General features: G+C 42.0%; 2 protein-coding genes across 9 annotated transcripts; one reads left to right on the forward strand and one right to left on the reverse strand.

The window, feature by feature from the left end:
- Nucleotides 1–18,059: 18,059 nt before the first annotated feature.
- Nucleotides 18,060–26,776, reverse strand: LIG4 (DNA ligase 4). Of its 4 annotated transcripts, none has more exons than XM_077813270.1 (2): nt 26,634–26,776; nt 18,060–22,018 (listed from the first exon to the last, which is right to left on the reverse strand). In XM_077813270.1, the coding sequence occupies exon 2, from the start codon at nt 21,999–22,001 to the stop codon at nt 19,260–19,262; it is 2,742 nt and encodes a 913-aa protein (XP_077669396.1). In that variant the 5' UTR covers nt 22,002–22,018; nt 26,634–26,776; the 3' UTR covers nt 18,060–19,259. The 4 variants fall into 4 exon arrangements, with proteins under 4 accessions (XP_077669396.1, XP_077669421.1, XP_077669413.1 ...); XM_077813295.1 differs by having other exon boundaries at nt 26,709–26,733; XM_077813287.1 differs by having other exon boundaries at nt 26,655–26,717.
- Nucleotides 26,777–26,796: 20 nt separating this feature from the next.
- Nucleotides 26,797–75,510, forward strand: LOC144262903 (protein ABHD13). Of its 5 annotated transcripts, XM_077813326.1 has the most exons (8): nt 26,797–26,981; nt 39,800–39,872; nt 58,484–58,936; nt 59,045–59,150; nt 73,282–73,338; nt 73,622–73,734; nt 73,827–73,977; nt 75,140–75,510. In XM_077813326.1, the coding sequence occupies exons 3-8, from the start codon at nt 58,562–58,564 to the stop codon at nt 75,250–75,252; spliced, it is 915 nt and encodes a 304-aa protein (XP_077669452.1). In that variant the 5' UTR covers nt 26,797–26,981; nt 39,800–39,872; nt 58,484–58,561; the 3' UTR covers nt 75,253–75,510. The 5 variants fall into 5 exon arrangements, with proteins under 5 accessions (XP_077669452.1, XP_077669462.1, XP_077669472.1 ...); XM_077813336.1 differs by lacking the exon at nt 39,800–39,872; XM_077813346.1 differs by lacking the exons at nt 39,800–39,872; nt 58,484–58,936; nt 59,045–59,150 and having other exon boundaries at nt 75,140–75,344.
- Nucleotides 75,511–128,801: the final 53,291 nt, after the last annotated feature.

Below are 128,801 nucleotides of genomic sequence, written 5' to 3' on the forward strand. Positions count from 1 at the left end.
TTGCAGTAGATGAAATGTGGGGAAGCAAATCTGGTTTCTAGATGTTCTGTTCCGAAGCTTGACAAAGCCAGACCTATCTCTCATTCACATATCAGCTTTTTGTGCTTTATTTTGTGCTTAATGTCAAATTTGCTGACTTAAAAAAACCCAACAACCCTGCAAAGCTGATTTATTCCATACACAGTGTCACACTGTCTGAAGTGGCTCACAACTGTGAGTGCCAAACTCAGGTCAGACTGTCAGAAAACAAGGCAGCACCCCAAACTGGTGGTATGTTCTATACTTAGATTTCTCCATGTAACAAATGTGAACTCCTGGATCACTATCTTAGTCTTACCATGGAGTCACAGACAGTCCTCTGAGACTCCCTAGTCTATCTTGCCACTCAGACAAACAGAACTTAGTGATAATGGTCACATTAACCAAAAATCACACCACCTCAGGTTGCTCCCAGTCCCAAAGGACCAGTCACCCCAGATGAATTGATACTCTGAATCTTACACCAAAGACAACGCTGGTAGCCAATTCTTTAGTAAACTAATTGTTTAACTAAGAAAAAAAGAATGAGTTATCGAGAGGTTAAAGCAGGTAAAATATAATAACAAGTGAGTCCCAATTTGTAAGTCGAAATGGTGGCAGTGATGTAATAAATTGCTAGTTCCCAAAGTCTTTTCAGGGGTACCCAGCTGATATCTGGGAATCTCAGCTTTGCACACTGCTGGCACAGTTCCCTATAAGAGTCCAAACAGTCAGAGATAAATGATCTTTCCATGAATCCAATTTATATCTTCTCACAAAAAACTGGCTGACAGGGTTAAAGCTGACAGGGTCTCCCCTTGCATGGGCTTTGTCTTTTGATGGGAGTGAGGAATGCCTTTTGAGTCTCTGACCTCAAGTCCTCACCACAAAGGTCATTTGTTTTGGAATTAGCACCTTTTCTGATGAAGTCCTTCATTAGCATTTCACAAGGTTTCTTTGGTGGGCAATTTAGTTGCAAGGCTATTTACCATGTAAATGTTTGCAGTTACATTATGACGGGAACAGATAAGCAAAAACAATACAAGCCCATTCCACTAGTTTTCATGAAATTTAAACATCTAAATACATACGTATACAACTAACCATTATATTGATCTACACAAGTAAGTTGACCTGAATACACTCTAGCATGACCTGCTCAGCCAGGAGGACACACACTGCTTAACATTTGAGCTCTTCTCTGTGATTGTTCCAAGAGATATGGCTGTGGTAGTTGCCTTTCAAGTTTCATCAAAGATAGAGAAAATACCCCCTGGGTTAGCGTGGCCAGGCATTCTTCTAAGATTCAATGTTTTTTACACTTTGTTCAAAGCAGAACAGAAATGTGCTAGCAATGCCCCTCTGCCATGTACATTGGTCAAGCTGGACAGTCTCTACATAAAAGAATAAATGGACACAAATCAGATGTCAAGAATTATAACATTCATAAACCAGTCGGAGAACACTTCAATCTCTCTGGTCACGCAATCTCAGACCTAAAGGTCACAATATTAAAACAAAAAGCCTTCAAAAAGAGACTCCAACGAGAGACTACTGAATTGGAATTAATTTGCAAATTGGATACAATTAACTTAGGCTTGAATAGAGACTGGGAGTGGCTAAATCATTATGCAAGATAACCTATTTCCCCTTGTTTTTTCCTTCCCCCCCCCTCAGATGTTCTTGTTAAACCGTGGATTTGTGCTGGAAATGGCCCACCTTGATTATCATACACATTGTAAGGAGAGTGGTCACTTTAGATAAGCTATTACCAGCAGGAGAGTGGGGTGGCGGGGGAGGTATTTTTTCATGCTTTGTGTATATAAAAAGATCTTCTACACTTTCCACAGTATGCATCCGATGAAGTGAGCTGTAGCTCACGAAAGCTTATGCTCAAATAAATTGGTTAGTCTCTAAGGTGCCACAAGTACTCCTTTTCTTTTTGCAAATACAGACTAACACGGCTGTTACTCTGAAACCTGAGTGGGTACAGACCTTTGATGGATACAGTGCTCTGCAGAGACAACTACTGAAAGGAAAAGGATAAGATTTTGAACAGTCTGAATTACCCTCTGCAGGACTCAAACTTTAAGTCATGTGGTGTATTTTCCCTTACTGAAAATGCTGCTGCACACTTATCTATAGACATTCCACATTCAGAAGGCAGACAGCTAACGGACAGATGTACATCACTAACCAAAAGTTCTTGATGACAATTAGGGAACTAACATGGTGATTAATCCTGCAAGAATTATTTATATATATTTATATATATTGGCCAGGAACAGCGAATCGCAGCACTGGGAGCTGCGAGTGGCCGTACCTGCGGACACTCAGGTAAACAAATCATCTCGCAGCCCGCCAGGGGCTTACCCTGAACAAGCTGCAAACCAAGTTTGGGAACCCCTGATCTAGACCATCCCTGATAGATGATTGCCTAACCTACTCTTAAAAATCTGAAATGATGGAGATTCCACAGCATTCCTAGGCAATTTATTCCAGTGCTTAACTATCCTGACAGTTAAGAAGTTTTTCCTAATGTCCAACCTAAACCGTCCTGGCTGCAATTTAAGCCCTTGCTTCTTGTCCTATCCTCAGAGATTAAAGAAAACAATTTTTCTCCCTCCTCATTCCTTTTATGTACTTATAAACTGTTAACATGCCTCCCTCAGTCTTCTCTTCTCTAGACTAAACAAACCCAATTTTCTCAATCTTTCTTTATGGGTCATATTTTCTAGACCTTAAATCATTTTTGTTGCTCTCCTTTGGACTTTCTCCAATTTGTTCACATCTGTCCTGAAATGTGGCACCCAGAACTGGACACAATACTCCAGCTGAGGACTAATCAGTGTGGAGTAGAGCGGAATAATTACTTCTCGTGTCTTGCTTGCAACAGTCTTGCTAATGCCTCCCAGAATGGTGTTTGCTTTTCTTGCAGCAGTGTTAGACTGTTGATTCATACTGAGCTTGTGATCCACTATGACCACCAGATACCTTTTCGCAGTGCTCCTTCCTAGGCAGTCATTGCCCATTTTGTATGTGTCCAACTGATTGTTCCTTCCTAAGTGGAGTATTTTGTATTTGTCCTTACTGAATTTCATCCTTCATTATTTCAGACCATTTCTTCAGTTTATCTAGATCATTTTGAATTTTAACCCTAGCCTCCAAAGCACTTTTGCAACCTCTCCCAGCTTGGTATTGTCCGCAAACTTTATAAGTGTACTCTCTATGCCGGTATCTAAGATATTGATGAAGATATTGAACAGAACCAGACCCAGAATTAATCCCTGAGGAACCCCAAATTATATGCCCTTCCAGCATGACTGAGAACCACTGATAACTACTCACTGGGAACAGTTTTCCAACTACTTATGCACCCATCTTATAGTAGCTCCATCTACGTCATATTTCCCTAGTTTTTTTATGAGAAGAACATGTGAGACAGTATCAAAAGCCTTACTAAAGTCAAGACATGCCACATCTGCCACTTCCCCTCTATCCACAAGGCTTGCTACCCTGTCAAAGAAAGCTATTGGGGAAGAGATGGCCAGCCCTCTGTGGAGATAGAGGTGGTTAGGGACTATTTAGAAAAGCTGGACGTGCACAAGTCCATGGGGCCGGACGAGTTGCATCCGAGAGTGCTGAAGGAATTGGCGGCTGTGATTGCAGAGCCATTGGCCATTATCTTTGAAAACTCGTGGCGAACGGGGGAAGTCCCAGATGACTGGAAAAAGGCTAATGTAGTGCCAATCTTTAAAAAAGGGAAGAAGGAGGATCCTGGAAACTACAGGCCAGTCAGCCTCACCTCAGTCCCTGGAAAAATCATGGAGCAGGTCCTCAAAGAATCAATCTTGAAGCACTTGCATGAGAGGAAAGTGATCAGGAACAGCCAGCATGGATTCACCAAGGGAAGGTCATGCCTGACTAATCTAATCGCCTTTTATGATGAGATTACTGGTTCTGTGGATGAAGGGAAAACAGTGGATGTATTGTTTCTTGACTTTAGCAAAGCTTTTGACACGGTCTCCCACAGTATTCTTTTCAGCAAGTTAAGGAAGTATGGGCTGGATGAATGCACTATAAGGTGGGTAGAAAGCTGGCTAGATTGTCGGGCTCAACGAGTAGTGATCAATGGCTCCATGTCTAGTTGGCAGCCGGTATCAAGTGGAGTGCCCCAGGGGTCGGTCCTGGGGCCGGTTTTGTTCAATATCTTCATAAATGATCTGGAGGATGGTGTATATTGCACTTTCAGCAAATTTGCGGATGATACTAAACTGGGAGGAGTGGTAGATACGCTGGAGGGGAGGGATAGGATACAGAAGGACCTAGACAAATTGGAGGATTGGGCCAAAAGAAATCTGATGAGGTTCAATAAGGATAAGTGCAGGGTCCTGCACTTAGGACGGAAGAACCCAATGCACTGCTACAGACTAGGGGCCGAATGGCTAGGCAGCAGTTCTGCGGAAAAGGACCTAGGGGTGACAGTGGATGAGAAGCTGGATATGAGTCAGCAGTGTGCCCTTGTTGCCAAGAAGGCCAATGGCATTTTGGGATGTATAAGTAGGAGCATAGCGAGCAGATCGAGGGACGTGATCATTCCCCTCTATTCGACATTGGTGAGGCCTCATCTGGAGTACTGTGTCCAGTTTTGGGCCCCACACTACAAGAAGGATGTGGATAAATTGGAGAGAGTCCAGCGAAGGGCAACAAAAATGATTAGGGGTCTAGAACACATGACTTATGAGGAGAGGCTGAGGGAGCTGGGATTGTTTAGTCTGCAGAAGAGAAGAATGAGGGGGGATTTGATAGCTGCTTTCAACTACCTGAAAGGGGGTTCCAAAGAGGATGGCTCTAGACTGTTCTCAATGGTAGCAGATGACAGAACGAGGAGTAATGGTCTCAAGTTGCAGTGGGGGAGGTTTAGATTGGATATTAGGAAAAACTTTTTCACTAAGAGGGTGGTGAAACACTGGAATGTGTTACCTAGGGAGGTGGTAGAATCTCCTTCCTTAGAGGTTTTTAAGGTCAGGCTTGACAAAGCCCTGGCTGGGATGATTTAACTGGGAATTGGTCCTGCTTTGAGCAGGGGGTTGGACTAGATGACCTTCTGGGGTCCCTTCCAACCCTGATATTCTATGATTCTATGATTCTGTTAGGTTAGTGTGACATTCCCCTGGTGTTATCTGGACCAGTGATCTGCTAGGTCACTCCAATCCTTGACTCTGGGAGCCAGCCTTACCCAGCTCTCCTGTGAGAACCCCCACTCCTAGGCTGTTCACGCACAGTCTCTGGCATGTAAGCTGCTTCTTGGATTGTGCAATCGAATGACACTAGCCAATATCTCTGGTCCCAGAAACAATCCTAGGAACCTCTGTCTTGCAGTGTCCAGTTATGCCCGCTGGACACTGCAAGCTTATATGAGTTCATCATATTTAACAAAGAAATTGATATTCACCAGGCTTGTTATCCCAAGGGGAATCTCTGAAATGCTTCAACCAAATGCATTGCTTCAGGTAGAATAAACAAACAAATGTATTAACTACAAAGATAGATTTTAAGTGATTATAAGTCAAAGGACAAGTCAGATTTGGTCAAATGAAATAAAATCAAAACGCATTCTAAGCTGATCTTAACACTTTCAGTGCCCTTACAAATTTAGATGTTTCCCACCACATGGTGGCTGGTTGCCCTTCAGCCAGGCTCTCCCCTTTGATCAGCGCTTCAGTTGCTTGGTGGTGATATCTGTAGATGGAGGTGCAAGAGAGAGGAAGAGCATGGCAAATGTCTCTCCCTTTTATCATGTCCTTTCTTCCCTCTTGGCTTTGCCCCTCCCCCTTCAGAGTCAGGTGAGCATTACCTCATTGTAGTCCCAAACTGACCAAAGGAAGCGGGGTGACTCACTCAAGAGTCCAACAGATCCTTTTTTGCTGCCTAGGCCAGTGTCCTTTGTTCCTGTGAGGCTGGGCTGGGTTTGTCCCATACATGCCCTGATGAGGTGTGAACTGCCCCTCTGCTCTTGGAGAGTTTTGCCTGGGCCTGTTTTAAGCCATGAAGACAAATTTTCAGCCTCATAACTATATACATGAAATTACAACCTATAACATTACTATAACAACAATGCTCAGTGCATCATGAGCCTTCCGAAGACACTCATCATGACAAACTATGCATTGGATACCACACAACCATTTTATAAGGATGAACATTGGCGTGCTGGTTGTTCCCCCGAGGTACAGAATGTCACAGTTGATTTGACATAATTTGTTCTTGACAAATCTATGCTGACTTTTACTTATCACCTTATTATCTTCTAGATGTTTACAAATTGACTGCTTAATTATTTGCTCTATTATCTTTCAGGATATAGAAGTCAAGCTGACTTGTCTATAATTTCCTGGGTTGTCCTTATTCCCCTTTTTATAGATTGCCACGATATTTGCCCTTTTCCAGTCCTCTGGAATCTCTCCCAGCTTCCATGACTTTTCGAAGATAATGACTAATAGCTCAGATATCTCCTCAGCATCTTGAGTATTCTAGGATGTATTTTATCAGGCCCTGGTGACTTGAAGACATCTAACTTGTCTAAGTAATTTTTAACTTGTTCTTTCCCTATTTTAGCCTCTGATCCTACATCATTTTCACTGGCATTCATTAAGTTGGATGTCCAATTGTTATTAAACTTTTTGGTGAAAACTGAAACTAAAAGGTCATTTAGCACTTCTGCCATTTCCACATTTTCTGTTATTGTTTTTGCATCCTAACTGAGTAATGGGCCTATCCTGTCCTTAGTTTCTTCTTTCTTCTAATGAATTTTTAGAATTTTTTCTTGTTACCCTTTATGTCTCTAGCTAGTTTAATCTCGTTTTGTACTGTGGCCTTTCTAATTTTGTCCCTACATATGTGTGCTGTTTCTTTATGTTCCTCTTTTATAATTTGACCTAGTTTCCACTTTTTGTTGGAGTCTTTTCTGAGTTTCAGATCACTGAAGATCCTCTGGTTAAGCCAGAGTCACCTCTTGCCATACTTCCTATATTTCCTGCACTGTGGGATAGTTTGCTCTTGTGCCCTTAATAAAGTCTCTTTGAAAAACTTCCAACTCTCTTGGACAGTTTTTCCCCTTAGACTTGCTTTCCATAGGAATCTTACTTACCAACTCCCTAAGTCTTCTAAAGTCTGCCTTCTTGAAATCCATTTTTTTTATTGTACTGTTTCCCCTCTTACCATTCCTTAGAATCAGTCCTTTCATGATCACTTTCACCCAAGCTGCCTTCCACTTTCAAATTCTCAACGAGTTCCTCCCTATTTGTCAAAATTGAATCTTTGTTCTGTGTTTGTACAGTGCCCAACACAATGGGGTCCTGGTCCATGACTAGGACTCCTAGGCACTACATTAATACAAATTAATAAAAATCACTGTCATGTTAACAGCAGTAAGAAGGAGTAAAATTTATTTTGTCAATAAAACCATTATAACTGTGGCTATAGACTCATATTAAGGTAGGAAGGGACCAGTATGATCATCTAGTCTGACCTCCTGCACAGTGCAGGCCACAGAATCTGACCCACCCACTCCTGCAATAAACCTCTCACCTATGTCTAAGCTATTGAAGTCCTGTTAGCCGACGGCCAAGGATGTTTGGTGAGGTGCCAGCTATGCCCGTTTATACCATCCGTGACTTTAACCGCTAGGACGCACTGTCCCTTCGCGGCGGGCAGCCCGGGCTAGGCTGACGGATGCCCCAAGGTCCTAACCACCCGTGACTTTAACTGCTAGAGCTCAGAGCTCCTTCGCAGCGGGCAGTCAATACTGACTGACAGGTGCCCCAATGGCAGCACTAAGAGCCTCTCCACACCCGTGACTTTAACTGCTAGAGCTCAGAGCTCCTTCGCAGCGGGCAGCCAGGATTGACTGACAGGTGCCCCAAGAGTTTGGCCCGTGGAGGCGGCACAACTCAACACTAGGCTCTTAGTACTCTCACCTAATGGCCAGGCTTTAGAGCCAAAACGGCTGAGGTTCTTTAATTGTGTTGGCTGCTTTACAGTAAACCAGAGAAAACAAGTCAGGCTTATGCACAAATGGTTACCAAAATTTATTAAGCTAGATTCTAATCATGTGGTTACAAAATTGCTAGTGCCTACTTATTTAAATGTAGAGATGTTACACACACAAACAAGTTACAAAACTGAAGCCACAATCCCAAAGAAAGAAAACAAAGTATAGAGCTCTATTTCAAAATATGTGTACACTAAAGATAGGAGATCAGGTGTGGGTGCTTCTTACCCTCCTTGCATCTCTCGATTTCAGCAGTGCCAAGCCAGGATCGGTCACTCAATTCCGCGGAAAGACGAATAAGGGACAAGGCGTAGGGACCCTCTTAGCTGCAGAAGACTTGGGAGGCTGTCACTTATCTGAACAGCAGATAGATAGTGAAAAGCACTCAAAAATCATGGTGCTGTAGGTCCCCTACTTATACCTCTGTACTCCTTTATTCTTTCTCCTTTCTTATGCCAAATTGAGGCTGGTCTGTCTGGGTGACGCCAGCTTTCGCAAGAGTAGTTTACACTTGCAAGGGAGAGAAACAATAAGTGTCGACTACTGGACATTTCTTTTATCAGGGTAAATATTTTCCCACCTAGGATGTTGGTGTGTGTGCATCACGCTATTTAGTAGGGGCTAAGAGCCATGTCTGTCACAGGGCCTCTGCCTGCTGTGAGCTTAATCCTTGTATCTGCTCCCAGAGGCACATTGTAGCAGCACACCTGTGCTTTCACAGCTTCAAAGGCTGTGCTGGAATATATGTTAAGTGCCCTGTTCCGGCTTCCTCCTGTGTTTCCAGCAATGCTGGTCTGAGGGGGGAAGGGGGGGGGGCTGGCTGTCTGGCTACAAGTCCTCAAATCATGGTTTAAAGACTTCAAGGTGCAGAGAATCCTCCAGCAAGTGACCCGCATAGGAACTGATCAGCTGTCTCATTTTTTAAAGAAAAATTCTATACTAAGTTAACATGCTGAATCATCCTGTATCTTTTTGTCATTCTCTGTATGAAAAACTTTTGAAATTAGTGCAAAAAAGATCACAAACTTTCTAAAAAACTATACTGCCAAAAACTCATTTTAAGAAGTAGAAACTAATTGTAATTCAAACTTAAAATTAAAAGTGCTCTCCCACCTAGTCTTTATACCTTATATTACAAAATGAAATTATATAGAACGGACAGATGGAAAGTTATACTTCATGACAGTTTCTCAGTTTACCTGCAAAATAAATTGTATCTAAAAGGAAACGCTTTCAGCTATACATGTCTTTTCATTTCTATATTATTTTCAAATTTGAGGGTAATTTTAATTATGCACACAAACTCCACCTCTCCTATCAGGCTTCTGTGATAACTGATAATTATAGACTGCTCCTTAAGTGCAGTCATTTTCACTCATTAGCAAAGCCAAATGAGGGTGAAATTTTATGATCCTGTTCAGTGGTAGTACAACAGCTGTTACCTCCAGCGCAGATGTTTTGTGCTTGGTTGATCCAACCAGAATGTCTCTGAAGTGGCTTTATTGATTTCCTTCTAGTGAACATACTTTTTTCTTCACAGTGCAATTTTCAACTGACCTTTAAGTTCTTCTTTTGAAAGAGTTCATATTGAAGTTACATACAAGATTTGTAAGATCTTATCAAGATGGAGGTTGAACATCATAAATGGACAGCATGTCAACCACATTAACACTGGAACTGAAAAGCTCTTCAAGATCTGCAATTTTTTCATTATACTGGAGTTCCATGAAAATAATAACACATCTTATCCAATTCTTTGAGTGCTGACAGAAATCAACTTTTGATTCTTTTTCTCACATTAATTTAATTTCCCTCTGCTCTTTAATTCCATATCACAAAATTAATTCTCAAAGAATTAATGTGTATAAAATATGTTCTGATTCTTTGTGCACATAACTGAAGATTTGACACTGATCGAAAGGTATTTAAACATGTGATTAATAAATGTGGTATGGTGCAAACTTATAAAGTGTTCACAGTAGTTGAAACTGAGGCCCCAATCCTGGAAGTTGATTCATATATATGGGTGCTTGCATGCATAACGCTAACAGACACCAGCCATTGGGATCGAACCTGGGACCTCTGGAGCTTAGTATATGAACCTCTACTGCATGACCTAAAAGCCAACTTCCTGCTGGCTAAGGTTGTAGAGGAGACTCATTTTTATCTCTCTCTCTAAGTTGTCTCGGTGCCACTAGATGGGACAGAACACACACCCAGAAGGTATGTGGGTTACACATGCAGGATAGGGGCCAGGTTAGGAAAAAACCCATGGTAGTATACTTCCAAGCTCTGCACACAAAATAAACTTTATCCACATGAGTCACCACTCACTAGAGATTATGCAAGAGTTCAAAATACGATTGTGCATGCACTTTGGGCTCCTGGAACTTGATTCTCCTCAGCATAGTTCTGGAAAAGGAAATAGCTTAGCTTCATCTGTGTTATAGGTTTTCCTTTCAGTTAGTTCACCACCCCACGATAATTTCAAAGTATTAAAACAAATACAGCAAATATATCATTTTGCTAATCAGGATATATACATGAATCATTTTTGTTCTGTAGACGTGATCAAAGCAAAAAGAAACCCCCCAAAAACAAGTTCAGTAACTAAAATGGAATGGAATTTTACTAATATCATTAATTAAATCATTAATTGACCCCTATGCAAAAGGACAGTTCAATCCACCTAGCTGATTAATATTTTTATTTAAATAGCTGATCATTTTTCATGTAATGTGGATACAGAACACTATGTACAGATGGTATCCTGTGTTGACTCACTGTTTCTTCCTGCCTCTTCGTTTTTTCTGCAAATATATCTTTCTGAAGGGTTGGGTTAAAAACAGGAAGGATTTTTTTTTTTATTATCACTATGCTGACAGTAAATTACAGTTACATAAACACATCAAAAGCTACTAAAATGCTATTGATAAACTATGTTGTTGTCACTAAATACAACAAAGAGCAGCACATAGCAATTTATCAATGAGGTTGAATTTGTCCAACGTTACATAAACTCATGTAACTTCAACAAGTATATGCACAGCAGGCTACAACCTAATGTATTTTCGTGATCATACTCAGAGGGCTGGTCTACACTACAGTTTGGTTGGTGTAAGGCAAGCCTCTGAGTGCGACCCCCCTTATACATTAAAAACACATTTTAATATATTTACTACCATTATAAATGCTGGAGGTCACCATCCTTTTTATAACTGCCCTTAATGCAGCTGAAGACTTATCAGACTTTTCTCAAGCCTAAACATACCCAGGTTTTTTAAGCCCTTCCTCATAAATCAATTTTCTAAGCCTTTTATCATTTTTGTTGCCCTTCTGTGGACTCTCTCCAGTTTGCCCACATCTTTCTTAAAATGTGGCATCCAAAAATAGGCACAGTACTCCAGCTGAGGCCTCACCAGCACTGAGGAGAATGGGACAGTTACTTCCCGTGTCTCAATCAGGGTCCAAACTTCCTAAGGGGAGAACTGAAGTCCAAAGAATAAGCAATTGAATCAATTTGTTATATACAATGTTATTGTGCATAAATATGTCAAGTAAAATCTTTTATGAAAGTGTGTAATGTTCTGAACTAGATGGTCATTAGGAGATGCATATACAGATTATGGTTTTGAATTTATGCATGTATAGCTGTGTAGAACATTATAATTGTTACAAGAGTGCAACTACATCACCTCCCAGCAATCAGACAGGGAGGGGCACCTCCCAGGCTAGTTATTTGCACAAAATTAACTCCAAGCACCCAGCACAGTCAGACCCATAGAAAGGCAATTGTGGATCATTAAAGTCAATGGAAGGACACTGTAACTGAAAAGAAAACCCAAGTCTTGGAAATCTAAGGAAGGATTAACTCTAACCATGAAAGAAAAGAAAAGAAAGCTCTTTTAATAGGGAAGGATTTTGAAGCTAAGGCTATCCAAAAATGGAGGGCATGCATCTAAGCAGGGTTCTGTCCATGAAATACTGGATTCCCTCTGTAACAGTACCTGGGGTGGCTCACAGCTAAGAATGCCAGACTCATCTCAGATTGTCAGAAATCAGGGCAGACACCCCAGACTGGTGGTATATTTTATCATTAGATTTCACCAAGCCAGAGACAGAAGTGTTCTCCTGGATCACAATTTGGTTTTACCATGGAGCCACAGACAGTCCCTTTATGCTTTCTTAACTTCTCTTTACCACCCACACAAACTAGAATTTACGATGAAAGGTTATTAAAATCAAAATTAGGTTACTTCCAACCTCAAATGGCCAGTCAGTTACCTCAGGTCAAAATATACTCCAGGTCTCACCAAAGACAACACTGTAGCCAATCCCATAGTAAACTAAAACTAAAGATTTATTAATTAGGAAAAAGTAATGAGAGTTTTAGCAAGGTTAAAGCAGATAAAATGCATTACAGGAGAATTAGCATTTGTAGGTTCAAAATAAAAGCAGAGACATAACAATCTGCCAGACTCAGAGTCTTTTCATAACTTTTCTCAGGGCTTCCCAAAAATGGCTTTTTGGGACCTCTATCTTTTTAGGTGACAAATCTGAAGAACTGTCCCAGATTGAGGTGTCATTAGAAGACGTTTTGGAACAAATTGATAAACTACAGTAATAAGTCACCAGGACAGGATGGTATTCACCCAAGAGTTCTGAAGGAACTCAAATGTGAAATTACAGGACTACTAACTGTAGTCTGTAACCTATCATTTAAATCAACTTCTATACCAAATGACTGGAGGATAGCTAATGTGACGCCAATTTTTAAAAAGGGAACCAGAAGTGACCCCGGCAATTACAGGCCAGTAAGTCTGACTTCCGTACCGGACAAACTGGTTGAAACTATAGTAAAGAACAGAACTGTCAGACACATAGATGAACTTAATTTGTTGGGGAAGAGTCAACATGTTTTTTGTAAAGGGAAATCATGCCTCACCAATCTACTTGAATTCTTTGAGGGGGTCAGCAAGCAAGTGGACAAGGGCGACCCAGTAGATACAATGTATTTAGATTTTCAAAAAGCCTTTGACAAGGTCCCTCACCAAATGCTCTTAAGCAAAGTAAGCAGTCACGAGATAAGAGGGAAGGTCCTCTCAAGGATTGGTAACTGGTTAAAAAATAGGAAACAAAGGATAGGAATAAATGGTCAGTTTTCAGAATGGAAAGCGATAAATAGTGGTGTCCCCCAGGCATCTGTTCTGGGCCCAGTCCTATTCAACATATTCATAAATGATCTGGAAAAGGGGGTAAACAGTGAGGTGGCAAAATTTGCAGATGATTCAAAACTACTCAAGGTAATTAAGTCCCAGAGAGACTGCAAAGAGCTACAAAAGGATCTATCAAAACTAGGTAACTGGGCAACAAAATGGCAGATGAAATTCAATGTTGATAAATGCAAAGTAATGCACATTGGAAAACAGAATCCCAACTATATACATAAAATGATGGGGTCTAAATAAGCTGTTACCACTCAAGAAAGAGATCTTGGAGTCATTGTGGATAGTTCTCTGAAAACATCCACTCAATGTGCAGCGGCAATTAAAAAAGCGGACAGAATGTTGGGAATCATTAAGGGATAGACAACAAGATAGAAAAATATCATATTACCTCTAATAAATCCATGGTACGCCCATATCTTGAATACTGCATGAAGATGTGGTCGTCACATCTCAAAAAAGATGTATTGGAACTAGAAAAGGTTCAGAAAAGGGCAACAAAAATGATTAGGGGTATGGAATGTCTGCCATGTGAGGAGAGATTAAGAAGACTGCGAATTCTTAGCTTGGAAAAAAGACAACTAAGAGGGGATATGATAGAGGTCTGCAAAATCATGACTGATGTGGAGAAACTAAATAAGGAAGAGTTATTTACTCCTCATAACACAAGAACTAAAGATCACCAAATGAAATTAATAGGCAACAGGTTTAAAAACAAACAAAAAGTATTTTTTCACACAACGAACAGTCAACCTGTGGAACTCTTTGCCAGAGGATGTTGTGAAGGTCAAGACTATAACAGGGTTCAAAAAAGAACTATATACATTCATGGAAGATAGATCCATCAATGACTATTAGCCAGGATGGGCAGGGATGGTGTCCCTAGCCTCTGTTTGCCAGAAGCTGTGAATGGGCAACAGGGGATGGATCACTTGATGATTCCCTGTTCTGTTCATTCCCTCTGGGGCACCTGGCACTGGCCACTGTTGGAAGACAGGATACTGGGGTAGATGGACCATTGGTCTGACCCAGTAAGGCTGTTCTTATGTTCTATTTGACACCTGAAGCCTCCCTGTCAGCCTTCAGCTGGATCAGAGGTAAGGATTGCTCCCAAGGCTACCTCTTTATAGTTGGTTTCAGAGTAGCAGCCATGTTAGTCTGTATCCGCAAAGAGAAAAGGAGTACTTGTGGCATCTTAGAGACTAACCAATTTATTTGAGCATGAGCTTTCGTGAGCTACAGCTCATTTGCATCCGATGAAGTGAGCTGTAGCTCACGAAAGCTTATGCTCAAATAAATTTGTTAGTCTCTAAGGTGCCACAAGTACTCCTTTTCTTTATAGTTGAAACAGGCTAGCAGGCTGACAGGCATCTTCTCAGCATGGGCTTTGATGAATAGCAAATGCAGACAGTTTGTGATCCTCATTGTTTAACATTCAATAGGCCATTCAAAGATAATGCATTTAGTAATGGCCATTCAGACTACTAAAAGTAAAATGTTCTATAGGTAAATCAACAAGTTTCAGACAGATGAAGACAATAATATTAGCATTTCAATAGTTTCCATGCATTAATTAAATCATCTAAATGCAAATACATCCTTTGATTTAAGGTTAATTAAGCATAGGATACAGACACAAAAAAGGACTTTGCAACAAGAGGTTAATTTAATCACATTAGTACACTTCAGACAGGATACATATACCATGTAAATAGCATTCAGCAGGTTACAGACAAATGTAGGGAATAACATTAACATTGAACAGATAAAAGAAAAGGAGTACTTGTGGCACCTTAGAGACTAACCAATTTATTTGAGCATGAGCTTTCGTGAGCTACAGCTCACTTCATCGGATGCATACCGTGGAAACTGCAGTAGACATTATATACACACCGAGATATATATATATCTCGGTGTGTATATATATATATATATACCACCCCACTGTCCTGCTGGTAATAGCTTATCTATTATAATAGCTTATCTAAGCTATTACCCCACTGTCCTGCTGGTAATAGCTAATAGCTTATCTAAGCTATTACCAGGAGGACAGTGGGGTGGGAGGGGCTATTGTTTCATGGTCTCGGTGTGTATATAATGTCTACTGCAGTTTCCACGGTATGCATCCGATGAAGTGAGCTGTAGCTCACGAAAGCTTATGCTCAAATAAATTGGTTAGTCTCTAAGGTGCCAAAAGTACTCCTTTTCTTTTTGCAAAGACAGACTAACACGGCTGTTACTCTGAAACCTGTCACTGAACAGATAAGTGAATTGGGACACTTAACACTGCCTTGAGGTCGTGACCTGAGCTCAGTTAGCTGCTAGCACCACGCCCTCTATGATAAACAGCAGGCTTGGAAACTGTTAGAAGGCAATAGGTAACTTGTTATATTTAGCTAACCTTTATTATTATTTTCTGTGAACCTTGTGTTTGCTTTTCCTTATTATTTCATCTTTAAAAGCATGATTTTTCTATTAAACTTTTTGTTTATTTTTATCCTAAGCAGGTTTCTGTTGTACAACCCGGATGGGCAGCGGCAAGTGGATGGATAACTGGGAGCAGGTTTCATGCCATAGGGGGTGACAAAGCAGAATGGAAAAATCAGAGTGTTTGGCAGTTAAGAATTTGGGGGCTTGATTTGGGGAGACTCAGGACCAGAAGGGCTGTTGGAGTCATTCTGCAAGGAGTAACTAGGCCGGTGGAAGCATCTTAGACTTTTGTGCTTGAAAGCTTGCTACTATTAATAGAGGTCTAAGCTATAGTAGCACAGCATAAGAGTACCCAAAATTAGAAGGCTAGCAGTGACCGAATGTCTTACTGGTCTGAGTGACCCTCAAACATCACAACACTCCTGTTAAAACACCCAGAATTTGCTCTTGTACCATACTTGAGCCTAAGCAGCATCAAAATCTTCTACCAGGTCTCCCTCTGAAAGTGCCACTTTCAAATGAGTGATAAACCCTTTCTAGGGGCTTGATGGCCCTCATATATTTTTAGTTCAGAAGGTGGAGAAAGCTACTAGGGAAGAAACTGTTCTAGATTTCATTTTGACAAATAGGGAGGAACAGGTTGAGAATTTGAAAGTGGAAGGCAGCTTGGGTGAAAGTGAATTACAATTAGGATTAAACTGATTTTATTGCACTTTGTATTTCATCGTACCAATGAGTATGAAATGAATATAGAGATAAACCCTTAATAGGGTCAAGAAACCAACAGTGATTCAATCTGGAATACTATATACATTATGATGTTTCCAGTAGCAACTCAATGGAAGATGTGCCAGCAGATTGTTCCAAGTTTTATTTTTGACCTTCAAAACCACACTCCTCCCTTTTTTGTTTGTAGCATATCATACTTGGGATTAAGGCAAAAGATTTTTCTTGAAAGGCATGTCTTATGTATATCTATTTTCTGCTAGTATACAATTTTTCCATTTTAATAAATCCATTGTCTTTTAGTATTTTTAGTGCACAAAAACAATGGATTCATGTATTCTACAATTTAATGATTCACCTGGTAAAGTACATTATAACAAAAATAGGTGTTTATGTTTATTTTAAAAAACTAAATGGACTAAAGAATAATTTGTGAAGTTAGCCCTTCAAGTTTATACTAATAAAAAGGAAGTAAAAATGAGAAGCTTGCTTTCTTTCCATTTGGCCTTTGATATAGTGTTCCTGTTAGGATATAGATATTCAGGCCTGTCTGTAAAGGCCTTTACACTAAGAATTTAGGTGTATTCTTATCACAGTCTGAGGCCTTGCTCTTAGGCTAAGGCCTTTGGCTAAGCAGCGGGGGCAGCCATAAGCTGGGAAGCGACAGGTCACCTCCTCACATTCCAAACTAGTCACATTGAAATAAGGTGCTATTGGGCTGTTAGGAATACAATCCTGTCCCGATAATGTTTATCACCTCCAGAGAAAGGGAAGTGCCTAGAAAATGTAAAAGGAAACTTAGGTTGATAGCATCCTGTCTGGCAAGAACTCACTTATCAATAGCTGGGATGTGAAATCCTCATTTCTGTGTTTGTTCTATCACTGTAGTCCCCATTTCCCCATTGTTTGTCTGTATAATCTCTCTCTGGTTCTGTGATTGTTTCTGTCTGCTGTATAATTAATTTTGCTGGGTGTAAACTAATTAAGGTGGCAGGATATAATTGATTACATAATCATGTTACAATATGTTAGGATTGGTTAGTTAAATTTCAGGAAAATTATTTGTTAAGGTATAGCTAAGCAGAACTCAAGTTTTACTGTATAGTCTGCAATCAGGAAGTGGGTGTGTGTGTGGGGGGGGAATGGGAACAGGGAATTGGGGTGGGGAAATTGGAATCATGTTTGGCTAAGGGCAGGAATGGGAACAGGGACACAGGTGTAAGGCTCTGTGGTGTCAGAGCTGGGAAGGGGGACACTAAGGAAGGAAACTGGAATCATGCTCGCTGGAAGTTCACCCCAATAAACATCAAATTGTTTGCACCTTTGGACTTCGGGTATTGTTGCTCTCTGTTCATACGAGAAGGACCAGGGAAGTACGTGGGTTAAGGAATAAGCCCCCTAACAGTTCCTAATTATTTATGTAACTGTTCTTGAAAAATCCATATAGTAAAATACTGTTATGTGGCACCTGATCATGATTCCATCAAAGTTAATGGCTAAAGTCTTATTTACATTAATAGGGCAGGACCAGCCACTAAATGTTCACGTATTCCCCCTCCCGCAATTAGAGAAGTATTTTCCCATTAAAATAACGTTTCAGACTGGAATAAAAAATATAGATCTTTATTTCAATCATTCAATACAAAGTCTTGATTAAAACTGAAGTGTATTTGGAAATAAAATGCTATATATTACTGCACACCTTAAAGTAACCCATATATCATCACTTATAGAAAGGTAAGCTGAAATCAGGGGAGAAATCCTGACTTCACTGAGGTCAATAGGCAATTTGCCATTGACTTTTATGGGGCCAGGATTTCACTCAAGTTTTTAAATATGTGTATATTTTCGATATACAAGTTACTCTGATATTTTATTCACCCTTCAACTAAATCTTTGGATCTGGGCCTACAATGTCTACTCACACAGTAGCACTTACACAGGTAGTCTTATTGAAATTGAAGTGTTACTCAACATGAATAATGGTTGCAAACTGGGTCCTTTAAGTACAAAAATAACTACAGCTGTGATACAATGAAGGAATGGCAAATTTCAAAGCTAATTTCAAATTTTAGAGCATATACAAATATTTTTTTTAAAATGGTAGCTATGACTATACAGATATGATTGATGTTATGTTTAACACTTAATGGAAATTCTACAGATCTGTTTTAAAAAATTGAAAAAAATCCTTAAAATACATGAAACTCACTTTCTCTAAATTTACACACAGCATAGATTCTGAAAGTTTTCAAACATATGTTGAATATCTACTTCAGAATGTTAAGATTTATATAGTACTATCATTCAATTATTAATGTAGAGCTGCATAAAAACATTTAACTGTGTTAATCCTTTGGTTTAAGAGGCTTTTACTAATTTCTTTATTCAATAGCATACTCTCTTTAAATATTATTGATTTAAAAGTTCAAACTCACACCTCAGAAAGATCAAAGGGTATAAAATAGTCAGTATTTAAATAAAGGCAAGTGTTGTCAGTAGAACAAGGTTAACTTCATAGCTATAAATAAAACAAACAACCTCCTATGGGAGATCTTTGTAAAACACAAAACATGTAATTATTTCTTTTAGCACTGGACATTTCCTCCCACAGTGAAATGTAATCTGAAGTCTTTCCCTCCTTCCCCAGCATAGGAGATGCTATCTTTCCTTTTCCAATATATAAAAATTGGAGCTACTCTTTAACCACAGGCTAGGTATACACCTGGAAACATGCAGAAGGATCTCACCAAATCTTAAATCCACCAAGTTCATCAGAATGCCTTTACTTCTAGTTAAAACCTGCTTTAAATTAGGTATGGATTTTCATTCTGTAACTTCCCCTCCTTTATTGATTCTGTTACCCACCGCTCAGATAGGATTTTAAATTTTTTCTCAAATGTTCTCCTAAGTGTTTTTATCTCTTTTACATGGGTATGATCTTCTCCCATAATTACATGGGACACACCCTCCTTTAGCTGAGAGACTATTTCTGCTCCATGAAAACGGAGCTCCAACGCCCTAATTGATAGCATTGTTCCATGGGTCTTGGTACTGGGGTCATTAACTACAGCATAAAGGTCCAGATAAATGGTATTTTGCCTGAACATACTGAGTGGAGAGCTATTCCACAGATAACGTTCTTCTAAGTCAGCAATCATGTCCAGAGGTATCTTCTCATCATTTTTATTACTAATTCTTGAGAATACTTCCTTTAGTTGGGTCACCTCTGTATCTGCTGTGTAGCTGTCACCATAACAATCATACTCACATGCAAAATGTTGTTTTGTGTCTGGAGACATGTGAATCATGACGGCCGGCTGCCATGGTACAAATATTTTCGCTTCAAAACACTGTAAAAGCCACTCTGCTCTCACAACATCATGCTTGTTGGAAGATATAATATTTTTTACTCTGACATTCTCAATTCCTGCAATAACACAGTAAGTGTCTGGTCCAGGGTTTTGTACCACATTACCACCACTTTCTGCTATTTTACTTTCTAGTTCAGATTTTGAATGGTTTTCTGTTCCAGTCATAACACAAAACTCAAGGTCTTCAAATATATTAGAAATCTTATTTACATTGGAAAGATCAGGGGCTTTAAAATGATCCATTATTCCAATTATTTTCTTTACCTTTGGTACAGTTTTCCGTTTCTTTTCTTGTGGTTCATCATCACCCACATCAAGGTGCTTAGATGCTAGCTTTCCTGATGCTTTACCTCTGAGCTGTTCTAGGAAATCCAAAGTCATACATTCATGCCACTCTTTGTCCTCTCTTATTTTCTCAATTCGAGGGAATCGCAAAGTGCAATCAGTTTTGTACATATCACTACTAACAATCTCCGCTGCCTTAATCTGAACTATGATTGAGTTACAAGGCTCGATGTAAACTTCAGGCTTCTCAGTTCCACATAAAATATTACAAGGAGGATCTCTTTTATGGTAAGGCTTCCAGTGTTTGGCCAATTTCAAACCAAGATCGTATAGCTCCTTCATAGTGTAACCAGAACCAACACGACAAATAGAATGAAAGACAGATGGTTTTTCACCAGGAGGGGAAGTCTCAGCAACAGCACACAAAAAATGAGACATCATGCCACCACGCAAACCTTTTCCCCAGTAACCACCAATAATTAATAGGTCTAGCTCATCCATGAGCCCATTGACATACTCTGGTTTGATTTTTAACCAGCCTTCCCCACGTTTGTCTGGCTTGTAAAGGGACATAGGATCTTTTATCATGATTCCTTCTTCTCTGTTATCTATTGCTTCATTCAGAGCATCAACTACTTCTTTCCTGGTGCTAGCCTGTGTTTTATGCACTATGTGTATTCTGCCTGTTATTGGTGTAAACAGCTCATTTAGAATCTCATATCTTTTGCTTAGTATCTCGTGACCTAACTTCTGATCATTAACCATTAATACATCAAACACACAAAAGCATGTCTGCAGATCAGAATCATCTACCATTCTTTTTATGTCAAATTTGTTTCCCTTCTGCATAAAAGTTTGTGTATTGGGATTGTAGGCCATCATTTCACCATCAAGAATGCAGTTTTGTATATTATTTTTAAACACATTATGAATAAATGGAGTTAATGAACCTTCGAGGGGAGAAGCACCAAACTGCTGAGTATAATCAAACCCATTACGGGAGAAATACTTGTATACATCTCCATCTTTGTGCATCTGCATACGTTCACCATCTAGTTTAGTTTCTATGTAGAAACTCTGGTGATTCATTTGTTTCTCAATTTGCTGGACATTAGCAATAGCAGCAAGCATAGGTTTAAAGGCTGAAAACAACATGGTGGAAACATCACTGAGTGATACAGAAGGGTCATGCAGCTGTCTGCAAACTTTCTCCAGGTCAGTTGTGACATTGTATAACTCCGTAGCATCAGAATGGAAAAGGGAAAATATGGTTTGCTGACTAACACCAAGTTTTAGATCCTTTATAATCATCCGGATCAGCCACTTTTGTTCAAGTGCTGAGCTCTGAGTTATTAACTGAAGAAGATTTTTCTTTACTAGGTCCTTCCTTTTGGTATCATTATTACTAGCAACTGAATCCAGCAGCTCATTCACCTGTTGTATGGTCAGTCTGCCTTGTTTTGGGCACCTCGGTTTCAATACAAAATAGGCAATCATTGCAAAGTCTCCAGCATCTCCATGTGAGCCAGTAGGTGTTCTATAATTTAAAAGTTTTAGGGCATCTTTTCCTTCTTTGGGTAAATTGAGCAGTTCAATATAGAGCTTAGCAAGCATGGTTTCTTTAATTCCATAAGCCATTCTCTCTCTTTCCAATTGCGGAAGAATAAGTCGCATTGCTGGATAAAAAGAGTCTGTGACATCTTTCTCTTTTTTATGAAGAGCATCATGAAATTTCCTCCATGAATCTAAAAATTCCTTAAAATACTTGGTTTTCTCTGGCCGGGATTTACATTTCTGTATTCGTTCTAAAATTGAACACAGATCTGCAAAAGGAACTACTGATGCCACTGTTCGTTTAGGGGAAGATTGTGAAGTAGGTGTGGAAGACATCAGGATTCACTTTTTCACTATAAAAAAAGCAAAACAAAAATATTTCAAGTGAAAGAAAACATACCACCAAATTGCCCTATTTCTCAAAAGAATTAGGCACATTTTTAAAAATTACCTTTGTTTAGAACAATCATTAGATATTGCTACACTTAGTTTAACTACCATCATCATCATAATCTATATTGCAACACCACCCCATAACCCCAACTGAAATCAGGGCCCCCTTGTGCTAGACTCTGTGGGGAAAAAAAAAATATAGATATATACACACAGTAAATCCCTGAAGAGAATACATTTTACATTGACAATACAGTGAAAAGATGGAAAAAGGAAATATTATCCTATTTTTACTAATGGGCATCAGGAGATTACAGGTAAAATGTTTGAAAGTGCCTAAGTGATTTAGTATCATAAGTGCCTTTATCAAAAGTTACTAAGGCTTGGTCTATACCTAAAACATAGGTCAACATAGCTACATCGCTCAGGGCTATCAAAAAATTTCATGCTCTGTTTGACATAGTTAGAATGACCTAACTCCCACTGCAGAAGCAGCTAGGTTGACGGAAGAATTTTTCCATCAACCTACCTACCACCTCTCGAGGGGGAGAATTTCCTACAGCAATAGAAAAACCTCTCATGACACTAAAGTGAGTGTCAACACTACAGCAGTATAACTGCAGCATTTACAGCTGTGCTGCCATTGCACTTGTAGTGTAGACATATCCTGAGGCACTTAGGAACATAAGTCCCATTAACCAAGGACATACAGAAGTCTGTGGCAGACCTCCAAATTGATCCAAGATCTCTTACCACCCAGCCTTAGCCCCAAACCATCCTCTCTTCTATCCAGACTCCCGTACTTGAGAGGAAATCTTGTATCATATAATAGGACTGTCTATCACATTGAATCATTTCTTATTTTCAATTAAACTGAGGTATCAGATGGTTCAAGGGACAGTAATGGATTACACTGTCTTACATCTCTATGACAGATTTAAATATAGTGCAGTTTAGTAGTACATGATTAGATGGTTCTTAGGTAGTTACTATTGCTCAAGTTGAGGTGTGGCTAAAAGCCACAGCCCAACAGAAAATGATGCATCCTGCCAAGTTTGGCACCCAAGCCCTCTAATTCCATCACCTAAAACCCAACTTTGGAGAAGGGGAGACAGAAATCTGCATGTCCACTCCCTGCTCTGTATTTTTCAAAGTGCCAAGATGTGCTAGGTTCTGTTATTTTTGGGGACACTAATAGCAGGTAAAGATGTTATTTATTTGGGGAGTGGAATTTGGACTCTGGCACTTTATTCTTTACTTCTTCTAGTGGACAAGTGGTTAGGGAGTTGGAGCACTACAATCACACATTATTAAAATTAAACACATACACACACACCCCAGTCTGTTGGGTGTATATGCCTATTGTCTCTGGTCTTACACTGTGGCTACATCTATATCAACGGCTCTCAAACTTTTTTACTGGTGACTCCTTTCACAAAGCAAGCCTCTGAGTGTGACCCCTCTTATAAATTAAAAACACTTTTCAATATATTTAACAACATAATAAATGCTGGAGGCAGAGCGAGGTTTAGGGTGGAAGCTGACAGCTCATGACCCCCATGTAATAACCTCGCGACCCCCTGAGAGGGCCTGACGCCGTTTGAGAACCCCTGATCTACACAGCAACGTAAGCCTAGTGTTAGTGGGACCTGAGTCAGCTGACCTGTGTCAGGGAACCTGGGGCTTGTGCATCGACATTGCATTTTAACCGTAGATTAAGAAGTTTCTGACTCATGCTCAAACCTAGGGCTCTGGCATCCACACTGAAGTGCGCAGACCCAAGTCATAGTATCCAGAGCCTCCCCTCCCCAGTATCGACACTCTAGCCCTAGGAACACATGCATTGTGGGAAAACTCTACTGCCCATTCTGTTTCCTAACTGTGGTGGTGCTGCTATTGATGGGACTCCTGCCCATAAGGAGCACGAATACATAAACCACATAATTAGCTCCTTTGGTGGCTGTGTCAGTAGACCAACTGCAGTTTGAGAAGGCTTGATATTGAACTATCATCTAACCTGAGAACTGGGTTCTCTAGCTCTAGGCTGAGTCATACTGGCATGAAAATCCCCACGTACACCTGTTCTGAGTATAAATAGGACATCAGTCTCCAGACCTGTCAACTATTAAAGTGAAACTTCGCAATTCTTAATTTTTAAAACTGGATGTTCAATGAAGGTGTGTTTATTTATTCATTCATTCCTGTTTGTTTGAAGTTTGACTTAAAAATGAAGGTATCAGAGGAAAAAGACACCCCTCTCCCCACCAAGCCTGGCTGCTGCCGACTGCACAACAGTTAAGTGCATCCCCAGGGCTTGGGGTGCAGTGTTCTCCAGCTCCCCGTGGGGATCCCTTATCCCTGACCCCTTTGTACCCCAGGAGGTTGGAGGGAAGTTTTGGGGCTGTTTCCCACCTATCACCCTGACAGTGCATGCAGCCTGGGTGTCCCTACACCCCCCCCCAGGGAAGGCAAGGAAAGCCCGGGAGCAAGGGCCAAAGAGCAGAACGGGGAAGAAGCGCTGCCCTGCAGAGAGGGGGAGCAGTAGACCTTCTGGCTCAGTGCAGCTCAGAAAGGAATGACCCCCAACATCCCAGCAGTCAAGACCTGCCTCCCTTCTGCCAATTTTGTTCCCTACTTCAGGCAAGCTACATACTTCAGAGAGGAGCTGGAGCTGCAGGCACCACTGCGGGCAAGTTTTGGGGCTGGCACCCTAAGGAAGGCTGAGGGAGCACTGGAGCAAGGGCCAGAGAGCAAAGCAGTAACCATCTGCTGCCCTGCAAGGGAGGGAAAGCGGAAGAACTCCAAGCTCAGCCTGGCCCGGGGAGGGATGAGCCCCAGCACCCTGGAGGCTGACTCTCACTTTGAAACTTTGCTCCCTGCCCCGGGCAAGTTCCACACAGCAGAGAAGAGGAGATGGAGGGAAGAGAAGGAAGGGAGAGCAGACGTGGCCAGGCAGTAATGGTGCTTCTGCCCCGCTGTGCTGGCTACCTGCAGCGCAGCCACTCTGCTGCCAGGAACCACAGGATACACCTGGAGGACTCCCGAGATCTGAGTCGAGCCAGGGACACATGTACATAGAAAACCAATAGGGCTTGGACCCTAGGTCCCGACTTAACATGGGCTCGGACCCTCCAACCCCGCAGGGTCCTGGGTCCGAGCTCTAGGTTACCACAATTGCAGTGTGCACACGGGGAGTTTTGCTTAAGCCCAGGCTCAGACCCAGACTTAATCTGTTGTGTGGACGTAACCTGAGAATCTTTGGACAAGAACCACCTTCTGTGTTGCGTGTCCAGCACTTAGCACCTTGGGGCCCAATCCACCACAACGCAAATCAATAATAATTAGCCAGGCTTGCAAGGTCTTACATTCAGGTTGTACATACAGTGTTGTTATAGCTGTGTTGGTACCAGAATATTAGAGAGACAAGGTGTGTGAGATAACATAATTTACTGGACTAGCTTATGTTGATAAGAGACAAGCTTTTGAGCTTACACAGACTTGAAGAAGAGCTCTGAGTAAACGTCCCTCTCTCACCAACAGAAGTTGGTCCCATAAAGATATTACACAAACACAAGCAGAAATGCTATCAAGCTGAGTGGGTGAGGTAACGCTGCATCCAATCAATTTCAAAATGTCCTAGGCCTCAGTGACCAGAATCCTCTGGATCTGGGGGGAAATGAGGGACACACAACACCCACTGCCCTCTAGCTTTTAGCACAGACAGGGCTTAAATCAAAAGTTGTCTGCCCAGCGAACAACCAGAGGCTGGCATCATTAACACTTCCCAGCACAACAATCGCCCACCCCAGCTCTGCTCATGCTCCCGACAGGCTGCATCCGATGAAGTGAGCTGTCGCTCACGAAAGCTGATGCTCAAATAAATTGGTTAGTCTCTCAGGTGCCACGAGTCCTCCTGCTCTTTTTTGCAGATACAGACTAACAGGGCTGCTGCTCTGAAACCGACAGACTCTGACACCCTGAGTTACTGCAAACAAGAATACAATGATAACACCACTGGGGGGAGGGGAGGGTGCACACAGAGCCCCTGCCCCGGGGGGAGGGGCGAGATGGCGGACCTGGCATGGGGGGGTGTCAAGGGGACCCCCTCCCAGTTGTGGGGTTCTTGGTAGGGGAGGAACCACAGGGCCCCTACCAAAGGGGCGATTCGGACTGGGGGGGGGGGGAAGAGGGGGGAATCCCGGCCCTCGCAGGGGATGGGAAGGCGAGGCGGGGGGGGAGGGGGGGCTTCAACCGACACAGCCCAGGCACGTGCCACCCAGCGGCCAGTATGGGTAACGCGGCTGCGTCACAACGGCCCCAGCGGGGAGCGGAACAAGAAGCGCCGGGGCCAGGGAAGCGCAGATCCCGACCCGCCGCCGCTTCAGCCCAACTCACCCACCACCACGGCCGGCAACGAGCCCAGCTCCTACCCCACCACACGTCACTGGGGCGCCACGCACCACCCCGGAAACTCGTTCATCGGAGCCGCCCATTCAGAAGACGGGGGGGGAGGGAGGAAGGAGTTTCCCGACGACGCCAGGTCGAGGTCCCCTCCCCGCGCGCAGTGGTTCAGACCTGGCCGGGACGAGCTCTTACACCCTCCTCTGCCCCCGAGGGTTGGTTCAGCCCAGGAAGAAAGGGACGTTCTACCTCCCTCTGCCCGTCCTACGCAATAGTTCGTTCTCCTGTTAGCAAGTCGGGGGAGGTGCCAGAGTGATGCCCTTAACCCCGGAAGCGGAAGCGGCTGCGGTGGTGATTTCGTTCCCGGAAGCGGCGGTGGCTGAAGTTGCAAGTCCCGGCTTTGGCCTGAGTGAGCGCGGCGTGGGGTCGAGCTCCGGCGGCGGAGGAGAATGAGGCGCGGGGGCCCCGCCGAGCCCGATTTCAGCCTGGGAGCGGTCCCGGCAGCGCGGCGCGTCTGAGCAAGTGAGAGAGACACACGCGGGGAGGCGCGAGGAGCTGCCGGGAGGGGGGCGACGCGGGGGGTCTTCCTGCTGCTGGGGAGCCCCCGGCCCCTCCCCCGCGCCTGTCACTGGAGGAGGGAGGTTCCGGCTTCCCCCCCCCCCCCCCCGGGCTGTTGGGTGCTTGGTGGTGGGCGGGCGCCTGCCGAGACCCGCCGATCGGAGCCCAGCGAGGCTCCCCCGCGCGGACCCAGCACCACCCCTCCGCCGGGCTCCGCTGGTGACTCGGTCGGGGCCGCCGTGGCTGAGCCGCGCTGGGTCGGTAGCTGAGGCTTCGCAGCCCCTGTGCGGCGGGGCCGGGCCAGTGTCTCGGCCGCAGGGCAGTTCGGTCCCCGTTCCGCTCCCGCCCACGTGAGGCTCGGTCGGGGTCCTTCCCCTCGGCCAGAAGGATGCGGAGTCACCAGATAACTCCGCTCTCCCTGCCTCTGTGCGCCGACTGGAGCGTCACCCCGGGGAAACCCGCAAGAGACCGGGAGGAAGCGTGTAGACAGAGCGTGTGTGAGAGGGGGGCACGGCAGGAGAGAGGAGGAAAAGCAGCGGGACACAAGGTGCTTTTCCCGGATGTACTAAATCTATCTATCGGTCGATCTATTATTAAGGAAAGACTGAGAAATTGATCAAAAGTCAGATGTGTAGGTCAGTTTAGTTGACACCCTATTTCACTAAATAGTTGGGTAATTACTGATTTGTGCTGCATTTATACTTTAAATATTCTTAAGTTATTTGTTTTCACTTATGTTTTAAGGCAGCCGATTTCACAAGATCCTGACATTTATTGTACGGCTTAATTTTAATAAACTATCCAACGCATACACTACTTACTATACCAGTGGTTCCCAGACTTGTTCCGCTGCTTGTGCAGGGGAAGCCCCTGGCGGGCTGCGCCGGTTTGTTTACCTGCTGCGTCCGCAGGTTCGGCCGATTGCGGCTCCCAGTGGCCGCGGTTCGCTGCTCCAGGCCAACGGGAGCTGTTGGAAGCGGTGGCCAGTGTGTCCCTCAGCCCATGCTGCTTCCAGCAGCAGCTCCCGTTTCCCTGCACAAGCGGTGGAACAAGTTTGGGAACCACTGGACTATATATATTTTATGGTATGTAATTTGTTCAAAGCTTCAGATGTATTGGAGTTTTCTCCCCCTCAGTAAAAACCAAATAGTATTTATATGTTTTGAGAACTTTCTGGCATACAAGAATTGAGGTTGATGGACAGAGCAGTAGAGTGTTAAGAAACTAATTTGCAGCAGGGAAGTAAGTAGGTCTAATTTGGCTTTTTGACTTTCTTGCAGGTACCCAATATCTCAGACATATTTTCTATTTGCGTTACTAAACTCTTAGACATTACTACTTCTAGTCAAGAACAGTTGGCTTCAGGAAACTCATAGCATATTCACAAAGATATTGTTTTGAAGACTCATTTAGGATTATTGATTTTGAGGTCTGCATGTCAGTCAGCTGAGATTTCCATAACAAAAAAGTGAATTTTAGATACTTGTTTTATTGTTCCTGTTACCCCAGGCTCTGTTTTGGCCAATGTAATAGAATATGTGTATTGTGTAAAAATTTCAAATATTAAATTGTTTTAAGAATTTTTTGGTAAAGTAAGATGTTTAACTCTTGTCATAGTTTTCCAAGAGAAACAATGTACTATTACAGGGATCAGCAACCTTTGGCACGCGGCCCACCAGGGTAAGACTCCTGGCGGGCCAGGCTAGTTTGTTTACCTGCCACATCTGCAGGTTCGCTGCTCCAGGCCCATGGGGGCTGCAGGAAGCGGCGCGGGGTGAGGAATGTGCTGGCCACCGTTTCCCGCAACCCCCATTGGCCTGGAGTGGTGAACCGTGGCCCGTGGGAGCCGCGATCCGCCAAACCTGTGGATGCAAAAGGTAAACAAACCAGCCCGGCCCTCCGGGGCTTACTCTGGCGGGCCATGTGCCAAAGGTTGCTGATCCCTGTACTATTACTTGAAATATTGTGGGCCATGACTTCTCTCTTTAAGTAAAATAACTTGAATTTTTTTGGCCATGACAAGCAACCACTTTTAGTATGGTTATTAAGGGATAATATTTTATCCAGGAGTGGGAAGGATGCAGGTGTAGACCATATAATTCAGTTTCTTATCCACTGGCCCAGGAGTCTGGAGTTGTCGTCTTAGCTCTTCCAGTAACCCATTCGGTGACCCTTGGACAGGTCACCTTATTCCTCTGTATCCTTGCTTTTACATCTGTAAGATGAAGACAATACTTACCTTCCTTCATAGGGCACTCAGATTTACAGATGGAAAACACTGTAGAAGGATAATGTCTTGTAGGTAGTTGTACTTAAAGAAAATTTTGACTATTTATCATATTTGGGGAAAGGAGGAAATATTGGTTAGCTGAAATTTAATATTTGAAAGGGAATGTTAGAGTCTGGAAGACCATGAAGGAAATAACTGTTTGGCTCCATCATTACTCCTAAGGGAAGTCTGTGCTAAAAATTTAAAAATTCTGTGTATGGTATTTTAAAATTCTTCATATTTTATTTATCAAAATAACACAGTATAATCACACCAGTTTCAATTATTCTTGGTCATTTATTTCAAAATACCTGTCAGCAAGTATCTCTAACAAAACAGAAGACAAAAAAAATTGAGGAAATGATTTTTGACAGATTCCTTACTCATATAAATATAGAACGTTGAGTAATTAATTTAAACTACAATACAGAACTGTATTTTGTGCCCCCTGAGAAACAGTGCAAAGGCTTGGGGAAGTTGGGGGTAACAGAGGGGCTGAGGGACAGGGAAGCAGCCTGGGGATGAACCTGGAGGATTGTTGGATGTGGATGGGAGAAATATGGAATAGATTTTTGGAGGGCAGGGAGGGATTGTTAGCGAGCCTCTCCCATGGAGACCCTGGCGCACCCCTAGCCTTTCCCATTCAATCAGGTACATCTGCCCCAATGTGTCCCTGCACCTCCTTCCCCCCGTCTCCTTCAACCCCTACTCTGACACCCACTCACCCTACCCCCATGTGGCTCTGCACCCCCACTCCCATTCTCATGTGTCCTTGTGCCCCCTCCCCGCTCTCACCATGTGTCCCTACCCCCTCTTAGCCAGCTCCCTCCCAATCCCCATGTATCTCTGCACCCCCTCCCCCATCGTGACACTGCACCCCATATTCTTCATAGAGATGATATTATGATATGATTAGGACATAATTTTGATGTATTTTATTCAAGATAGGTCATGTGAGAGGTTATGATTTACTGAATATGATTATCCTATTTGTATGCATATATCATTTTTGTATCCGACTTTAGGAATCTAGACTATCCATATTACAAATGTGTTTACACATGGAGAATGGCCACTAGGCAAAAAACTGTCAGTTTAGATGGCTAGTTGGGAAGGGCCCATTCAGGTTAATGAGCCATTAGGAGAAAACAATAGGCCTTAAAATAAGCTTATCTCCCCCTGAGGGCCTTACTGAGGACCCTACAAACAGCCTCAGAGTTATTGGTGCCGTGACCGTACAGGGACATGTGATCAGGTGACCTGGTGCTGGACTCCATCTTGGGATATCAGTGTTTTTCCACTGATTGGCGTGGGAACCAAGCTTTGAGACAAAGTGTTCCCATGGTATGCAAAAGCTATTTAAGGCAGAGGAGTGACATCATCATGGTTCTTCACTGACTCCCCACCCAAAGAGACTCTTGGAAACACCTATGGAACAGAGAGACTGAACTGGGGGGAAGTGCTGGATCCAGGCTAAAGGGATTTTTAGCCTGTGAATGGAACACCTGGGGATTTTAAACTGTAAATTAGTGCAGCTTTCCTTTAAGAATCTGCAGCCTGCTGGTATCTTCGCTTAGGGTGAGGATCTGCTATTCATATATAATCTCTTTAGTATATTAAGCTTAGTTTCCATGTTTTGTTTATTTTCTAGGTAATCTGCTTTGATATGTTTGCTATCCCTTATGATCACTTAAAATCTATTTTTTATGGTTAATAAACTTGTTTTTGCTTTGTCTAAAAGCTAGTGTGTGGGGGTCATAACTCAGGGCAGAAAGCTGCTCTATATTTCCTCTCCACGTTGAGGGAGGGGTTGAATTTCATGAGATTATGCTGTACAGTTCTCTGTGCAGCGCAAGATGGTGTAATTTTGGGTTTACACGACAGAGGGGGGTGTGCGTGCCTGAGTACCTGAGAAGTTCCTAAGCTAGAGCCTTCCCATGCAGAACGGATCACAGCGTCTGCATGTAACTGTAGCTGGGTGTGTCTCTATCTGTATGTGTGCTGGTGAAAGTGCAGGCTGGAGCCTGGGAGAAGGCTTGGCAGGTAGGTAGATCACAGCAGTAGAGTCCAGGCTGGTGGGTAAGGGGGGCTGAGTGGTACCAGTTCCAGGTGGCACCCAAAGGGGGAACCCATCACACCCATGTGTCCCTGTGCCCCCACTCAGCCACCCCCTTTCCCCATGTGGCCCTGCATCCCCTCCCCCTTGTGTCCCTGTGCCCTCACCCAGCCACCCCCATATGGCCCTGCACGCCCTCTCCCGTTCCCATGTGGCCCTGCACCTCCGTTCCCATTCATCCCCTGCCCCAGTCTGTCCTCCCCCACTACCCTTCTTAACCCTAATCTGTGACTCCCCCAGTGGCCTCATGTGCCTCACACTGTCTGCCACCCCCACCCCCTCCATATACCCTGTCTCCTGCCCTGGCCCTCTTCACTTCCCTCTGGCAGCTGGCTAGGGCCCTGGAGCCACTTCTGTGGTCTAGCGACCCCTGGTGGGCAAAAGGCACAACTGCAGCAACTTCTCAACAGAAGTTTATTTTCTGCAGGGAGAGGGGGGGATAAAAAATTGTGTGGCACATGAATTATGCGCATGCACTGTGGCGCAGAATTCCTGCATGAGTATCCACTGAGGGAGGCTTTTGACATGTTGACTGAAAAGATTGAACAGCTGTACAGAAGGATGATTACTTTTAGGTAAAGTATATTTTGCTTTTACTTGCAAAGACTTTAGCTATTAGGGTTTTTTTTTGTAAATTTTCCCCATGCAGATAGCCTCATAATTAAAATAATTATCTTCAGAAAATGAGATGGTATCAAGCATAATTTTCAAGGTTTATTTTGTTTTCATAGACCTTGCTTTGTTTGTCCTTGCCACTATCACCCAAGCCTCTTTTAAAGTATTTTTGTGGGATCCCTGAGTATGATGAAACAGAAATTGAGACTTAAAATCTGAATTGGGCTTTATATCTTCAGGGGTTATATATAATGTAAAGTTTACAAAATAATTATTGCATGGTGTTTTTATTCTACCTGTCACTGAAGTTTTAAGGTGTAATCGTCTCCCCCCTCTCTCAAGATGTAAATAAATGTAAGAATAGTAGAGGGTTTTTAGGACATGTTTTTGCTGTGGGGTGGAATTACTGAGCTTTTTGGAGTGTAATTTAATAGCTGTCCTTCGAATCTTTCAAGGATTCACACTGAATTAATGAGGTTTAGCAGTAATACTAGTGCACTTGCTAGCATTACTTAACATGTATTTAAAACATGCACTCCACCCAGCCTTCCCATGCTCTGAATGTAGGCCAGGCAAAATTGTGATATTTGACAGAGAGAACGTAAAGGCCTGGATGCAGAAAAGTCTCAGGCCTGAGGAGGAATTCATATGTGGCATTCAGTTACTTTAAAACCTCTCAGGAAAACTGCAGCAAGTGTGCTCTCGTTCAACATTGAATTATCTTGGGTCTTAAGACACTTTACTGTAAACTGATTTAAAAACCAGTCTCAGTAAATGTTGATTATGTTTAAGAGAATTTTTTTAACACTTGATGTACTTCATCTTAATGTTAATATAGTACTATTTGAAAAGTCATTAAAATATAAATCTAAAAAGAGAGAGAAAAATGGTCTCAATCCTGCGAGATGAGTTTTGCAGGTGTTCAGCATAAATTTCATTAGGCTCTCTCACATGACAACAAGAAAAGCAAGATTAAATTTGAGGCCGCTCGGCATCTTGTAAGATCAGGCCCATGGACATAGCAGTTTAGTCCAACTCTTAGCTAAAACACTAGCAATTAAAGAAGGCCAACACTAAAGCACTACTTTAAAAAAAATCTTTAAATTTATAGTTGCTTTTACCTCAAAAAATTTGGACTTTGGGGCCAAATCTTTCTTCTTTTCAGAAGGGTAGCCTCGTTGGCTTCAGATGATCTATTAGCATAAGAAAAGTGGGATGTATTTGGCTTCTTTTATATAATATTGTTTGAATGTTTAAATTTCTTTGAACAAGAAACTTTAAACTGACTTTAAATGACCCTTTAAAAGCTACATTGTGAAAGGTAGAGAAGCTCTAAGCCAGGGATTGGCAACCTTTGGTACGCGGCCTGTCAGGGAAAGCCGCTGCTGGGCCGGTTTGTTTACCTGCAGCGAGGTTCGTCCGATCGCAGCTCCCACTGGCCACGGTTTGCCACTCCAAACCAATGGGGACTGCGGGAAGTGGCGGCCAGCACATCCCTCGGCCTGTGCCACAGCCCTCATTGGCCTGAAATGGGGGGGTAAGCAAAGTTGTGTCAGCAAATAGAACATTTTGTTCCAAATAGCATCACAAATGGGAAAAAAGTGAGGCAATTATTGCTTAACTGTCAAAGTCCAAAGTCAGCAGGAGGGGCAACTGCCCGCTTTGTGCCATGGCAGGTGATGCTTCTGATTTGTAGGTTTCTCTTTCTCTTTTAATTGAAATCCAGCTTTGCCTGTTTCTTCTTCTGTTGTGCAGATCAGAATAGATTATGTGCTGATATTGTAGTAAGGTGTTTTACAGCTTGATGGCAGTACTGCTCTCTGAAGAAAATGTTGTTTGTAGCTTTCTTTAAAATGATTTTACATTCATATTAGCTAACAGGTTTAATTTCAATTTTGCTCAGAAATGGAACCTTCATTACCACACGTGCACACTCTTTCAAATTGTTTTGGGGGAGAGAAGGAAAATTAAAAATACTATGGGACTCTCTTATTTGGACTGTCTGGGTACCAATTTAATTATATCTCTCCCACCTGTACTCTTGTGGCGTTAATATTGTGGAGGGTCTGAAACTGTTCTTCTGTCCAATCTCCTTCAGGCTTCTGAGATAACTGCCTCTGTGGATATGGGGAAAGCGGTGGGCGTGATATACTTTGACTTTAGCAAAGCTTTTGATACGGTCTCCCACAGTATTCTTGCCAGCAAGATAAGGAAGTATGGATTGGATGAATGGATTATAAGGTGGCTAGAAAGCTGGCTAGATCGTCGGGCTCAACGGGTAGTGATCGACGGCTTGATACCCAGTTGACAGTCGGTATCAAGTGGAGTGCTCCAGGCGTTGGTCCTGGGGCCGGTTTTGTTCAAGATCTTCATTAATGATCTGGATGATGGGATGGGTTGCACCCTCAGCAAGTTTGCGGATGACACTAAGCTGTGGGGAGAGGTAGATATGCTGGAGGGTAACGATAGGGTCCAGAGTGACCTAGACAAATTGGAGGATTGGGCCAAAAGAGATCTGATGAGGTTCAACAAGGACAAGTGCGGAGTCCTGCATGTAGGATGGAAGAATCCCCTGCACTGCTACAGACTAGGGACTGAGTGGCTAAGCAGCAGTTCTGTAGAAAAGGACCTGGGGATTACAGTGGACAAGAAGCTGGATATGAGTCAACGGTGTGCCTTGTTGCCAAGAAAGCTAACGGCATATTGGGCTGCATTAGTAGGACCATTGCCAGCAGATTCACAGAAGTGATTATTCCCCTCTATTGGGCAATGGTGAGGCCACATCTGGAGTATTGCGTCCAGTTTTGGGCGTCCCACTACAGATAGGATGTGGACAAATTGGAGAGAGTCCAGCGGAGGGCAACTAAAATGATTAGGGGGCTGGAGCACATGGCTTATGAGGAGAGGCTGAGGGAACAGGGCTTATTTAGTCTGCAGAAGAGACGGGGGGGGGGGGTTAATAGCGCCTTCAACCACCTGCAGGGAGGTTCCAAAGAGGATGGAACTAAGCTGTTCTCAATGGTGGCAGATGACAGAAGAAGGGATAGCTCAGTGGTTTGAGCATTGGCCTGCTAAACCCAAAGTTGTGAGTTCAATCCTTGAGGGGGCCATTTAGGGATCTGGGGCAAAAATTGGGGATTGGTCCTGCTTTGAGCAGGAGGTTGTACTATATGACCTCCTGAGGTCCCTTCCAACCCTGATATTCTATGATAAGAAGGCACAATGGTCTCAAGTTGCAGTGGGGAAGGTCTAGGTTGGATATTAGGAAAAACTATTTCACTAGTAGAGTGGTGAAGCACTGGAATGGGTTACCTAGGGAAGTGGTGGAATCTCCAACCTAAGAGATTTTTAACCCCAGTTTGACAAAGCCCTGGCTGGGATGATTTAGTTGGTGTTGGCCCTTCTTCGAGCAGGGGGTTGGACTAGATGACCTCCTGAGGTCTCTTCCAACCCTAATCTTCTATGATTCTGACTGACTGTAAATCTGAGCACCAATAATAGGATATGTGATGGAACCAGTTACGTTTCAGAGAATTCTGGTGAAAAATACTGTGCATTCAACTGGCCGTAAATGCAGGGTGAATTTGATTTAAATCCTGATTTAAATCACTAGTCAGGAAGCCTCAATTTAATAATGGATTTCTACATAAAAATGCATTCTTGTTGGTTGTTATAACCTTAATACATAGTCTTCACAACTCAAAGATAGATGTAGGTTTCATTTTTAGACTATACATTAGGTACACACTATACATTTTTAAAGTGATTTATTTTGAAAACTTTTCAGATTAGTTTTACGGCTATATCAGAAAATGAATGATGGTTTGGTTATTTCATTTACCAAAGGTAATTGAAGTAGATAGTTCACCTCCCAATGACTTCATAAATATCTCCAATTCAACAGGTTAATTAATATTTGGAGGATTTTCTTGCCGTGTTGTATTAGGAGGAGAACATCACTAGACAGACATTTAAATTTTTATTTAACAAAAATGACAACATTATGTATTCTGGAAAGGAAGAAAATATTCTTTCTACACCAGTAGAAGAAGGTACTGCTGTTAAAAGTGAGATTATCACTTCAACAGTCCCTGAATCCAAGTGCTTAAGTGACTTCCACCAGTTCACTGGTGTGACTTTCTTTAAAACATCATCAGCAAACATATATTTCTTGAATGGTTCTTATTCCCAAACTGGGTCTCTTTTACGGCCTGCTGCCATTATAAGTTTTCCCTTCTAGTGAGAATGGTATGGTAGATCTCAAATCAATGAAGGCTACACTCAGAACTCAAGACTTCTGGAATATTCTACTCAAACAGTTTCACATTTATTTCCACGGCCTGTCCCTCCCTTCTCACATTTGTCTCCAGACTTCTTCTCCTTGTCCAGATCTATTCTGCCCCCAACAATCTTCTATTCATTGAACTTTTTGAAACTTTGCACTTTTAGAGAGAGGTAAGGGATTGACTCTGTGTACACAAATTTGCAGAGGGACAATAAGGTTGTGGTCTGTTATTTCTCACCTCTATTTATTTATTTTATTTAAAAACATTTTTGCCGTTAACAAGCATGTTATTTCTGGAGACATAAATCCACAGTTTGAGAACTGCAAAACTAAGCATCTCTGATGGTATCTTCTAGACTGAGCACTGAGTCCCATTGGGTAGATAGAAAGATTAACCAAAATAATCTATACAGAAGCCCCTGGAACCCCATAAAATTGGGTCCCTAATCCATGAACTATTAAAACTCACTCACAAAACTTTTCTTAAACATTACATGAATATATTGTCTCATATTATAGAATTAGAATTTATGATCTCTATTCCATGATAAAATACCTTTGAGCTATAATGTATAGGTTTTTTCCTCAAAAAGCATTTTATCAAAAAATCCAATTTAAATTAAAAAAAATTATTATTATTTTAAAATCATTGATTTTTATCCCCCCTGCCACAATGTTGATGACCAGATACTCAAGGACACAGATAGGTATAATATCCTATCAAGTAGCTGATTGTGAAAAGAGATGGATTTATGGTTGTACATTTTTTTTTTTTCTCCCCTCCTTATTGTCAGATTAAGCGAAAGTACTGTTTGCTTAAAGTATTGTTTTTTCAGGTCTGTAAAATTTTAGCTACATCACAAACCTGATTTAATGAAATTAAATTCTTAAAGTATTCTTTTTTGACTTTTAGTTGGAGGAGCCAGGCTAGCTTTTCTTTGCAACGGCAATTATACACTTTGGTACAAAGGTTTTATGCAACTTAAGTAACAGCATACAGAAGAAGCTCCCAGACTGGTATACGCAGCACTTTGAGTGGTCTGCAAAGCTTCTTCCATCACAATAAGAAGGCATGCGCAATTGAAACAAGAAGGATGCCTGCCATCCTGTGAAATTTCACTTGTGAATGTCAGTCTTCAGGTAGTGAAGTGTGGTGTCTGATGTAGTTTAGTCAAGCGTTCTTATGACTTCCAGAAGTTCTTTAGATTTGCTTTATGTTGTGACGGTTCCTCTTTGTGTTTTTTCTGATGAAGTTGTTAATGGTAACCTCATGCACTGGATCACAGGTATTTCCCTCACCAGTGAATGACTTATATCAGAAAGGTCTTTGGGGTCCCTTTCCTTCTTATTTGAAGGGCAATCATTTGTCTTTTTCCTCACAGAGTAAAAGCACTGCCTTTCTGCCATGCCATAGTCACCTGCTTTGTCATTATCCTTGCAGTTCTTGGCACTTGAATACCAAACCATGGGTATTTTCAGTCAGGTCCTTCAGGCAGTGTGCTTAACATTTTTTTTCTATGCCTACTCTTGTGGTTCTGTTGTTTCTTGTATTGTGATTCAGTGGCGGTGCAGAAATTGAAATCTGTTACTCTCTCTTTTTCAGTGAGTGTTTAGTGTGAAATCCATAAGCAAATTTGCAGATGAACTCAGGCTAGAAATAAGAATAAACACACATGGAAAAAAGAATAAAACTAGAGTGGTCTAGAGAGAGAAATGCAGTGAATGCTGATATATCTAAGGACGATATCCTGTCCAAAAGCCAAGATTGTCTAGTGCATGAGCCTCGGGTTGGAGCTAGCATGTTTTCTTGCTGATGTATGATCACCCTTGCAGCATAACAGGGTCCCATCTGGAGCTGACAGTCACTCAGATTGACTTTCTTAGATGTCTTTAGTAATTAGATAAGGACTCTTTAGGGGTTAATTCCACTTCTCATGATTACTATAACTCTTCTAGCTGACATCTGTCTCCATGCATATAGTGGGCTATGTTCCGGATCTGGTTTATATATTGGGATCAGTAGTTGGAGGGACAGAGTTTACTCCCATGTCATGGACTGACCACTATGTCCCTCATTTTGATCTCTAGGTGTACTTTTTTCATTGGAGCATGAACTTGCTTTGGCATCCTGAACCAGTATTGTTTCCACTGATCACAAGGAGGTACAAACAACTGACTGTTCTTTCAGTAGCCTGGTAGGACATTAAAACCACCTGTTGTCATCACCGTGGATGATGATATAAGTACTCCTAAATACCTTTCCCACTTGATGACCTGTAACAAATGAAGCAGGAGGAAATATGGCTAGAAAGCTGGTAGCAGAAATCTTAAACTGAATCTGACTAACTGTGGCATTAAGCAGCATAGGTACAAAATGGGTGGGTGGTGGGGACAAGTGTTAGGCATCCATCACAATTGTGCCTTTTCATCTGGTCATCTTAATCCAGCTATAATACTTTTTCAGGTAACTAAGGGCTATAGCTGCAGCCAGGCATTTGCAAGGGATTGGGGAAGTTGGTCTGTGAGAATATTTCTGTATAAATCGTTAAAGAATGAAGATGCTTGTCACAGGCATGGAAGTAAGAGTGATATCTTTTTTTATCTCTGGATCCTAGAGCTAATGCCCAAGAAGCAATTTTGCAAACTGATCAAATCACCATCTGTGCCCATGCTTGCTTCTGCAATTTGGGTGGGAATAAAGTTGTTGTCAGCCACAGTATTTGAGGGGATTATTAGTACTAAGTAGTATTCAATACTAGTAATAAGTAGTATTCAAATGAAAACAAAAGAGAATTCTCCTAGGAGTTGCAAAGCCTATTTTACTCTTCTCACTGATTATCAGAGATCCTAGTTTTCCATGATAAAAAACCAAAAATTCTACGACTTAAAAAAAACCCCATAAAAATCCACGTTTTTCCGCGATTAAAATGAAATGCTGAACTTTAGTTTTCTTAGTCACAATATATATAGATCCGTTGAACACAGTCTTTTACTGAGATACAGTGGAACTCTGCTTATCTGATCTAATTGGCACCAGGGCCAGATGAGATAATCAAAAATTTGGATAATCTGGCGAATGGGCAAAGAACTTCAGCCCAAGGCAGTGGAGCTCCCACTGTCGGCTGAAGCCTGAGCCCTGCTGCCTGGGGCTCAGAGCCCTGGTTCAGTTAATATGGATAATGGAGGCTCAGATAAACAGGGTTCCACTGTAGCTAATGTATGTTTTTATTTTTTCACAAAACTAAAGATTCTATATAAAAACACGAATTCCATGGTTTTCGATGGCAAATGAATTTCTAGAAGCCCCTGCTGATTATTACAGTTGAACTTTGGGAAGTGATTAAAGTGATCTAGTTATATAAAAGATTAAATAAACAGTAGTTTGTTGTTACCTTCTGTTTATGCAATGGTTTACTAATAATCTTCAGGAATATGAATGCTTGCTTGACTGTTTTCCATGTTTGATATTTATGTACATATGTTTGGGTTTTTTGCAGGATACATATGGACTAAAAGATCACTCACTACTGCAATGGAAAAGTCATGGATGCTTTGGTCCTTTGTTGAAAGGTGGCTACTGGCTTTGGCATCATGGTCTTGGGGTCTCTGCCGTATTTCTCTTTTACCTTTGATAGTAACTTTTCATTTATATGGCGGCATTACTTTACTTATGTTAATATTTGTATCAATAGCAGGTATACTATATAAATTCCAGGATGTACTGCTTTACTTCCCAGAACAGCCCTCTTCTTCACGCCTTTATGTTCCTATGCCTACCGGTATACCACATGAAAACATCTTCATCAAAACCAAAGATGGAGTTCTTCTCAATCTTATTCTGTTGAGATACACTGGGGACAATGCAGTGTATTCTCCTACTATCATTTATTTTCATGGAAACGCAGGCAACATTGGTCACAGGTTACCAAATGCTTTGCTGATGCTGGTAAACCTGAAAGTAAACTTGCTGCTGGTTGATTATAGAGGTTATGGAAAAAGCGAAGGAGAAGCAAGTGAAGAAGGTCTATACTTAGATTCTGAGGCTGTGCTAGACTACGTGATGACTAGGTCTGACCTTGATAAAACAAAAATCTTTCTCTTTGGCCGTTCCTTGGGGGGAGCAGTGGCTGTTCATTTAGCTTCTGAAAATTCCCATAGGATTTCTGCCATAATGGTGGAGAACACATTTCTTAGCATTCCACATATGGCCAGCACTTTGTTTTCTTTCTTCCCAATGAGATATCTTCCTTTGTGGTGCTACAAAAATCAATACCTGTCCTACAGAAAAATCTCTCAGTGCAGAATGCCTTCTCTCTTCATCTCTGGGCTATCTGACCAGTTAATTCCGCCAGTTATGATGAAGCAGCTTTATGAATTATCCCCATCTCGGACAAAGAGATTGGCCATATTTCCAGAGGGAACACATAATGACACTTGGCAGTGTCAAGGTTATTTCACTGCACTTGAACAGTTCATCAAAGAAGTAATAAAGAGTCACTCCCCTGAAGAAATGGCAAAAACATCATCTAACGTAACAATAATATAATTGATATTCCCTTTTTTCTGATAAAACTGCACTGTACCTTGATTTGTGAAAAATTGTAAAAGAATGTCAATTTTTAAATGTATATTATGTCTGTACTTGCCTAAAGAGTGAAATTAAACTTGGAAAGGTCTAATACTTTATTATGATGATCCAGATAGTGTTTATATTTGCAACATTGTAAATGAATGAACAGTTCTACAGGTCTTTCCCATACACTTTTTGGATATGTTTATTCTTCCACTTGTTCAGTATATACAGTGAAGGCTATTGCAAACTTCTCGTGACTACATTATTACAATTTACATTAGTTTAAGATGACAGAAGGCTCTTCAGTATTCTCTGCTGTATGTATCAGCTATTTGGCCAATCATGATTAGCAAAATATGTTCCATAACAATATTTCTCTTCTAGGATTTAGTTTAAGTATACCATGCATGATAGTGTTTTATTCCTTGAATTTATGTGTTATGCAAGATATGCTAAGTAATGTAAATAGCATTAATGGCAACGTATACCTATGGGTATACGATCCTGATTATTTTTATGGTTATATATGTTCTATTACGAATTGAAGGTTAAGAGGAAAACCCAATTTCCTATATTAATTTCATTTTTTATACTGTAGTAGTGCTCTCAAATTTGAGTGTCCATGCCTAAAGGCCAAGAGATGGTTTTTCCTTGTACAGCCTGCTATCTGAGAAGAGAATCAACCTATGAAGAGAGGGAAAAAATGTACCATCCAAATATAACTCTTTCAAAACTATTATTGTTTGTCCACAGCTCTTCAACTTAGCCTTTATTAGTTGTCATTTCTTGTTGGCATCACAATAGAATCATCAGTTTAGGTAGGGTGTCCCATGTTGTGGATCAGAACAGCAGAAAGAGCAATGCTATTTGTTGAAGAGGTGGCAGGTGGGGTGATACAGTTAAACTTACATTTGATTTTAAATTTGATTAAATTAAACAGGCCTGTACTCCCTCTACATACACTTCTAAAACAAGTAGTCTGTTTAAACATTAGAGTTTGATTTGTACAGTTTCTATGATCGGGATAAGAAAGCCACATAAACATTTAGACTTAGCAGATTTAGATTTGTTAAGTTCTAGAGAATGTAGATCATCTTGTTTTAACTCTTTTAGCCTTCTGTTTGCAGATTTTTTTATTTAAATTTTATTGTATAGTGTGGAGACTGACTGTAAGTACAATCAACAAAAATGTGAATTTCTTCCAGTCACATTAAGAGTTAATGGTGACCACTTTCGTGTGGACAGTGTTGAATAATAAGATAAGAGCCTGATTGTGACTGTCCTCCTAGAATGAGGATCCTTGCTTGAGCAACTATACCAAAGCTGTCTGTCATCAGCGCGGTTAACATGACAAGGTATATTCTATATTTGTACTAGGTTTAATTACTCATTTGCTCCAGATGATACGCAGTTTGCCTATTCAACAAATAGCTTTTTTTACCAGACTAAGGATATCTGTGAAAAAAGGTTTTCCATACAAAAATGTGTACCATTGCTGTTTCAGGCTGAATTCTATTCAGCCTTTCTGCTATTACTGTTAAGCCCTAATTCAGGAAAGCACTTCAGCACATGCTTAAATCCATTCCTGTTTCGGAGTGGCGCTTAAGCACATGCTCAGGGTCCGTTAGCATCAGTGAACAAAGCTGTATTCCTGAACTAGTGCCTCAGCGACTACTTTATTATATGGGAGTACAGGTGTTACACATGGATATGTATCAGAGTAGCAGCCATGTTAGTCTGTATTCGCAAAAAGAACAGGAGGACTTGTGGCACCTTAGAGACTAACCAATTTATTTGAGCATAAGCTTACGTGAGCTACAACTCACTTCATCGGATGCATTCATTATCAACGAATTAAATATGGACATGGGGGTGAAATATCTCAACTAGAGAAAATAGTTTTCAACAGTGGTTATTCTTTTTTCTGAATAAAGACATCCTATATTGCTGCCGTCTTGGTGATAAGTATTTTTTTTTTTTTAATACTGCAGCCATAAGTCCTTTAAAATAACTGCAGTCAGCATTAGAACTGCCTAGTGTTATAAACTCTCCTTAGCTGTAGTTTGTCTGACTTCCTTGTCTCTTCTAATTATTTCAGTGTTGTGTGGTATGTTTCTTTTCCTGTGTGATGTAGAAGTGGCAACCTTCTTCACGGCTAAAAGGATTTAATGGATCATAATGTTCATTTACTTGGTATATTCCTATCAGATCATGTATATTTTTCACAAATTTTGCTCTTGTGTTGTGCTATTTCAGCTACATCGCAGATTTGGAACTGACTAAATTCCTACAGAAAATAGAATAAATTATATCTGAGTAAGTGGGACAAATATTGCTGTTCTAAAAGAAAAAACTTTTAATTGTAGCAGCCACTCATGCAGATTAGTGGTTGACGGTTGTAAATTCAGTTCAGTAAATAGCTGCTTCAAAAGTTGTCATGTCTTGCAATTATTAAATTATGCCCAATATAAAATATGGATTTCCAAAGCAAAAGCTGAACATAAATGTGTATTTTTAGTGTAAACTCTAACGCCATAAAGGGCTCTTTGTGCACTTGTATCATCTGAGTAGGCAATGTTGAATTGGGGCCCATAGTTGCAAAGGCAACTGGTCAGGGGAGGAAAGGGGGAGGAAATCATGACAAACTAGAACTGTTTAGCAATGCACTCTTGATCACCAAACCATGTTTTCACCATAGTGACTGTGGGATTTCAAGTCATATATCTGAAAACCTGCACATTGTGATGAATATTTATCCCAGGGATGAGGTGTCTATATCCATAGGATTTATTAAACTGAATACTGACCCCTCAACCACATACGCATGTTCAAACTCCTTTCCTGTGCCGTATAGGGATAGGGTCATGTTAAGCAGTGTGAATGAGAAACTGAATCTCTAACAGGAGTTTACCCTTTTGCTTTGAAATCCCTCTGGGGCAGGTGAGGAGGGAATGCTTAACAAAATTGGTTTAAATTCTGTTTTCTGTAAATGCCACACTGCTGTCAGTGGGATTATTTATTGGTAACAAAAGTAGAGAATGATTCCTCCCCTCCCACCCCCGTGAGGGAATCCTTCCCAGTTGGAACATCTGACAAGTCAAGATTTTTGCCTACAGCAATGCACTCATTCTGGCTCCAAATTGTACAGTGGCAAACCGGTGTTTTGCTGTTGAGTCTTTGGTTTGAGAAGCAGCTGTTATGGTTGGGTATTGAGAAGAATCTCTGCCATTTGGTTAAAGTATTACTGCTGTTACATCGTTTGTGTTTGAAAAATAAATAGAAGGGTAATTAGGTCAAGTGCACCTTTGCCAGCACTCCTGCAAAAAATAACAGTAAGATAAAGTGTTTAACTGTGACCAGTATATATTCTTATTTTGTGTGATTCCCAATCATAGGCTTGTTTGGGGAGAAGGGACTAAGTAGTCTGGATCCAGGCTTTACAGAGGGGTCACTCTTGGGTTTAAAGATATAGTAATATACGCTTGAGTAGGAACTGCCTATATATATAATAGACTTCAAAAGAATTTGGAGTCTCAAAATAGAGTAGCTGTACCAGTAGTGTCCTTGTGATAAATATCCCCTCCCCCCCCCCCCTGCAAGAGTACTTTCTTTCTCAATGTAATTAGTGGAGAGACTTAAAGCTTCCTATTGGCCCATGTTTACATTCCCAGTATCTAGTTCTGAAACTGTGAAAGGGAAAGATATAAGCTGTGCTTTCAAAGCGGGGGGGATGGGGGTGGGAATGACTAATATAGGTGCCCTCATGTCCATTCTCAGGTAAAAATACAGCACAAACATAGTTGGCAATCACCCAGTTGTAAGGGTAGACGCATTCAGGCACACACACACTCACTCTCACTCTCCTGGCTAATTAGGAGTGTCACCTTGGATGTTCTTATGGTGACAAATGCAAAAGTGGATAGTTCTCTGACCCTAAAATCCTAGGATTTGACAAGTTTACAAGATTTGACACTTCCAGTTAGCGAAGAGATTCAGATATACCTCCAGTTATATTTCATAAATCACTTTCTTCAAGTGCATTTTTAAAATGATGTGCGAATTTGCAAGAGGCACTTTGCCAAAAATAAAATTAATGCCTCCTGCACAGGACGGGATCAAACTATGATTGGTGTGTCCCGTTTAGAACAATTTATAATGCTGTCCTGTCCGTCTAGTTTACAGTAGAATCATGCAGAAGAGAAAAGCCTGTATATCTAAAGCATATTCAGGAGCTAAATAAAGCTGATATTCTGAATTTAAAATCAGTCATTGAATGTTCAAGGAATGAATTTTCTTTAAATTTTTTTAGTATTCAGTTTAAGTATCCTATAAAGTAGTACTTCTATATTTTGTCAACTAAGCATAACTGTTTCAGTATATGTGCTAACCATTGCAGTTTTTACAAACACTTTCATTCTAGTCTGGTTTTTACAATAAAATTGATTTTACAAAACACATTCTATTTTTATGTACTGACGTGCAATAAATTGATACATTAAAAGTGCCATTAATGTCTTGTTCCAGTTTGTGATCTGTCTTCAGAATGAATTTAGGGTTTTTTGGATTGCCTGGTAACTGCTGCTGTTTAACAGGTTAAATATTTAAAATTTTATTTATAGAACAAATCAATGTACATGTAATACAGATTACCCATATTAAATGTTCTGTTACTGCACAGAAATATAATTGACAAGTTGGTTAGTAGATTAATACAAAAAAAAATTTGCAAACATCCATTTCTAGGACCTCTAACCTGGTTTCAGCTTTTCAGAGTGACCGAGTACAGCTCATAACCAGTGACCTTCTGCTACCCTTTTTTTACCTTTACGTCTTTCAGACTTCCTCTTCTCCCCGCCCCCTTATATTTCCTCTTTCAGACTGAAATTGTCTGAATATTTAGTTCCCTAATCTGAATTGAAAACAGGTTGAAAACATCCTGTATAGATTTCAGAATCTCCTCCCAAAAACTTTCACTAGCTCCACTACCAAATCATCCTGAGATACAAATTTGAAACGTGCCAGTGGCATACTTGATTTTATGCAGGCTTCTATAAGCATACTTGGCTTTTGCAATGTGCTTGCAAAACTATATTATGTCATAGGCAAACCCATATTTAACTGCAGAAGACTGTGAAAACTACTGTTGGAGTTTTGTTCATCACCATTACTTAGTAACTGAGGGATTTCTTGCCCTTTTATTTACAGTTGTAAACTCAGTATTACCCTCTCCAGGATCATAAAAGGGGTTATGGTATGTCTTTCACCTTCTTTTGAAACACCTAGAGGACAGAACTTAAAATTCACCATTTGAACTTCCACTCACAAAGAATTTTAATTTGTTTAGTCTTCAGAAAGGAAAATTGCAAGGAAAAGTCATGTGTGGGTTTTTTGTTTGTTTTTAAACCCTATGCAACGCACAGTAGTTCCCTGAATGTTAAGCATATTCCACATGCAAGTAATCCAGGTGCAAGTAGCCACTGCCCAGAAGAGCTCAGCATTAATTTTTGAAAGGTTAATGGTTTACCTACACTTGTCTTAACTATGAAAAATCAATAACCATGTACCTTAAGAAATGCAGTGTAATAGAAGTGGCTGGATTGCATGGAACAGGAACCTGAGCAGAATGAGTTCTTATATATATTTCATATAAATCAGTTCATATATAATAGTTTTCTGTGCCCCGCTTGAGACATCTTTAAAGGGCTTTAATTTTTCAAAGTATGAGTATTCAGTGCTTCCTGAAAAAACAGTTGTGAAATAACCACATTGATCTTTAACTTGTCTCTAGAGTTGAGGTTCCCTTCTCCCCCCCCTCCCCAAAATGTTGATTAATGTGAGCAGTTTATCTTTCTCTGAGCTATTTTGTCATGCTGTGCATAAGCTCTGCATATGGTGCAGCATGAGTTTATTTTGGGTGTACATTTTGAAGATTATCTTTTCACTCATAAGATTTAGGCTTAGCTTTTAAATAAAAGCTTAGGTGCTGGAGCACAATAATAAAGAAACTTAAAAATGGAAAAATATGCATCCGTTTGCATAGACACTTGCAACTGCATTATACACAGAGCCATGGATGTATATTGCCTCTAATCTAAGAAAAGTGCAGACTCCACCTGCTATCTCAAGGAGGAAAAGACTTCAGGTTTTGTACCCCAATGCAGTGTGCCAACTGGTTTGTAAAATTTGAAAGTGAAAGGTCGTGCCAAGGGCATAGTATTCTGTGTTCTATGAAGACTGCAGCAGCTCAGTGACGGAGCTAGCTGTGTGTAAATGAGACTATGACTTGATACTACTAAGATCCTTAGCCATGTGCTCCCCTTGTTACTGGGTATGCAGAGACCCTAACTACTACTGTAGCCCATGAACTCAGACTCCAAGGTCATCAGGTACCATTGTGATCTTCTAGTCTGACCTGTATAACACAGGCCCTAAAACTTGCCCCAAAATAATTCCTAGAGCATATCTAGAGCACCCACTTCCAGCTGAGGAGGGATGGCTTCCTTGTAACTTCACCACCACAACTCATTTTAGCTCAGATGTACAAAGCTTGTTTAGTTGTGTTTTGCATAAGGACGTGGGGAAAGGCAGTAACGTTACGTTGCTGGGTAACCAAACTATTCAGAATTCTGTACAAGATGAGCTTTGTCTTTCTCATACTTCCCCAGCTCAAGCAGTGTGACCCTTTTCTAAATTCTTTCTGGTTGCATTCTGGAAAAGGAAGAAATGATTGCTGATGGTGGCTCCAAAATATAAATTGCATTTATTTCTATTTGGTCCTGTTTTACTTTCTGTATGGGGCTTGATCTTTTCTTGTTCTACAGTTCGCTTCATAAAACAGTCCTCTGCTTATCATTTTTCTTTCCTGTAGTATTTCCTGTTCTCTTTAAAAGGCAATTTAAAATAACCAGGTTTACAGAGCATTCAATGGAACTGTAGTTGTAAATTACCCATCTATGTAGTTTACATGACTTTTGTGCACTATGGCGTGAAGGCCTGAACTTGCAGTTCTTGCTCAGACAAAATTGCTACTGACATCAGTGTGAATTTTGTGAGAGTGGAAATGTAGACGGTAACTATATGAAAAAGATAAACCATGCGGGGGGTGGAGGGAAAAGTGGAGTCTGTGGCGGATCATAGAAGAAAAATAACATTACTCAAAATGCAACAGTCAAGGTTCCTTCCCCACTCTGAACTCTAGGGTACAGATGTGGGGACCTGCATGAAAACCCCCTAAGCTTTCACCAGCTTAGGTTAAAACTTCCCCAAGGTACAAACTATTTTTTACCTTTTGCCCTTGGGGTTTATTGCTGCCACCACCAAGCGTCTAACAGATATATAACCGGGAAAGAGCGTGCTTGGAAACGTGTTTCCCCCCCCAAAATCCTCCCCAAACCCTACACCCCGTTTCCTGGGGAAGGCTTGATAAAAATCCTCACCAATTTGCATAGGTAAACACAGACCCAAACCCTTGGATCTTAAGAACAATGAAAAGCAATCAGGTTCTTAAAAGAAGAATTTTAATTGAAGAAAAAAAGTAAAAGAATCACCTCTGTAAAATCAGGATGGTAAATACCTTAGAGGGTAATCAAATTCAAAACACAGAGAATCCCTCTAGGCAAAACCTTAAGTTACAAAAAGGCACAAAAACAGGAATATACCTTCCATTGAGCACAGCTATTTTATCAGCCATTTAAACAAAACAGAATCTAACGCATATCTAGCTAGATTACTTACTAAGTTCTAAGACTCCATTCCTTTTCTGTTCCCGGCAAAAGCATCACACAGACAGAGAGAGCCTTTGTTTCTCTCCCCGCCACCCCCAGCTTTGAAAGTATCTTATCTCCTCATTGGTCATTTTGGCCAGCGAGGTTATCCTAGCTTCTTAACCCTTTACAGGTGAAAGGTTTTTTCCTCTGGCCAGGAGGGATTTTAAAGGTGTTAACCCTTCCCTTTATATTTATGACAGCAACATATAAGCCAAGCAATGGTATTATACTTCCCAAAAAGAAATACATACCGTGAAGAGACAATTTTGAATTTGGTGCAGTATTTCTTGACTTGTATACTAAGATGTATACTGCCTTTTAAATGGGTTTGTTCAGGCTGTATTTTAATACATAATTTAAGTAGGTTCATAAGGAGATATTTTCTCTAAAGCTGGCTAGAGAGGAAGCCTCTGTATTTCACTCATTCTTCCCCTGTCCAAAATGGGTACTGCTTAATTATTCCTAGCTTAAAAAAAATTACATTATGTGATGTTACTGTAATTGCCTGTGCAGCCCCCAGACACTGCATACATAGCCAAAATAACAGAGAAGGAACAGCTATAGCCATGCTTGGCCCTGTGTGAGACAGGGACTTCCTTCTTATTTCCTGATTCTAAAGGGCTGGCCTTCGCTTCCGGGAGAGTGATGCTGCTGCAATCAATGCAGCAGGGATCGATTTAGCGAGTCGAGTGAATACCCGCTAAATCGGTGGCAGAGTACTCTTCAGTCGACCCTGGTACTCCAGCTCACCAAGAAGAGTAAAGGAAGTCAACCGGAGAGCATCTCCTGATGACTCAGTGCAGTGAAGAAATTGGGGTAAGTCGAACCCAGCTATGTCGACTCCAGCTACGTTATTCACATAGCTGAGGTAGCGTAACTTAGGTCGACTTACCCCTGTAGTGAAAACAAATCTTCTGTATCACGTGGTCCAGATGCTGGTACCTGAAGGTGCTCGGGAAATTTCCTCTTCATCTCAGAGGACTGAGTCTAAGGGTATGTCTACACTACGAAATTAGGTCAAATTTATAGAACTCGATTTTTTAGGAAGTGATTTTATACAGTCGATTGTGTGTGTCCCCACTAAATGCATTAAGTCGGTGGAGTGCGTGCACAGTACCGTGGCTAGCATCAACTTTCAGAGTGTTGCACTGTGGGTAGCTATCCCACAGTCCGCCGCCCATTGGAAGTCTGGGTTAAGCTTCCAATGCCTGATGGGGCAAAAACATTTTCGCTGGTGGTTTTGGGTACATGTCATCAGTCACCCCTCCCTCCGTGAAAGCAACGGCTGACAATCGGCTTTCAGCAGATGGTGCAGTGGGCCTGCTAACTGTCGTCATCGAACCACCGCTTCCGTGGCAACTCTACTCTCCTGCTCTTGTCTCGATAGCTAATTTCTCCATGTTGGCTGTCATGGGCTCCTGCTTCTGCTGCAACTCTGCTCTCCTTCTCTCATGAATCCACCTTGCAGGTCCTCTCATCATTCTCTATAAATATCTATTCTCATGGCATCCGTTGTCAGCCACCACTTCCACTGCAACTCTGCTCTCCTGCAGACGCCATACCATGGCAAGCATGGAGCCCACTCAGATCACCACAGCAGTTATGAGCATTGTAAACACCTTGTGCAGTATCCTGCAGTATGTTCAGAAACCAGAACCTGCAAAAGCAGGCGAGGAGGCAACGGTAGCACGGTGACGAGAGTGATGAGGACATGGACACAGACTTCTCTCAAAGTACGGGCCCCGGCAATTTGGACATCCTGCTGGCAATGGGGCAGGTTCATGGAGTGGAATATCAATTCTGGGCCCGGGAAACGAGCACAGACTAGTGGGACCACATAGTGTTGCAGGTCTGGGATAATTCCCAATGGCTGTGAAACTTTCGCATGCATAAGGGCACTTTCATGGAACTTTGTGACTTGCTTTTCCCTGCCCTGAAGCACAGGAATACCAAGATGAGAGCAGCCCTCAAAGTTCACAAGCAAGTGGCGATAGCCCTCTGGAAGCTTGCAATCCCAGACAGCTACCGGTCAGTTGGGAATCAATTTGGAGTGGGCAAATCTACCGTGGGGGCTGCTGTGATGCAAGTAGCCAACGCAATCACTGAGCTACTGCTATCAAGGGTAGTGACTCAGGGAATTCCATTGCAGTGAAGCCATCCAAAATGACCTGCACATTTCCCAAACTGTGGTGGGGCAATAGACGGAACGCATATCCCTATCTTGGGACTGGACCATCTTGGCAGCCAGTACATAAACCGAAAGGGGTACTTTTCAGTGGTGCTGCAAGCACTGGTGAATCACAAGAAACGTTTCACCAACATCAACGTGGTGGCTGGGAAAGGTACATGAAGCTTGCATCTTCAGGAACTCTGGTCTGTTTGAACAGCTGCAGCAAGGGACCTACTTTCCAGACCAGAAAATAACCATTGGGGATGTTGAAATGCCTATAGTTATCCTTGGGGACCCAGCCTACCCCTTAATGCCTTGGCTCATGAAGCCATACACAGACACCCTGGACAGTAGTCAGGAGCTGTTCAATAATAGGCTGAGCAAGTGCAGAATGGTGATAAAATGTGCATTTGGACATTTAAAAGCGCGCTGGTGCAGTTTACTGACTCAGTTAGACCTCAGCGAAACCAATATTTCCATTGTTATTACTGCTTGCTATGTGCTACACAATATCTGTGAGAGTAAGGGGGAGACATTTATGGCGGGGTGGGAGGTTGAGGCAAATCGCCTGGCTGCTAATTACATGCAGCCAGACACCAGGGCGTTTAGAAGAGCACAGGAGGGCGTGCTGCGCATCAGAGAAGCTTTGAAACCCAGTTTCATGACTGGCCAGGCTATGGTGTGGCAGTTCTGTTTGTTTCTCCTTGACAAAAACCTGCCCCCTTGGTTCACTCTACTTCCCTGTAAATCAACCAACCTCCCCCCTTTGATCACCACTTGCAGAGGCAATAAAGTCTTTGTTTCAAATTCATACATTCTTTATTAATCCATCACAGAAATAGGGGGATAATTGCCAAGGTAGCCCGGGAGGGGTGGGGGAGGAGGGAAGCACTGGGTAGGGTAGGGGAGGAGGGAAGGACAAGGCCACACTGTACTTCAAAACTTATTGAATGCCAGCCTTCTGTTGCTTGGGCAGCCCCCTGGGGTGGGGTGGTTGGGTGCCCAGAGGCACCCCCAACCCCCGCATTCTTGGGTATCTGGGTGAGGAGGCTATGGAACTTGGGGAGGAGGGCAGTTGGTTACATAGGAGCTGCAGCGGCGGTCTATGCCTTTCCTGCAGCTCAGCCATATGCTAGAGCACATCAGTTTGATCCTCCAGTAGCCTCAGCTTTGCATCCTGCCACCTCCTCATCATGCTCCCGCCACCTCTCCTCTTGCTCCCGCCACCTCTCCTCTCACGCATCCCTCCTGTCCTCACATTCATTTTGTGCTTTCTTGGACTCTGACATTGCTTGCCACCACGCATTCTGCTGAGCTCTTTCAGTACGGGAGGACTGCATGAGCTCAGCAAACATTTCAGCGCGAGTGTGGTTTTTTTCGCCTTCTTATCTGCGCTAGCCTCTGGGACAGAGATGATAGGGGGAGCGTTGAAACATTTGCAGCTGCGGGAGGAAAAAAAGGGAGAGTAGTATTTAAAAAGACACATTTTAGAGAACAATGGGTAGACTCTTTCATGGTGAACCAAGCTGTTCACATTATATAGTACATGTGCTTTCGGTACAAGGCCCCCCCCACCCCCCCCCACACCCAATTCTCTGGGATGATCGCTTCACCCCTCCCCCCAGCACATGGCTAAAAGCGGGGACGATTTCTTTTCAGCCACAGGCAAACAGCCCAGCAGGAATGGCCACCTCTGAATGTCCCCTTAATAAAATTCCCCTATTTCAACCAAGTAACCATGAATGATATCACTTTCCTGAGGATAACACAGAGAGATTAAGAACGGATGTTGCTTGAATGCCAGGAAACACCGGGACCATATGCTGCCATGCTTTGTTATGCAATGATTCTAGACTACATGCTACTGGCCTGGCATGGTAAAGTGTCCTACCATGGAGGACAGAATAAGGCTGCCCTCCCCAGAAACCTTTTGCAAAGGCTTTGGAGTATCTCCAGGACAGCTTCATTGAGATGTTCCTGGAGGATTTCCGCTCCATCCCCAGACACGTTAACAGACTTTTCCAGTAGTTGTACTGGCCACAAATGCATCCCAAGTCTTCAGGGCAAATTAATGATTAAACATGCTTGCTTTTAAACCATGTATTATATTTACAAAGGTATGCTCGCCAGAGATGCCTTCTCCGCCTTCAAGGTCCCGGAGCCCACCTTGGGAGGGTTGGGAGGGTATTGGCTCCAGGGTGATAAACGGTTCCTGGCTGTCGGGGAGAACAGTTTCATCATCATCATCATCTTCCTCATCCCCAAAGTCCTTATCCCTGTTGCGTGAGACTCTCCCCCCTTGCAGGAGTCCACGTACAGGGGTGGGGTAGTGGTAGGGGCACCACCTAGAATAGCATGCAGCTCATCATAGAAGCAGCATGTCTGGGGGTCTGACCCAGAGTGGCTGTTTGCCTCTTTGGATTTTTGGTAGGCTTGCCTGAGCTCCTTAAGTTTCACAGGTCCCTGTTATAGCCTCTGTCCTTCATGCCCTTAGAGATTTTTTTCAAATATTTTGGCATTTTGTCTTTTGGAACGGAGTTCTGATAGCACGGATTTGTCTCCCCATACAGCGATCAGATTCAGTACCTCCCATTCGGTCCATGCTGGAGCTCTTTTGTGATTCTGGGACTGCATGGTCACCTGTGCTGATGACCTTGCCACGCTGGCCAAACAGGAAATGAAATTCAAAAGTTCCCGGTACTTTTCCTGTGTACCTGGCTAGTGCATCTGAGTTGAAAGCACTGGCCAGGGTGGTCACAATGGAGCACTCTGGGATAGCTCCCAGAGGCCAATACCGTCGAATTGCATCTACAATACTCCAAATTCGATCCGGCTATGTCGATTTCAGCGCTAATCCCCTCGTCGGGGAGGAGTACAGAAATCAATTTTAAGAGCCCTTTAAGTTGACAAAAATGGCTTTGTCGTGTGGACAGGTGCAGGGTTAAATTGATCTAACGCTGCTACATTCGACCTAAACTCATAGTGTAGACCAGGGTTAAGCATGCTGCTGCTTAAGTAGGGGCAAGGTGGGTGTGATCTCTTTTCATCGGGAGCTGTTGTATAAGATTGTCTGCAATCAGACAGAGTCTGACTGGCCACTTTGGAAAGGGAGGGGGTTAGAGAAAGAACTTTGAATAATATGTTTGTGAAAATGGAAGCTCTGCTCACTCCTCTATTCTTTGCATTTACCTCTATATGCTCCATGCTGTCTTGTATACTGGGGCATGTTAGCTTGCTTTGTTTTGGGGCATTTAATCAGTTATAGGAAACAGTGCCATTCTCACACTAGTTTGGAAGTATCCGATGTTGACCCAGCGGTTGGTTAGCCATTCTGCACTTTGCATCTGGACATGCACCTATAACATAGACCACAGACTTCGGTGGACAGAGATTCTGCACAGTGTCATCCAAGGATTTGTCCTAACTTTTTTTTAAAACCATGGGATTTTGTTTTAAATTATCTGAATTTATCCCTTGTCCATCTCTCAAATATTTATATTCCTCTGACCTTATTCTTGAGACTTGTAGTTCTATGTGCTTTTATAAAAACTTTTTTGTGAGAAATAATTTTCATTCCTTAAAGAGGAAGAACGCTTTTGTGGTTAGGGCACTGGACTGGAACTCAAGAAATCAAGGGTTCAGTTCCTGACTCAACCACAGATTTCCTGTCGGACCTTGGGCATGTAAATCTGTCTGTACCTCAGTTCCCCATTTGTTTACTGGGGACAATAATACCTAGTAGATTTTTAGGATAGAAGGGCCAATTATCGTAATCTAGTCTGACCTTCTGCGTGACAGAGGCCAAAAAACCCTCACCCTGTCATTTCAGCATCAACCCTGCAACTTCTGTTTGAACTACAGCATATCTCTTAGGGCATGTCTACATTACAGGCTGGATCGATGGGCAGTGATCAATCCAGCGGGGGTCGATTTATCGCATCAAGTCTAGATGCGATAAATCGACTGCCAAGTGCTCTCCCGTCGACTCCGGTACTCCACCAGGGCGAGAGGCGCAGGCAGAGTTGATGGGAGAGCATCAGCCTTCAATTTATGGCAGTGAAGACACCATGGTAAGTAGATCTAAGTACGTTGCAGTTGCGTAACTTAGATTGATTTCCCCCTCCCCGCTGCAGTGTAGACCAGGCCTTAGAAAGAGATCCACTTCAAGTGATGGGGAATCCATCGCATCTCTCGGTGAGTTGTTTCCATAACTAGTTGCCCCCACTGTTAAACATCTGTGCCTTTTTTCTAGTCTGAATTTGTCTAACTTACGCTTCCAACCATTGAATCTCATGTCTTTTTGAATCCATCAGAAATCTCTTCCCAACTGAGGCATTTATAGACCGTGATCAAGTCACATCTTACCCTTCTCTTAGATAAACTAAATAGATTGAGCTATTTTAGCATCTCACTATAAGGCATGTTTTCCAGATCTTGAATCGTTCTTATAGCTCTTTTCTGAACCATTTCCAATTTTTTTTTTAAATTGTGGAACCAGAAGTTGGCACATCATTCCAGTAGTGGTCTTGCTAATGTTTATATACAGCAAGAATACTGCCTTCCTACTATTACTTGATATGCATTGCATATACATTCAAGGATTAATTTGCTCTCTCAGATACAGAATCACATAGGGAGCTCAAGTTCAGTTAGTCATTTGTAAGACTACAATTCTTTCATGGAGGTTGCGGAAGTCACAGATTCTGTGACCTCTGTGACTTCTGCAGCAGCTGGTGCTGGCTGGTCCCAGGGACTACCCGCGCAGTGGTTCCGCTCGGCTGGCCCTGGGGTCTGCCCTGGGGCCAGCCACACCAGCTGTTGCTTGGGCAGCCTTGGGAAGTGCCTGAGCAGTGGTCCCCCTGGCTGCCCCGGGGCCAGTCGCACCAGCCACTGGTCAGGCAGTCCCACGCAGTTGGCTCTGGGGACCGCCGGAACAGCAGCTGGTGTGGCTGGCTCCGGGGAGTGCCCGAGCAGCAGTCCTGGGGGTGCCCTGGGACCTCCCGAGCAGTAGCAGTCCCAGGGCGGCTGGAGCAGTGGCCCAAGGAGCGCCCGGAGGCCATCCAGAGAGCAGTCCCTGGGAGCAGCGTCTGGGGGGTAGTCAACCCCCAGTACTAGAACAGGGGTCCCTTGGAGCAGAGGGGCCCCAGAAGTAGAGATTTAGTTACAGGTATTTTTGGTAAAAGTCACGGACAGATCATGGGCCATGAATTTTTATTTATTGCCTGTGACCTGTCTATGACGTTTTTTATCAAAAATACCTGTGACTAAATCTTAGCCTTAATTATTTGCCATGACCCTTCCTTTTCAGAGTTACTGCTTTCCAGGATATAGCCCCATCTGACCTACATTCTTTGTTCCTACATGATCTTGCATTTATTTGTGTTTTAAAATGCATGTTGTTCAGATGAGCCCACTTTAACAAGTGATCCATATTAGTCTGTATAAATTACCTGAGCCCATCTTAATTTATCACGCTACCAATTTTAGTGTAATTTGGAAACTTTACCAGCAATTATTTTGTTTTCTTCCACATCATTTATAAAAATGGATTATTAGTGAGTCAAGAGCAGATTGCTTTTAAAACTCTGCTAGAAACAACCCCATTGGATGACAATTTCCCATTTACAATTACTTTTTGGGATCTATGTTAACCAATTTTTAATCCATTAATATGATTTTGTATAGTGCTAAATTTATCAGAATGTCATGCAGGATTATGTCAAATGCTTTACAGAAGTCATCACAGTTACTTTTACCATCGAAACTTGTGATCTTACCAAAAATGTTTGTTTGACAAGACCTATTTTGCTAAACCTGTTAATGTCATTGGTTATGCTATTGTCATTTTACTTCGCATATTTGGTCTTTTCTTGACTTTGCATGGCATTGATGTCAGGCTAATCAGCCTAAAGTTTCACAGGTTATCCCATTTACCTTTTTTAAATATTGGCACATTACCTTTTTTTCCGGTCCTCTGGAATTTCCTCAGTGTTTTGCAGATTTGTTAAAAATAAACATTAGTGACTCAGACCTCTTTGTGTGTGCAGTGTAGTATATGTGGTATATGCTGTTATGTATTTGTTAGAGAAGGCAAGGTTGAAAAAGTATACATTGCACTTAGAGTGAGAAGGTGTGAGGTTTATGATGGTCCTTCATTCTTGAAGGAGTTCATTCCACAGTCTGAGACCATCCCCAAGATCCTTGTTCTTGCACAGACAAGTTTTACCCTTGTAGTAGAAAGTTCCATTATTCCTGTTTACTACAGTCCCTATCCTGGAGCATCAGATGATCTCTTAGATGTCATGGGGCCAGACTGTTGAGTGCTTTGAAGATAAGGACTGAGACCTTGAACTTAACTTTTATGGGAAGTCACTGCAGAGAGTGGTGGACACATCTGACATTTTCATGATTGTCTGTGTTGCTGAAGGGATGTACTGCAACATTCTGTTCTAGATGAATTAAGCAAGGGATGGCAAGAGTGTAAATTACAGTAGAACTTCAGTTACATACACCTTGGGAACGGAGGGTGTTCTGAAATATAATTCTGAAATATTCGTAACTCTGAACAAAATGTTATGGATGTTCTTTCAAAAGTTTATAACTGAACATTGACTTAATACAGCCTTGAAACTTTTATGCAGAAGAAAAATGCTGTTTTCCCTTTATGCTTTAGTAGTTTATGTTTAATACAGTACTGTACTGTATTTGCTTTTTTTGGCAGGGGGAAGGGGGGAGCTCTGCTGCTGCCTGATTGCGTATTTCTGGTTCCAAATGAGGTGTGTGGTTGACTGGTCAATTTGTAGTTCTGTAACTCTGAGGTTCTACTGTAGTTAAATTCCCATCACACCCATTTTAAGATTCTGTCAAAAAGTTCAGAGGGATGCAGGGATTAATAGGACCATAGGAAGAGATGAGCCCAAAGCCAAGCAGACAGGTTTACAAAGTAAAATTAAGCAGACAGGTTTAAATTCCATGAATTATCTTTGCCTTCTAAAGTGCATGCATGCTGGAACAAGTTCTTCCTCTTCTTGGAATTCTCCATACACTTCCTTTCTACCATCCTCTTTGTATCAATCCTTGGTTAATCCCACATACAAATGCTTGAACTCTGCAGCAGAATCGGTAAATTTATAAAACAAATTGTAATTAAAAGTCGTTCTCAAATTCTTTGGGAACATCTGGCCCTCCATTGAGCCTGCAACTTCCCACAGTCAGAAAAATGAAATGCTCTGCTACCTGTACTTGGAAAACTTTTTTCTGTTTTTAGGATACTGATAGAAATTCTGTCAGTTCGTGCACTGACATACATTCTGTGTTCTTGAGAACTACTTTATATTTCTATTTTTAGAGACCACTTTATGCGTTAGGTTGTGACAGGATACAGTATTTTGGCAGGAAGCCTTACAGCTCTTCTGCACTGTTACCTAAGATTCAGGATACAAATGGTATCAGATGTTTTAATCATGTCTGGATACAAAGATAACAGGAGATGGTAATGGGCAAGTTGCCATAAAAAGTAAATAGCTGAAAGTGAAATGAGGAAGGTAGATTGAGCAAGCAGCTGAAGAGAGAATAATAATTTGCCAAGATGCAGAGCAGTAAGAAGAAAGCTAAGGGAGCCTGCATCTTAGACACTTACCCTGTACATTAAACTTAATGTTTGTATCAACAGCTCCATATGACAGGAAATGATCTGGGCGTTTTGGTCAGATATTTTGGCTGCCCTTAGTTTCAGCCAGCAACTGGCAAAATGGATTACACCCCAGAGCTGAATGTTCCCTCTGGCTTTAGTAAGGAAAGAGCAGAGATGAAATCCATGGACTGTATGCACATCATCCAACAGAAGGGTACCTCCTCCTCTCCTCCTGCTCTCCCTGGTGCTGGTTTGGGCAGCAAAGGACTCCTCTCGGTCACATTCCTGTGGCTTGCAACGCTCCTGTCCTCTTCTCTTGCAGCAGTGTGTCTTTATCACATTCTCACACTTAAAGCAGAACTAGCCACTCTCCGCAGCGAGCTGATCTACAGAGTCCAGGCAAGAGCTCCGCTACCCCAGCCTCAGGATGCGAGTAAAGAGGGTACCCTATCCTCTTCTTCCTTGCAGTTATCAGAAGCTGCTGCCAGGCAGGTGAGTTGCAGTGGCCTCTGAGACCTGCTCTTTGCTGCTAGGATGAGGAGGGCAGGGATGAGTATTTGGAGCTCCTTTCCCTGCTCTAATCTTGTTTGTCATTGTCAGGAAATCAGGCTGCCTGCTTCTGAGGCAGGTGAAGGTAATGAAAAGAGAGGCTGGAGTGCAAGCAGAAGCAGAGGGAGAAGGTCTGCTCTGCCCAGAGAAGAAATAAGTAAGTGACAAGATGGGTTGAACTGCTGGGAGGAAGATGTGTGGATACTGGAGAGACACAGGGGATGGGGTTGGGAGGTGAGGAAAACAGCAGAGCTTGACTCACATTCTCAACTGGAAGAAACAGCAGCACAACGTCCCCTGTTGTTGTACACCATTATTGTAGAATGAATGGTGTTAACTCTAAACATAACCACCCAAAGGGAATAGTGATCCCCTGCCCAATGCCAACTGTCTGAGCACTGAACTTCTGGCAGGTTTTTAGATATGGATCCCAACCTCCTTCTAATAACTCCAGCATCTCTCTAGAGTGAATCAGACCAGAGCAGTAAATTCACACGACTGAGTCAGATTTTTTTTCTCTTTTTAAATCATAATAAAGTCACTTTTCTGGTAATACTTACCAGTTTCCTCATAAAAGAGAGAAGTGGCGAGACAGCTTCAGAGCTTTGTTTGGGGAAGTCTTAAGTTTTCACAGAGAACAGCTAATTTGTACCTGTCAAAAGAGGCAGAACAAAAAGAATCCAATAGACTAATCCAACAGACTTGCTCAAAATGTTCCCCTTTAAAAAATATAAATGCTTCTGTTGAAAAGGTAGCACGTCAAAAAAAATTTGTCAGAACTTTCTCTCATGGCTTTAAGTCTATTTGAGGCTTCAGAGAAAACTTTTAAAACTCTTTAGAAATCATTTTGCTTGTGTTATAATTTTAACGGACTAGTTTTTCTGTTGATGAAAGACCAACGCTTTATTATTCTCCCAAGTCTACTCATGACTAAGACTACATTTTAGTCACAGGTATTCTTAGTAAAAGTCATGGACAAGTCACAGGCAGTAAACAAAAATTCACGGCCTGTGACCTGTCCATGATTTTTACTAAAAATACCTGTGACTAAAACTTGGACGGAGAGGGTTGCGGGGGGGGAAGGTCTTGGGGAGGATGGTCAGGCCGCAGTGTGCGGCCTGGGATCCCTGCTGGTGTGGGGCGGGGGGGGACGAGGTTGGCGGGGCTGGCAGGGGCTCCCCACCTGGCTCTGCATCCCTGAGGCTCCTAGGCAGTGGAGGGGCACAAGCGCCAGCTGCAGCAGCTCCCATTGGCTAAGAACCACAGCCAATGGGAGCTGCGGAGGTGGGACCTGCAGGTGCAGGCAGCATGCGTCGCGGAGTCTCTCCTGGTCCCTCCGCCGCCTACTAGCTGCAGGGCCATGCCAGTGGGAGCCTCCCATCCTGAGGTAAGTGCCTCCCCTGCTCCCCTAGCCCTGAGCCCCCTCCCACACACCCAAACTGCTGCTGCTGGCCCAGGGGCTGCCCAGCTCAGGCATCCCCTGAGCCAGCACCAGCTGCTGCAGAAATCACAGAGGTCATGGAATCTGTGACCTCCGCGATAGACTCGCAGCCTTACTCATGGCCCATAAAATTAATGGGCATATAAGTGCATGAAGCGCACTAAAGTTGTCCCTATAGATTCAAAAGAGTCAATGTGCTTTTTATTTTAATAAAGACCCAATTTACCTCCTCATATTACACTGATTTAACTAAAGGGGGTTTGTAAATTGATAAAAATCAGTGCAGTCCTCATGTGGACACTCTCTTAAATTAGTTTGACTGGATGTTGATTTAGTTTAATTCAGTAACGGATTTAGTTAAATCAGCAATTTGTGTGTACATCAACCCTGAATCAGTCTTTAAACTATCAGTCAGAGACACATTTTAAGTAAAGTAGATGTTTCAGTTAAATAAACTTCATTTAGTAGGCTAAAGTTCAAGTTACTGTATATTCACTTACTTTCCCCTGAGTCCCCAAAAAGAAAATACTGTATTCATTGAGGACCAAATCCAAAGCCTATTGAATTCAATGGGATTATTACAGCTGACTTAATAGACTTTGGATCAGGCCCTTAGTTTAAAACCCTCAATACAGTACAGAAGCAAATTATCATTACTTTTTCTTTGTATTACCATGGTCCCTAGGAGCCCCAGTCATAGATCAGCATCCCACTGTGCTAGGCTCTGTACAGAACAGAAGGGCAGTCCCTGCCCCAAACATCTTACAATTGAAGTATAAGACACAGACAATAGATGGAGACAGACTGATGGGGAGCACAAGGAAATAATGAGACAGTATTGGTCAGCATGATAGGCAGTGGTCTCAGCACACCAGCAGCCTAACCCTTGTCAAGCCTTTGGTAGGCATTATCGCAAAGGAAAGTTTTAGGAAAAATGTGGAGAATATTGAGGTCTCTTTGTGGAGAATCTCCCAAGCATGAGGGGCAGCATGGGAGAAAAGCAGGAAGGCGCTTGAGCTTGGAGTCTGGCTTTTGGCTGATCAGAGGTGGGAATCGATATTTTGATAACACATACAAAATGAGGGTAGAGTGGAGGTAGGCTGTGAAGGGCCTTTAAAGTGATGTCAGGTCACTTATGTTTGATGCGATTGAGAAAGGGCACCAGTGGAGAGACTTGGTCAAGGCAACAGGCTAGAAAAATGATCTTTGCAGCAGCATTCTGAACGGATATGACCAGGGCAAGATTGCATTTGTCAAGTAATCAAGACACAAGATGATAAGACGAGGTTTTGCAGTGTGGATGGCTAGGAAAGGCTCTCTTAGAGATGTTATGCAGAAAGAATCTACAGTTTGAGAAAACTTAGTGCAGAGCCACTAGAGCCACTGAGCTAACATCTTTGGTTTTGCCTAAATGTTTAGTATTCTTATATTCCTAACACTTAAATACAGTGAAAACACCTATCAGGGTCAGATACCAGCTTTGATAAATGTAATTGGGCTTAGCACTCTGCAGGCTTATTCGGCTTTCTCAGCCATGTGTCTCTGGTGGCTTTTATCAGTCCCTCTTCAAATGTTATCTGGAGAGAGCAATTGTGTTATCCCTACTCTTACTCATCCTCCTCTGAAGTCAAAATTCAGGTTTATTCTTATCAAGGTGTCCCCCAACAATTATCTACAATTTACCAGTCTTCACATCCGGTTTCAGTTAGCTTAAATGAAACAACCTTTGATTGGCATAGTATGAAAAATAGAAAGAATTACATAAAGAGAAAATTGATTTAAAAGAAATTCTACTAAGTCAGTTATCGCTACAAAAGTGTCACTAATGAGGCCCCACAATTTAGGTTACGGAGTACTGGTGAAGTGAGTTGAAAACCTTGTATATTAAAGTCCCTTTGTGGCTCACAGGAATGTCACTATGTCCATTTTTTCAGTCCCAAAGGTCTGCATAGTCTCCAGCAGGAACGTCTTTAAAACAAATAACTTTTAGAGACACATGTCAAAATGAGGGAGAGGCCAAAATGAGAGACAGATCTTCATAATAGAATTGTTCCTCTTCTCTTTTGCATACAATGTTGCAGTGACTCATAGACATTAAGGTCAAAAGGGACCATTATGATCTTCTAGTCTGATGTCCTGCACAATGCAGGTCACAGAATCTTACCCACCCACTCCTGCAATAAACCTCTCACCTATGTCTGAGCTATTGAAGTCCTCAAATCATGGTTTAAAGACTTCAAGGTGCAGAGCATCCTCCAGCAAGTGACCCATGCTGCAGAGGAAGGCGAAAAACCCTTAGGGCCTCTTCCAATCTGCCCTGGAGGAAAATTCCTTCCCAACCCCAAATATGTGATCAGCTGAACCCTGAGCATGATTCACCAGCCAGATACCCAGGAAAGAATTCTCTGTAGTAACTCATATCCCACCCCATATAACATCCCATCACAGTCCATTGGGCCCATTTACCATGAATTGTTAAAGATCAATTAATTGCCAAAATCATGTTATCCTATCATACCATCTCCTCCATAAACTTATCAAGCTTAATCTTAAAGCCAGATAGATCTTTTGCCCCCACTGCTTCCCTTGGAAGGCTGTTTCAGAATTTCACTCCTCTGATGGTTAGAAACCTTCATCTAATTTCAAGTCTAAACTTCCTGATGGCCAGTTAATATCCATTTGTTCTTGTGTCCACGTTGGTACTGAGCTTAAATAATTCCTTTCCCTCCATGGTATTTATCCCTCTGATGTATTTATAGAGAGCAATCATATCTCCCCTCAGCCTTCTTTTGGTTAGGCTAAACAAGCCAAGCTCCTTGAGTCTACTTTCATAAGACAGGTTTTCCATTCCTCGAATCATCCTAGTAGACCCTTCTCTGTACCTGTTCCAGTTTGAATTCATCCTTCTTAAACATGGGAGACTAGAACTGCACACAGTATTCCAGGTGAGGTCTCACCAGTGCCTTGTATAATGGTACTAACACCTCCTTATCTCTACTGGAAATACCTCGCCTGATGCATCCCAAGACTGTATTAGCTTTTTTCATGGCCATATCACATTGGTGGCTCATAGTCATCCTGTGGTCAACCAGTACTCCAAGGTCATCGTCCTCCTCCTCCGTTACTTCCAATTGATGCGCCCCCAGCTTATAACTAAAATTCTTGTTATTAATCCCTAAATGCATGACCTTACACTTCTCACTATTAAATTTCATCCTATTACTGGTTTCAGAGTAGCAGCCGTGTTAGTCTGTATTCGCAAAAAGAAAAGGAGTACTTGTAAACTTATTACTCCAGTTTACAAGGTCATCCAGATCTTCCTGTATGATATCCCGGTCTTCTTTGAATTGGCAATACCTCCCAGCTTCGTGTCATCCGCAAACTTTATTAGCACACTCCCAATTTTTGTCCTGAGGTCAGTAATAAAAAGATTAAATAAGATTGGTCCCAAAACTGATCCCTGAGGAGCTCCACTGATAACCTCCCTCCAGCCTGACAGTTCACCTTTCAGTATGACCCGCAGTAGTCTCCCCTTTAACCAATTCCTTATCCACCTTCCAATTTTCATATTGATCCCCATCTTTTCCAATTTAACTAATAATTCCCCATGTGGCACTGTATGAACGCCTGACTGAAATCTAGATCCACTGCGTTTCTTTGTCTAAAAAATCTCTTACTTTCTCAAAGAAGGAGATCAGGTTGGTTTGGCACGCTCTACCTTTTGTAAAACCATGTTGTATTTTGTCCCATTTACCATTGACCTCAAATGTTCTTAACTACTTTCTCCTTCAAAATTTTTTCCAAGACCTTGCATACTACAGATGTCAAACTAACAGGGCTGTAGTTACCCGGATCACCTTTTTTCCCCTTTCTTAAAAATAGGAACTGTTATGCAATTCTCCAATCATGCTGTACAACCCCTGAGTTTACAGATTCATTAAAAATTCTTGCTAATGGGCTTGTAATTTCATGTGCCAATTCCTTTAATATTCTTATACCAGTGTTCACTACGAAACTGTATGTCCCTGGATCAAACTTTCTGGCCCAGTGAGGTTCACAAACAGTGAAGATAGTGTGCAGATAGGGCTGGAGTAACCAGGAAGGATGGTGGTGTTCATGGTGCTGAATCCTCTCACATTTAGTCATGGAAATGGTTGTCACTGCAGATTCAGTCTTGAAGTCCTCACACTTTCTAGGCGCTGAATGATCCTACAGATTCTGTTTAATTCATTTTGAAGTCATGAGCTTAAGGTTAAGCGTGTGCTTAAGTGCTTTGCTAATTCAAGGCCTCAGAGAGCAACTTATTCATAAAGTATCTTTATGACTATTTTAGTTCTGATGGTCTCACGTGTTAAGAGTTAAAGTATGAGGTTATTGACCATAGTTCACAGATAACTACATTGGTTTAATAAAAAATTAATAATCGATAGAAAATGTCATCTAAAATATTATTGTTGGCATCTCTCTTCGTTAGGTAAAAGACAGTATTTTAAGTTTAATTAAATATGAAGAATCTAGTTTTGATAATGATGTTAAATATTTTATTCAAACTTAGTTTTCTTTTATATCTTAAATTAATAAAAAAAATGCCTGAAATATATGTACCATCATTCATCCCATATACCCAATCCAGAAGCTGTTGCCTGTATGGAACTCCTGCTTAATACTCTTCTTTTCATTTGCTGGGAGTTCTGCATGTAAAAATGGCCACATAGTAGGGTTTTGATTAGCATGAAGTGTGAAACAAAAATAAACACATCACAATTATGGTCTTTTTAAAGTTTATTTTGGAGGATACTATTATATTTTTATCATATATAATCATTGGTGCTAGAACAATATGTACCTTTGAAAGTTAAAGCCCAAGAAGATGGGAAAGAGATGGTTTCTATCAACAATTCCAAATATAGCGGTATGCTTATCCCTCAAAGTCAGAACTTTTGCTGCACTGAGTGGGAGTTAATAGACTATTGCCAGGAGTACATATAATGAACACCCAGGCAGACAAATCATCAAACCATTCATGACAGGACTTTTCTTTCTTTTTTATTGTTAAAGAAAGAAAGATACTCATTGCTCTGACAGAGGAAAATATAGCGTCTTCAGCACAATTGAAACTAGCCCCATATTAAACACCATGGTTACATTTGTTCATTTTGTGCCAACATGTTTTATGCCGGAGATCTGTGCAAAGTGATGTCCAGGAACAAGAAGGTGGTTTTTGGTTATCTGAGCCAAATTATTAGTCTCTGTGTGTGCCAAAGTTTCATTCACATGTACTCTATGGGCCTGACTCTGATCTCATTTCCACCAGTGCAACTCAAGAATAACTTTGATGCCAGAGAAAAATAAGGGCTATTAGAATCAAGCCCTTGTCAATTTAAGCTTTGGTAAAGTTTTTTTGTGGTTATTCCATGAATTAACAGCAAATATTTACTGTGGTGTACTGAGAAGTCACAAAGCACCTGCTTCAGTTTCCCTAACAAAAGGCTTGGGACTCCCTTTAACCACAGAAAATTCCCACATAATTCAAACATCAGTGCAATAGCCTAATCTGGCATACAAGACAGCAAATTCACACCCGCAACTGGCAAGATCCTTTTTGGCAGATGCCCGTGTCCCATCTAAATAATTAACAACATGCAAACTTCAATGTTAGCTATAGGAAGCTATCATCTTTTGTCTGTTTCTTCTAGCTATTCCAGGCTTGCCAGAAGAAAGAGAGGTGGAAATGGATGTGGTTTAATTAGTCCACAACTGTATTCATATAAAATATCTGGGTGTACTTGGCAATAAATTGTACAGTTCAGGTTGTCGTCGTTGCTTAATCATTTCCACATAATGCTCATCCTGGTCCCAGCCATCCCATAGCTGGGACCTTGCCACCCTTTGCTTGTAGAGGTAAAAGGGAGCTATGAAAGGAGGGGGTTGGCTCCCCACTGTACCAGACACAGGAGCCCTAACCACACTCTCTCAGATCTCTTTAGGAATTCCTTTTTCCAGTCCTTTTCCAATCCATCATGTCTGACAATCATATCCCTTCTATAACGACGCCCTGCACTGGACATCTGCTAAGAGTCTTGTGTGCTAAGTTGTAACGTTATAACTAAGGCTACAATTTAGTCATGGGTATTTTTAATACAAGTCATGGACAGCACAGGTCATGGGCAATCAACAAAAATTCATGATCCATAACCTGTCCATGACTTGTACTATAAATACCCCTGACTAAATCTTAGCTGTGGGGCCGCTGGTCTTTGGGGGGACGACGCGGGTCCAGCAGCAGCAGCTGCTGGGAGTCGCCCCCCACCGCTGCTCTAGCTGCCCCCAGGACCACAGCCAGGGAGCAGTGACTGGCTCCGGGGCAGCTTCAGCAGCGGCAGGTGTGGCTGTCCCCAGGGCCAGCTGGTCAGGCGGCCCTGGGAACGGCCACAATGCCTGCAGCAGAAGTCATGGAGGTCAAGAGAAGTCACGGAATCCATGACTTCTGCAACCTCCAGGACAGACACAGAGCCCAAATTATAACCTAACCCTCCTGCCGTTCCCCACTGGTTTCCAGAACTGTTGTGGGGAAAATGAAAAAAACCCACCCTGCCTTGGCCAATCTTTCCTTGCCATTCCTCAAGGGGGAAAAAAGAGTGACTAGCATAATGCCCCCAGTAGGTCATGAGGATACCCAGTGTTTTTGCAAATGGAATGGAAAGATGGGTGCAGTTCTCAAGAAGTTCTACTTCTGGTCTGGAAAAGAAAAAAATGTTTGTTTTATGTTTCTGCTGACAGCAATGTAAGTCAAAGAGGAAGCAACCCGTCCTCGACCAAATGGCATGAAGAGATTTAATCCAGGACATGCAGTTTAGCATGAAGGATCCAATTTACTGCCTGGATGAATCAATACTATGCATATTATGTGAAATACTGGAAACTCAAAAATAGTTACACTAAGTAAACTCTTCCTTATAAAAGAGACACATTCTATTATGTGAATTTAATACGTATATACTTATTATGTGGAACATAACACAGTAATGGTCAATCTATTAATATCAAGATATTGCAACAAATACTTTGGGGATATATGTTAGATCTGAGTCACATCCCCTAAATACGACTAACCTGTCCTTACACAGGAATTAGGCTGTCTTTACTAGTTTATGTATCTGAAGTATTTATAGTACTGAGTGCCAGATAAACCAGTCTTAAAAATGCACAATTGAATTATATAGGGATATTTCATCTTTCCCTTCTATGGATGAAAAATAAAGCAAGCAGCTCCTGGAAGAAAAATGGGATAGAAACAAACAAAACCCCACTTCATATAGAATTATACAGTACTCAAGCATGTTTCAGAAAGTCCATGGAGAATATATGAGGGCCATGAAAGAAAGAAGGGATGTATGGAAATCCTTTTAGCAAGCATTTCTCTAAAGATACTTAGGGGACTAATGCCAATATTTTCAAACTTGGGTACCCTAAGGCATGCCTAAATTGTGTGCCTAATGCCATATGTAAGCACCTACATAAGTAGTCTGTTTTTCAAAGTTACTGAACTCTGCCAACTTTATTTGGTGTCAATGGGACTTGTTAGTTTGGCACCTCAGGCCACTTTTAATTACCACCATAATCCATACGTATGTACCTAACTTTAGGCACCCACATTTGAAAATTTCTTCAAGAATTAATATACTGGAAGGTTGGTCCCATCTTATTAGGACATGGGTAACTATGCAAATAGGATTTTATAAAACCAGCGTGGGAGGGGATATGATAATATCAATATGAAGTCTCTGATCATGCACAGATGTATACATAAGCCCAGTCTGCAGTCTCATGTGTAAGAAACAGGTTGCTAGAGCAGCAGCTTGTACTAGACTCACAGGACAGTCCTTCCTAGTATTTTGGAAAATAAGCATGCATTGCTCAGATAGGTAGGCCACATCCCTTTAAGTGTTGTCTGTGGTTTGTTACACCTGGAGTCTCTAAATTCAGAAGTATCCGTTTAGCTCAGGGAAGAGAAATTACATTCTGAAACTTGGTTTCTATCATTTTTTCCCCTGGAGGTGTAAAAGTTAGAAAAACTTGTCTTCTAAGAAGAGCAGTTCTTTTCTGTATGAGGTCCCAGGAGATTATGCAAGTTTTGAATACTCCAAATGCAATGCATACTGTCATCATGATGATGTTTTAATCTTCTTTCTTCAGTTGTTATAATACGTTTTTAGATGATCTTAAACAACTTTCAGAGTAGCAGCCATGTTAGTCTGTATCCGCGAAAAGAAAAGGAGGATTTGTGGCACCTTAAAGATTAACAAATTTATTTGAGCATAAGCTTTCATCAGCTACAGCTCACTTCATCGGATGCATTCAGTGGAAAATACAGTGGGGAGATTTATATACACAGAGAACATGAAACAATGGGTGTTACCGTACACACTGTAACAAGAGTGATCAGGTAAGGTAAGCTATTACCAGCGGGGGGGGGGGGGGACCTTTTGTAGTGATAATCAAGGTGGGCCATTTCCAGCAGTTGACAAGAACGTCTGAGGAACAGTGTGTGTGTGTGGGGGGGGGGGGGGAATAAACATGGGGAAATAGTTTTACTTTGTGTAATGACACATCCACTCCCAGTCTTTATTCAAGCCTAAGTTAATTGTATCCAGTTTGCAAATTAATTCCAATTCAGCAGTCTCTCCTTGGAGTCTGTTTTTGAAGTTTTTTTGTTGAAGAATTGCCACTTTTAGGTCTGTAATCTAGTGACCAAAGAGACTGAAGCGTTCTTCAACTGGTTTTTGAATGTTATAATTCTTGACGTCTTATTTGTGTCCATTTATTCTTTTATGTAGAGACTGTCCAGTTTGGCCAATGTACATGGCAGAGGGGCATTGCTGGCACATGATGGCATATATCACATTGGTAGATGTGCAGGTGAACGAGCCTCTGATAGTGTGGCTGATGTGATTAGGCCCTATGATGGTGTCCCCTGAATAGATATGTGGACACAGTTGGCAACGGGCTTTGTTGCAAGGATAGGTTCCTGGGTTAGTGGTTCTGTTGTGTAGTGTGTGGTTGCAAGTGAGTATTTGCTTCAGGTTAGGGGGCTGTCTGTAAGCAAGGACTGGCCTGTCTCCCAAGATCTGTGAGAGTGATGGGTCGTCCTTCAGGATAGGTTGTAGATCCTTGATGATACGCTGGAGAGGTTTTAGTTGGGGGCTGAAGGTGATGGCTAGTGGCGTTCTGTTATTTCCTTTGTTGGGCCTGTCCTGTAGTAGGTAACTTCTGGCTCTGTCAGTCTGCTTCTTCACTTCAGCAGGTGGGTACTGTAGTTGTAAAAATGCTTGATAAAGATCTTGTAGGTGTTTGTCTCTGTCTGAGGGGTTGGAGCAAATGCAGTTGTATCGTAGAGCTTGGCTGCAGACAATGTTTTGTGTGGTGTGGTCTGGATGAAAGCTGGAGGCATGTAGGTAGGAATAGCGGTCAGTAGGTTTCCGGTATAGGGTGGTGTTTATGTGACCATCGCTTATTAGCACTGTAGTGTCTAGGAAGTGGATCTCTTGTGTGGACTGGTCCAGGCTGAGGTTGATGGTGGGATGGAAATCGTTGAAATCATGGTGGAATTCCTCAAGGGCTTCTTTTCCATGGGTCCAGATGATGAAGATGTCATCAATACAGCGCAAGTAGAGTACGGGCATTAGGGGACGAGAGCTGAGGAAGCGTTGTTCTAAGTCAGCCATAAAAATGTTGGCATACTGTGGGGCCATGCGGGTACCCATAGCAGTGCCACTGATTTGAAGGTATACATTGTCCCCAAATGTGAAATAGTCATGGGTGACGACAAAGTTCAGCCACCAGGTTTGCCGTGACATTATAGGGGATACTGTTCCTGATGGCTTGTAGTCCATCTGTGTGTGGAATGTTGGTGTAGAGGGCTTCTACATCCATAGTGGCCAGGATGGTGTTTTCAGGAAGATCACCGATGGATTGTAGTTTCCTCAGGAAGTCAGTGGTGTCTCGAAGATAGCTGGGAGTGCTGGTAGCGTAGGGCCTGAGGAGGGAGTCTATATAGCCAGACAATCCCGCTGTCAGGGTGCCAATGCCTGAGGTGATGCGGCGTCCAGGATTTCCAGGTTTATGGATCTTGGGTAGCAGATAGAATACCCCTGGTCGGGGTTCCAGGGGTGTGTCTGTGCGGATTTGTTCTTGTGCTTTTTCAGAGAGTTTCTTGAGCAAATGGTGTAGTATCTCTTGGTAACCCTCAGTGGGATCAGAGGGTAATGGCTTGTAGAAAGTGGTGTTGGAGAGCTATGGGTACCCACATGGCCCCACGGTATGCCAACATTTTTATTGCTTAAACAACTTTATACACACAGATCCTTTTCTTTTTGCTTAAACAACTTTATACACATTGTAATATTATTAATTATTATTATATTTATCATTTATTATTAGAGAAGGGCTTGGCCCAGAAAGTTAGAACTCAGATCTGAATTTACACAGAGTCTAGGGTGTTCAGAAAAGGGTTTGGGTGTTTTGATTCATTCCAATGCATTATTCTTAATAGTTCCACACACAAATACAGAATTAACAAATAGTATGTGTTTGGCATTGTAGTCTGAGTAAGTCATGGTTCCTTCTTGAAATAGATTGACTATCAGAACTAATGTTTTGCTGAGGAACCATACCGATTCCCCAGAGAAAATAGTTTTCTTCCTTATTTCCTATTTAACAAGCAGTAATCTTACTCCCGATGGCCCTGATTCAGCAAAGTACTTAAAGATGTGGCTAGTCCCATTGAAGATAACAAAGCAAAGTATTTTGCTGAATCGGGGCCTGTTGCTCCTGAATTTTGAACAAGTTTAAAAAAATTGTTGCTGTTGGTAGTTCTGAACTAGACTTTGGTTTCTTGGACACTGCTGTGCTTTAATTTGTGGTTTTAAATAAGACGTTTAATTTGCCAGTTAGCATTTGCTCTAGCACCAGCGAACAAAACTACATCATCTTTTGTCCCCTCCTTATACAAAGTAAAGGATTATATTCCAAGGACTATAATCAGTGCCATCTAGAGACACAAAAAGATTAGACAAACAGATGGTTTTCTTTAGTAGTTATAATTAGGAATACGTTGTGTGGTAATAGACATGGTACTTGTACTTTTTATGAAAAAGTTTCTCAGATGATATCAGACCTTTAGGATATTACTGCTTTAATAATTATTAGCAGTGCCTGGAATGATGAGTAGTTTTGCGATGTGGTTGTAATAAAAATACCAGGCCATATCTTCAGCAGGTGCCAATAAGCATGGTTTAATTGAAGTCAATGGAGTTAGGCTGATTCATGTCAGCTGAGTATCTGGCCCAGTGTAGTTTAGTAAAAAAGAAATGTTATAAAAATCACCAGAAGTAGCAGTGATAGGCCCACGACCACACATCTGACACCAGATCTCTTCTCATTCTTTTAAAAGAAAATTACATATGCAAAAGGGATTGATTTTTCTGAAGGCCGGAAAGAAATTTTCAGTGTAGTCTACTGCACAGCTTGGGAGCCAGTAAATAGTTACTATGGCTCAGTCATAAGGAACACAGGTCTTAACATTAGTTTAAAAAAAAAAATAGAACTGCTTGTGGAGCAGTATGAGTAAGGGTGGCAGAATTTGCCCACAGAGTTTATCTGCTTCAGGGAAGTGAGATTCAACAAATTAGGATTTTCTTCTCTTCGTTTCTGATAAATTACTCAGTTAGCACGTTCATCCACTTTCTGGACAGTACTGAAGACATTTTTTATTTAACACTTTCATCCTTTGAAGTAGCAGTAAAGCATAAGGCTTAACTGAGAGCAGTGCTTAGTGAATGCAATTTTATAGGCTCCTTTATTATGATTCCTGGCACTTATCTGTGGCAAATTTTTTTTTATGGTGCCTTAAATTGTATTTAGCTGTGATCCAACACTTTAAAATACCACAATACCAGCATCCGACACAGTGGGTATTCACCCACGAAAGCTCATGCTCCAATACGTCCGTTAGTCTATAAGGTGTCACAGGACTCTTTGCCGCTTTTACAGATCCAGACTAACACGACTACCCCTCTGACACTTGACACAATATTTCTTATTTTTCTATAACTAAATGTGTATCCTGTATTTCTATCCAATGCATGCAATGTCAAAGCTTTAAAGCAATGGATGAGTTTTGACAAGTACTAAAAGCTTTATAGCTGTAATTGCAAAAATTTCTCTTACAAACATTGTATCAGCACTTTCTTGATTGGGCAATTTCACTACAGTCCTATTGTTTTGGAACATGGGGAAGTCTTACTCTTTTAGGGATGTTATATGAAATGAATTCTTATTCACACTTGGCATTTTCTTTTGATATTATGTGAAACTAAAGAACTCCTGCAAATACTACAAAAAATATCTTTTGGAAGCCTGACATCCATCACAACTGAGAATTGTCTGGTGGGGTTTCAGTTAGAAATGTAACTAAACTAATGGAGCCAATAGCATCTAACTCATCTGACTTAACACGAGATTGTTCAAGTATACTAGGAACCCAGATGAAAGCCCAGTGTTTTATCATAGTATTCAAGGTTGGCTGCATGATCTCTGAATTTCTCCAGGACCCTTTAATGTGAAAATCTGATGGCTGTTCTGCACATCTGACAAGTACCTGCCACAAGAAGCAATGGGAGATCCTGCTTTCACATAGTGAGAATAAGAGTATTTCCCTCATGAGTATGCTTCGTCACTTTTTTTACCCTCCCAAGATCTTAAACCATTCTCTTAATTACTTCCTCTCATTTGTTTTCTTTCATTACAAAAGGAGTCTTGTTTTAATTTTTTTATTTTTTCTTTTCAGTGCTACAGGCCTGTCTGCAATTGATTGCTGATAGCAAAAGTAACATCCAGCAAAAAGGTAACCATGCCTTCCATGTAGTCACATATTTTCTACTCAAGCTCCAGGCGTTATAACTAACAAGCAGTATTCTGATTAATACAATGCCAGTTACAAAAAATAATGAAAATTTTGGATCTGGATAATTCTCGCAAATCTCCCCATTTAAATTGGAAAATCCCCCTCTCTAAACTCTGCTATTTTTCAAGAGGTCAGCACTGTTGATTTTTGACCAAAGGAAACTAGAAGGAACTAACTAATTTTGATTTTTATCTTACCAGAAATTATTCTCTCTCTCTTCTAGATGACTCAAGCATTGTTCCATGGCTTCTTAGCTTTAAAAGAGGAACAGCTCTGGAAGAGCAAGGAAATAAAATATTGGTCAAAGAAGCAGGTTACTTTTTCATATATGGTCAGGTAAGAATATTCATTTCACTTTAATATTGGACTTAGGGTGCTTAACTACTTCACAGTGTATGTCTGAAGTTTGTTTCTTTTTTATTCTTCAGGTTTTATATACAGATACAACATTTGCTATGGGACATCTAATTCAAAGGAAAAAGGCTCGTGTATTTGGTGATGATCTCAGTTTGGTGACATTATTTCGTTGTATCCAAAACATGCCTCATTCTTATCCTAATAATTCTTGCTATACCGCTGGTAAATATCTGAGTTTTTACCCTTCTTTATTTATAGAAAAGCTGTACCAAATGAAATTTGTGGTGATATAGGATTACATATAGTGAAAATGTAATGGGTTCAGAAATCACCTTGCCAGTGAAAGTATGGCATACTTTGGTTTATGTGCAATTAACAATATATTATGATTGAAATTCCATAAAGAGTCCAATTTTCATACTTCGATGCCCAAATCTGTATTTACTGTAGATACAATAGCCATTTTATGGCTCTGTGTTCTGCCTTAGTCAACCAAATATGGATTTAAGCATCTTTAGGATGAAGCAGTCAGTATCAGCCTAACTCTCTGCTCCTAATAAAGATTACTGGAGTCTCATCATTGACTTAAGTCCAAACAGAGTTAGGCCAATGTGGAGCGTGTTTGACAGTCCCATCAGAAATGTTGCATGCAAGTAAATCAAGATATGCACACCAAGACAAAAATAATACTTTTATATTAGCAGAGCTCCAGCAGTCTGCTGTAAACACTTGTGTGTTATACTAACCCCTGTGCAAGGTTTAAAGAGCCATTGTTGCAGCCTGTCAGACTATATTGTACCAAACCACTTTTAATGGCTTTTACTTCTCTAGACTTCTTTTCCCATCATTGTTGTTTAGCAAGCTCTCTCTATGGATGTTTTCTTCTGTACCCAAGTGCCTGATATATTCACTGATGCCAGAGTTCATTGTATATGGCATCACCACAATAAAAGTTGTTCTGAGAGACAGACACTGGATTGTCCCATTGCTAAATGACGCATGTAGCAGGGAGCTAATTAGAAAGGAAAAATTCTTTGCATATAAATATTGTAGTAATCACCAATTGGAGGACAAGAAATACATGACTAATACAAGGCCATTTATTATGTTTATGGTAACTTTGCTGAAGTGTGGCAATAGTTCTTTAAGAACAGAATGTAATCATTATGGAATGACATTCAAATGTAAGGTCAAAATCATAGGTTAATTTAAATGTGAGCTTTGCCTGAGCAAAGATTGCAATATTGGTTCCAATATATATATATATATTTTTTATTGCAAATAATGTGTGTTTAGGTAATACAAAAGACTCTCTGAATGCAATCTATTAAGATACTACCACATGTAAAATACCTATCTAAAGATATTCCAAATTCTTTTCCAGGCATTGCAAAATTAGAAGAAGGGGATGAACTTCAACTTACAATACCACGGAGAAGGGCCAAAATATCATTGGATGGAGATGGCACTTTTTTTGGTGCAGTTCAACTCCTGTGATACTCTACACTTTAACATTAGGCTTATCTCTGTTCTCTTTTTTGTTTTTATGTAATTGAAAAAAATGGAAATATAGTGAAGCAGTCAATTCAGTCTGTTTTTTTTTTTTTTTTTAGCCCTTTTCTTCAGTCTGATGAGCCAGCCCAAAACAGGAAACCCAGCAGACATACTTCTGATGTGACTGTCATGTGAATTACCAGAAATATAGGTTATTTTAGGCAATAGAGGAATAAAAATACCAATGGCTATACAGACATATTTTACAGCTTTGAAACAACTTCTTGTCCATGAGACATTACTCAGGGCCTCGATACTGCAGAGTGTGACCCAAAATATCTCAAGTGTAATGAGGACCATTGTGATTAGTAAATCATTATCCAGGAGGTACTGAAGTAACATAAACAAGTCAACGTAAACACTGCTCACATTCATATTAAATTTCACAAATGTTTTATTGTTAAAGCAGCAAAGAATGAGAGAATCACCAAAGAGTAGAACCCTCAACATACATATTAATGTACAGTATATGAGAAATTGCTAAATAATCTGCATGCAACTATGAAAGTGAAAAATGTACAGCAATTGTCAGCCCGGTTTTTAGCATTGACTGTGAACTTTTGGAGGAAATTGAAATCAGATGAGGAAATAGGTGTCGTAGGGAAGACTGACCGTGGGGTGGGGGAGCAAGGACATGGGATTGGGAGAAGAAATCCAGAGGGGTGAGACTAGGACTTGCTGAGGAAGGAGACTGGGACTGGGATAAGAAGCCTGAGTGGACACTAGGACTGCTTAGGAGAGGAAAATGGGACATCAGGAAGACAAGTGTGGGGAAAAGATAGGACAGAGACAGTCTGGAGGGAATACGGGCAGAATTGTCTTTCCTCCAGACCCCAAATAGAACCCAAGATACCTGAATTTCACCATTCCTCTGCTGTCTATGAAACCCGTGTCACAGAATCTGCATTGGGTGACAGATGAGAGTGCCAATCTCAGGTCAGACTGTCAAGAAAACAGGGCAGACATATCCAAACTGGTGCTATATTCTATAATTAGATTTCACCAAACCAGCAACAAATGTGTGCACTTTGATCACTGCACTAGTTTACCATGGAGCCACAGCCAGTTGCCTTAGACACTCCAGCCTATATTACCACCCACACAAACTGGACTTGATGAAAGGTTATTAAAACCAAAAATTGTCATACTTTATTACTCCCAGCCACAAGGGGCCAGCCACTTACCCCAGGTCAAGGTATACTTCAGATATCACCAAAGACAATCGTGAAGCCAATTTCTTTACTAAACTAAACTAAAGATTGATTAGCTAAGAAATGAAAGATATTGAGAGGTTAAAGCAGGTAATATATATAACAGTGAGTCCAAGTTTGTAAGTCCAAAATGATAGCAGTGATGTCTGCTAGTTTCCATAAGTCTTTCAGGGTTTCCCAAAATGTCTTTGGTGACCTCTGTCTTGTATCTGGAATGCCCCCTAACAGCATCCAAATTAATCAGGGATCGCAACTTTTGGCATGCAGCCTGTCAGGGAAAGCCACTGGCAGGCCGGGATGCTTTGTTTACCTGCAGCGTCCACAGGTTTGGCCGATCACAGCTCCCACTGGCTGCGGTTCGCTGTTCCAGGCCAATGGGTGCTGCGGGAGCAGGAGCTAGCATATCCCTTGCCCCGCACCACTTCCCACAGACCCCATTGGCCTGGAGTGGCGAACTGCGACCAGTCGGAGCTGCGATTGGCCGAACCTGCGGAAACTGCAGGTAAACAAACCATCCAGGCCCGCCAGCAGATTTCCCTGATGGGCCATGTGCCAAAGGTTGCCAATCCCTGAAATAGATCATCCCCAGGGCACACTTTTATAGCTGTTTCCTCTGAAAAGCAGCCAAGCAAATGCTTGTACTCATAGCATAGGCTCTGCCTTTGATGAAGAGTGCCTTTTGAGTTTTTTACCTCAGGTCACCATATGAAGGACCACTTGTTTTGAAATTAACATTTTACTTCCTATGCATAGACAAGTAATCCAGTTACAGTGATATACGTATGCAGTTGCCTGCCATTATATTCTAATAGGGATAGATAAGTGAAAACAATCCAGATAACATTCATTAGCTTTCAGGAAGTTTACACATCAAGCAAATTCTCATCTTACTGCTAACACAAACCTCTGAGCTAGGGTTAATTAAGCATAGGGTATACATATAATGCAAATCAAATTACAGATATGTGTAGAAAATAGCACTAACATTTATTTGAACTGTTCTAACAGGCAGGTGCATTGGCTTGATACCATTATAATGCCTCTTGGCATTTTCTTGATTCCTGTCAGCACAAGTGAATGGGCCTATGTCTACTAGCCCACTTAACATCTCTTTGATAACCAGGCACAAGTGAATTAGTACACCTAACACTTCTTTGAGGTTTTGATCTGAGCTGGCTAACTGTCAGCACCACAACGCTCTAGCAAAGTGTGTGTGTAAGTGCTGGTCCACGTAGAAGATGACAACCTACCGCTATCTTTTACTGCATTAGCTCAAGTGGCAGCCGGCTGTGATGGACCTGAATGTTCCAACTTTTCTGATGACCCCTGTGAGTGTCAATCTGATGCCACTCATTGTTCCTTTACACACTTGCTATATCACATTGTGACTAGATATCGCGCTTAACATTTTCGTGCTGTGGTGTCAAATACCTGGCCCATTTGATATATTTCCATGGACTGCATGCTATGGTCAGATTCTACAGAGTCTCAGCTTTCATTTAATAACAAAAAGTAAGTTTCTAAGCCTCATTGTTGTGAAGAAAACCTTCCAGATACGAACAGGCTGGGAACTGATAGTGGTTGATTTCCTGTGCTTGACACCAGCCTGAACCAATCTCTGAAAGGTGTGGGCTCCTCCATCTCTAAGCCCATCCAAATGGGAGGGAAGTTAACTCTAACTCTTAATGATAACTCTTCTAATGGCAGCACTGCCTCATTGATGAGGGCATGAAGCCCACATCGTGGAGAGGAATGAGGAATAGCTGCAGGGAAAGAAATGATAGAGGGATAGTAACAGTAAAAGGAGGATGAATTAAAAAGAGGAAAGTGGTGGTCTAAGGAGTAGACTATTCTTCCACTGAGTGTTGGTGAATGTGTCAATAAAGTCATGTATAAATGCTAATTAAAAGTTGTATTACTACTGAAATACTCTACTCTTGATCTTCATACAAACCTGCCATTGGATTGAGGGTAGAGGAGAGTCCTAAATATATACCACAATTTCATTACTATAAATTACATTTGGCCCCGAGGGGAGAGAACCAAATGCATTCGGGTGAAATTCACCCCCAAACTTGCACAAAGCTTGAGAAAATATATTTTGTGCAGAAAAATATGGAGGGGGCTGGAGTCTTTTTCTTGCACATCAGGTCCGCAGCCCCTATTCTAGTTCCTGCTCTGAAAGGGAGGCTGAAACCCCATAAACAGGGCTTTGTCGCCACTGGGTCTGTACAACTGCAGACCCAGATGCTACAGTTTTATCCCTCCTTGGGCTGTCCCTCTGCTCCATTCAGAGCTATGTCCAGTGTTCCCATGTACTCAGTTTGCAGCTGCCCTCACCACGTGTAGTGGAGCCATAGCAGTTATACGGCTGAAGGGGTGTTAGACAGCTGCCATGCCTCTGGATGCATCTCACGCACAGGGAGTATGGCAGTAGGTGCCTTCTGGGATACAACTAGATTAGGTTTTATTAAATATTTTTGTTCCATATCTAGGTGAGAAGTTAGCATAAGTGGAGAATGTAGAGCAGGGGTGGTCAATTATTTTTTGTCAAGGTCCAGATTTCTTGGTCAAGGTATTGTCAAGGTCCAGACTCCAGAGAAACATTTTTCACACCACAATAATGCTAATGAGCCAATAAAAAGATTTTGCAGTCATTGAGAATGTTATGGCTGATAGAGATTATGGCTACACTGCAATTAAAAGCCTGTGGTACTCATGCAGCTCAGGCTAAGGGGCAGTTTGATTGCCATGTAGATGTTCCGGCTTGGGTCGCAGCCTGAGCTCCGGGGCCCTCTCCCCGCACAGGCTCATAGAGCCCAGGCTCCAGCCTGAGCCTGAACATCTACACGGCAATTAAACAGCCCCTTAGCCTGAGCTGCATGTGCCCAAGTCAGCTGGCACAGGCCAGCTGCAGTGTAGACATACTTGTAGAGAAGTTAGAAATGTGGACAGGAAATAAACTGAGGTTTGACTTTGGAAACAAAATGCAAACTCATACATCTGGGAGGGGAAGAAGCTGCAAGGCAGGGTAAGCATTAATACCAACAGATCTACAGAGCCTATGAGAATTAGTTACAAGTTTGTGGTAAAATATGCCAGCAACAAAAAAACATGATTTGGGAGTTTGTATTCAGATTCTTCACATCACAGAGCAGGAAGATAGGTGAGAGCTGCTCTTTCTGGGTCTGATGAGACTGTACCTAGGATAGTGCATTCCTTTCTGTGGACATCAGTACCAGAAAGATGTAGACAAACTGACACTATTTCAGAGAAGAGCAGCAAATAGGATTTGTGAGCTGAAGGGACTGACTTATAAAGCAAGAATAAAAGAGCAACATATTTATAACTTGTGCAAGAAACAGCTTAAGATAGGGCATGACAATCACCTGCGGGTACTAGAAAGATGTAAACCAGGCACATGTACAACACAGCATTCAGACGGTGCTTGGATTCAGTGGCACTCACTGATATTTGAGGTAGCTACCTAGTTAGAACTAAGGACTGGGAGCCAGGAGTTCTGGATTCATTTTTGAGCTCTGCTGTAGACTTACCCTGTGATATTGGGCAAGTCAACTTAGTTATGTTTCAAGCTTCTCATCTCTAAAATGGTGAGAAGAATACCTACCTGTCCTCTCCTTCTCCCCAAGAAGAGCGTAACTACACCCTGACATTTCCTCTCCCTTCAGATTGTTATACCAATAAAATAAAAACCAGCAGGATCTTATTAAAAAGGAAAAGGCAAAATGCCACATTTATTGTGAATACAGAAAGAATCATAGTAAGCAGTTAGTTATAGCTATAACATTCCATTCAATCTCATATTTATTCACACATTCATTCACACACACACACACACAGGTTCTGCAAGGTTGTTATCATAGTTACCAGCCCTAGAGTTGGTCGTGCCAAGCCACTGGCCAGGTGGCCTGGAAAGGAGTAGGGAGCAGGGCCTTGTCAGATGCTCATCTGATGCTCTTGGAAGTTGGTTTGCAGAATCAGACCCCAAAGTTCTCACTTTCTAGAGTCCATTTTTATAGGAATTTCTTCCTATGCCGGTCTATGGGAATTGCTTCATCATGCTGTTGCTGAATCAATCAGCAGATGGCACATTCCTGATGGCTCCGTGCTGCCAGATGTTATCTTGTTCTTTGGTTCTCCCATTCTTGAGGCTGTTGGGTGGATTCCAGTCTGCCCTTTGGGGGTCCTCTAGTTATTTCCACTTGACGCCTTCTTCAGCCGATGGACACTGGATTCTTAGGCTGGCACCTCCCTGATCATTCAGTTATTATCCACACCAAGCATCCATCTACGTACATCCTCTACCTCTATTTTAATCACAATTGTTAACAAAGTGAGATGAATACAAGAAAAGGGCGGAGAGTCTCTGAGTGCTGTTTCTGTTGTTACAGAGTATTGCTTTGAGTCTCTCTCTGTGTGAGTAATTGTTGTTACAAAGAATTGCTTTGAGAACAGACTCTGTCTTAGAATGTACTAACACAATTAGCAGTTTGCAAGTTTCACACATAGAGAGAGAGAAACAGTACCAAAAACCAAGAGACCTCTTAATTAGTAATACCCTGGTATTTAAACTATGGGGAATCAAACTCACTTGTGATTTTAATACAGAACTTCTTTAATATGATCCAACAAGATGAAGCACTAGCAGGACATTTTCTTCCAATCCTAACCCTGGAGGAAGAGCAGCAGTGGTCAACAGAAGCAGGGTGAAGGGGGCATATGCAGGACCCTGTTGGCCCCTTCTCCCTTGTCCCCAGCACCAATTCATCAGCATCTCTTCATGTCCCTATCACCACCTTGAAAACATTGTCTGAATCCATCACTCTCTGCCATCACCTGCTGTTCTCACCAGACTGCAGTGGCTCACTGGCATGGAGTCAGGTCTGATTGTCATTGCCAACTGACTGTTCCAGCTGCACTGCCAATCCTATTTAGTTGCTCTTTGGTACTGTGATTTTAATCATTCTGCCTCCATTTATGGTTCTGTTGTTTCACCACCTCTCTCAGACTTACCCTGTCTCTGTTCTCTCCAAGCTTCTCTCCTGCTGGCTTCCTGCATGATCATGTTTCCACTTGCTTCCTTTAACCCGCCTCCACCAATCTTCACATAAGTGAAAGGATAGGAGAGAGAGAGATTTTTAAACAGAACTGTAGCTACGTTGGCTCATCTACCTTATTTACCTTGGGAACCACATCACAAGTTGTAGTTATGGGCTTGTTGGTGAGCTACCCAATTTAGTGGTTTTAACTGCACAGTACACATGACACATGGCCACTAGAGGGCAGCTGTGTCACACATCAACCCGTGGCTGCTCTTTTGCCTACCAACCATAGCACAATACAATCTTGATTTGAATTTATAGGTGAGTGTCTCTCCGACTGCACTGGAAGTCAACACAACAAGGAAATTCACGTTTCAGGAATACCCAGGATAAGGAAGCCTATTTAAAAATACTCTTGTACCTAGGAACTGGAAGGCTCCCTAAACTGTCTAGTCTTTGTTTTCTAACAAAGAGGATGATTTTTCAACCCCCTTTTTAGGCAAGAGACGGAAATTGGCTTGTATAATTGGTCTATTTTACTTTTCATTACGTAGTAACTTAGGGGAAAGAAGTCTAAGATGAGCAGAACTGCTACCCTGGCACTGTGCACTCAAGGGCCTGAGTTAACTAGTGGCCTGCTTAAATGCTGCAGAACTCAGTCTTTCACCATGCTCGCAGACCTGAATAAAAGCAGCTGGTGTGCTTAGGGCTGCCAACTTTCTAATTGCACAAAACCAAACACCCTTGCTCTGCCCCCTGCCCTACCCCTTCCCCTAGGCCCCGCCCCTGCCCTACGGCCCTGCCCTCCCACTCACTCCATCCCCCCTCCCTCTGTTACTAGCTCTCCCCCACCTTCCCTCACTAGCTCATTTTCACTGGGTTGGAGCAGGAGGCTGGGGTGCGGACGGGAGGGAGGGCTCTGGCTGGGGGTGCAGGCTCCCAGGTGGGGCCAGAAATGGGTGGTTCACGGTACAGGAGGGGGCTCCAGGCTGGAGCAGAGGGTTAGTGTATGGGAGGGGGTGAGGGTTACAGCTGGAGGTGCAGGCTCTGGGGTGGGCCAGGGATGAAGGGTTTGGGGTGCAGGAGGGGGCTCCGGGCTGGACGGTGGAGCTGAAGGATTTGGAGTGTGGGAGGTGGCTCTGGGCTGAAGCAGGGGGTTGGGGTGTGGGCTCCAGGAGGGAGTTTGGGTGCAGGAGGGGGTGCTGGATGCAGGCTTTGGAAAGGAGTCTGAGTCCTGGAAGGGGCTCTGGTTTGCAGTGCGGCCTTCGGGAGGAAGTTTGGGTGCAGGAGTGGGCTCAGGGCTGGGACAGGTGGTTGAGGTGCAGGAGGGTATGAGGGGTGTGAGCTCCAGGTGGGGCTTACCTCAAGAGGCTCCCCAGAAATGGGCGACATGTCCCTCAGCTCCTAGGTAGAGGTACAGCCAGGAGTCTCTGCGCGCTGCCTCCACCCACAGGTACCACCCCTGCAGCTCCTATTGGCTGCAGTTCCTGGCCAGTGGGAGCTGCAGTGCCGGAGCTCAGGGCAGGGGCAGTGTGCAGAGCCCCCCTGGCTGTGTCTATGCCTAGGAGCTGAGTGACATGTTGCCACTTCCGGGGAGCCACACTGAGCCAGGTAGGGAACCTGCCAGCCCCACCAACCAGACTTTTAACGGCTGGGTCAGTGGTGCTGACCAGAGCTGCCATGGTCCCTTTTCAACCAGGCATTCCAGTTGAAAACCGGACACCTGGCAACCCTAAGTGAGCTGTGATCCCTGCTTGTCATGGTGATCAGTATCATCACCTTGTTACATTGTGCTACTCCCATCTGACTTGGTGCTTCATGACATTTTGATTAAAAAACTAGGATGAAGTTAAAATTATAACATGGCCCACGTTAAATGGGTTTAAAACTGGCTAACTGATGTCTCAAAATGTAATTGTAAATAGGGAATAATCATCACCAAGGGGTGTGTTTCTAATGCGGTCCTACAGGGATTGGTTTTTGGCCATACGCTAGATAACATTTTTAACAATGACCTGGAAGAAAACATAAAATCATCACTGATGAAGTTTGCCAATGACACAAAAACTGGGGGAGAGGTAAATAATGAAGTGGACAGGTCGCTGATCTAGAGCAATCTGGATCATTTGGTAAGCAGGGTGCAGCCAAATAATGTGTGTTTTAACACAGCTAACTGTAAATATATAAGTCTAGGAACGAAGAACGTAGGCCATTCATTCAGGATGGGGATGCTGTCTTAGGAAGCAGTGACTCTGAAAAAGATTTGGTAAGGGCGGAGTGCCACAGTTCTCAAGCAGCCGACGGGTGCTTCCTACTGTATAGACAAGGAAAAATCCTTAAGGTACCCTCATCTGCATAAGTAGGTGTCTCTGGTACAAACTGAGTTAAATAGTCTGTTTGTGTTTGAAGGGGGTGGGGCTCTTTATTCCCACTCCCCAGTCCCTTTAGTGTGGTCCCAGATTTCCTAATCCCAAAATAGGTACAGGGTAGTGGGACTGACTCTAATGGCTCACCTTGGGGCTTGCTGAACCTATCCTACCTAGCCAGAATACCAGTGTCATTGTCTCCTTGCAGCCACAGGGATGGAGGCTGGTAAATGGCTTTCTTGAGGCCAAATGCCCTCAAGATTTCAAGGAGTCTCCTTTGGGAGCTGCAGAGCCACCATCTGCTCTCTCCCAGAGCTGCCCAGCAACTTCCTGCTTTTAAGCCCTTATTCCATCTCTGACATGACCGACAGGATCAGAAGGGCAGGGCTACACACAGTCCAGTCTCGGGGACATGGGATAATCAGCTGAACATATGTTCCCAGAATGACACTGTGGCCAAAAACGCTAATGCCATTGTCAAGGTTCCTCCCCCACTCTGAACTCTAGGGTACAGATGTGGGGACCTGCATGAAAACCTCCTAAGCTTACTTTTACCAGCTTAAGTTAAAACTTCCCCAAGGTACAAATTAATTTTATCTTTTGTCCTTGGAATAACCACTGCCACCACCAAACTCTAACTGGGTTTACTGGGAAATGTAGTTTGGACACGTCTTCTCCCCCCAAATCCTCCCAACCTTGCACCCCACTTCCTGGGAAAGGTTTGGTAAAAATCCTCACCAATTTGCATAGGTGACCACAGACCCAAACCCTTGGATCTGAGAACAATGAAAAAGCATTCAGTTTTCTTACAAGAAGACTTTTAATAGAAATAGAAGTAACTAGGAGTAAAGGAATCACCCCTGTAAAATCAGGATGGTAGGTACCTTACAGGGTAATTAGATTCAAAACATAGAGAATCCCTCTAGGCAAAACCTTAAGTTACAAAAAAGACACACAGACAGAAATAGTTATTCTATTCAGCACAATTCTTTTCTCAGCCATTTAAAGAAATCATAATCTAACACATACCTAGCTAGATTACTTACTAAAAGTTCTTAGACTCCATTCCTGGTCTATCCCCGACAAAGACAGAATATAGACAGACACACAGACCCTTTGTTTCTCTCCCTCCTCCCAGCTTTTCAAAGTATCTTGTCTCCTCATTGGTCATTTTGGTCAGGTACCAGTGAGGTTACCTTTGGCTTCTTAACCCTTTACAGGTGAGAGGATTTTTCCTCTGGCCAGGAGGGATTTTAAAGGGGTTTACCCTTCCCTTTATATTTATGACAGCCATCCTTGATGGAAAAACAGGGGAAGCTCAAGTAGGAGAAGTGAGGTTATTTTACGTCTGTATTTGGCACTGGTGCAACCGTTGCTGGAATATTGTGTCCTGTTCTGGTGTCCACAATTCAAGAATGATGTTGATAAATTGGAGAGGGTTCAGAGAAGAGCCAGGATAATCATTAAAGGATTAGAAAACATGCCTTATAATGATAGACTCAAGGACCTCAATCTGTTTATTTTAACAGAGAAGATTAAAGGGTGACTTGGTTACAGAATATAAGTATCTACATGGGGAACAAATTTTGATAATGGCTCTTCAATTTAGCAGAGAAAGGTGTAACATGATACAATGTCTGGAAGTTAGGCATAAATACATTTTAACAGTGAGAGTAATGAACCATTGGAACAATTTACCAAGGATTGTAGTGGCTTCTTCATCACTGACAATTTTTAGATCAAGATGGGATGTTTTTTTCTAAAAGATATACTCTACGAATTATTTTAGGAAAGTTCTAAGGCCTGTGTTATACTGGAGGAAAGACGAGATGATTACGGTGGTTCTTTTCTGGCCTTGGAATCTTTGAATCTGTCCATCCGTGTTTTGGTCCTCAGGCTCTACTGCATAGGGTGACCAGTCGGCAGTGCTGTGGCGCTAAGGCAGGCTAGTCCCTACCTGTCCTGGCCGGCACCGCGCTGTGCCCCGGAAGCAGCCAGCAAGTCCGGCTCCTCAGTGGCAGGGGGGCAGGAGGGACATGGTTCTGCGCGCTGCCCCTGCCCCAAGCACCGGCTCTGCACTCCCATGGGCCAGGAATCTGTGGGCGAGTGTGGCATGTGGAGCCTCCTGGCCCCCTGCCTAGGACCTGGACCTGCTGGCTGCTTCCGGGGTGTGCGCAGCGCAGTGCCAGGACAAGCAGGCAGACTCCCTTAGTGCCCCTGTTGCGCCACTGACCAGGATCTGCCAAAGGTAAGCCCACGCCCCAACCTCTAGCCCCCACCCTCTGCCCCAGACCTGAGCCCCCCCAAACCCAGAGCACCCTCCTGCACCCCAAACCCCTCATCCCCATCCCCAGCCCAGAGCCCTCACCCCTCCTGCATCCCAACCCTCTACCCCAGCCCAGAGCCCCCTCCCACACTCTGAATCACTCATCCCCAGCTTCACCCCAGAGCCCTCACCCCCTCCTACTCCCCAACCCCCTGCCTCAACCTGCAGCCCCCTCCCACACTCCAAATCCCTCAGCCCCACCCCCCAGCCTGGAGCTCCTTCCTCCACCCCAAACCCCTCATCCCTGGCCCCACTCCAGAGCCAGCACCAAGAGCCCTCACCCCATCCCACACTCTCAATCCCTCAGTCCCAGCTCCCTCCTGCACCTCAAACCCCTCATCCCCAGCCCCACCCCAGAGCCCACATCCCAAGCCGGATCCCTCACCCTGTCCCGCACCCCAACTCCCTGCCCCAGCCCAGTGAAAGTGAGTGAGGGTGGGGGAGAGTGAGCCACCGAGGGAGGAGGAATGTAGTGAGTGGGGGATGGGGCCTCGGGTAGGAGTGGGGCTAGGGCGTGTGGTTTTGTGTGACTAAAAAGTTGGCAAGCCTACTACTGCAATACAAATAATTGTAATGATAACTGACCTCGCACAGGGAGTGTAACTGGGGTTGGGAAGTAAGAAATCCACCTCCTGCCCCACCAGAAATTAACAGCTCAGAGGTGAGAGAGAGAGAAACCAATTGTCTATGCTTGTTTAGTCTTTGGTCTCTCTATGCAGATTGCCAATGAGTCCAGTTATGGCAGCCATTATGTGATGTGGCCACATGTCCACAAAGAACAATTCTGAGCCCACCATTTCATTTGGCATAAAGCCAGGAAGCAGCAAGTCAGTGGGCTTGGGCCAAAAGTGAAAGTATCTGCATCTTCTTATCAGTCCTCTGAACCTTCCCTTCTAGGGTGACCAGACAGCAAGTGTGAAAAATTGGGACGGGAGTGGGGAGGTAATTGGAGCCTATACAAGACGAAGCTCCAAATATCGGGACTGTCCCTATAAAATTGGGACATCTAGTCACCCTATTCCCTTCCCTGGTCTCCCCCCAAATATTTTTTTTAAATTAGAGGAGAAAAGAAAGCAGATTCCTCTCCTATTGAATGTTATAAGGGGTATTATTTGCATATCTACAACTAACACATTTCTTTGGGGCTTTCCAGGCTGTCAATTACTTTCTGTCATGAATTTTCACACTAGAATTAAAAAGCCTTCAAACAGGCTCTTACAGCCAAACAAGTGCAATGCAAGCCACATCCCTACAATACTACTGTCAAATTCTCAGATACTATAGCCCAACATATAATGGTTTAATCTGCTCACATATTTGCCTTTTCGGAGAAGATGAATATTGTCTATATTTTGATTATTTATTTATAGAACAATTAGATTAAAACTAGACCACTGAGATACACTGCTGGTGACATAGAAATGTGCAGAATGACAACGTTTGCCTTCCTGCTCCAGTTCTTCTCACCCACCCACCCCCGATAATGCAGGAAGCAGAGCATATTAACCCCCTGCAGACACTTAGTGACTACTGCGGCAACAAGTAACAGAAAAGGCACAGTGTTGCGTTTTTTTCTTTTTTGGGGAGCTTCCCAGACATGAAGTTAGTTTTATTACTACCAAATGTTTTATTATTACCAGTTGCTTCATGATGAAAGGAAGGGGAGGTGGCAAGTACCAGAGGGGTGGGTAGGGGTAGGAGGGGAGGCAGAGAAACCCAAAAAGGCTATTGTGTTATACACAAATGCCAGGCATACGAGTAACACAATTCTTTAATTAGACACAAGTGTGGAATGAGAAGTGTGATCTAATTGGAATAAATTGCTTAAATCGAGACATTGGCTGCGAGATTAAATGAGATGAGGCAAGGAAAGGTTTACAAACGGGAAAGCCAAATATAAAATCTGCAAGAGGAGTGAAATGGATAAAACAGTGAATAAAAATATGTATTAACTGATTCAGTAAACACTATTTGGTTTCAAGTAAAAATAATAGGGTGATCTTTGATTGTCCGTTATTACAGACCATCCAAGACAGAAGGAGGTGTTTTCAGACAGATCTGTGCCAATAAAGAGGGCTAGCAGAGCAATTACAGAAATTCTAAGTGCCCAAAGATTGAGTAGGAAAACATTAGTGGCAGCTTTAAGAAAGGAAATGTATTCATAGATAGCTTCCTTATACAGCAGGTTGATACTGAATAAGAAACAAGTGACAATTACTGACATGAACTGGACACAAACCAGATGTAATGCATAAGGTTGGAGCAGGAAAGCACCTAGGTTCTAGGTTTGAAATGATGATGACAATCTGACATTTGTTTCTCACTCGTGATCATGAGGCTTTTCCTGGCACCCATAGACTCACAGCCATTTTAGGATCGAGAAATATCTTACATATCTATATAATGTATATAATCTATATATCTACTCTCTTCCATCATATCCCTTCCCATTTTTGATGCTTTGTCAGGTAGCATGTCAGAAACACAGCCTGTGGCTTCAGGTGTCTTGTGTCATCTTGCCTCCCTAGGGTCTTCACATATATTTCAGGTCTGTCTTCATTTACCCTGCTGTGCCCCCCAAGGAAGAGATGACAGTCTCTCATGATATGTCACATTCCAATTTCATTCTCAATAATAATTGCTGGGTTGGATAAACGATTTCAGTTCCTGTTTTTTTCCGCATTATTTAAAAGCTGAAAAAATTCTTTGGATGCTATAGACTCAAAATATTTGTCACCTTTATATCTTATTTGCATATAATCACTTGCACTCCCACTTGCTCTTTGTTCTAGCCTAATGATGGTGCTTTCACACAATCATTACCCTGACTGGAGGTGTCAGCCTGAGTAATGCTTGTTGGAGATGTTACATTAGGATCTAGAGGCCCCAGCTGACCGTGCTAGGCACTGTACATAGGCGCAGCAAGGCACAGTCCTTCCCCTGAGAGTTTACAATCCCACATGAACAATTCAGGCACAAAGCAACAATGCGTTGTCCAAGGAAGTTTGTGGCAGTGGCAGCAACTGGACCCTGGTCTTCAGGGTTCCTGTACATTGCCCAAACTACAAAACCATACTCCATCTATCCCTCTGGGCTTTACCCTGCTTCTCAGGGTAAAGAGACCGGCATCATAATTCCCTCAATGTGAATTCTACTTTATATCCAATAGGAATGATTGACATATTAACCCAATTTTTCACAGGCATTATAAGAAGGTCAGTGAAATATTGGACACGAGGCATGTAGGCAATGCAACATAAGCTAAAGAAAAGTGACTAGAACTGAAGGTGCAGGGGAAATAAAGAGTGGAAAAAGGATATATTTAAGATTTTTTTAAAAGCTTCACAAACTTAATTCAAGTCAGATTTTGATTTCAGTGCCACTGGTCACTTGAGTAAAGTTACATGTGTTTACATGTTTGCAGGGTTTGGCACTTAAAGTTCATGTCTAGACAAGCACATGTTAGCTAACACAAGTTAATTAACACCTCTTTTTAAGCACCACTGAGCACCTAATGTACACAGAGCGGTGTTATAAACGTGTTAGCTGGTAGTACTGTCGTGATGACTGGGATCAGCTAATCCATTTGTAAAAACTTTTGCTTGTGTCTATATTTGGTGCTCAGAGTGTAAAAATGTGTTAATTAAACATGTTAGCCAACACATTTGCTGAACACCTCATTTTCCTAGGCTAGCCAGTGCCATGGTGTGCTTTTTACATCAGAGCTTCACACATTGTGGCCCAGGGCCCTTAGACTGCTGGTGGTGGGTTGCAGAGAGGTAGCTGGTTACATAGGGTGGACTGTCCCTCATTTTCAGCTGAAATTAAGAGAGAAACAGAGTGTGTGATATTTTTTTCCCCAAACAGGTCAGAACACCTAAGCAATTGTAGTTGCCACTGGGATGCTCTGATTTCAAGTTGGAAGGAAAGTAGCCCAGGCAGTTGTCAATGGGAGGGAGGATATCACACAAAATAATTTCTCTTGTAAAGTGTGCTCCACACTATGAAATGTCCGAGATCCCTTGTTCTGTGGGTGAGCCACACTTTTCCTCAGGGTCAGCAATGTTCATTGATGTTTCCTGAAACCCAGCTAACTTCCTTAACATCAACATCTGAATCCAGGTACCGTTTATAGAATGCTAATGTTTTATTAATTGATGGGTTTCCTCTAAATCCATACACTGTCCATATCTACTGCATCGTACTGTGACTCCTGAAGTTTATTCATCCCAGGATGTCCTGGTATAGGTCCTTAATCAGATTATGATATATCCTGGGAGTCACAGTAACATGCAGTTGGTAGGGGCAGTCGCTAGATTTAAAGCGACTCCATCAATTGTTCTAAGAACAATACCCTCCTTCTCATGCAGCTGAATGGCTCTTGCAGACTGCTTTTATGCACTGTTTTCCCAACAGAAAGGAGGAAACATTTATGAGCACAGCAATTTACACAAGGAAATCAATTTCTGTAGCTTTCTCAATTACTGTAAATTACTAGGCAAGCCTTCAAGGCACAACAGGGTCTCTATTTTTCCTCGGTATTCTATACCATTCACTTTTTCTCTACATTTCTCTTTATTTGTACTTCTTGAGCAGTATGAGTCCCATTCTTCTTAGGTGCAAAGTGTGATGTTGCACTTCATATGTTTATGGAAATATGCTATAAGTGTAAATATTATGTAACTGGAATATGCTTTATGAGTAAGGTCTCTTGTAAAGTATCATTACAAAGCGTATATAATCTACTGAGTGTGTTCCATCCTATTTGTATGAATGTATCATTCTTGTATCTGAAATTACAAATATGCAATATAATTCTTTTTGCGGATACAGACTAACACGGTTGCTGCTCTGAAACCAATATAATTCTGAGGTCCTATTGTAGTTATGCAAAGTGTGGGCCATTAATGGTGGTTTGGAATCTTGATGGCCCCCATTAACTAGGACAATTGGTTGTAGATGTCTCTGTTTACTTGTAAGCATTCCTGTATACCTGTGTGCCAGCCAGTGGGGAATGAAATCTCACAGGACATGTGAACATGTCACATGATACTGGAATCAATTTTTAACATGATGCTTTCCCATTTAGAAGGATGGGGGGAACCCAGAGAGAGACAAAGGATTCCTGCCTTGTGCCAAAGCTATAAAAGGGGGTGGAACAGAACAAAGGGGTCCCAGTCATCTGGAATCCCCCGCTTTTCACCTAAGAAGCCTGCCAGAACTAACAAGAACTGTACCAGGGGAAAGGATTGGCCCCAGACTAAAAAGGAGTCTAGTTTGTGATCCGATGAAGTGAGCTGTAGCTCATGAAAGCTTATGCTCAAATAAATTGGTTAGTCTCTAAGGTGCCACAAGTCCTCCTTTTCTTTTTAGTTTGTGAAAGAAGCTTATTGGAACATCTCTGAGGGTAAGATTTACCTATATTCAGTTTCTTAATGTATTAGGTTTAGACTTGCGTGTTTTTGCTTTACTTTACTTGGTGACTTACTTCGTTCTGTCTGTTATTACTTGAAACCACTTAAATCCTATTTTTTATTCTTAATAAAATCACTTTTGTTTATTATTGAACCCAGACTAAGTGATTAATACCGGGGGGAGCAAACAGTTGTGCATATCTCTCTATCAGTGTGATAGAGGGTGGACATTTTATGAGTTTACCCTGTATAAGCTTTATAGAGAGTAAAATGGATTTATTTGGGGTTTGGATCCCATTGGGAGCTGGATGTCTGGGTACTGGAGACAGGAGTACCTGCTTAGTGGTTTTCAGTTAAAGACTGCAGCTCTGGGGACGTGGTTTAGACCTTGATCTGTGTTTGCAGCACCTAGCGTGTCACCTAGCGTGCTCAACAAGACAGGTTTCTGCAGTCCCAAGCTGCCAGGGGAAAGGGGATCAGAGGTAGTTTCAGCACGTCAGGTGACAGTCCCAAAGGGGGTCTCTGTGACCGAACCCATCACACAAAGGAAATAAAAGTATCACAAATCTCAGCCAATCAGATATACAGCAAGTGCTAAAATAAGAGGAGTAGGACCAAGCCAGAAGCAGCATAGTTTCCTTATCTGAACCATGCAGATGTCCATGCCCTTCTACTTTATCCAGTGTGATGAAGGAGCTGCACATTTTGGGTAGGAGTTGGCCTCTGGAAAAGGCAGCCTGAGCTACTGACAACTTTTCTTTCTGGCAATTTCACTCTGCAAGCCCCTAGTTTGCACTGGAAGTCCCAAAAGAGTGAATGCTGACACCCTCAGCATTATTTCAACCCTCCTCCCCCAAGAGAGTGGATCATAAGCAAAGCCCAAAGGGTTGTGATTTCTAAGGAGGCTGGGTATTTTTGAAGCAATATGGAGGCTTGGGCCTTCCATGTGGAGATGACAATGAGATCAGTGGGAGCTCACCATGGATCTCCAGATATCTGCACAGTTAGAGGGCCTATGCCTCTTTTATGGGCTTGCAGTATTCTGCCACGAGCACAGCAGTGAAAGGTGCACAGTTTGCCTTTCTGTAGGCTCTTCTATAGGAAAGGATACTGGCCGTGGTTCACCTCTCCAGGTCAATGGGGGCTGTGGGGTGAGGGATGTGCTGGCCGCCGCTTCCCAAAGCCCCCATTGGCCTGGAGAGGCAAACCGCAGCCAGTGGGAGCCGCGATCGGCCAAACCTGCGGACATGGCAGATAAACAAACCCACCTGGCCTTACCCTGGGTGGGCCGCGTGCCAAAGGTTGCCGATCCCTGTAATAGGCATTGGGTAAATGTTTCAAAACCTTATAAGTTACTTAGGATCCTAAGTCCTATTGAAAGTCAATTGGACTTAGGCTCCAAAGGACCAGATCCTCAAAGGTACTTAAGCATTGCAATGCCCAGGCACCCTGCCACCCAGTGAAATCTTCAGCCCCAAGCTAGGCACCCATGCTCTCTGCTCACTGTATAGGGAGAGAGGCATCTACAGAAGGGATCCTCAGAATCCAGCACACTAAGCATGGAGCGCCTGTGCTATCCAGTAGGAAATGCTTAAGAGATGGGTGGGGCTTCAGCCCAGCTCTTTAAAGGTATTGAGGCATTGAACTCCTATGGATCTGGGCTTGAGGCACTTGTCTGATGGGCCCGAGATAGCTGATTCTCAGCTGTGAATCCTCTTTTGAAGTCAGCCAATTAAGTAGCCCATGCCCTGGCAGCTAAAACCCAGACCTTTCTCGTGAAAAATCAGAGTGAGAAAAAGGCAGACACCCCAGAATAATCCGATGTTACTCACGTGGGATGTGAGCAATCTGGACTCAAGTCCCTACTCCAAATGAGGCAGAGTAGGGACTTGAACTTAAGTTTCCTACATGCTAGGTGTGTGTTTTAATCACTAGAAGAGACTCACATGAATTTCCAGACTGCTTATCCCTGAGTCTTTTTTACAGATATCAGGTGTTAGGTGTATGCTGAGCCTGCCTACAGGATCAGGGCTGCCGGCAATAGCCGTGTCTCTCAATTAACTTAAGAATCCTGTTCCAGAGCTGCTGGGGTTTCAGCTTGAGTGAGCTCTTACTCTGAGCATCTCATTATTGTCAGCACTTAGGTGGCTTTGTTAGTGCTGACAGGTGGAAACTTAAGTGCTATGGGGATTTAAGAGCTTGTGAGGTAAAGTGGCAGTTGAGCAGTTGTTTTGAGAATATCAGTGGTGCCTAAATGGTGGATTTAAGCAACTAAAGAGGCAGTTAGGTGCTTCATTGTCTTTGTGGATCTGGCCCTAAGTGCCCAAGGCATTTATGAAAATAGGACTTAGGCTGCTAAGTCACCTCAGCACTTTTGAAAATTTCACCTTTGCCTTTGAATATTTGAAACCAAAATACACCCTTAAATTTATTGTCCCAGCAAGAGTTAATATTTAGGGGAGCCAAACATGGTAAGAAAGGTTAATTTCAGAGTTTTTGCTTTAGTCCAGAGAAATTCACAGATCTTTAGGCCTCTCTCTATCTGAAATTGTTGAAGACTTCATTAGGTAGCAGCTAAACCAGTGAGAATCTCCTCAGAGAGATTTCAAATAGCAGTTTGATTCCACTACATCCAGCCACCCATGGATTTTGGCTGCCTCTATGATTCCGTTCCTACAAGATACCTGTCAAGGTTCCTTCCCAACTCTGAACTCTAGGGTACAGATGTGGGGACCTGCATGAAAACCCACTAAAGCTTATTTTTACCAGCTTAGGTTAAAACTTCCCCAAGGTACAAACTATTTTACCTTTTGCCCTTGGACTTTATTGCTGCCACCACCAAGCATCTAACAAATATATAACAGGGAAAGAGCCTGCCTGGAAACGTCTTTCCCCCCAAAATCCTCCCCAAACCTTACACCCCCTTTCCTGGGGAAGGCTTGATAAAAATCCTCATCAATTTGCATAGGTGAACACAGGCCCAAGCCCTTGGATCTTAAGAACAATGAAAAAGCAATCAGGTTCTTAAAAGAAGAATTTTAATTGAAAAAAAAGTAAAAGAATCACCTCTGTAAAATCAGGATGATAAATACCTTACAGGGTAATCAGATTCAAAACATAGAGAATCCGTCTAGGCAAAACCGTAAGACACAAAAACAGGAATATACATTCCATTCAGCACAGCTTATTTTATCAGCCATTTAAACAAAACAGAATCTAATGCATATCTAGTTAGATTACTTACTAAGTTCTAAGACTCCATTCCTTTTCTGTTCCTGGCAAAAGCATCACACAGAGAGAGAGAGCCTTTGTTTCTTTCCTCTCCCCCCCCACCCGCCCGCCCGCTTTGAAAGTATCTTGTCTCCTCATTGGTCATTTTGGTCAGGTGCCAGTGAGGTTATCCTAGCTTCTTAACCCTTTACAGGTGAAAGGTATTTTCCTCTGGCCAGGAGGGATTTTAAAGGGGTTTACCTTTCCCTTTATATTTATGACAATATCAATGACCTCCAATGGCGGAACCTTGTCAGAAAGCCCTCCAAAAATAAGTGTCTCAGTAGAAAAATTGAAACAAGGTCCAGAAACATAATGTATTTTGTTGTAATTTAATCTTCAAGGTAACAATTTGCAATGTGCAACAATTTGGATTCCTCACCAAAGGCTAAAGTAATTTCCTTCCATCTATAACCCTGGGGAAAGCTGCCTTTGTCAGGCAGCAAAGAGAGAGAAAATACTGATCAAAGTAATCTGCCAAATTCAAGATTTATTATTAGAACTTTTAAAAGGGCCTTGGTTATTTAAGTATCTGAGATAAAATTTAATCTAGAATGCATCTCATAGAAACTTGTAAATAGAGTTTTATTTTAGTCAGTGCAAACAATCTGCAGTAATACAACAGACCTTTTACTAATGAACTAGAACATTATTTCCATGGCAGGAATCTGAGACCATTTCTGAAAAAGACCTGAAGAGACCACCACAGAAGTAGAGTTGGCGGTGATGGATGGGCATGCAGGTCAGACCAGATCTGGCTAGGAAATGTTGAGGAAGAAGGTAGAAGACACTGGAGGTAGGGAAGAATAGCTGAGAACACAGGATGGCGGAAAGAAAGCAGAAAGAATTGTATTAAACACAGCAGGCCAGATTCAGTAAGGAGCACCTTACTTCACAAATATTGCCATAAGGTGGGATTTTCAAAAGCACCTACCTGATTTATAAGAACAAGTACCACTGGTTTTCAAAGGGATTTGGGCTCCTAACTGATTTAGGTGCAAATCCCACCCATTGCTTTCAGTGGGACTATACATGCAGTGAGGTACTCCTCAGTCAGAGTGGAGGACTAGACCCTTGCCTGGAATTAACAGATGTTATTTAATACCTGGAGATCATCTTTTAACATCTGAAATAATTTGTGAGTGTAAAATATTTTTAAAAATAGATTTTTAAACACTCTGGAGGCATGGACCATGTGTACCTGTGTTTTTTATAGTGTCTGGCACAATCGGTCTCCAATCCTGACCAGGGCCTTTGGACATTCTGGCATCCAAACAATAATACTTCATTATTAGATGAGAATATGATTTTTCAGGGGTGATGAGCTTTCAAAATTCCTACTGAAGTCAATAGGTGTCTGTGACACATGGCCAGAAAGGGTTAAGCAGCTTTCAGGCTAATTGACCCAGATTCAACCTTTAGGGACATATTGGTAGATAATGTTTGTGTTTTTGTGTGTTTACATATATAGTGTTAGAGGTTAACAATGTAATCAAACAGTCCCTGTCTATGCTGCATTCTGTTAATTCAGAGATCAAAAAGAAGTCTTAACATTTAAACCAACTGTAAACATAGTGATTTCACTGTATTCGTCTGTCTTTGAAATGTATGGCAAATCATCTGCGAATGGTGGAAAATAGGCAATTGCCTTATGTTAATTCCTGTAGCTAATTACTGGTGATGCTTAGGAAATAGGCCTACTTCAAAGTCTCCATGATTGCCTATTGTTTGCCTAAAGACTCTGAGCTGTCAAGAGAAGGCCTGGAACTATATAAAAACCTTTGGGTCGTGATCCTTTTTATCTCAGATCTGCTTGATGCTTCATGCAGGGGAAGCTTAAATAGTAAGACTAAAATCTCCAGTACCATCTGGATCACCCTGAATATGGACATTGGACTATAACCTATGGACTAATTCTGAAAGAAGTCTTTGCACCTACAAAGCTCACCATCTCTGCTATGAAACTGATCTCAGAACTGTACTGATGTCTGTATGTATCTGATCATTTAACCAATACTCTCTCTTTTCTTTTTTAATACATTTTAGTTTAGTTAATAAGGATTGGCTGTAACCATGTATTTGGGTAAAATCTGGAATATTCATTAACCTGGGAGGTAATGTGTCCAATCCTTTGGATTGGTAGAACTTTCTTATATGATGAATACAATTTTCAGCAACCCTCATCATATTGTGGGTGGAGGCCTAAGGCTGGGTTGCTTTAAGAGAACTGTGTTGTTGGCTTCCACTTACACTTCTGTAAAATGAGCATTATCAATATTGTCACAAGGGTTACTTAATATTTAAAAGATGTTCTGAGATCTCTAAATAAAAGAAGCTCTATTATCGTTTCTATTTTGTTTTTTTTTCAATGGGTATGACCCTCAGATTGAGCTGTCCTCAGGAGCGACATTGTCTTCTCCAGGTTAACCCATGACTGACTTCGTTTCCATTAAAAACTGAGTTGCATTTCTTTGGCCAGTATGTTATCAGGGGAAGAGAAATTCCTAGCAAAACCTGTTTCATTTTTATTATAGAATTCATCTTCACTGTGGTTGCCTTTTCATTTTATATTAGCTTTGAAGTTTAATAATGAAGGGGATTACTTTTGTAAAGCATCAGACTTAATATTCTCCTGTATCAACTTACATTTTCTGATAACTTGCCTTTTCTTCAAATAAACTAGATTAAGCCTGGGTCCCTATAGAGAATATTGTCTTTCAAGTTAATTTGTGTTAGGAATAGATTTTTACCATTTTAATGACTCCAATACAAAGTTTCTTTTCTTCAGTCTTTTGTAAATACATTGCTATTGGACATATCACAGCTCAGATATTCTCTAGTTTGTTTTAATGTTTCAAGGTTCTTATTGTCCCCAGTACATTCCTCACTCTTTTACAAATTCATCACATTCCATAACCAGTATTACAGAATTTATCATCCTGCTCAAGAACAAAACAAATGCTTTGCACCGGCTTTCCTCTCACAAGCCTGTGGCAATAAAGCAAACCGAAGAGGCTTCTCCCAAGTAGCATAATTATGTGGTTATTTCTTTTAAATGAAAATAGCTGAGTGGCAGATTCATCATATAATCAGTTAACCCCTGTTGAGTCTGCACACCGACCTTGGAAGATAGACACTTATGTCAAATTTAATTGTCTAGATCAGAGATTCAGATTATGCAGCTCGCAGCATACCTTCTTTGTCAATTTGTGGACTGGTTCATCTCTTCTGGATATTCAAAAAGGAGGAACATTTGGCTTTTAAAATGAGGGGAATTTCCTCTAATGAGAAAAAACTGAGTTACCTGCCAATCTTCTGAGTTTTCACCTAATTTAGTTACCCTTGAAGCACATAGCTGTTTGTGAACACCTTCCCATTCCTATATCTGGCAGGAGAATAGGTCTTTTTAAGCAGACAATGGTAGGATGTGCAGAACAGCCTTTTGTCATCTGCTGCTGTGGACTGTTGCAGACCTTTTCAGAGGGACTCGAGTAACTTCACTTATAAACTACAGACATATTGGGTGAAATTCTGGCCTCACTCAATTCAATGGCAAAACTCTCATTGATTTCACCCACTGGTTTTATTCAAGGCTCCTGTTTTGCTACTTGTCATTCATCATCCATCTTTAACCTATGTAGTCATTGCTCATATATCATGTATGCACTCTCATGCCCCCTAATTTTATTTTTAGTTCTCCCTTTCAAATTGTCCCAGCACCTCTCCCAAGCCCTTGGTAATAAATACAAATATGCCAGTGGTTTAAAAGCAATAAATGTTCCAGCACTCCCCCAAACATAGTTCTTCCCCACTGAGATGCACAATAAACATCCCCATCTCTTATACAGAAAGTCATCCTTCCTGTTTTCCAGTTTCCCTATACCCCAATAAAGCAATTTCCCCAGAAAAGCCTGGGAAGGTAGATTAAAGTGTGTCCTGAAGATCAACAAAACTAGGTTGTTTTGGTTGGGTGGAGGAGTGTAATTTTTGACCTACAACATATTTGCACTCTTGAGCATAAGGAGAGACACATTTTCTGTTCACTATTCTTTTTTAAGGGCTGACACCCATAGCACCGCTTGTTATGTTGATTCCTAAGTATCAGAAGGTGTCCTGTTAATAGGGGCAGCTACCCAAAAGGGAAGGTTATTAAAGTTTAAGAAAATAAACTTTAAGAAATTAAAAAATCTAGTGAAATCCATACATTTAGGATGAGGGTATGCCTCTTTGCTGAGCAAGTGTGCAAGGGAGGGGAGATGGTACCAGGAGCCTTCTCCACCCATAGCTCCTCCTATATCACCTGCTTAGTGTCTGGGCATATTTCTTACGATCTCCTGAATACAGGGACTTGCTCTCTTCTAATCTAGGGGCATGAGACATGCCAAAGGTGGCATTTCCCAGTCCCCCCCCCGACCCCCATACCATGCACTGGAACTGTTGGATATACAGGAGAGAGTACAATCTTATAAGGGTTATATCAGTAGGCGTATACCCTCAGCATTCCAGGGAGCCCTGGGATGCACTATGCTACTCCAAGGCACGATCCCTGCACATGCTCTTGCTAAGGGTGGTGTAATGGAATGAAAGTGTTTATATAGAGAAAGAAATGTGGTTTAAAAAAAAAAAAACCCTGAATGAAGCAAGCTGGAGCATCCAAAGGCCCATAATCAACACTCAGCACACTGAGAAAGAGAATGCCAAGAACAAGACCTGGCCAAAGTGTCATCATACAATACTGCTCAGAGAGTTGAGGGTTTAAAAATGCACTGGAAATGTGGAAGCTGGGGAAAAACAAAACAAGAATCTGTGGAACTGGTTTAAACTCTGAATGAACAGAAGATAAGGTGAATATGGCTTGTCTAGGAGTGGAATGTTTTCTGTTATCACATACTAGAAAAGTAGTTAAGGTATCAGAAATATTGACAAATGGAGAGACAGCTTGGATGAGCTAAACAGTATTTCATGCTGTTGAATGATCTAATTCTGTGGGGTAATGGGGTCACCCTAGGCCAGTGGTTCTCAGTCGGGGTATGTGTACTCCTGGGGATATGCAGAGGTCTTCCAGGGGATACATCAACTCACCTAGATATTTGCCTAGTTTTAAAACAGGATACATAAAAAGCACTAGTGAAGTCAGTACAAACTAAAATTTCATACAGACAATAACTTGTTTGTACTGTTCTATATACTATATCAGTGTTTCTCAACATGGGGCGGTGGCAACCCCCAGGAGGATCATGGGATGGATTTAGAGGGGATGCAACTGCAGGGCTGGCATTAGGGGGTGCAAACAGGGGCCCCATGAAGCTAAGATAGATGTTGAAGCCCAAGCCCAAGCTGTGCCATCTGGAGCTCAAGCCAAAGCTTAAGCCCTGCTGCCGGGGGCTAAAATCAGACGCCTGAAAGAGGTACAGTAGTCTGGAAAGGTTGTGAATCACTGCCCTAGGGCTCACACTGCCGCTGCTCCAGCCAAGAGAAGTTGTGGCAACATGATTTTTTTCTAACAACATTTTTTCAGTATTTGAAACATTTAAATATTCTTTGTGGTAGTAAAAATTGTGTCCCATTTTCCCTCTCTTCCAGGGCAAGTGAAGCAATAGTTAATTTTACAAAGTAATATTTTTAAGAAACAACCGACTTGAAGAATTTTCCTTCAGCTTTCTAACAACAAGCAAAACCTATTTATGATGCTCTTTATTTCAAATAGTACTTTAATGCATATTATCATGCTGGGCCACTGATGTAATTAGCCATATTGTGAATTGCAACTAATACAGATTAAAAATTAGTGACAGTAGGGCTCGTTTCTCATTTAATTGGAAGGGCTACCTTCACTTCAGAATTTGATAACGTGTGTGTAATATTTGAATTGACTCCTCTCTTGAGTTTCAAGATACTAGGAATTTTACAAAGCTTTTGAGAAAAGGAGCACAGCTGTCATTATTATTATTTATTATTTATTTGTTTTATGATAGCACCTAGAAGCAAGGACCTCATTTTTCTAGGCACTGTAAAAATATGTAACAATATATAACAGTTCATAAACTGAAGAACTTACAATCTAAGTAACTATTGCTCTATTTTAAAACTGAGAAATAATAACATTTAATGTTTTTAAACTACATTAGAGGCTGAAAATAATTTTTATATTCATGCAACGGCAAAAGATTCTTTTAAAAATGGAAAGGTCAGGGCTCAAAGGGAAAAAATACAAGAAGATAATTCCCTTAGGAGACTCATAGAGTACTTTCTGAATTGTTCTTTGTAGTTATATATAGGTTACAATACCTTGAGGGAGGAAGGGAATGTTTGATTAGACAGAGAAATCCATGTTGTCCAACTTAAAAAATAAATGATGGATGCCTAACAAACTATCTTCACATAACAGTGACATTCAGCTGTGGGAAAGTGTGGTAAATACTAGGTATGGACAAATACGTCCCAAAAAAGAGTTCTTTTTTTATCCCTCTCAGTTCTAGGAGACGGCTTAGCAGAAAAAGCAGAATTGTTATCAACAGAGGGAAATTGGGAAATAGGGTCGTAGCAGAGAGGAAGGAGACTAAGCCTTGGAAGCAGGGAAAGATCCTATAGGATCCATTGAACAACAAGGGCTGGGAGTGTGACACTTTTTTCCATGCCTCAGTATGTAAGCAAATCCTATTTTGGCATGTTTTAACTCTTGGTTGCCATTGTCACTGTAAATGACAGCTCTGAATTACTTCAGGAGTAGTGACATAAGAACATAAGCACGGCCATACTGGGTCAGACCAAAGGTTCATCTAGCCCAGTATCCTGTCTTCCGACAGTGGCCAATGCCAGGTGCCCCAGAGGGAATGAACAGAACAGGTAATCATCAAGACATCCATTCCCTGTCTCCCATTCCCAGCTTCTGGAAAACAGAGGCTCAGGATACCATCCCTGCCCATTGTGGCTAATAGCCAATGATGGAGCTATCCTCCATGAACTTATCTAGTTCTTTTTTAAACCATGTTATAATCTTGGCCTTTACAACATCGTCTGGCAAAGATTTCCACAGACTGACTGTAAGTTGTGTGAAAAAATACTTCATTATGTTTGTTTTAAACTTGCTGCCTATTAACTTCATTTGGTGACCCCTAGTTCTTGTGTTATAAGAAACAGTAAATAACACTTCCTTATTTACTTTCTCCACATCAGTCATGATTTTGCAGACATCTATCATATCCCCCTTTAGTCGTCTTTTTTCCAAGCTGAAAAATCCCAGTCTTATTAATCTCTCCTCATATAGAAGCTGTTTCATACCCCTAATCATTTTTGTTGCCCTTTTCTGAACCTTTTCCAATTCTAATATATCTTTTTTTTCAGACAGGGGGACCAGATCTGCACACAGTATTCAAGATGTGGGCGTACAATGGATTTATATAACAGCAATATGATATTTTCTGTCTTATTATCTATCCCTTTCCTAATGATTCCCAACATTCTGTTAGCTTTTTTTTGACTGCTGCTGCATATTGAGTGGATGTTTTCAGAGAACTATCCACAATGACTCCAAGATCTCTTTCTTGAGTGGTAACAAGTAATTTAAACCTCATCATTTTATGTGTGTAGTTGGGATTATGTTTCTAATATGCATTACTTTGCATTTAGTGCAAAACTAAATACCCACGGTCTGTCAGCACAGAACACAGAGCTAGTTAGCAATGTGTTTTGGTAGAAAAAAGATGTTTTTGTTTCATCCTGAATAATTTTTTATGGAAAAATACTTCATATTTGAAAATATTTTCACAAAAGTTCTTATGTAGTGAAAAATATCAAGATGTACTACTGAGTTTTGAAGTAATTGACAACCAAAAACTTTTAAACAAGATCATTAAAGATCAAAGTGTGTGCTGGATGGCCACTAGATGGCAAACTTTTACTGCACCATGCTGTAGATGAAGTTTTAGGAATTGAGTGTGCTACATGAATACAAAAACTGATGTAGATTAAATAGTAATGATAACAAGATAAAGTGTGTGTGTGTGAGTGAGTGAGAGAGAAAGTTAATGAGTTATTCTATACCTTAATACTGCATCTATTTTCAGAGTTACTAGTCTTCCATTTGGTGATGCATTCATAAATATAGCCAAATAATCCGAAATAATCCTATAAAATGACTCTTTGATTTTTTAAAAATTATATATTGCTTATTTTTTTCTAAAGAGAATTTTAGCTTTTAAAAAAGGGTAAAATGAACACCTGTTAAAGTTTTAGACCAGGGATTGGCAACCTTTGGCACACGGCCCACCATGCTCAGCCCCCTGGTGGACTGGGCTGGTTTGTTTACCTCTGTAGGTTCAGTCGATCGCAGCTCCCACTGGGCACGGTTCGCCAATCCAGACCAATGTGGGCTGCGGGAAGCAGCAGCCAACCCCCTCCCTTGGCCCGCGCCACTTCCCGCAGCCTTCATTGGCCTGGAGTGGCGAACTGCGGCCGGTGGGAGCTGTGATCAGCCGAACCTGCAGACGCGGCAGGTAAACAAACCAGCCCACCCACCAAGGGGCTTACCCTGGTGGGCCACAGGCCAAAGCTTGCTGATCCCTGATCTAAAACTTTAACAGTGTTCATTTTACCCTTTTTAAAAACTAAAATTCTCTTTAGAAAAAAATAAGCAGTATATAATTTTTATAAAATCAGGAGGATCCAGACAGGACACATCTATCTTGGGAGCTGCTGAGTAAGGGTACAGTAGGAGTCCTGGCTGAGGGGGAAAAGGTCTGCAAGTGGCAGCTACCTCAGAGCCTAGAGGAAGGACTGGCCTTTCTCTAAGGGTAGGGAACCTTTTACTCTAACTTCTGTGGGATCATTTTCAAGTCTTTTGGCCATGCCCTGGACTGGGAAAGTAAGTGGTAAGAAGTGGGCCAGGTTGGAACCCTCAGAACACTGCTGGGGTGTTTGCTACTGGTGTCTCCTGTAGGGCTCTAGGCTGAAGTCCCATGGAGTGGGAATGCCCAGGCTCCACTAACAATCACCCTCTGGCGAAGGAGGCACAAACCCCTTCTTCAAGCCCTACCCCGACACATTGATAAGGGGGAGTAGAGGCATTGTGACCCCTGAGGAAAGGTGTGGAACCACAGAGATGTGGAGGTGGGCTGAAGATTTTTGTGGGGGTGGACTATATATATCAGTGGTTCCCAAACTTGTTCCGCCGCTTGTGCAGGGAAAGCCCCTGGCGGGCCAGGCAGGTTTGTTTACCTGCCGCGTCCGCAGGTTCGGCCGATCGCGGCTACAACTGGCCGCGGTTCACTGCTCCAGGCCAATGGGGGCTGCGGGAAGCGGCGGCCAGTATGTCCCTTGGCCCGCGCTACTTCCAGCAGCTCCCATTGGCCTGGAGCAGCGAAACGCAGTCACAGGGAGCCACGATCAGCCAAATCTGGACGCGACAGGTAAACAAACCGGCCTGCCTGCCAGGGGTTTTCCCTGCACAAGCGGCAGAACAAGTTTGGGAACCACTGATATATACATTTTGTTGGACTCTGTTACTTCATAAGGGAGTGGAATCGATTGGTGACCTGGCTGGAGGACTGAGTCACTACCTACACACCTATCGGGGTGATTGCTGGCAAAGGATGCCAGAGACAGGGGACAGCATGGACATAATGACCTAACCACTAGGCAGCACCACTTTCAGGCCCATCATCATCACACACTGACCACTGGGTTTTTGACTAAATGAAATTTTGCATGCAAAGTGTCTACTTTCTGCAGAAAATTTTGACATTTCATTGAAAAAACAAAAACATAAAAAGTGGGGGATTTTTGTTGGTTTTTTTTTTTTTTTTTGGACAGAAAGTCAAAACTTTATAAAGGAAAAATTCCCACTTTCCAACCAGTTTTAATCTGTACCATCATACTGCACTCATTTGCCATGGTATATGAGTGGTTTTAATTACTGAGGTTTTTGTTTTTGTTTTTTGTTTGGTTTGGTTTGTGGCCAGTTGTGTGGCTGGGAAGGGAGAAGAAGGTAAACAAGGTTTTTGCTTCCCCCTGGTGGTTTTTTAAAAGCAGTCAATGCACACTATTCCCACAGCTGCACTGAGATAGTCAACTATTCCGGACTATTAAAATAAAGAAAAGCTTTGAGAGGGGAAGTGGAGTGTAGAAGGCAGTAAGAGGCATATTCTTTTTGATACTGAGTGGCTGACAGGGTGAGGTAAGGCTCATTATTTATTGATAAGTTTTGTAATAGTTTTCTTGTGTTCATGTACCTTGTCATGTACCTTTGTTCATGAGAAATCAGCAGAATGAATAAAATTGTTTCCATGGTTCCTACTCACTGGAAACTCCATGTATTCCTGTGGCACAGCAGCCACAGAAACTGCTCCTTTCTGTAAATGCATGCTTTGTCCTCCGCGGCAGTTGGATAAAACTGGTATTGGCTTTTCACAGCTACCTAGTCCTGCTCCCTTATGACTTAGTCTTTTGGAGATGATGTCAGGCATGTACACTGAGTAAGTTATCACAGAGCACATCTGCCCCACAAGACCACATAGCTTTCTAGCTGAACAGGCTCCAAAGAGTTAAAGGAAAGGTAAAGGAATGTATACAGTTGGCTAGAATGGCTAAACATGAAATCTGTATGAATTTGAGCTTCATTTCAAAATATAGGGAAACAGTTAGCAAATTTTCAATATATGGTTTTTGTTTGTTGGTTTTTAATTAAGGGGGAGGCCAGGACTCCAAAGCTGCAATCCAGCTTGGTCTGGAGGCAAACACCTTTGAGGATGGGCAAAGCTGTGGTGACGGCAATCTGTTAAAGGACAAATGGGATTTCATTCCAACCTTGCCAGTTGAAGTCCATGATGTCTCATGATTTCTTCTGGTTGCTTTATGTAGGTCTTGAGTTTGATTCTGAGACAATACAAACAAGAGCACTGGAGGATGATTAGTACTCATAGATCTCCTATCTCAAGGGTACTAACATGGTGGCAAGTAACAATGTGCTCATATGTTAGATACATATATGGCCACCCCTTATTGTAGTATTTGAGCACCTCACAGTCTTTAATGGCTTATTCTCACAATGCTCCTGTGAGGTAGGGAAGCTCTGTTACCCTTATTACACAAATGGGAGAGTGAAGGAAAAAGAAATCGAGAGAGATTCACAAAGGTATCAAGTCCAACATTTAAGACGTTCACAGAACCACTGCTCAATTGCCACCTAACCCAGTAGGCATCTAAATTATCTAGATGCCTACATTTCCCACCAGTAAAGTCCCCATGGAATCTAAATTTCTGCTGCTGAGCATTTGCAAAGCTACCCAAGGACTGATGCTGCTAAGCAGCTTGCTGCCTTAGTTCAAGCCTAAGCCCTAGAGGGATTCTCATGCTAAGCATTCCCTTGCCTATTTTACCAGCAGGGCCCTCATCCCATAGGTGTGGTCTCAACATCCCTAACCTGCAAAAAGACAGCCATGGTAACCAGGTCAGGAATTTTTGGGTCTAGGTATATCAGTTTCCCAGTAGCCTTCCCAGTCATTAGGGCACTCACTGCTTTGGAACAGGGACTTGAGCCTGGCTCTCACAAACCCAGGTGAATGCCCAAGCCATCAGGCTATAGAGTCACTCTCTCACTTTTTCTCTCTCTCTTGCTTGTCCAATAAGTATTAATTATTTTGTACAAAATGGAACAGCTTCAACAGGAGAGATTGAGAACAACCCACTGCAGAATACTCCATAGCCCATGGTTAGGGCACTCAGCAGGAAGGTAGGAGGCTTAGGTTCAAGTCCCTGCTCCAGATCAGTGCAGGGATTTGAAAAACAGGTCTCCCACCTCTCAGGTGAGTTCCTAACTACTGGGCCATTGGATAAAATGGTTGGGGGGAGGCTACCCTGTTTCTCTCTTCCCCGGTCAGTGGCTGACCTGGCTCAGGTGCCTAAGCCCAGGAGAGGATTCACAGCTGAGAGTTCAGAGTGGAAGGAGGTGCCTCCCTTTCAGCCTCTCCTGCTGACTAGGTAGCTCCCCATTCAGCTTACAGGCTTCTGTAAATTCCATTCTTAGGGAACTAACTATCCCCTTACACTGCAAGGGGAGCCTAGGCACCTAACTCAGGGCTGTGAATTCCACAAGGAGACAGGGCACTTAGGCTTTAATAAGTCCCCTCTGTGTGGCTCTAATTTTAAGTGACTCAGCCTAGAAGGCTACGGGGGAGGAAGTAATTGAACCCAGGTCTCCCATATGCTAGGCAAGCTCCCTAATCAACCCTCCTTTTACTGCTTAGGCTGACAACAATATGATAAAAACTATCTCTGCTAAAGCATTCTTTTTTCCTCCAATCCTTCATCCAATGTTTTGCAAGGCATTAAGGTTTGAAATATCACTTATTCCAAATTGATACATACAAGTACTCAAAACCAAGTACAGACAAGGAGAGACAGACAAGAGCAAATATATGCCAGATTTTGAAATGGCCATGGCCAGGAAACAGGGCAGTAGTCATCTTCTCAAATGGAGAAGTAACTGAAAAATCACTGGGCTGAAAACAGGGCACACTGAAAGATCTGACAAATTAAGCTTTTATCTTCATCACTATTGTCGTGACAGAACAGTTACAATGTATTTCTTAAGGGAAAAATAAAGGTTTTGCTGAGCATAGTTGCTCAGCACTTTGAAGAAGCAAAGCGTGGTTCCTCAGCCCAAACAGAGGGTTCATCTTTCCACACCATACCAAGTGAGGATTCCTTTTACTTACCCTAAACAAATAAGTAGTATTGCTCAATACCCCAGATTTGGAATGGGGGAAAGAAGCTGGGTAGTTAAGTGTCCTCTTAAACAAGGAAAGAATTTGATTAGCATCCCTTTGTCCTAAACTAGTTAAGCTACTGTCCAATTCCTAAAGGACATGCTCAGCTATAGGACATAGCCATTTTTCACAGCACAGGTTACAATAAACTTTCATAAGGAAAGTCATGCATAGGACTCATTCCAACCCTTAGCTAGTGCAAAGTATTTTAAACCTACCCAGCTGCTTGCTTGGCCCCACTATTATTTCTATGTTTAAATATGTATGTTTGAAGTTTCAAACAGAAACCCAGCCTCAGCCACAAAAATGCAAACATTATGTAAGAGGCCATGTGCCAGCACAAGGCATTCTGTATTCATTCACAATAAAGTGTTCCATTCTGCTGGCACTAGATACTGTAATGCGTATCACACAACAGAAATGGGATTCGCAGAGCTAACAGACCTGTCATATCACAAAGCCTCGCAGTCCTGAAAAATTAAACAGCCTTCATTGACTGCCACAGTCTGCAAATCTAACATCCTTCCTCAACTCTTCCTTAGAGATAAGCAATGCATTCCTTCTCGGAAACCATCCAAAAAGGTAAATGTCATTACTTAAACATAATACAGATGTCAGGGGAACAAAAATCTACAAGCGTCAGCTCTGAGTCCCGCACCCCCTTCTAGAAAATACAGAGCAGTAATCTATATGCCTTCAGTGTACCTTCTTCAACTTCTGCATGCTTGCTACAAATCTGAAAACCCAGGGTGATAACTGTAGTCCTCTGCACTGGCCATTGAAGAGTTCCTGTACCCTTTACAGCTCAGTGAAGCTCTGCTTATGTTCACTAATCACAGGAACTAATTCTCACAGAACTATTTAAGCCAAAAAGGTAGGCAGGCCAGCCCGGATCTGCAAAAGGGACTTAGGCATTGCAATGCTCAGCATCATGACACCTAACTTTTAGGCACTTAGAAAATCATTGGAATCCACAAAGATTGGGTTAAGGGTCCAGGCGCCCTATATGATGAACAGTGAGAGTAACCTAAGAATGGGAACCATAAAAACAGGTGTGCTAGCGTCTCCCTGCCTAAACTAGCCAATAGCAGATGTTGATAAGAGGGGTATAGCCTAAGCCCTGCCCATCTTCTGGAGTTAGGTATCTCCCTCTTCTTGGAGTCAGATCTCTTAGGTGTTTCTTAGAAGAAATACTAAAGAAGAAGGTGAGAATGCTGCCCCTCTTCTAACTTTTAGCCCAGTGGTTAGAGCACTCAGCCAGGATGTGGGAGACACAGATTCAATTCCCCTCTCTGCACGATGGGGAGAAAGGATGTGAAAAGGGTTTTCCTGCCTCTTAGGAAAGTGCCCTAACTAATGGGCTATAGGATGTTCTGACCTAGGTTTCTCCTGTTGAAGCTGTTCCACTTTGGATAAGTACTTAAATAGTGGGTGGGCTGGACACAGGAGGGGGTGGTATGCGAATGACTCCATAGCCTGATGGTTAGGGCACTCACCTAGAAGATAGGAGACCCAGGTTCTTGCTCCCCTGACTTTTTCATGATTTAATCCTAACTGGAATAGCTTTAACAGTAGCAATTGAGGGAGCCCTACATCAAAATATTCCAAAGTTCAGTGGTTAGAGCATGCTCCTGAGACATGGGAGACCCATCTTCAAATGCTTTCTTCCCTGCTGGCAGAAAAGGAAGAACCACACCTGACTCTCACCCATTCCTGGGGTGTGTTCTAACCACTGGGCTAAAAGTTATAAGGTGGGCAAGAAATGCCTTAGGCCTCTAAGCTTCCTGACTCTAGGTGGCTGATTCCCATTTGTAGATCACTAAGTAGAGTTATAAGCACTTCCCTACAGCCTAGATTTAGGGGGCCTATCTCTGAGCGAGAGGCAGGGCTTAGGACACACCCTTCTTGTCAGCAACTCCCGTTGGCTAGCATAGGCATCACCCTGCCTAGCAAGTTGGCTTTTGTGGATCACAGTCTGTTTCCTATCCCTCTCCATTCATTATGTAGGGAGACTAGGCACCTAAGTGAAGCTTTGTGGATTGCACTGTTGTTCCTGTGATTTTCCAAGCACCTAAAAGTTAAGCACCATAAGGCTCAGAACTGCAACGCATAAGTCCCTTTGTGGATCTCACCCTAGGTACCTAGGAAACTTTCAAAACAAAAATGTAGGCACAAAGGGATTCAGGACACCTACAAAGTTAGCCATCAGCCAAGCAGGGGTTTTGAGCATCTCAATGACACCTAATTTTTGGACTTAGGCACCTAAGTCCCTTTTTTGAATCTGGACTGCAGTCTTTCAGCTGAAGCTGCTCAGACTTTGGTTTGTATTTATGGGTTTTTTCAAAGTGCTATTGTCCTTGTAAGCTTTGTATCTTTATGTCTAACTAAATTATGTAGGTGATACTAATGCGCCTGTTAAACTGTCAGGGCTAGATTCTGGACCCCAGAATCCTTTTGTGATGCTCCAGAGGGACTGTCTTTATTCCTTCCCCCCCCGCAATGTATTTATAATTAGTACCGACAGTAGGGCACCCCTCTGTTTAGGCTATTCTCATCAAGAGCCTGTCAAATGGAGAAACCTAAAATGGAAGGTTTTTCTTTTGATACCCTTGATTTTCTTTGTAAATCATTGTTGCACTTGCTCAGTTGTATAGAAAAGCCATAAGCAAATATTTTATTTTAAAAATCCTAAAATAGTGTATAAATAACTCAAGTGGACTATTAATAGTAAATCAAATTTCTTGCCACTTTAAGAGCTCTGCCAAACTGTAAATTGGCACAGCTGCTGAGAAAGTGGCTTAATTTTACTAAGCTTGTAGGGTCAGGCGCTGCCTACCTAGCATCACACTCTGGCTAAGTAAGTACCTTTGCAGAATCAAGTCCTCTGTATGTCTGGGAGACACCTGTGTGTGCTGTTTGTAGTTGGTCTATATTAAACAAGTAAATGTTTTTTAAAACAAAGCACAAATTATCATTTGGATCACCCTTTGTGCACTTATAAGCTACATATGGACACTATTTTTAAGGAAATATGGATCTATAGTGGCAAATGGTGTCTATTGTTTGTGCGTGTATTGGTCCTTGGGGATTAAGTCAACTATCACAAAAGCATTACTTACCAGAAAATAGACTTTGCAACATATTTCAATCATCTGATTTATACCCATTTTATTTATGGCTCAGGGTCTTGATAACAGGCTAAGAGGCCTGTAACTTCTTGCTTGGTTCAAACCTAATCAAGGTAAACGGAGATTGAAAATAATTTCTGTCTGGTCAGTTGTTTCTGAGCAATAAGTTACTGGTTTTGGTCCATTACCTAGGAGTAGGCAGCCACATCAGGAACTCCACAACCACTGGCACTAACTGGAAATCTTGTTGACAGTCTTGGAAGAGAAGCTAAGAACTTAATGAGCTGGGGAAAGTGAACAACACTATTTCTCCTACAGATAGCTCTAGTACTGCCTGTTCTGTATTTGTTTTAAGGTTAAATAGAGTATAATGGTCTCCAAGGTTATAAGTTTAGGGTTAAACCCAGAAATTCCAAAAGCACTAAAATAATTTGTTCTCTCAAATACTTGAATGCCTACCCATTCTCACGGGAGAAGGTGGAGATCCTCATTCAGTCTTTGTTCATCAGCAAATGCTAATGAAAGTTAGATTTGACTCAATGCCAACATTGTCATACGTGATGACTTTCCCCGTTTGTTGGAAACAAGGTTTGTGGTTTCTCACTTGGGGCATAATAGTTAATTACAGGTTCCACCACTATCCTTAAGGTTGCCTGACACTTTCCATTATAGGACCCTGTGTTCAGTTGCTTCTAACTTTGCCAAACTTTAACTGTTTTGGGCTGAAATTTTAGATTCCAGGTCTTAGCCTCAGGCTGAATTTCTCTTGAAAAACTGAGTTAAAATGGTTTATCCATTTCCAAGAACGTGGCTATGGAAAAATACAGTATTTTGTCCATGTTGAAAAGAGTTGAGACCTTTTCTTTGAACATCTCTTGCACCCTCATGGTTAGGATCTTTGAACCTTTGCAGGAGATTGACCTTTGTGTCAAGGAAGGGATGTGTGTTTTGCCATCCCTGTGAAATCTGGCCATATTAGATATGGGTTTTTTTGTTTGTTTTTTGTTTTGTTTTGTTTTGTTTTTGAAAATTGTTAGTTCACACATGCTCAGTAGAGAGTACTTTGATCTTCAGCAGCTAAAATCTTCCAAGATTCCATCCTCACTGAGCATGCTTAGGTCTCTCACAGCTTCTAGTGCTGACCAGACTGCTTATGTACCATCCCCACAGATTGACTGAGCATTTTCTGTTCCTGCAGAACTCCTACTTCTGACCAGATTGCACATGTGCTAACTGCTACAGGTATAAAGCCAGACTTTCCCTACAGTAGCTGCTCTGGGTGGAGCACTGTAGCTGAGAGCCAGTGTCTACTGTCCTCTCAGTGACTCCCCTGCTGGCACCCAGGCACTGTGGGGGAGGAAACTGTCTCAGTTGAATGCAGTAGGGGGATAAAGCTGTAAATTGGGATGTGTCTGGTGGGCAGGAGAAGAGAAACTGAGACTTGCTGGGCATGAGGCTGAGGCTCGCAGATGAGGGTGGGGAGGAGTGGCTGGCATTGGTGGCTAGGCATGGAGACTGGGAGCTGGTGAGGGAATGGAAGGGGAACTAGACGCCAGTTGGTTTTGGGGGACAGGGGCTCTGAGATTGGATGCAGAGCCAGGCAGAAGTGAGGGGATTGGGACTAGGAACCAGTAGGGGAAGTAAGAGGAGATAGATATAACAAGGTTGTGGGGTGCAGGGAGAGAACTGGGACTGTCTGGGACACTGGAACAAGGAGCCAGAGAGAGGGGGAATCTCCTAGAGGTGGAGATGTCAGTGAGATTTAATGAGGAGACTGGAGAGGGAGACTACGACGGGGAATGAGTGGAGGAAAGGAGGGGAGAAACAGACTGGCCAAGGAACCAGGAAGGGAAATTTGGGACTGACTGGGCTAAGAGACTGGGACTAGGGTTGTCTGGAAAATAATACTTCTATTTTGTGAAAGAAAATTGAGGTTTCAAAATATTTTTGTTCTGCATTGGAATGAAAATGAGACCTTTTTATTTTTTTGCTGGAAACAAACCAACCAACCATGAAACAGACCCTCACTCCAGACCTGCCAAGAGCCTGCTGCTTAGAACACTCACTTAGGATATGGGAAACCCAGGTTTCAGTCCCAGGTCTGCCTGATTTGGAACAGGGACTTGAATCTGGGTCTCCTATGTCAAAGGTGAGTGCCCTGACCACAAGGCTATTGGATTCTCTGGATTTGACCAGGAATTCCATCCGGGACCTGAAAAACCGTCCTGGAGAAAGGACATTTTTATGAGGGGGGTGAGGATAGGGGTTAGAAATTTTGGTAGAAAAATCTTCAACTCTATTCACAACCATTAATGTATTTTTTCTCACAACACTCCTGGGAGGTAGGGTAGTGCCATTTTATAGATGGGGAACAGAGCCTCAAAAGTATTAAGGAGCCTAACGCCCTTAATCTGGGCTAGAGAATCCAAGTGGCTTGCCTAAGGTGACACATGACTGTTCTGACAACATGGAATTGCACCAGGGTATCTAGATTTCCAGGCTAGCACCCAAACCACCTATGGGCTGGGCTGGCTTTTTAAGGGAGCTGTGCTCAGCCCTATCTGCTCCTAGTTATCTGCTTGCCAGGTGGTGTAGTTGGGTCAGGTGAGCAGGCAACGGGATGATGAAAGCTTCTCTTTCTTTAAGAAGAGTTGCTTGTAGTTAGTATGCCATGGCTGAGAGAAGAACCAGGTGAGAGAGCTGCATGGGTTAGATGAAAGGACTAACTTTGCTTTCTTCCGCAGCTGCACTAGCTGTATTCATGATGTCTGACCCCACACAAATTCACGGACTCAAAATAAAGAGCACTGGGGCCATAGTTACTGGGACCTAATTGCAAGTGTTATCGACATCACACTTTTAACAATGAGCCTCAGTGAACTAGGAGAGTTTAGTAAACATTCTGTTCAATGGAGCTGCATTCAGCTACTTATGGGGGGGCTTAAGTGGTGATATTTAACCATGTATTAAATTGGGGTCGAATTAAAAGTTTCACTCTCTAACAGCTTCTATATTAAAACTAACAGAAGAAAAAGAGCAAATGTAGAGCATGTCACTTGGATACCATCTTTTTCTAAGTCTCTTTGGAGTTTTATTTGTAAATGATCTTTTTTCTTAATCAGGTCAAGCACTTAATCAGGATGATGGGATATCTAACCACCTCCCAGTTAAAAGTTTTTTTTTTTAATTATATCAGGAAATTAAGCAGTGGGATAAAAATAAGCTAGAGTTCATTAGGGCTTGTCTACACTGGCAAGTTTCTGTGTGGTAAAGCAGCTTTTTGCACTCAAACTGCAGCCGTGTGTACACTGCCAAGCCACTTTGTGCGCAGAAACTCCGCAGTTGCAGCACGGCAAAAAACCCACCTTGACGAGAGTCGTAAGGCTATTTGCCAGGGGCTCCAGTGCTCTATTGCCAGTGTGAACACTTGATTGGCCTCCGGAGCTGTCCCACAATGACTCAAGTGACCGCTCTGCTCATTGTTCTGAATTTGGCTGCCCTGGAGACAGGCGGCTCTTCCCTTTCAAAGCACCGTTTCTAACGGCCATTGTATGCTGTGCTGATCTGCTCCGGGACACAAAGCAAACCATTAATGTGGAATGCTTGTGCTGTTGAACACAGAGGCGTGTGTGTGTGTGTGTGTGTGTGTGTGTCTGTGTGATAGAGAGAGAAAGCGAGAGTGCGGGGGTGGGGGGAAGGAAGGAAAGGGGGAGAGAGAGAGATTGCTGTGCAGAGAGCCCAGGGAGGGAGGCGGGGGCTGATGTCCGGGTTTCCCCCTCCCCCTGCCTCAGGACTGGTTGCTGCCAGCTGCTGTCTGAACTTACAAGACAGCTTGCTGACACACTCTCTGTCCCGCAAAACACACTGTCTCTCTCCTCGCCTTCATACACACACACCCCCTGTCACCCCACCCCACCCCACCCCTCAGTTGAAAAGCAGCTGGCAATGTAGTGGGATGCCCATGGATCAATAGGATTGGGAAACCTGCAGCATGTGATGCCCTGCCTGCCCCATGAGGCATTGCAAACTCTTCCCAAAGCACCCTGTGGATAACTACCACAATGCACTGCTCTCTTTGCAATTGCAAGAGCTGCTAATGTGGATGTGCTCCAGCGTCACAAGGAACACAGTGTGGACACGCAGCGGTTTCATTCCAGCGTTTTAATAAAAGTGGTCTAACTTGTGGTGCAGAAACTTGCCAGTGTGGACATACCCTTAGACACTCCAGGGTCTTTATTAATCTACTAGATTCTGTTATACATTACTATCTGTAAATACAAGATAATCCTTTCCTGTCAAAAACTGACTTTACACTCCATTTTGGATAGGACATGGCACAGAACTGATTCAAAATACCCCATGTTCATTCACAGGTATACATAGTCCAACAGGGTCTCTTTTGAAATGGAAGATGAGTGATTGGGAGTACAAGCTCATAATGTAGGGGCCCTTTTTCCTCTTTAAGATGATTCAGTGATATGATGGGCGAAATTATGGCACTGAATTAATTGGCTTGTCTCACTTAGACTAGCTTGTCCTGAAGTAGGTTTGGTTCAGGGCAAGTGCCTTTCTTTTGCTGCTGGTGTGTGAAGAACACCCATCATATTGGGCGCTACTACAACAGGAATAATAAAAAGTTGCATATATCAGAGTGGGAATATATACAAAATTCAAGCAATTTCTATAAAAAGAAGGTTGACTGCTGTGCTGTGGTATCGTTCCTGGATGTGATCCATGTACTTGTCTTCCCATAATGCTCTTGGCATGCTTTGAGAAGTCCTCATTCCACAATTTTCCACTGAGAATTCAGAAACTTCAATATCGTCCTTCCCATAATTGAACCATTTAAGAGAAATCATAGGATAATAAAATGCAGAGTAGAATTCCAGCTATGTTATACAGGCAGGCCTTAAACAAAAACTGGTTTTGGTTATGGCTATTGGCTTACATTTCTCTAAGCTTGAAAAACTAAATTAAATGATACAGAAACACAACAATGCTTTCTTCTTGCTGCACAGGCATTCCTTTTCTTTAAAGGGGAGGGAAAATTCAACCACTTTCTTGCATCGCTGTCATAACATTAAACTCTAACTTTGGGATATAGCTCACTTTATTTATTTGGAAAATGCACTGCTAAAAGTGTCATTGACAGCTGAATTGTGGGCTCCCAGACACCTGTTCTCCAGTGAACTATCTGTATACTCAGCTAGACGGCAGCAGCTGACCCCTGAACATAGGAAATGTATGTGGGGGGGGGGAAGAGGGGGCGAGTTGGTGGTTTTGGTTATCAGTCATGTTCTGGCTTGTCCCCCTGAGGAAAACAGAAGTCAGTCATAACCATGCAATTAATACTCTCCTTCAAAGCATTCAGCCAAGTACTTCAGTGAGTTGACTTCAATGGGACTTTAAGAAGTCAATGGGACTTAAGTATGTGTGTAAAGTAAAGCACATTGTTAAGTGCTTTGAATCAAGGTCTTTACCTGTAATAGCTTCAACAACTGGGTACTCTTGTGTGCATAGATGGTTTGAAGCGTCAACTGTCACTGAAAATAAACAATCTGTTAGGCCCTAAGGATGTTGACATTAAGGTGTAAAACTGTAAACGCCTCGGCTCCACTTGTGCCTTGTTCCATGTACAGTGCTCTGCATAATAACATAAGCACTCCATGCTTGTAAAAGAACCATTTTACAGAGGTGCTACTGTAACCCACACACCTCCTGGGTGTGGTGTTCTGTCCCATCTAGTGGCACGGACACCACTCAGAGAAAGAGAGATAAAGTGAGTCTGCTGTACAGGCTTAGCTAACAGCCAGTTGGCTTTTAGCTCATGCAGTAGAGGCTCATGCACTAAGCTCCAGAGGTCCCAGATTCAATTCCACCCACTGACAACCAGGGTTTGTCAGCATTACACTGCACCTAGCATCCTAGTCATGTCGCACAGAACTCCTCTGAACTCTTCCCTCCTGCTACCTGTGCTCTTCCATCCACGTTCCATGTAGTTTGCTACATGCATATGTAAAGTTGTACGTGCATATATCCATATTCTGCAGGTGGAAACACTTGTGTGCACACTTGAAAAACGCTACTGCACTGTAAAGCCCACTAGGACAAATAGGTCTGGCAGGTAAAAATTTTGATAATTACTGCTACTGCTGATCTTAATTTTTTCCGAGTGAGTGCTGGTATTTGCAAGTGCTATCACAGGCATATGAATGTTAACCATTTTTACATGCTCACCAGTGGAGGCATGGTTGAAAGTTTGATCCTAAAGGCCCTGTCTTCCTTGCTGAACTGCAAATGCATGCAGCATGTATTCTATGGACAGCATGGATGATCTGGATGTTGCTATTATCTTTTGCTTCTATGGTATTGGAGCTATTGATTCAGTTTGGAGTCCCAAGGGCTAATTATTACTAGGCATTGGTGCACTGTTAATGAAATATGAAATAGTATGCTGGAAGTACAAATGTGTTTACCTTCAGATAATTGTGTCTAATCGTATCTTGTTGAAATGTTATTGCATTTAGAGTAAAGAGGTATGATGAGGTATCACATTGATTAAGTTCTTTTGTGAGCCGCTGTTAATTCTGCTCAAGTGCTGATTACTCAATTTCACACTAAAATATTGGTACATTAAAGTTTAATAAAAGCAAAAAGTTAGAGCATTTGGACTGCCATTCTAGGCAAGAACAATGGTCCGGTTAATTTAGTGTCCTCTCTATTTTTTTTTTCAATCTCAGTAGTGCTAGTGATTTACTAAGTACTCTACACATAGGAAGATGAGTAAGCATTCTAGTTATTTGACTAAAATTACTATTTAATGTCAGGTCAGGAAGCCCTGTAGCTAGTGCATTGCAGTTATATGAAACCTGGAATTGATTTGTAAGCACTGCTAGCTTGTTTGTGAACTCAGGAAGGGATGAGTGTACTGCAGGGGCAGAAATCCCAAGTCTCACTGAAGAAGTATCTCCTTTTGTCACTGAAATCACCTCTGTCTATTCAAGGTATGCATTGTCTTCAGATATCTCTGGTAGCACTCACAGGAAATAAATGTCCTAAACCCAACCTTTGCATCACTTTTGTTGTCTGTCTAGGCCGCTTCTATTTCTACTGTGCTTTTTGTAAGATAAAGTTGGTTAAAATGAGCAAGGTGGTAAAGAAAAGAAGAAGAAAATGCTATGTCATTTTTTATAATATAACTCTTCCTGTATCACAATCTGTTCTGTATACTTGTATTGCAATTTTTCATCATAAAGGCATCTTCCCTGAGTTGCTCCCAAAGATGTTAAGCTCTCCATCAGGTTACGATTAACTGTGAACCTCTCAGCATGTACTAGTAGCCTAAGATTTTTCTTCTAATATGAATTTCTCTGCATTTTTATCTGCTTTCATATTGCCCAGTTACCCAGCTTCATTAGCTCCTGCTGGAGTTCCTCACAATCCTGTTTAATCTTGACCAATATTTTAGTTAAAATGTTGTCAGCATATTCTGTCCACTTCATTCATTACTTACTGAGTCTTGAGGTCACTCTTCATAATTAAGATATTGAAGAAATCCAGACTTAGTACTGATCATGGGTCAGCCTACTATTAACCTTTTTCTACAGTGATAATTGGCCATTAATTCCTAGTCTTCACTTCCTATCTCTTAACCAGTTTTTAATCTATTATGGGCCATTGCTTCTTACGCAGTTGTTTTCTGTACAGCTGCTCAAGGGACTTAATGAAATGTCTTTTAAAAGTCTCAGAGTAGCAGCCGTGTTAGTCTGTGTTTGCAAAAAGAAAAGGAGGACTTGTGGCACCTTAGAGACTAACAAATTTATTTGAGCAAAAATTTGTTAGTCTCTAAGGTGCCACAAGTACTTCTTTTTTTCAAAGTCTGTCATTCAAATACTGTTTCATTAACTCTTTCCAGAAATTCTGACTAATTACAATATATCTTTACTAAAGCTGTTCCTCGCCCACACCTTCCCTCTTGCTGTGGTATAATTTACAGACATGAAGATGCAAAATGCTCACTGAGATACATAACCAGTCACCTAGGTATTGCAAAGTGCAAACAAAGGACAGGATATTTTGTTGTGGTCTAGGATGAAGTCAGTAACAGATGTGGCCATTCATTGTGATACTATACAGCTACTGAAATACAAAGAAAATAACTCATTCAAGAACATTAATGTCAGAGAGGCCATGGCAAAGGCTAGGAGGGTACTTACTTGGACAAAAAACTACTTACTACTACTGACTAATATAAGTTAATGAAGACTTCAGAGCTAACACGAGGAACTGAATTATGATTATTCATATTAATACACAATATGCAAGATGTGCATGGTATACTAGTAACAGAAGTTCTGCTAATTAAAAAGCGACTTCAAACACATTGCCCCAGCTGCTAAGTCAAAGCACCACCTGGCCAAAGCCAGAACATAATCAGCATGAAATGAGTCATGTGATCAGCTGTCCTAAGAAAAGCAGCCAGATAAGTTAGGGATTGAAACAAAGTATCGTTGACAAATAAAATGATTCTGAAAAAATATTTTGATTCTGTTTTATATCTAAAGTTACAGGAATTGAAGTAGTTAAAAAAAAAGTGGATGGTATCAAATTACTAGTACAGGAGCCAAAATGCAAATAAGAGAATGAAATACACTGGAGTGTCTGATGCCAGGTCAGGTTCTGAGTATGCCTAACAATATGTTCTTGGAAGCCCTGACTGTGGATTAGCCATTGAGGAGAGGCATTAAGAGCTGGCCCTAAGGCTGCATTAACCTGCATTAGGGACTGAATCAGCCCTTAGTATTAGAGGAGCACAAAGGTGGCATAATCAGAGCTGGAAAAAATTTTGCCCCAAAAATGCACATTTGGGCCAGCCAAGACATCTTGCAAATTTGTATCATATTTGCCAAGTTGTTTTGGTCAGGGCAGGGGGATGGAGAAATAATACAAGTAAAGTCAATTAATTTTTTTCCATCTTTTGGTTTGAAATTACTTTGTTTCAAATTTAACTTTCCTTTTATAAAAAAAAAAAAAAAAAGAAAGAAAAAAAGGGGGGGGCAAGGGGGAAGCAGGGAGACAAAAACCTGAAACCAAACAATTTCTTTCAGGTCGAACAATGTTTTTTTCAGACTGAAATGATTTCCCCCGCTCTTGTTTCGGCCAAACAGAAAATTCGGTTATTCTCACAGCTCTAGGTATAACTCCTCCTTTGCCTCCACCCCTTGCACCCTACACTGAACTCAGCTTGATGGGGCCTGAGGATTGATTGGCCTTCAACATCTTTATACTTTTGACTGCTAAGCATTTGATGTCCCTCACATCAAATACTTCTGGGAGCTTCTGGTCTTGTTTATCTCCCCTTTAGTCGTCATACTGCCTTTGAGGATCCATTACAATATTTTAGTGGGTTTTTCAGAATGAGGGAACACAGTTGAATAAGAGCTAGTGGAACGTATCCTCTGTACAGTAGTGGCACTATATGTGAGGAAAGCATTTGGCACAAAATCTTACTTGAAAAATTAAATTGGCTACATTAGCAATACTATCTAGGGGACTAAGACTATAAACTAAGATTAATGGTACATATCAGTTTATTATCTTGGAGGGAAAGTATCCAGTGGAGTAGCAGAGGAATCTGTTAGTACTGGTCTTATTTAACATATTCATTAATGAAGTGGAAACCATAAGCAGCATGTTAATAAGACTGATAGATGTTATTACATTGGCAGGAGCTGAATACACAATGAGCACAGATAAAAACAGGAACCTAGAGAGAGAATAAAAAACCAAGGGACTCAACCTGGAAAAACAAAAGCAAGTAGTTTCTGGATTTCGGGGGAGGGAGCTGGGAAAACATGTATCACTGGGTTTCACTGAGAAACCTGGAAAGCAGTATTGAGACCTAGAGATAATAGCCCGCAAACATGTATGGATTTTCAAGATGATTTGGTGGCAAAAAAGGCCAATGCAATTTTGGGCATATTATGCTGATTTAACCATCTACAGAGTGGAGGTGGCGTGGCAAAGAAGGTAATATTCCCTTTCCTAAGCAACTCTTGTGCAGCTGCAATATTCCACTCAGTTCTATGGACAATGATACCAGAAAGAGACTGACACTATAACGAGTCTAGAGAAAAATAAGAAATGCTCAAGGGACAGGTAACTTGATTTGAGGAAAGATTGAGATGAACGATTCACTTGTTTTGTGACAAAGGGAAGGAGAACTTGACAAACTACAGATAATAGAAGGGTGTAATACTAAGGGTTTAGAGCAATAATTGAGAACAGTATATGAAGGTATAACTAGAAGTAACCAGGGGGGAATGTAAGCTATTGGGAAAACTTATTGACAGGAAAGACACATTAGAATGTGGAAAATTCTCCCAAAGGAAGTTTGCGTGTAGCACACAACTAGGCTGGACAGAACATACTGTAGGAAAGAATCCTTCATTTACTAGCAGATGAAGCTGGATAATCTAGCAAGTTCCTTCCATCTTTAATTTTAGTATTCCATAGCACAGCCAGCAGGTAATGGTCTATAATCTGTCTCTGGAATAACTCCAGCTATTTTGTTGAGTTCATTTCTGGATACCTGTTACCAGCCAGGCCTCTCCCCATCTCCAAAGAATGTGCTGCCATGCCCAGTCTCTTTCAAGGAGGATGATTTTCTTAATAAAGGAAAGTCAACGAACAGAAAACCAGTCTTAACTCAGTCCTTATCCTCAGGTTCCAGCCTCTCAGGGGTTTCTGTCAGCATGGGTGGTGCATTTAAAAGGATTGGGGGAGCTAAACCTTCCCAAAATAAAAAAGACCGGCCATGCAGGGGGCAAATGCTAGATTCAGGTCACCTCCCTTTGGAAGCGTGCCAGCCTGCCACCTTTGTGCCCTGGAAGCAGGAGCACTGGAAGTTCCCCCAGAAGTGTGTGTATGGGGGCCCACTGGTACCTGGACCATAGTCCTGCCCCCGTCATGCCCCTCCTCTCTCCTCCCCTTAAAGGCGAGCAACAGGGGGTGTAGTTGGAGAGGAGTGAGCAGTAGGGAGGGCCTTGGGGGAAGAGGCGGAGCAGGGGGGGAAGAGGCGGAGAAGTAACAGGGCCTTGGGGTGAAGCGGGAGGAGGAATGCTCCTGGGAGTAGCTTCTCCAAATAAAAGATTCATGTGTCACCTATGTCTGGCAGGGTCCCAGCTTTGGCCAGTGCTGCTTCCTCTCTGGGTCAGCAGCCTCAGGGCTGTCTCCCTGAGCATCTTTGTACCAGGGGACCCACCTCAGGAGTTAGCTCCACTTCAGTACAGCTTTCCCTCCCTCGTGCAATGTCTGTCTCAATCAATGCTGCCTCCTCCTCCAGCTGCCCACTACCAGCCCTTTATAGGCGCAGGTGTAGTCCATCCCTCTTTACTTGGCTGATTGAACTAATGTGTTCTGATCCAGGGGCCTGGGCTTAGCGTATCCACAGGGACCAGCTACCCTGTGACCGTACCACATGGTTAGAAAAATTTTTGCAAGCTGGAGGAAAATCTCTGAAAAGTAATAAAGCTTCCAGGAGGATGGAAGAAGGAAAAAGATCATAGATGCCTTTTGCATTTTGGGGATGGGCCTATGGAAGAGTTTGAGACTTTCCTATGCTCTCCTCCCACACAATTATGAAACATAATCAACTCCTGATCATTATATATAGGACCAACTATAAACTGGAGTTTTTGCATGCATTCTGTGAAATTTCACATTACTACTTTGTGTTGGGGGGAGGAGATTGATTCTTGTAATTGTGTCTGAAATGGTCAGAATGCTTCCCTGTACTCCAGGGTGCACAAAGGGTGTGGCTTCTGTTCCACCCTTGAAGAGCATGCAGTAACCTTCACCTCTCTGCGCCAGTTACTCCTGCCTCCTTTAGAGTAGCTAGCAGTAGCAGTGGAACTATCCCTGAGTAGCACCAGGGCTGTTAGTGTGCCTGGCCTCCGTACAGAAGAAATATGAGGTACATTTTCACAGAAGCTTAAACACAGGGTCTGTTCAAGGTGGCATAAATATATAGGACAAGTTTATGAGATGAGATTGGCTTGAGAAAACTGAGGTTGAATGTGAACACAAAGCTCTCACGATGAGTGATTGTGCGGTAGCCTCAGAAGGAGTGGGGAGGCTGGATGGGGGGAGATTTGCCACAGGCCTCATCCAAGGCCACGGGAATCAAATCAAAAGACTTTGGTGAGCTTTGGATCAGATCCATAGTGTATAGGAACAGGGTAGGATCCCTCTAAATAGTTTGTGAGCCCTTTAGTAGCACGCAGTTTTGTTTTTAGAAACTGCCAGTAACCAGTCAGAGCAAATGTGTGCATCTAGGCACTGTACATTTTAGTAACAACTGTTATGTGGAATCCAATTGCGAGCATGTGGTGGGTTATGTTCAAGGAGAGCAAAAGCTACAACAGGCCTCATTATCTAAATCAAAAAGCTGGAAAATATATTGTAGAGAACAAATCTGCTCTGACAAGGGGGATAGACTAGGGACCTGATCCAAAGTTCAGTGAAATCCATGAGGGGAGGGTGTCATTTCTGTATTGACTTCAATGGGCTGTGGATCAGTCCCTAGATGAGCTAATAGCTTTCTTTCTGTTTCTAGCTTCACTGATTCTGAGATAATGCTTTGCAGTTGTCCTTTTAATATTAATTCAGGCAGAAAATCAGCATTTTTCAGAAGGATTCTGTTTCCTTTTATTTCTCAGAATAGGGTATAATGTAAATTGAATATTCTGTTTGATGTATACAACACAAAAACTATGACCTTATAATTAAAGAAGTTCCATATAAATAAGGCATTATACGAGCCTTATTAAGTATGAACAGGGATGGCTGTTTGTTGTTATTAAATGAGCTTTTAATGTATTTTATGTTCCACAATTTCAAGAGCTCATAGAAATAATTCAGCTTCTTAATCCTTGAGGCCTTTAAAAAGTAGTTAAATGGACCCATTTATTTTTGAGAAGTCAGAAAAAGACTGCTTATTTTTCCCTTGGTAAATTAAAATTTACCAGTCAAATTGTGTGTCATTCTAGCCCCAGTACAATTTTCATAGTAAATCAAAGTCATCAGGAAAAGCAATTTCAACTCTGACTTTGCTTTTCCTGTTGCCATGGTTCATTAGTTACAGTAACAATATTCACAGAAAGTGCATATACAGCATAAATGGAGTGAAGAATAAAACTTAATTTTAGGCTGCAAGCTCCAGAGCCATGCAACAAAAACTTGTTTTCCAAAAATAAATGTTAAAAAAATGCAGAAAGGGGGATGGCAATAACCTTTTTAGCTGGCACTTGACAGTGGTTCACATCCAGGTATGTCTTGTACCACAGAGATCCGACATAGTCCTATCAGTTATATTTGGTCCAAGTGCTCTAAATGATGCAGTAAGAAATGGAAGCCTGGGTCCAAATATGCACTACAAAGATATAAAGAAGACAATGTACACTAAATAGATGACATTATACACGGATCCCAGAAAACTTCCTCACTTTTAACTTCCTTGGGACAACACTAATATTTTTCCTTTTAACTCTTTCCAAGCCCTGTGTGCTTGCCTTTTTAATCTACTACTGACTAGACATTTTATCTAAATCTCTGTTAAAACTGATTTCCATTTGGTACAGAGAAAATAAACATTCCTTCTATATTTGCCAGCTCTGGTGCACATTGCAGAGCTGGTCCTGCACTTCTTGTTTACCCAAAATTCACCACGAACTTTGATGGGAGTTTAGGTACCTAAGAAATGCAGGATCAGTCTATGAGCACAGTCTATGAGCATGTTTATAAAAGGGAAAATTGTGTTATGTGGAATAAAAATAGCAAGTATGAAAGCATTTAGACATACACTACCCCTTCTCTGCTATATTTTGTGCCACATTTCCCTTGAGCTGTTAAGTGAAAGTTCTGCTGTACAATGACCTTAGTCTTCATTAAATTTTATGTTAACCTACTAATTATTCTTTTTTAATTGTATAGAACAGGTTTAAAAAATTGTCAACAAGATAATTAAATCTTAATGGAAAATAATTCAATAAATTTGCCATAATCTCTACATTGATTTAAAGGTTTTATTTAAATTTATTGACAGAAAGAAATTTGAATGCCATGCAAACTATTTGTGCTTCATGGTCAAAATTTTTAAGTACTCTCTGATGCAAAAATTGACACGGTGTATTTTCACTTTTACTGAAAAGAAAGGTTTTATTGTAAATGGTGTAATTCAAGACTCTAGATACCATGTTTGGTCATTGAAACATGTCATACCTGTAAACATGGCTCAGTTTTTCTTGGCTTTTTTTCTAAAAACAATAACCAAGATTTTTGTTTAGTGGACAAAACACTAAGCACACACTGATCAAGCTAGGTTGGATAAATGAGTTCTAATACAAAACGTAGAGAACCTCAAGCTCAAATAACAGATCTGAACTCCCATGAACTTTGGGGAAATTTGGATTCAAAACTTCACTATTTTTATGACTAGTTGGAATGGAAGTTAAAAAAACAATGGGTCAGTCCAGACTTGGTCTGAATGGATCCAACTCGGTTGATTTTAGAACAGTGCTATTGCTTTCAATAGATTTAATTCTAATTCAGTGTACCTATTCCTCTCTGTCCTCCAGCTTGTGAGGAGATCACTTCCACAGACCTCCAGGATGGGCCCTCACTGTTAAAATCTTCAAGTGTCTCTTGGCCCAGGAACTCTCACTGGTATGTATCATTATTCATTAGGTCATGGGGGCAGCCACTTTAAACAACTGTACTAGTACCTAACCCATCAGAAGTAGGTTACTCCCTCTCCCAAAAAGTATTTTAAAGGGTCAATAGCCTCTTTAGGAAAGTCTCATATGCTACAGCAATATGATTCTATGATTCTACAGCAATTTGGCCCTACATCAAATGGAGTAAATGCCTTCCACCTATATGGTAGTACAGATCATTCATGTTCTGGAAAAGGCAAAGCAGATCAACAGACAGAACAATATAACAATCAAAGACAATTCCAGAGCCATAAAAACAGCCAGCAGTAAGGGTCTTGATCTGACTCCCATTGACTTAAGTGGAGCTGGATAGTTAAGTGCAAAGCAGACTGTGAAGAGTTACAAAGGGATCTCACAAAACTAGGTGACTGGGCAACAAAATGGCAGATGAAATTCAGTGTTGATAAATGCAAAGTAATGCATATTAGAAAACATAATCCCAACTGTACATACAAAATGATGGGGTCTAAATTACCTGGTACCACTCAGGAAAGAGATCTTTCTAGTAGTTCTCTGAAAACATCTGCTCAATGTGCAACAGCAGTCAAACACGCTAACGCAATTAGGAACAATTAGGAATTGGAGAACTAATAAAATAGAAAATATCATAATGCCATTATGTAAGTTTATGGTATGCCCATACCTTGAATATTATGTGCAGTTCAGGTCACCCCATTCAGCAGAAAATCTTCAAAAATTGTAAAACATTTAACCTGGGGTAGAATAGTACTTCAAACTTCAGGGTAGGTCAAGGGCTCTAGAAAACTTTAATCCAGATCTGTAGTCACTCTTCACTCTTAAGAGGCTTCAAAAGTTTACTTTGGAAATATTATTAAGAGTCAATCAATGGAATAGTTGCTTCTGAGGAAAGTAGCATATGGACTTGTTTGAATAAATCTATATCCTGGTTATATGTCACACGACAGTGAGAACCACTGTAATAAGGCCTTCATGGAATTCTACTGCATCCAAAACCATACATGTTCTTTGCTGAATCAAACACTTATGTGTGGTAGTTTATGTTCATAATATTAGACTGCTATTGGAGCAAGAGGATTACAAATTTCCTGAAACAATGTATTATCTCTCAGATTAATGATTTATCAAGAGATAACAAGGCATATAACAGTATAAAATATACCCCTTTGAAGAAAAGTGTGGAGGGGTTCAGAAAATCATTTGATATTCCAACATGTATATGTATATACATACCCACATCAAACATGCATCCTTGTTTAATATCTGATAGCGGAGATGTCACCTTGTCAAATGAGAATGCTAGTAGCTAGAGGCAAGCTGAAATATTACCAGGTAATTATTCTTATGAATTGCAGATTGTTATCAAATGGAGGGGAAATGCTTTGAAACAAATTTAGCTTATTTAGAGGAACAAACATTAACATTTTTTGCGGGGGAGGGGAAGAGTGTTGGGGGAACTTGATGGAATCAGAATTCTTAATATCTCTGCTCAGATGTGAAATGCAGCAATGCATAATTTCAGGATAATAATTTCTTCATGATAACGTTTAATGCATTTCTCACCTCAAGCAGACTCAGTAGAGACAATAAGCATGGTCAAAAGTTGTATAACTGTAAATAAGGACAGGTTTCAGAGTAACAGCCGTGTTAGTCTGTATTCGCAAAAAGAAAAGGAGTACTTGTGGCACCTTAGAGACTAACCAATTTATTTGAGCATAAGCTTTCATGAGCTACAGCTCACTTCATCGGATGCATACTGTGGAAAGTACAGAAGATCTTTTTATACACACAAACCATGAAAAAATGGGTGTTTACCACTACAAAAGGTTTTCTCTCCCCCCACCCTACTCTCCTGCTGGTAATAGCTTATCTAAAGTGATCACTCTCCTTACAATGTGTATGATAATCAAGTTGGGCCATTTCCAGCACAAATCCAGGTTTTCTCCCCACCCGCCCCCAACAAACCCACTCTCCTGTTGGTAATAGCTTATCCAAAGTGATCACTCTCCTTACAATGTGTATGATAATCAAGGTGGGCCATTTCCAGCACAAATCCAGGGTTTAACAAGAATGTCTGGGGGGGGTAGGAAAAAACAAGGGGAAATAGGTTACTTTGCATAATGACTTAGCTACTCCCAGTCTCTATTCAAGCCTAAATTAATTGTATCCAATTTGCAAATGAATTCCAATTCAACAGTCTCTCGCTGGAGTCTGGTTTTGAAGTTTTTCTGTTGTAATATCGCAACTTTCATGTCTGTAATCGCGTGACCAGAGAGATTGTTTTCACTAACAAGGTCAGCTCCCAGACTGCTACGCTGGGCATCACAAAATGGGGAAGAGATGGCCAGCCCTCTGTGGAGATAGAGGTGGTTAGGGACTATTTAGAAAAGCTGGACGTGCACAAGTCCATGGGGCCGGACGAGTTGCATCCGAGAGTGCTAAAGGAACTGGCGGCTGTGATTGCAGAGCCATTGGCCATTATCTTTGAAAACTCGTGGCGAACCGGGGAAGTCCCGGATGACTGGAAAAAGGCTAATGTAGTGCCAATCTTTAAAAAAGGGAAGAAGGAGGATCCTGGGAACTACAGGCCAGTCAGCCTCACCTCAGTCCCTGGAAAAATCATGGAGCAGGTCCTCAAGGAATCAATCTTGAAGTACTTGCATGAGAGGAAAGTGATCAGGAACAGCCAGCATGGATTCACCAAGGGAAGGTCATGCCTGACTAATCTAATCGCCTTTTATCATGAGATTACTGGTTCTGTGGATGAAGGGAAAGCAGTGGATGTATTGTTTCTTGACTTTAGCAAAGCTTTTGACACGGTCTCCCACAGTATTCTTGTCAGCAAGTTAAGGAAGTATGGGCTGGATGAATGCACTATAGGGTGGGTAGAAAGCTGGCTAGATTGTCGGGCTCAACGGGTAGTGATCAATGGCTCCATGTCTAGTTGGCAGCCGGTGTCAAGTGGAGTGCCCCAGGGGTCGGTCCTGGGGCCGGTTTTGTTCAATATCTTCATAAATGATCTGGAGGATGGTGTGGATTGCACTCTCAGCAAATTTGCGGACGATACTAAACTGGGAGGAGTGGTAGATACGCTGGAGGGGAGGGATAGGATACAGAAGGACCTAGACAAATTGGAGGATTGGGCCAAAAGAAATCTGATGAGGTTCAATAAGGATAAGTGCAGGGTCCTGCACTTA

The sequence above is a fragment of the Eretmochelys imbricata genome, chromosome 1 (assembly GCF_965152235.1).
Source record: "Eretmochelys imbricata isolate rEreImb1 chromosome 1, rEreImb1.hap1, whole genome shotgun sequence".
NCBI classification, from domain to species: Eukaryota; Metazoa; Chordata; order Testudines; family Cheloniidae; genus Eretmochelys; species Eretmochelys imbricata.

Excerpts from the sequence above, each read along its gene's own strand:
- LIG4 (XM_077813270.1), bottom strand. The coding sequence starts at position 22,001 with ATGTCTTCCACACCTACTTCACAATCTTCCCCTAAACGAACAGTGGCA.
- LOC144262903 (XM_077813318.1), top strand. The coding sequence starts at position 39,835 with ATGGAAAAGTCATGGATGCTTTGGTCCTTTGTTGAAAGGTGGCTACTG.